The sequence below is a fragment of the Micrasema longulum genome, unplaced genomic scaffold, assembly GCF_059751315.1.
Source record: "Micrasema longulum isolate JH-2025_06_02 unplaced genomic scaffold, ASM5975131v1 h1tg000092l, whole genome shotgun sequence".
NCBI lineage: Eukaryota > Metazoa > Arthropoda > Insecta > Trichoptera > Brachycentridae > Micrasema > Micrasema longulum.
In genome coordinates this window covers 4,082-148,260 of record NW_028277298.1, presented here as the reverse complement: position 1 = coordinate 148,260, position 144,179 = coordinate 4,082, and the positions used below count along the sequence as shown (strand labels likewise).

The 144,179-nt window shown below is 33.3% G+C and overlaps 6 protein-coding genes and 1 long non-coding RNA gene across 7 annotated transcripts; 2 read left to right on the top strand and 5 right to left on the bottom strand.

Annotated features, from left to right (window-relative positions):
• Window positions 1-13,211: 13,211 nt before the first annotated feature.
• Window positions 13,212-18,251, bottom strand: LOC148284762 (uncharacterized). Its single transcript, XM_088235190.1, has 3 exons — window positions 18,125-18,251; window positions 16,884-17,143; window positions 13,212-15,299 (listed from the first exon to the last, which is right to left on the bottom strand). The coding sequence occupies exons 1-3, from the start codon at window positions 18,189-18,191 to the stop codon at window positions 14,241-14,243; spliced, it is 1,386 nt and encodes a 461-aa protein (XP_088091316.1). The 5' UTR covers window positions 18,192-18,251; the 3' UTR covers window positions 13,212-14,240.
• A 3,169-nt stretch (window positions 18,252-21,420) lies between these two features.
• Window positions 21,421-34,031, bottom strand: CycB (Cyclin B). Its single transcript, XM_088235116.1, has 7 exons — window positions 33,846-34,031; window positions 33,533-33,744; window positions 30,643-30,811; window positions 28,432-28,764; window positions 26,792-26,914; window positions 24,761-24,981; window positions 21,421-21,922 (listed from the first exon to the last, which is right to left on the bottom strand). The coding sequence occupies exons 1-7, from the start codon at window positions 33,873-33,875 to the stop codon at window positions 21,556-21,558; spliced, it is 1,455 nt and encodes a 484-aa protein (XP_088091242.1). The 5' UTR covers window positions 33,876-34,031; the 3' UTR covers window positions 21,421-21,555.
• Window positions 34,032-38,160: 4,129 nt separating this feature from the next.
• On the top strand, window positions 38,161-47,088 carry p53 (transcription factor p53). The gene is made up of 8 exons (XM_088235180.1): window positions 38,161-38,364; window positions 40,195-40,370; window positions 41,280-41,340; window positions 41,930-42,025; window positions 42,645-42,840; window positions 44,160-44,400; window positions 45,258-45,432; window positions 45,612-47,088. Exons 2-8 carry the CDS (start codon window positions 40,213-40,215, stop codon window positions 45,744-45,746), a joined length of 1,062 nt encoding a protein of 353 aa, XP_088091306.1. The 5' UTR covers window positions 38,161-38,364; window positions 40,195-40,212; the 3' UTR covers window positions 45,747-47,088.
• A 5,904-nt stretch (window positions 47,089-52,992) lies between these two features.
• On the bottom strand, window positions 52,993-58,100 carry holn1 (CD2 antigen cytoplasmic tail-binding protein 2 homolog holn1). The gene is made up of 3 exons (XM_088235170.1): window positions 57,679-58,100; window positions 55,950-56,265; window positions 52,993-54,460 (listed from the first exon to the last, which is right to left on the bottom strand). The coding sequence occupies exons 1-3, from the start codon at window positions 57,874-57,876 to the stop codon at window positions 53,940-53,942; spliced, it is 1,035 nt and encodes a 344-aa protein (XP_088091296.1). The 5' UTR covers window positions 57,877-58,100; the 3' UTR covers window positions 52,993-53,939.
• A 6,128-nt stretch (window positions 58,101-64,228) lies between these two features.
• Window positions 64,229-79,191, bottom strand: LOC148284758 (ras GTPase-activating-like protein IQGAP1). The gene is made up of 13 exons (XM_088235160.1): window positions 78,930-79,191; window positions 78,597-78,844; window positions 74,784-74,861; window positions 73,617-73,761; window positions 72,451-73,530; window positions 71,290-72,119; window positions 70,307-71,178; window positions 69,989-70,214; window positions 69,394-69,558; window positions 68,470-68,649; window positions 67,666-67,936; window positions 66,637-67,030; window positions 64,229-64,734 (listed from the first exon to the last, which is right to left on the bottom strand). The coding sequence occupies exons 1-13, from the start codon at window positions 78,967-78,969 to the stop codon at window positions 64,371-64,373; spliced, it is 4,893 nt and encodes a 1,630-aa protein (XP_088091286.1). The 5' UTR covers window positions 78,970-79,191; the 3' UTR covers window positions 64,229-64,370.
• A 4,987-nt stretch (window positions 79,192-84,178) lies between these two features.
• Window positions 84,179-143,294, bottom strand: nkd (NKD inhibitor of WNT signaling pathway naked cuticle). The gene is made up of 5 exons (XM_088235148.1): window positions 142,325-143,294; window positions 93,254-93,429; window positions 88,012-88,125; window positions 85,814-86,532; window positions 84,179-85,302 (listed from the first exon to the last, which is right to left on the bottom strand). The coding sequence occupies exons 1-5, from the start codon at window positions 142,440-142,442 to the stop codon at window positions 84,315-84,317; spliced, it is 2,115 nt and encodes a 704-aa protein (XP_088091274.1). The 5' UTR covers window positions 142,443-143,294; the 3' UTR covers window positions 84,179-84,314.
• On the top strand, window positions 112,055-113,946 carry LOC148284757 (uncharacterized). The gene is made up of 2 exons (XR_015823927.1): window positions 112,055-112,515; window positions 113,133-113,946. It is a non-coding gene; the product is annotated as an uncharacterized LOC148284757 (long non-coding RNA).
• Window positions 143,295-144,179: the final 885 nt, after the last annotated feature.

Sequence of the window (144,179 nt, the reverse complement as noted above, 5' to 3'; positions counted from 1 at the left end):
AGAACACTACTTAACGAACTAACCTCCACCTGATTTTCTTTTTTAAAATTTTTTTGTGTAGCCAACGCGACGAGTCTAAAATACTATTTCAGAGTTTTGGTTATATTTCACTCAGAGCTGTATTCGTCATTCCACGCTGACATGAAAATCAGTATATTTATTAGGCAAATTCCCAACATCTTCAATAAAACAGAATGAAAATTATAAGTATTTTTGTCAAAATTTTGATTTTATAATATTGACATATTACAAAAGAGATGGAGAATATTTTAGAAAAGGGAATGTGGGCTTACGACCCGTCATTGGCTGGTTTAAGAGGCATAACCCTTGTGAATGCCCGAACTTCCATATTCCCTTCCCTCAAATGTTCTGCCTTTCTGTTGTATTACTTTAATCTAAATAACTCCTTAGTGGGTGAAATCCAGTATTTTGTCTACTAACATTTGAACAAACTAAATATATTGTTGTTTATTATAATGAAACAACGTGATCTCTGAGTAAATGGGAATTCTCAATCTTGCAATATTTTTAAGTGTTCTGTTTTTAGCGACCAATTTATTTTCGTGATCTATTGTTTACGCAAGCATTATTCATATTTACTTGGACGAATATACTCCCCCTCTAATTTTTTGTTTCATAATGCAAAAGTGAGATTCGTATGTAATTTGATTTCGAAAAAAGGCTCTTTCATTTCTTTCGCTAACGAAATTGAAAATAATCACCGTTACGTTATAAGAAAACATACTTAAATTTTACTATACCTATGTTCATAAATGAGGATGTTACTTGCAAACCCGGCATCATCCAAAATTTTAAAAAGTAAGATTTTTTTTTTTTTCAAGAATTAACGGTACAAGTACCTTTTACATTACATATATACATAAGTATTTACAGTGGAGTATATACAATAACAACTTTTTCAATGCTTACTTAGAAAAAAACATAATTAAAATATTGATTCCACGCTTAAATGTTTTACAAGTAAATTTTTATAAGCTGGAAATTTTAATAAAAATATGTCACCTAAATCCGAATGTTTATTACCCAGCGCATGTAGACGATTCAGTACTGAATTGCTAGAATATATTGAGATACGATTGTTGCAGTGATAAAGTTGAACTAGCCTAGTCACTCTAACTGGTACTTTAAAACCAATGAGGGCCAAAATTTCAGGGCTGTCCAATACTGAATCAACGATTTTAAATAGAACTAATAAATCATTAATCATTATGAATTGAAACTTATTCAGAATATTACTGTTTACAATAATTATAACATTGTCATTTCAAAATACGGCTTTATTTGTGAGAATCAGACATTTAAATTATTGAGTTTGTTGCAAAAATGGCAAATTCTACTTGAGTATTGCAAAGTAAGCAACGTCCAAAATTAAATGTTTTATTTTACAATTGTTTCTTGATATAAAACATAAAATATTGACTTTGATGGGTATAATAAAAAATTCAAATGTTAAAAAAATGTTATTGTTCCACCTGTTTTTTTTTGTGATTAGCTAAAAATAAAGAATGTCGTATTTTGCCGAGTTTTTAAATAGTACCCTTATTTTTTTTAACGTATAAAAGGATTCATTTTAATATGAAATGTGTTACGACGCATTTACAAATTTACCAGAGTAATCTGCCTCGGTTTACTGTCGATTAGCCAGATTTTTTTTTACTATATAACGTTCGAAGGTAAATTATCAATTTAACGGTATAGCTAAATAAATAAGGTCAATCGTTTTTTCCTCGCCAAAAAAAATATATTTTATAAGGAATTTTCCATCAATATTTATACACTACGTAAATCAAACACTGTCACATCCGAAACCACTGTGATCGGTATGAGCAAGACGATTTCTTCCATCGGGTTGATGGACGCTGCAATGCGATCTGAAACGTAGCAAATAGCACAATTGACACAAGGCACAATAACCCAGAAAAACTTTATTAACGTCTAAACGGCCGTAAAATCTAATGTTTTTTTTTATTCTTCGCCGCTCCGATTCTGAAGCGGGAAGAGCGAGTGGAAAGCGGAAAGCGGACAGCGCGGCGGGCGGCACATCTAGATGCCCCCTCCCCGCTTTTGTTTTATCCCCTGCAGAAGTAAGCCACCGTTTCTATTTTTAGTGAATTTAGATTTGTGAAACGCTTCAATTTTTTTTTCAATCTACCAATATGTAATAATACATATATATTAACAGAACTTACATGAAAAAATATTTTGAATAATCAAAATATTTTTTTTTTATTTTAAGCACATTTCAAAAGTACTTTTCGCATTAAGAAATATAATATGTTATATCGATAATCGGCATTAGGTTCTTTGTTTCAGGTCCCGACTGGCTAGGAAATTCCTATGTTTAGGCAGAACCTTATTTTTACTGGTATTTTTTTTTTCATTAAATGATATTTTAAAAGTTCAAATAATAATTATTTTATCAAAAAATTAAAAATAAATATAAATTAGAAAAAATTCCGATAATAATAAAAGTTGTGCTCTGTGCACCATTAGGTGCGCAGAGCACAATTTTTGCACCAGAGCACAAACAGTGCCCTGTGCACCATTAGGTGCGGAAATGGAATGATGATGATTATTCAACTTGTAAAATACAGATTCGATAGTATACGTAGGGACGATCGATATATGTAAATATACATATTTTTTTATTAAATAAAAGTTTAACATGCTGGCTTACCAGCAACCAGCAACCAACAACCACTGTGCTTTCGCTTAGTAACTCTGCTGGGCACTTCTCGGAATATTTCATTACAACAATATTTCTCTCGTCATAATTGCTCGCCTCACCTTTAAACGGCAAGTCTTTTTAAGCTTAGAAACCGGGAAAACGAGGAATTATACTGAACGTTCGCAGTTATATCAAGAAAAATGGCGGATTCAAGCGAGGCATAAAATGTGTTATTATTCGAAACATTTCAGTTCAATTCGGCTCCACTGAACCGCCATATAGTAGCATCTATTCATAAAAAAAGGACAAATTATGCTAAAATTCCACGAACCATATTGTCGGCTAAATTCTAAATGACATAAGTGTGTAAGTGACACGGCGTAAATTATTCGAAAGAAGGAAGAGAAAGTTCAAAATAAATCGTATTTCTGATTTTCGTTGATATGTTAATATTGTCAATTTATTAAAACAAATATTTTACAACAAAAATTGATATTAATTTAGATAAATATGAACAAAAACAACACTTTTTAAAAATGAAATTAAAAGCTCATCCCTATCTTGAATAATTTTACCAAAGAGGAATATGGAAGTTTATGCGTTTTCAATACTTATAACCTCTCATTGCCTGGTGTTCGAATTTTCTATATGTTAACTTTTATGAAACTTTCATTGATGGAGCGGCGATTTATCTGAATTAATTGTCGCCTAATACCTTTGCATTTTTATAAACACCTTACCATAAACATTACCATTTGGTTCCATTCATGTCGAATAATATCAATTCTTTCCTGAAATTCATTTTTGATTCCTATTACAGGCTTATATGCCATTTTATTATTGTCCTACCGTCCTGTGAGCAAGTCGCATTGTAAAAAGTATTGGAAAAAAAGAAAAAAAAATGCGTCATAAAAGAAACAAACGGAACAATTTAAAAGTGAGTAAATGGTTTCTATGCAGTCCACCATTTTCTTCTGTTATCAGTGTACAAAGCCTGAAAGGCGGTGAGCAGAACAAATATTCCCTTTTTATTATTTTGTATATTTGATTATGTATGTCACTAAATTTGTATAATTTATATTTATCTGAATATTTTTTTATGTTATCTTCTTTGAAATTTTATTATTAATTATTTATATTTTATTTTTCAAGATTATTATTCTATTTTATCACGCGTTATTATAATTTGATATATTTTACAATGTATTTTATATTGTTAATTATTAAGGGTCAACGCGGGCACAGCCTAAAAAGTGTGTCCGGAAGTTTGTTCGCCAACAGTTGTTCGCAAGACATTTGTTCCCGGGTTTTGCTTCGCAGAGACAATTCTCCGCCAGTGACTTGTTCGCCAGAGCACTTCTTTGCCAAACATTTATTCGCCATGACATTTGTAAGTTAAACATTTTATCACAAATGCAGTTTTTCGAGATATATTTAATCAACAGATTATTTTTAACCAAAAACGGAGGATTTAAGTTTTGTTAAAATATTTCGTTCAAAACACATTTAAGTAAAAAGGTTTGACAGGTGCCGGGGCGCAGTTGGTTAGACGGCTATCTGTGAAACTGGCGTAGCGGGTTCGATTCCCGCCAGTTGCAAGAAAAAAATCCAAGAAGGATTTTTTTCTCAATTGGTCTGGGTGTTGTGGTGTATTTTTCATTATCTTCTTGCATATCCCCTCTATCCCACCTGCTGACAAGCCTCAAAATAGAGGCTTAGCGGGTCATTCCTTTATAAAAATAATAAAAAAATAATAATAAATAAAAAAATAAAATAAAAAGGTACAATTTATGAATGAGTAAGGATAAGTTAAAAACTTTTACTGAGAAAATAAAATTACTCATCTGTATAAAGGGGTAAGCAGGGAGGATATAACGCCATACTTCAATATTACACCAACGTGGTTTATTATTTATTTCTTAACAGGTAGAAATTACTGCATTTATAAAAGAGTATATTTTGTGACGAATTTTTTTTTCGATAATATTTAACTTAGTTTTCTGGAGAAGCAAATATATAAAATGACGTATTTGAACAACATTTTTTTTAAAAAAATATATATTGTATAACTAAGCGTTACCCTGGTTTCTTAAAAAGGTAAACATATTGTATAGAACGCCATACTTATAATTTTTTAGGAAAACATGTTTTTTTCAGAAATATTTCATGATTTTTTACATTTTTCTTGCATACATTTTTATATTTGCAATATAAATATATATTTTTAAAATATGTATCGCCTTACTAAATAGCATACATTCTACCCGGAGACGTGAACAGAGAGGATAGAATGCCATACTGCTTCGTATTTATAACTTATTTTTATTTTTTCATAATATGTTCCTAAAATATCACGACTTTACCTGAATGGTAGGGAGATTAGATAAATGCTTAAACAGAATGCTGTTTTTTTTTTTTAAAGGCAAAGAAAGAGGATAGTAGGGTATTCTTAGACATTTTGAAAAGAACTTTGTATTTATTTATTTAAAGCTGGTTTCTTGGATAAGTAGGTAAATAATCCTATTCTATCTATAAATAATTCTATCCAGAATGCCACTCTTCTACATTTTTACAGATTTTTTTTCGAAATGATTTAGTGCCTTTTTGAGTATTACGCTGAATTTTCGGAGAGGTAAGCAGAGAGAATAGAACTACATACTTAAACATTTTTAGAATATTTTTTGTTTTTTATTTTTTTATTTTAATTTATAACTGAGCATCAAGCTGATTTTTTGCAAAAGTTGGCAGAGAAGATGGAACCTTCATATTTTTAAGGGAAATTGGAGAGGATAGAACGGCATGCTTCTTCATTTTTACAAAAAACCTGTGTATATAAATTTTTCTTATCTCACTTATTATCACGACAGTTTCTTGGAGATGTATGCAGGGGGGATAAAATGTAATTTTTGTACATGTTTACTTTTTTTATTTTGAAAATATTTATTACGTAATTAAGCGACAAACGTGTCTTTTGTTGGGAAGGTAGATGAAAAGGATAGAATTCTGAACTGTTAAGTATTTTTTTAAATATATCAATTGACTTACTAAGTAGTGATGCGATGTATTTACAAAAAAATACAGATCATTGGATAAATATTAAAATTACTTTTCAAGTAGCTCTTTATCTCAACAACAACAACAACAACAAACCATAACGCTCTTTCCCCTTATTATTATCCGATTATTCCGACTCTTTACGTGTCCGTATTGAAATATTTGTTGGATTTGGTCATTCCATGTCTTTCTCGGTCTTCCTCTATTTCTGCATTCGCATTGTAAATATTTTTAGCCTCTTTTTCGCTGTCCATCCGCTCTACATGCCCAAACCAACGCAGAGCTCCTTTCTTGATTTTGTCGATAATGGTTATCTCAGCCTTAAGTTCATAATGTACGGATCTCAACATTTGTGCATCTATCGTACATTGCAAAACATATTCAAGAATTGAAAAAAAAACATTTGAACCTACCGTCTTTTTGCTGGCAATATCTGTTAACTGATTTTTATTTTTTAAAAGTATTTTTGATTTCCTATTAAGATTTCACAATTTTCACAATGAAACAAAATATGAATGGTGTATAGGTACAAAGGTTTTTTTTTTTTAATAAAATTTTGTATTTTTCTTTATTGTTAACAAAAAAAAACTTGCCAAAGAAATCCGTCTTCAAAAGGAATATTGCTATAATGCTCTTTAACAATTGTTACAATGTTAGTTAACAAGGTGTACAATCTACTTTCATTATCCATAAGGACAGTTAATGAGTACTCACAATATAAAATTGCTATTAAGAAATGGATAGTGGAGGTGGGTTGCGCACGGATCGATGAGTGGATCAAGCCAAATAGGTAAAAATATATGTGCCGTTTATGAAATTTGGTCTACAGGTCTATATAAATTGGTTATGTTTTTTATGATTATTCTATTTTTTATTGCTTATTATGTTAATGACAATTAGGTCAAATAGAGTAATTACGTTTTTATTTTAATATTATGTTAACTTTGTTGAATTTAAGGCATGTTTTACTTATTGTAAAATGTTTCCCTCGGCATGGGACACCCCAGTGAAATAACATTATTCTGCATAAAAAAAAGAATACAAACTTCGTAAAAGTATAAATAAAATAATATGTTGCTGGTGCAACGACAATAATATGTGTATTATTTGATAAACATATTATTTGAGATTGACCACGCTTATGTAATCAGCAGTGCCTAAGTAATTATATTCACAGGGGAAAACAAGTGATTTTTTATCGTTGTTAATCAATATAATTTATTTGATGTTCCCCTAATTTTTAATCGAAAGTCAGAAGTTGATATGTCTTCATTTCACGCTATCCTTGGCGCCATTTTCATGGGATTGTGCAGTTTTATTTTAGGCGCCAAAAAGCAAATTGGTGAACACTGCAGCGCAGGACATATTCGTTTTTGCAAAAAATAATTCTGCAGCAATAAAATAAGATAATCTAGTACCTACCCTTCCCCAAGCAAGTGTTGTTTCCCTTGTTACGGAGGGGCAGATAGGATCATGCCTAGAAATAGGGTTGGCAAACACTTTATCTTGTGGAGTTATACAACATAATAATATATCCACACACACAAACAGAAAAAGACACTTCTCATTTTGGCCTTTTTTGATGTTATTACATTTTGGCAATACATGCTTATATACAGTAAGAGTATTGTGCGAATTAATGGAATAAAATTCCTTGTAATCATAAAATACTTTTTTTTTATATTTTGAGTTACAGGTGACGTACAATAAAATTTTTGTATCCTAGATTTACAAATCGCCCACAAATTTTCTACAGGGATAGTCATGTGAATTTCCAGGCCAGTCTAAAAAAGTTATCTTTTTATCATTAACTTTCGAAACGTGAGTCCTGTTGAAATACAACTCCACCATTAGGACAACATTTACTCAGTTTTGTAGTCAAGTGCTGCTCCAATAGAGCTTAATAGTTTAGGCTATTCATCATTCCTTCTATTGGTGTCAAAGATCCGGTCCCCATATACGAAAAGCAGCCCCAAAATATCTTCTTCACAGGATATTTCACCGTTTGGTCAATATGAGCCACAGTAAGTTTTTTATCCCCACTTTTTTAAACAAATTTTGTGCAATATCCCTGCACGAGAAAGTGGATCTCATCTGAAAACAGCACCTTCCTCCAGTCTTCTACAGTCCAATTGGCATATTTTCTAGCCCAAATGAGCCTTTGCTTTATCATACGTGCCGTCAGGAGTTGTTTCTTCTGTGGTCGAATTGCTTTTTCTTCCAGATTCAATTAATCTTCTTCGTACTGTTGAGTCATGTATCATCACTATAGTGGTTGCCAAATTTCGTTGCAGTTCGTAACTTGTTTTTCTGGGGTTTAACTTACTATTTCTGATTAAAGATATTTCATCTCGGACACTAGTTTTCCGGTTTTTTCCACATTTCTCTATTATCTTCGCTTCAACAGACCCTGTTTCTTTTCTGCTTAATAATCTTGCTGACTGCTCCCTGACTAACAAAACATTCATTTGCAATCTCTTTCTGAGTCATTGGTGTATATTTAATAATCTTTTTATTTTTCCTCGGCGTGATACTCATGATTTAAACCAACTCAAAAACATTGTTTAATATGCAAGCAATTTATAACATTTATCCTTTATTGAGAAAATGTAAAAAAAAAACAAAAGCTGTACACCAACAAACACCAATATTAGCTCTCAAAGGATTAATGAACTGTAAGTCATAATTTTTGGCGCTAAACAATTGTCAAATTGACATATGAGCAACACTCATACGTAAAAAATGACAAAAATTACTCTTATACTCGTATGCAGAGACAAAACTTAAGGTGAGGAATGTACATTCTAATCTCATATGCAAAGAATAACCCGAAGGTGAAGACAATAGGATGTACTTTCCTCGCCTTAAGGTTTGTCTCTGCATACGGGTATGAGTGGTCAGGCAACTGAAGCGAAAGATTGATCATTTTACATTCCTGTACCAGACAGTAGTTTTTTTATATTATTTTATTTTATTTCATTTAATTTCATTTCATTTTATTTTATTTTATTTTATTTTATTCTCTTATATTTTATTTTACTTAAACATAGATTGCTATGAATGAACATAATGCTTTAACATAGATTGCGATGAATTTTATGTCAGGAACAAATAAATACAAAGACAAACAAACAAACAAACAAACCATCACGTCGTTTCCCCGTGGGGGTGGGCAGAGAAGATAGAACGCCATATCACTCTGTCTTTGCATACAGACCTCGCTTCCTCTACATTCATGCATCTTCTTATGCACGCACGCCGATTATTCCTACTCTTGACATGTCCATCTTCAAGTGTTTGATGGGTTTGATCGTGCCATATCTTTCTCGGTCTTCCTTGAAATAAATACTGCAGTTTAAATAACCTTTAAAATCAATATTTCACGTCCACCATACCAGGAGTCACACTCAGGACCGCAAGAGTGACACCCAAAAGCGCCAACTACTAGACAATGAGGCGGAATTGTCTTCACTCGATTTCCTCATCAGGGATTTTTACCTGAGAGCAGCCATCGAGTCGAAAACACTCTCCAGGGTTCTGGTTCAATTTCACACACAGAACTATATTCTTCATCCGCCTGGACACAGGCTTATGATATAAATTAATTTTAAATAAACAATTACCAAGAATTTACATGTATTCATAAATTTGATAAAGAAAGTTATTTTAAGGTTTTTTTTAGGAATAACCCGCTAAACCTCTATTTTGAGGCTTGTCGGCAGGTGGGATAGAGGGGATATGGAAGGAAGTAATGAAAAATACACCATAACACCCAGACCAATTGAGAAAACAATATTTATTGGATTTTTTTCTTGCAACTGGCGAGAATCGAACCCGCGACACCAGTTTCACAGTTAGCCGTCTAACCAACTGCGCCACGGCGCCTGTCTTATTCACATAATAAAACACAGGTTTTTCTATACCTACTTATAAATATTTTTTATCAATGTCGTTTCTCCTTACAAAAGAATTATAGAATTCAAAAGCATTATCAACAGTTGGATAATATCTCTGTAAGACGAAACAGCCGTCACATGAAGTGATATTTTATTTTTTTTTTTACATTTTTTTTGCACCACAACAGGCCAGGAGGCCTAATTACATCACAGAGCGTCCAGGCTTAAGAAAAATCACATTTTAATTTTAGTGTTCTCACCGGGAATCGAACCCGGAACCTTCCGTGCGTGAGTCAAGCGTCTTGACCACTACACCACGGAGGCCGCCTATATTATGCTAATAATTATGGAAGCAGAAAAACACGTCGGTAGTCAGATGGCAGAAGGGACCATCTGTAATTTTCAAAAATGTTCAGGAGAGCTGAAATATGTCTCAATTTCAAGACTTCAATCCACAAACTAAAATATTTTAGTGTTGCTTTTCAATAATAAATTACCATTCTAAATGACGCTGATTTTTTTATTTTTTTTGCTGCGTGTATTTACTGAAATATTAATTAAAACTTTTGAAAACTAAAACATAGACAAAAATACAGATGTTTTCTTCTGCCATCTGACTACCGATGTGTTTTTATTTTTAAAACCCACTCGCGGAATATTTACGTATTTGGTTATATATGACAATTACTACTACTATCACACCATTCCCCGTGAGGGTGGGCAGAGAAGACAGAATAGCACATGAGTTGAAGTTGGCCCACAATCCTAGTTTATTCCACAATCTACTACAGTTTGTCGTAAGTTGACATGACCATATTTAAGGAAAACTTCTAAAATAAATCAGCATGATCAATGATTATACAATTGCTCCCATATTTTTTAAGTCCGCAGTAAATAAGGTATATATTATATATTAATATCGATAACCCTGAATTACAATAAATTTCTACTAAAAACGACCCCAAAGCTTTCCTTTACGACGCCGACGCCTGTAAAGTGTATGGGGAGACACGCGAGATATAAATTATAGCGGGAGATATTAAATGCCTACTTAAAAATTCCTTTGGCGCCCATTCTAAAGCCGAAATTAAACCTGTCCTGCCGTTTAATAAGTCATCTTTGAGTATTATAGTAGATTGTTTTTTTTTATTAAAGCTAACCCAATGTGCTAGGACTACTTACTAGGTAAATATATTTATGTACACACTAACGTTTACGGGGTTAACGGGTTTTTAACCTACCTTTTTACGTGGTTCCTACCAAGAAGGTTTAAGAATAAACTAACTTCTACGAAGAGATATTCGGTAGCCAAAGACAATGGAACAAAGGCGATAGGTAATCTATAAAAAAATCGCTAGATCTGTGACGAAAACTGATTTTTTAATATTTTTTTCGGTTGGTGACTTTTTTGTTCCTATCCATTTACAAAGAAGCTTTTATAAATAGTGGTGATGAGCATATTCGGTCCACCAGTTTTCCTTATAAGCTTTCAACAATTTTTCAAAAATCGTTCTTGAAAAACCGACAGGTTTGATTCAAATTAGTCGGTAGATCTTTTAAAAATCGGTAGGAACTAGGAACCCGGACAGGGCGAAGCGCAGAAGGGAGTATAGTCGGTGAGTTTTCTATAATATTATTTTTTGTTTTTTTTTCCGTTTTTTAAACAGTTTTATAGATCATTTGACGTCTAATCATCAGTGTGGCCATTTTATAAAGTAAGGTGTCGCCGCATTCAAAAAATAAAAATCGCCAAATTAACCACTATCTAGGGGGTAGAGAATATTCAGAATACCACCCCAGGAATTTCCAAAGTGTATGACCAACATTTGCACAATATGCATACACGGTTTTTAATATAATATACACGGTTTTTCAGGGTCATACGTCATACTGCTAGACTTCAGAGGAACATTTTTTATGATGCCGTTTTTAAAATATCATGATTTTTTTTGGAAATCGCATTTTTTAGTTGAAATATTTTTTAATTAAAAACGTATTTGACCAGCGAAGCGAAACGTGTCGTACGCGGACTAGAAAAGGGCTGCGTTGGGGAGTGGTATGGGTTTGCGGAAGGGATGCTAGTCCGAGACATTGAGGATTGCCTCAAAAATCATTCATAAAAGGGAGTTTTTTTTAAAGTTTAACATGAGGAATGTCCCTCTGAAGTTTCGTGGTCTGGCCTTGAAACACCGCGTATATAGTAACTATATGTATTAGCTGATCTCATTGAATAACGTTCTCCATTCAGACTACATTAAATAAACTTTAAAAAATTTGAACAATAATACTTTTGACGTCCTCGCGGTGTAGCGGTCAGCGCATTTGCCTACCATGCAAAAAGGTCTCGGGTTCGATTCCCGATATGGTTGACATAAAATATTTATTTAAAAAGGTGTTTTTACACTAATATATATTTCATAGTCCCTGAAACGTAAAATTGATCATTTTACCAAGGTAAGAACCTTCATGTAACAAAAATTATCTACTACCTATGAAGTGCCCTATTCACCATTAGGTGCGGAAAGGGAATGATGATGATGACTTTTGTAAATCTGCCGATTTTGTAAAGTACTTTTAAGAGTGTGTGAAATACATGCAAATATTATGTACTTCTTTTATTGATGTGTATAATTTACAAACGCGCAAATCGTATCCACTAGGCAACGCTTGAAAATGTTTTTTTTTTTTTTAATTTTGTCTACAAACATTTGGCCATGGTAAAAATATTGTTGGAATATGAAATTATTGAAACTATCAACTTATTAATTAGAACCCTTTCTTACCAACTCTTCAAACAAAGTTAAATAAAATATCATTTTATTTTTCTCATTTATTTAAACATAAATCTTATTTTATGTACATCTTATACATCCCATAAATGAGGGGGTTACATGCAAAACCGCCGCTGTCCATGATAGCTGTTTTTGGGAAGACCAACAAAACCAGCAGCAAAAAGACTTATTTAAAAAAAAAAAGGGCAACTTGTGCGTGGTATAACAAATAGCGAAAGAACTATTCATTTTAAGATTAACAAATTACAACAGGGATGGAGAATACCAATGAAAGGGGTGAATGGGGTGAAATCTAGTCTTTTGTCTACGAACATTTGGACAAACTCAAATATTGTATTCATTTTAAGTTGAATGAGCACATTGAACTTAAAAGAAATGGTCATTTGGCTACTGGTTTTCTAGGTCTTCCCAAAAACAGTGTTAGTTTTATATTATTTTAACCCCCTCAATTATAGTGTGTTACTTTTAAACTGTACAAGTTATGCTTACTATTAAAATTGTCTTCTTTATTTCCTAAACATTTATCTGAATACTATTTATAAACCTAAAAATAAATTATTTATTAAAATATTGACTAAGAACAACGTATTATTAATTTAGTACTCGTATATTACTGTAAGTATTATAATGAGCGTGTAAAAACACCGTAATACACCATCTATCCATGAAATTTTCCATTTATTGATGGAAACTGATCCACATTTTATTTACTAGACACTTCCAAGCACTTATTATTTATTTAATATGCAGCAAAATTAGCTCTATCTTCAATTTCCCTAATTTTTACATTCCAGATACATAGGACTCAATAGTCTTTGGACCATAAATACTATTAATTATAACATTTATTGATTGAGAGATAAATAAATATAGTTTTAAAAATTGAGAAGCATTATTTACCAAGTTTAACCTAAGTAATCATTTTATGACTTTGTGTATTTTTATAAAATATGTCATAGGTACAGTTGATATCATTACTAACAGGGCAGTAACTACTAATATTCTCATTTTACTAATATCTATAATATTGGCACTTCAAATATGTTTCTAAAAATTCATAAACATTATAATCTTTATTTATTTTATAAAAACAATTGTTAAATAAAGCTCAGAAAATGGTACAAGATCTTGTACAGTTTCTTGTATAATAATTCACATGCCAAATCTGGGACCATTTTATTTTCTGTATTACACGGAACGGTTTCTGGGATTTAAAATTTCACGTAGCATGCGCATTAAGTAGATGTTTTCAGCACCATTGTCGATAATGGGCAGTTTCACAGTTGACGAAACGAGCGGTCTTGTGAGGATGCGACTACTGACAACTAACATTATATTTTTCTGTGTTCAACAATCAACATCGGATTTCTAACAAACAACATGACTTGAGAACCTTATTGAAAATCAGTATCACCAGATAAGAAAGGCAAGCGTAAAGAAAAAAATGCAGTGAAACAAATAAGACCTCGGTCCTCGGATAAGGAACATGACACAGGCAACAACAAATACACATTGACAGTTAAAGTCACATTTAAAAGTATTATGGGCATGAGATGCGCACATTTTTTATGCGTGTGCAGATATTGGTTCAAATGTTTGTTAAAAAATTGGATGTGTTCTAATTTTTTCTGAATTTGACCAGAGATTTCGCCCTATCGGTGTATTACACAGCACAATATTCATTGGGTCAAATCTTGCACAAGGTATTGTACCATTTTTCGATCCATTTAATACAAGCTTATGTCTTTAAAATATCAAGTGAAAAATTAAGAAAGCATAAATATCATATTTTTATGAAATTACCTAATATTAATCGAACTTCCAAAAGTCGTCTTCATCTATATCCTCGGGTGCCTTTTCAGGTTGTTTCAGTGAGGATAATTTGAATCCTGTCTTTTCCATTTTTTCTAATTGGGGAATTTTATCTTTAATAACCTTTTCTACTTGAATTTGGTTCAACAACTCCTGTACTTTATCTTGAATAGGCCCTTCGATGGCATCGGTAATTTGATATCGCAATAAGTTCGGAAGTATGTTAACAAGAAACTCGATAATGTAATCGACAGTCCCTGCTCCATCACAACGCACTTGGATATTTCCCAACTCCAACTGAAAATCTCTAAATTCTGGGCGCTTTCTGGTATCTAATGGTTGACCAATAACGATTCTCGCATTTATGTACTCGACAGAAAATGAAGCCGTACCAGAGCGAGAAACAACACCCCCTAATATTATAACATCCCAATGAGTTTGACCCTTTAACCGTTGCGTACCTATTTCAAAATCTGCAACCACAGAATTATTTAGCATAGATAAAGAGATATTTCCCACTCTATAAAATGACGATATTCCCATCACCCAGGTGTTAGTCAAATATGCTTTGATTACTCCAGATGTGGAGTTATAATCCTTCACATAATACGGATCCAACGACATCCCCCTAACCTTACTTCTAGCATCCGAAATAACCATATCTAGGGGTGATATAGAATTGGGGAATTGCAAGTCGCCAGAAACTTTTTCTATATTATTATTTATCTCCATTCTGATGGTGGTGTATGCTTCTTTTAAAACATACGGTTTGATTGAGTCAAAAAGGAATGTCCCTACAGAATTGAGCATTCCTTGGAACATAGAGCCCATGAATCCTAAGTTTTCAAAGTTCATTGATATTTTTCCAAACGTGATGTCCATATTGATATCCTGCGCTCGAAGTTTTCCATCTCGCTCGACCCCGAGGTTTGCGAGCCCTTGAACAAAGACATCAGACAAATCAACCGTAAATGGTCCCTGCGATCTGCTCAGCCATGTTGACATTGTGTAATTCCCCAATATCTGAAGAGACTTGATTGTTAATGCTCCATTTACCTGGAAACATTTATACATTAAGATAAATAGAAGCAATATAACATAATAATATATATATAGTATTTGTATTTTTACAGGTAACATACACTAATTTTTACAAGCATCTGTCAAGATTCCAATGCATTCATTAATGCATTCCTAGCTTCTCCTACGGTGTCTGCTATGTAATAGTCCTATGTACTTTTGCGAAATGGTAAGTTTAGATATATTTATCATTTGTAACAAGCAGCAAGCTTAAAGCTAGCGCCACACTCAACGTAAATTCTGCTGCGTACATTCTGCTATGGAACGTCAATATATTTTATTGCACTGATTTACAGTTATCGGCCACACTACGTAGATATTTGGTTGTTCTATCAGCAGACTGGGCGAAATGCTAGTCTTCAGCGTCTGTCCCGTTCTTCGCGTGCGTTTTAGTCGTCAGTGTTTAATCAGCAACTCTGCATTGCATGTTTTCTAATGGGGTGTGCCACACTCAGCGGAAATTTAGTCGACTGTATGAGGCGTATTTAACTGATGGATAATCCGCCACGGATTATGTAGTGGTCAGCGTTAGGCGGATTTTCTGCATCTGAATTTATGCAATGGAATTTTGGCTAAGTGTGGCGCTAGCCTATAGGAAACATGATATTGATTTATTTTATTTATTTTTTCAAACAACTATGATAAACCTAACCTAACCTTAGCTCCGCTGCACCACAAAACAGACAATAAACAAAATCAATATAAGAAGGCATATCCAGAAAGTAAAAGTACTATTTGGCTCTCAGAGTTTTTTTTTCAAAAATTGGCAACACTGATTACCAATCATAGTGGGAGGTCTCCTGAACACAACAAGCACCGGCGACCCTCGTTAGTACCAAAACTTTCCTTAATAAAAAATGTCAATAAAAATTCCGCCAAGTGAGAGGTGCGCGCTGTCATAAGGTTCCTTCTCTGAAATTTTTGCACTGATTAAAACTGTTTATGGCGAAGGTGCTATGAACAGAACAAACGTATTTAAGTGGTTTTGTAAGTTTAATGAAGGAAGAACGAATATTCATGACGAGCAAAGGAGTGGAAGACCTTCAATTGTGACCGATGAGTTGGTGCAAAAAATCGACAAAACAGTTCGTGAAGACCGACGATTGACAGTAGATGAAATGTCTGCGATGTTTTCACAAAAAAAAAAAATCCTAGTAAAGTTTTAAAAAGTAAACAAGTAAATCCTTAATTTCTCAGACTAGCATCCCTTCCGCAAACCCCTACCCCTCCCCGACAAAAAAAAATGCGATAAAAACGTATTTGGCCAACGAAGCGATACGCACCAGACGCGGAGAAAGGAAGCGTCTGGGTAGGAGAGGGGTAGGGGTTTGTGGAGGGACTGCTTGTTCGAGAAATTAAGGATTTACTTTTTTACTTTTTAAAATTTTATTAGGATTTTTTTTAAGCTTACAATGAGGAATGAGGAACACCTCTGAGGTTTTGCGTGTTTACAAACAGTGCACTATTATTATTTTTTTAATGCAAAATTGAGAACTCTTACTTTCTGGATATGCCACATATGTAACCTGTATGATGAAAAAAATATTTCAAACAGAATACCTCCATTGAAGACATTTCAGATTTGACATAAGCAATTTTAAATTTACTCAATCCATAAACTTTCATATTTTTGAAGTTCATCGCAGCTACAGAAAAGCTATGTTTCATATCTGGAATCTCTTTTGGATCCGGTATTTTGGCTCCAGGTAATCCTACGGGATCATCCTGCTTATAATGCTCAAGAATAGCAAATATCTGATCCCGCAACTTCAGCTCCCCTTCCTGGAGTTTTTTTTCATTTTCCACTTTTCCATTGTGAACTAAAAATATCAACAAAATGATTAATTTTATACCACACAGACTTAAAAAATATGGGAAGGTCCTTAGTATGAAAGAAAATGTCATATTTATTGTGTTCGGTTCTAGTCAACATTTTAAAAACTATCCATACAAGTACATAATAAGTTGGGTAGTAAGTTAGTTCCAAATATCATCATTTAGGAAATCATTCCTTCCATTCAATAAATTGTGATAAGAGTATGTTTTATTTAGAAAAAAATTATTTGGCATAGATGTTTTTTTTTACAATAATAATTTGAAAATGTTTTAATCTATATTGCAGATGACTAATTATCACAAATTAGACGATAGATACCGAGATATGTACAGTCCATTCAAATATTTAATAAACCTTTTCTTATGTGTGCATGACGGAATGTCTTTAAATAAAATATTCTAGAGTGCCTAAACTAAATTTGTATGTTTATTTGTTCACTGACATGCAGCGGTTCATTAACATAGGGTTATTAAACATTTGAATGCATTGCACACTTCTGTTAAAAATACAAATTAAGTTTGTTTTTTCTATGTATAAGAAAGTTATGTCCAAAACAGGTGCAGATTAACTTTACATTGATTTTAAACCTTTTGCTAAAAAGAGCAAGTTTGAATGGCATGAAATTAATTCACAAGTTAGATCCGTTTCAAAGGGCAAAGTTCTTATTATACAAGGTATAACAATTTTACCACACTGTTAATAACATGTTTTTCTCAATTCAATTTTTGTTTTTCAAACCAATTTAAAACAAAATGTATGTATTTATCCCGTATTATGAATGAAAACTCACTAAAATGTTTAAATCACTAATTGTACCGTTGAATCCAATTGGTACTTTCATAACGAGTCGTTTAGAGACACAAATTGAGATACAAGGAAAGGGAATCGAATCACAAACCACTTCACTGATCTTCGTAAACCACATAGTGTAAATATAGTGTAAATAATGGAGAAATAAACTCACTCTCAGCTGCACATGTACTAGACCAGTAGATGATGACAAGACACCAAGTTAAACTAAATGGCCTCATGTCTGTAATAGAACTTAATTGAATGCAGGTCAGAACGGATGTGGAATGTAGACTGGTCTGGCTGAGGTCAAAGGTTGCTCCTTATCTCTTAAATACTATCTACTTCAAATTTTGATCACAAAGAATAACAAGCCAGTGTTAGGGGTAAATTATCTTTATTTTATGTAAATCCACATCTTTCAAATTATTCAGTCATAATTGTTTTCAATGGAGCACATGCACATTAATAACGGCGGGAAGAATTGCTATTTTTAAATTAAATATATCATAGTAAAAAAATAATCTACGCAATTACGTCAATAACAAATTGTATATGGATTAAATAAGATATGATGCAATACGACATCAATATTAATTTAATTTAAACATATTTTTGGATTCAGGAAGCATTTAAAATATTTTACGGTAAAAAACGCTATTTACATTGAAGCATTCAAAATTACTAAATTATTTAGGTTTATTTACTAGATTTATTTTTATTGAAAAATTACCAAGTTGAAATAAGGAAACCTGAAACAATTTTTTTTTTAGAACTGGATTTGAAATCTGTTATTTTCATCATATTATCATACATCAATGGAACATGAGATTGGAAGCAATGATCTAATATTTGAACTTACAGGAAATAAACTCACTTAGTATGCGAGCTGATTCATACATAATAATTATTTGATTTGCAACCAACAGGTACAAACTAAAGTTCCCAAAGTGTTATTGTGATATCGCGTGCCCAAAGAAGACAATATACAGTTGATCCCCTCTCATTGGACCAGTCATTTAACTTATGGGCTATTTACATTCACTCTTTTATTGACTAATTTTATTTCCATTAGGACCCTGTGACAAACCTGGGGCCCATAATATACAAAAAATTTATAGCATACACATTACAATGTCTATTAAAATGAATTATTTTAATGAAAATTCCGAACACTAATATTATGATCATTTTCTGGCACATTCGATTTATATATCGAGGCTTTACTGACAGAATGCATTAAGTCATTAAAACAAGTTCCGAGATAATCGCATTTAAAGCTTTTTTATTCTTTCAATGCATTATTTCTACAACAATCTTCTTTTATTTAAATTTTTTTTAAAGCTTTAAAAGAGTAATCTTTATTCTAGGCATAGCATAAAATTTGAAATCAACATCTTGCATCTGTATTTTAAAATATTTTAAAGACTGTTGACTTCATGCATTCTGTCAGTATAGCCTCGATATTATAAATGCAGTATTTTCTTTCTAACAAATGTATGGCTTGAGCCTAAAAGAGCCAATGTCGTAAATTGTAATATGTATTAAAGAAGTATTATTTTTCAGACATTTTGTGGGGTTATAATGAATTGTCTGTCAGTTTGGTGACAAATATTAATAAAAAATATTACCATGTTTATGTATATAAAATAGTTAAATATATGTACTTTTTGTCGTAAATCGCAATAAGTATCAAAGGAGTATTATTTTGCAGCCATTTTGTGGCGTTAAATGAATTGTTTGTCGTGTTTGGTGACAAACATTAATATGTATGTACAGTAAAACCTCATTTTTACATTCCTCGATTTTACGTTTTCCCGCTTTTTACACCGAAATGTTCAGGACCCATTTTTCTTCATACATTCTCATACAAATATTCCTTCCAATTAATGTTTTTTAAATTTTTTATCACCCCGGTTTTACGCTTAAAAATTTTCGGAATTCATTTGATGTGTCAAAAAAGCCAAAATATGTCGTAATAATCATGCCGCGGCCCGGGCGCCACCGTGCGTGCCATGGGAATGAAGAATATAAAAGGTAAACAACTAATACAGGATAAATTATTGTCCTAACCTAAATTCAAAGCAAGTGCAGTGTAAATGACCATTTTTTAAAGTGTCTACCTTTAAGGTTAGTCTAAGTTTTCATTTGAACAAAAACGTCTTATTGACTTGTACACATCATGATACGCAGTTGACAAACGTTTAGAAACAATCAAGTTTTAATATTGTTAAATTGCAATGTTTAAAACATATCAATAGAAATATTTGAAGTTATTAAAAGATGGTTTAAAAAGTTGTCATAAAAGTGGAAAAAATTTTGCCGCCATCTATATGACAGTTGTTTTTAGTGATGCCATAGAAAAAAGTGATACTGTATAAATAAAATTTCCCAACATTTAAGGGAAAAAATATTTTATGCAAATTCAAAATTCTATTTTTGTTTTTTATTTTATTTACGCAAAAAATAATTTTAACGCGGTGTTTTTAGATCAAATAAAAAACAGATTACATAATATTGTTTGAAAAAATATAAAAATATTTTTAGTGAAATCATTGAAAATAGGTAAAAAAAATAAATATTGTCAATTTCTACTTCTCACTGTTTTTACAATTTTTCTGGAAGTATATGTAAACTAAAGTGTAGCGAATCAATTTTATTTTTATGTAATTCCCATTTTGTTCCATACATTTTTTATTTCCACACTTTAGCGTTTTCCTCAGTTTTACGCTTTTTTTTCTTGCTCCCTTGAAAAACATAAAAAAGGGGTTTTACTGTATATGTATATAAAATAGTTAAATACATGTACTTTTTCATTAGCATCGACCCTCAACAAAATGCTGGCTAGAAAAAAATTACATCTGACATTGGCCCTAGATCCAAGCCACAGAAAGTATAAGGTAATTTTACAGGTAACTTTGTCAATATGTACATATTTGTTTAAACAGGGAAATATTTTTTAATGTCTTTGCTGTCTAAAAACACAATTTCAAGCTAGATAAAAATAATGCTACAAATAATTCATACGAAATTTCACCCAGCTCCTCACACTGTCGATTTCGCATCCGTCAAATCAAAAATATTTACAAAATCTAAATTTTACACTAAAACATAATATAATATAAAATACCTTTTTAATATGTTACCTTCCGTACAATACTCGTATTTTTTGTACACATCTTGCCATTATCCATAAATAAATACATAATTAAAAATATATTCACAATGCACAAAACTGTCAAAATAAAAAATCAATTTGACACAACCATGTTCAGAGTAGAGGTAATAATTATTTCGTCCAAAATATTTGCACTCATTTTATAAGGAGAGTGCAACGCCTTAAACCGTACATTTTACTAAAATACTACTTCTATAAAAAATACTACATAACAAAATAAAAGAAACACTCAAGTAAGAACTTAAAAATAATTATGTATAATCAATCACTCATCACCTTTAAAAACTGATTTAGAAAAAGATACTGAGAACTTTGATATAACTGTGTTTTATAATACAGCCATCCCCGTTTATCAGACATATAACCTATTTTGCATACGCCAATGCGTTTATATCACGGAATTACATAAATCCGAGGCAAGAGTTATTTCATTTGCTCAGTTCGACAGCGCCGGCCAGTTCAGGGTACTTGGCGACCTTCCCATTCTTGGACGAGCTGTACTTGTCCGTGACGGCCTTGTAGCGGCTGGTGCTGGCGGCGGCCAGAACCGCGGCCAGCCTCCTGACGAGCGGGGAGAGGCAGCGGTAAGAGTAGCCGGAGTAGAAGGCCAGCGTGGGGCTCCAGCAGGCGCGAGGCCGTGAGGGTGGGGACAGGAGCGCCAAAGACAGGCACACGGCGGCCGAGGCCAGCTCCGAGGGCCGGTGGTGGGACATGGAGTACTCCAGCAAGGAGAGGTCCACCAGATACTTGGCCAAGTAATGTTCTCTCGGTGTTCCGGTTGCAGCCTTAACCAACCTGAAAAAATTCATACCAAAATCTTTATTTCCGTTTCATATACCCAAATGTAGAGTTCTCATAATACAGGCACCGCAAATGCCCATTCCATTCCAGAAGACCCAGGCTGGTATTACAACGCAATTTAAACGCATACTTGGTATGTAAATACGCACTATATTGCGTAGAAATTGCATTCATAATACCAGACCTGGCTTTACATGGCAATTTAGACAATGTGATAGTTTTACATCATTCAATAATTTTTATATGCGAACAATATAAAAAAGAAAATATTCCAATTGAATCATTTCCCTATCCGCACCTAGTGCTGATTACGCGTATCTAGATTATTTTTGTTACATTGAAGGTAAGGTGACCAGTCTTAAGCTCCAGTAGTTCAATCACAGACTTTGAGTTAAAGAGTCCTTAACTAACTAGACCGATCACAGTGGACGTGGATTACTTTCTCGAGGTCATATGGGCAAATGCCAAATGTCAAAGTCAACGCGAGTGAGTTTCGTATGATCTGTGCGAGTTTTAGTTTGTCCCTTTGTTGTTTGTTTTGCACATTGCTAGGTTTTCTTTCTAAAAGAACCTTATTACAACTTCATTTATAAGTATTTTATTTAATTATGAAAATGTTAAGCTTGTTTGTTTTGTCTTGATTAATTCATTTACGATCATGTTATACACGATATTGTCATCATAATATTATGTACTGTGTTTAACTAATGTTTCATTTTATTTCTGTCGCAAATAAAGTTTTAAAAATATATACAGGGTGTTCTTTAAACCCTGTCACATCGGAAACCACGATGACCAGTATAGGCAAGAAGACATATTAGCATATTTAAAAAAATATTTAGAACGAAGAAAATTTTTAAAAGAAAATATTTAAAATAAACAAATCGTTGCTTACTTCTGCAGGGGAAAAGCATGGGGGGTGAGGCCGGGTGGTTCAGACTACCCCCTCCTCGTTTCTTCCCTGCAGAAGTAAGCAACCGTTTGTTTTTTTTCTATATTTTATTTTTTAATATTTTAGTTGTTCTAAAAAATTATTTTAATGTGCCAATATGTCTTCTTGCTCATACTGATCATCGTGGTTTCGGATGTGACAGGGTTTAAAGAACACCTGTATAACATGATAAATTGCACACAAACAATTACAACTTTATAAAAAAAATCAATTTTCGAGTATTCTCCTCTATTATATAATAATAATAAAATATATAATAAAATATTTTAAGTGATGTCATTTAATATTAGTGTTGCCATGTATGAAGTTGAAGTGTGGCAATATTAAAAAATTTAATTATCCCCGATCAATAAATTTTGGTGGATGTCTAATGAAATCGCTAAAATGATAAACAATTGCAGCGAGGAACTTTTATTGAGTCAGTTATGACTGACAAGTGCAGCCATTGTGATTGAGCTCCAGGCGCCAGTACAGGAACATTGTAATATTGCAGTGTAGAACCGCCTTTAAAACCAATATTTCACATCCACCCAGCCAAGAATTCAACCTATGGCCTCTAGAAAAGTAGGTGAATGGCATCAACCACTACACAACGAAGGAAATCATCTCTACTCGATTTCTTTTTTCAAGTATTTTACCTGAAAGTAGCCATCGAGTCTAGTATTAATATATATACATCGAGATATCGTAACCGTAATAAACCATAAGGACTTATCACATAAAGTTATATCATACATGGTAAAAACAGTAAAGGTAATTGTGAAAATAAATTAAAATGAGACACAAAATGCCGAACACTGTCTATGTGGAATGGAAGGTCTGTTGATGTCTGTCAATAGTCCGGCTTTTTCTGAATGAGTTTCTGTTGTTTTCAATTAAAAATTGAAAAAAAACACTACTTTGTTTTAGTTTATTGATTAATGTCTTAATTCAGCTCTCCTGATCAGTTTCCAGTTTTGCTTTATTAATGAATTGTTTATTATGGGAACTAGAACCATCCAAAAACCCATAAAAACGTCCAGTTTTATCTACAGTCTTCGAGCGCAAGGTATACAAACATGATAACTATTTTTAAAAACACAAAACGCACCGATACAGAAAATTTCATTCTGATACTTTCTTTTAAAAAAAAAAACAAAATCGGTTCAGTTTTGAGGTGCGAAAAATGGGACAATGAAATGTCGATTTTGTCTATTTTAGCTAGACATAAAAGGTCCGAAATGCAGTTGTCTTTTTCATAGAGCATCGGGAAGGCATCTTCAAAACAGTGACAGGAAAACAATGTTCAAACACCTATTTATCAAAACTCCCTGTCTGGACCGCATATCCTCACAAATTATGTAATCCGAAACAGAAAAATAATAATGTATTATGTACATATCTAATTTTAACCAAATACAATAATTGACTTCAAACTTTTGATTGAGTCCATTTAATATATTAATACGAGTATGCACTCAAATCTAGCTATAGCAAAGCATTGCCAGGTTCAGCCTGTACATTATATAATTGAATGAACAATGTATTGCCCACTGGGAAATTTTACAATTTTAGTTTAGTATGATTTGTTTATTTTTACACAAAGAATAGTTTTAGAATAGATTTAAGGATAGACTTTTTACACAAATATTTAATAAATAATTTATTTTAAATTTAAATAAATTGTTTCAAAACTCATTCAAGTGCTATAGGGTGACTGTAGTTTCTAATACATGAAGAGATTAATAGCAAAAATGCCACCATCCACAATCACTGTTTTTGGGGAAAAAAAAGTAGCAAAAAGACTATTTCTTTTAAGTTTATCATTCACATGTGCCATTTTTTTTAATACTGTTTAAAATGTTTTTTTTTTCATTTTACTTTAAATTAAAACCACAAACCGTCTGACAAAATGCAGTGGGAGCGGCCTTCCAAGGCAGAAGTCTAATGTGATCAGAATGGATCGCTCACATTTGAGGATTTCTCTTTTGGTGTAAGTGTTACTTGTGATATACACATAGTCAACAATGTCAGGGGGGAACATCTCCTCATACTTGCTTGCAATGAACATCGCAGTAATACCAACTAACTGAATTTGACCTTTTTCAACATTCTTAACCACCTGAAAAAAATAATGAAGAATTAACTATCAAAGAAAACAATATTGAAAATGAGTCATCAATAGTGTGGAATAAAAAAGGAATTAAATTTTATAAATAGGATCTGGAATTCCAACCACCCATGCGCTCTGTAGCTGAAGGGGTGTTGTAAATCCAGCTCTTATTTGTAAACATTTTTTTTTTAAATACCCTCCATGCACTCTGTATCTGCAAGACATGTTGGGATACTAATTGTAAAGCGCCTTTCACAAAAATTAAGCTTATAAACTATCCGCAATAATAATAATATAATTAAACAATTTTTGGAATTTTATTCAATTAAAAATTTATCTCAAAAGCTCAATCATCTGAATCTGTTTAGTTTCCTATATAAATACACTCCATTTAAATCTTTCATGACCTTTGTTCATTTGTGCATAACATGAAGTTTACATATAAAACATTTAAGTATGCACACTTACACCAGCAAAAATTGCATGTTTACTCGGTTCACCGACAGGCACTAACACATTACCATAGGCCATTAAACATTCAAACGCACTATACATACATTTAGTAAGCACAGAGACTCGGCTTATAGTGACACAACCAGAAACAATTCAGGCATGTGAACTTGGACTGACACACTAGAAAATCTGAGTTGAGTCGGGGCACTTGTAACGCATTCATAAACATGCATATACATGCATACATACACATATATGCATATATGGTAGTACTGGGTGTATTGTATTGCTATATTTGTATTGAATTTGTGTTAATGTTTTTACATTTTTTTTAATTGCTAAGTTAAAACTACAAAAATAAAAATAAGTTTTAATGTATGTTATAACTAGATGTAATAAATTGTAAAATTAATACTACAACAAAACAAATAAAACTAAAATGAAGATTCCCCTGTAATCATAACAGATCCATACTCTAGTTGTCCTAAGAATGTACTATGGGGCTGCGCATGGCCACGCCCCGTACCCCCTCTATAATTAATATTTTTAACAAGTGGCAAGTGATAGAACATATTTAAAAAAAACACATGGACAGAATCGATCTTGGGATTCTCGGGACGACAAACTAGGGCCGGCGAACATCAATTGAAAGATTTACTTTTAATAATTTATAAAATGGTTTGATTAGTACCTACTAAAGTACCCATACACAATGTTTATTACCATAATAATACATACAACAACTTTTGGCAAAATCGTAAATACAAAATATTTCTTATCTAGCGAAATTAAATGATCCGTTTTATAAAGGATCAAAATTTAAAATAGAATGAAAAAGACTTGCAGCTTGCAGTCCAACTAATACCATAAAGCGACTGACCATCCTGTGTAGTAATTGGTCTACTTCAAATGCATAGGAGGAGTCATACGCAGTAATAACATAATTTTCGTCAAAGCCTGAACATTCTCAGGAGAACTAGACTATAGTCGGACCTTTCTCTATTGAACTTTAAACATGTTTATTCTCTTAATATCTGTGCTTCGGGTCTAAAAGGGCCAATGTCGTAAATCACAACAGTACTGGATAGTAATTTTACAGCTATTTTGTGGAGTTACAATAAACTGTTTGAAACTATTATCAATAAAAAAAAACACTACCACATATGGACATGTGGGATAAAATGAAAAAATTTATATTTATTAATTGACTTTCCCTCTCCAAAATGTTGGCCCTTTTAGACCCAAGTTACAGATATATTTGAGTAAATGATGTAAATATTTTTATGTAGTGCCCTATGCACCCGATTTTAAAATTTAATACAATTATAAAATTTAATCATTCTGAAATGACATACATATTACTAACCTGTAAATATCTATCAATTATGGCTACGGTCAAGTGAAGGGTTTCCAGTAGAAGGCTGAACTGGGAATGGACTTGCACCAACCAATCAATTAGTACTGATCGCATCTTCGGAGTCATGTATAGCTAATAATTAGAGAAACTTTATGTATTTAAGGCATATCTCAAAATTACATCAAATGTTTCCCTAGGCACGGGACATTATCCTTAAGGTAAAACAAAAATTGTGAAAGAACAAATAAATCAATATGAACCTCAACATTATATTCCATTATTTATAATTAAATAACATTTAACCAATTTTACTGTACATCAATCATTTCACATCGGAATAGTGGCAGAATGAAAAACTATTCCGCAGATAACATGTGGAAATAAATACATACAGGTAGTTCTTTAAACCCTGTCACATCCGAAACCACGATGATCAGAATGAGAAAGAAGACATATTGGTACATTAAAATAAACTTTTAAAACAAAATTGTTTTTTTTCAATATATAAAAAAACAAATGGTTCTTTACTTCTGCAGGGGAGAAATGAAAACGGGAGAGGGGGGAGTCTAATACACGGCCAACCAGGCGGCCTCGCCCCCTTCGGTTCTCCCCTGCGGAAGTAAGAAACCATTTGTTTTTTTTAAATTTATTTTTTATTTAATTTTATTTATTAATTTTACAATACGCCCAAGGGGCATTTACAAAAAATATACAGGTAAATACAAACATAGTAAGTAATCATTTAATAAATAAAACAACGCTTTTTGTATACATGTAGAAACAATAAACTGCCATGCAAAATAAAAAGTGAAACTTTACATAGTGAAAAAGAAAAAAAATATATGGATATAAGAAAAATAATTGAATTAAAAAGCAAAAGCTTAAATAACTTGTGAAGAATATTGTATTAATATTTTTTTTTTAATATGCTAATATGTCTTCTTGCTCATACTGATCATGGTGGTTTCGGATGTGACAAATAATACCCTGTATATTGACCTATAGATTGAATTCGGAAATGTGGAGCGAAAATTAAAAAAAAAAAAAAAACTTTCTGTCTGGAAAATTATATTTTACAATATCTATGTAAGTAATAATCATTTTACTAATAAATTGAATAAAATTTTAATTAAAGAATAATCAATTCGTTATCTATCATAAACAAAGTTGATTTTTAAAGTTGTTATTCTCTATTTGAATTGTTGTACAAATAATGTAACAAAAAAAATAATAACAGCTTTTTGTACATTTAACTGGATTATTGCTTGTTTTATCACTAAAATAAGAAATTGTAAAAAACAGAGTAAAAAAAACGTGAAGAATCACCAAGTTCAAAATTGATGACCTTTTTTTCAAATCCTCACACATTTTATGGTATTTAACTGAGTTTGATTTTTATATGATTAATCATAACAAATATCCTTGTTTCCAATACAAGATTTTAGCCAGAACTGATTATTAGTCTATCAATTGGATGTTTTCATAACCGGTTAAATCCATCGATCAGTTATGACAAATTAAGGATATAATCAAATAATTTGGTTATGAAAATAGTTGAATTGTGTAATTATCATATAACCAATTATGCACCATGACTAAGGCATTGTTTTGGTACAGTACCTGATTACTTACAAACAAATCTTACAAACCTGTCCATCAAGGTGTTGTGGTTGAATAGGAAACTGCAATTCTAAATCTCGAAGGTAAGCATAAATATCCTTTATGTATATTGACATAAGTATTGGATTCTTTTCCTCTCCAGCATCAATATCTTCAACTCCTTCTAACAAGTCAGTCGAGTAAGAATCCTTTTTAAGGGAGGAAACTGGTTGGTACTTTATTTCTTTCTCTACGGACACTTTCTTGACGACTAGTTCTATTAACCCATCTCGTCCTGTTGACGTTGGTTTCACCTTTCTTTCTTTATCTTTCGGAATAAGATCCTCTTTTGAATCTGTTTTCTTTAGAATATTACTTGATATCTGAAAAATAAATAATCAAGATATTCAACCCACAGAACAACACCCCAACTATGTTAACCATACTGTTAAATATGCTCAGAGACATCTCTCCTCCTTTATCGCACCGAGTGTTCAAAATTTCGGAAAAGCGGATTAAGCTCTCAAGGACAAACACTAATTTAAGTGGAAAACTCCTTGATGATTTTCCAAATGCTCGAGTTAGCTGTTTACGCGAGAAAAGCGATTTGCTTATGAATGTTGATAAATTGAAAGTGATGGTTTTTGAAAGGGATGAAAATATAACTAAATGTGAGATCAGCGTGAACGGAGATGTTCTGAATCAGGTAGAAGAATTTGTGTACCTGGGAAGTATGTTTACTAGGGACGGAAAGGCCGATAAAGATATTGAAAGGAGGGTGAGTGCCGGGAACAGGGTGAACGGTGCACGAAAATCTACTTTGGCAAACAAATGTTTATCGCAGGAGGCTAAACTAGCAGTTCACAACGGAGTTCTAGTTCCAACTCTAATGTATGGGAGCGAAGTATGGAATTGGAAAAATAATGATGAAAGTAGGTTGAATGCTGTCGAAATGCGATCCCTCAGGCGAATGTGTGGTAAAACAATGTATGATAGGTGCACAAATGTCGAGATCCGTGAAGTGTGTAAGGCTGAGACATGCATTGTTGACAGAATCAAGAAAGGGGTGCTGCGTTGGTTTGGACATGTAGAGCGAATGGACAGCGAAAGAACGGCTAAAAGGATCTACGATGCAAATGTTGATGGATGCAGAAAACGAGGAAGATCGAGAAAGATATGGCACGATCAAGTCCATCAAATACTTGAAGATGGACATGTCAAAAGTAGGAATAATTGGCGTGCGTGCATAAGAAGATGTATGAATGTAGAGGAAGCGAGGTCTGTATGCCATGATAGAGTGTTATGGCGTTCTATCCTCTCTGCCTACCCCTACGGAGAAACGGCGTGATGGTTTGTTGTTGTTGTTGTTGTTGATGTGCCATATATATTTTTTTTTAAATTATTATTATGGTTCTGATCCTATATAATATTTGTGGTGATATACTCTTATGTCTATGATAATAAATTACTCGTCCTAACTCAACGCAGGCCTTTTAGTCCCATGGAGTTGGGTCTCAAAAATGTCTCAAAAAATGTGTAATAAACTGTTAATAAATAAATAAATACTAATTGCTCATTCTAATACTCGCATGTAAAATGACCTTAAAACCAACCTGCAGATTTTTAATTTTTAAATAAATTAAATAATCAATGTTTTGACATTAATTGATTGCTATATTGAAAAAAGCTCAGCTCAGCTCAGCTCAGTAGAACCCAAGAATTTAATGATTTTTATTTTGATTATTTAATGAAATACATATTAACAGTAAGAATAGTAAACAAAGAATCCCACAAAAGCATGGCCTGTTCGTGGGTATACAAGAAATGTTCGTGAATTTTTTGCTCCCATAATAAATAGACAGGTATAATATAATTATTTTACTCATTTATATATTATTAGACAGTTTACATTATAATTATTATTCTTTGTTAAGGGCAGGCGGCCTTTGCTGGTGTGCCTATATCTAGTGTACTGCTATTTATCTGCAATTTCCTTCTTTCAAAATGGCACGTAAATGTTTTTTTAACTAGTTGACCGAAATGGAATAGACAACTAGGCTTCGCAATTTATTCCAGTCTGAAACCAACCTGCTGGAAAGGAAGTTTTTCTTGGATTGAGATGGAATTGGGGACGATAGAGCTTCCAGTAATGTCCCCGTATATTTTGGTTGATATTTAATTGGTGACATGGCTTGGTAATTTTTTTATCTTTAGGATTAAAGGCATACAATAGAAAAAGTAATATGTATGTAAAATATTACCTTAGTTTGTCTCAGCCGTGTAGTAATAATTCCGGCTTTGGCATTAAGTGTTATGGAACTTTCGTCTCGGCGTAACGGTTTCAAGTTGTTCTCATTGGGCGCCATATTTGCAACACTAGGTGCCTTGACAGGCAGTCTAGTATCCACTTTAGCCTGGACATTTTTATAGCTGAAATATTTGATGAAACACTTTCAAAAGATTTCTAGATGCACAATAATTATATGCAGTGTAAATTACAAGTTAAAGATTAAATCAAAAGACCAAGAAATTTCGAGTGGAATAGATGGCAAAATCATGCATAAACATAAAAATGGCGAATGTGGATGAAAACATAAAACTGAATTAGCCAAGAAAAACATGATACAATCAGACAAACTTAAATCATGTCTAAAATCTGCAAGCATGCATGTAAGATGTAAGAAAGTAAAAGAAGTTAGGACTGTTTGCCGAGATAGATATGTTTGGCGTTCTATCAATTTGGCATTCCTGACTAGCTATAGAAAAATGGTATGATAATGTAATGGTAGAAGTATCGGTAGTAAAATTCAATAAGTACAGATGGTCCTCAACTTTCGCACAATGCACTAATTTGCACTTTTTTTAAAAATCATTTTTATTATAGATTTTTATCGTTAGTGCAAAAATTGTTCTCTTCCATACAGTAGCTCACCAAATATATATAAAAACATTATTAGTCTTGCGTTAGGGCACGGGTCGATGAACTGTGTGTTTTGCCAATTTATTTATTATTTATTTACGGTCGAACTTGGTTACAACAATCACGGAAATAGTGAGATCTCGGATATAATGAGGAAACATTAGTTGACATTTTAGTTTGTGGTTTTCTCCATACATTAATTCACTTTTACAATGAGCTTTTCTCGGACATACCAAACAAAAATACTGTCAACAGTTGAGCAAAAACTCTTCAATGAGGAAGTTAAGTGTTTTTTTTTTATATTTTTTATTTTTTAGTAAACTAAGCAAAAAAAAAATATTTTTTTTCAATTTTTATGTATCGTATTATCAGCGCTACAATTTTTTTAAGTTTTGTATTTCTGAAATAACTAATAAATGAAATGAAATAACTAATAAAAAAATTAAAAATAAAATATTAAGGTCTTTTCCGATAATTCTCATTTAGTTCTTCCCATTGGTCCATCCATGACAAGCAAACTGGAAATCTTCCATAGCTCTCATATCATAGGTTGATGAACCAGTGACATTCAAAGTAGTCCATTTTTATTAAAATGTTTTTTATTGTTTTTTTTTGTACATTTCAGGAAACTTTTCTATACAATGGAATGCTTAAATTTTTACCGCGCGCAAGAAAATATTTATTCTATCCAATTTCCTGTAAGGCTGAAGTTCCTCATTGATTAAAAACATCATTTTCAAAATAAGAACCTAAGTAATAAAATCCAAATGGGGAACTAACTTATTATCGATGCCGCTGGGCGTTGGGATCGGTTTATGTTTATGATATTATGTAAGTGTTTAAGTACCTAATTGGTGTTTTCGCAGACAATATTAACAAAGTATCACACATATGGTTGAAATTGCGTGTAAAAAAACCAAGCTTTGTTAACTTAGTAAGCACAGGCTCGGCACCTCATAACAATTTACAACTTCTTTTGTAGTTTATGGATGACATCCTTATGTCCTATGGTCAATGCATAATGAACATTACGAGTGGGTGATGTCAGATAAGTTAAAACCTAACACTCGAGTTGTAAACATGACTACTAACAAGCCGAAGTGTTTCAATTTGCGAAAAAGTGGCAATTTTTTGCAAAATAGAACATGGTGCGATACGTTGAAGTGTGTAAAAGTTTTCTCCATCCTTATTACATTGAGCGCTATATAAATTATCCACCTATAATTGTCAACATTGTGAAAAAGTATGAATGTTCATTTATCTGAATTTGAAATTTAGAAAGTGGTATGTTTGTAAGCATTTATTATAATTTTCAATAGTGACAATATGGCGATTGGATTTAAAAAACTTTTCTCTGGGATAACGAGTAATGCTTATAACGAGCAAATTCAGTCGGTCCCAGGTTTGTTCGAAATTGTGGAAACATATTATCTTCAAAGATTGTTTCCAAAAGACACGGTATAGTGATGGATGAAATGGAAAGATCCTTGTCATCGTGGATCGATTTTTCTACTATCATGGAAGAATGTGTGAATAATGGAGAATATGCAAGTACGTAGGACAATTGAGAAAGACAGTGCATGTTATGGAACTCTTTATAAAAAAAAGAATGGTATTCAACTAACTCTTGATAAATTTATAAAGCAACCACCAAAAAGCACTTAAACACGCCTCATTATCTTAATTATGTATGTAAATAAATATTTTAAATGTTATTATTGATAAATATTTTAAATGTATGTGTGATAAATAAATATTTTAAATGTATTTGTGATAAATAAATATTTAAAACATATTTTTTTAGGATTTTTTATACATTCCTCGACTTTTGAACAATCAACATTCGCACACATTTTCTTGAACCAATTATGCGCAAAAGCCGAGGGCCTACTGTACTTTAAAAATTTAAACTGACACCGAGCCTAAATATAAAGATAGATAATTATAAGGCATAAAGATGGATAATTATAAGGTATTTATCTATCTTCATTTTTAATGATAGCATCAATAATATCAACCACAGTTACAATCGAGTTTTAAGATATTAATTTATGCCATGTTATTAGCGCTAAAAGAACTGCGTTTAAAAAATAATTTCAGCACCATCTTCGCGAAATTGTGTCTTGTATTTCAGGTGCCAAGATGTAGCATTATGAATAAGGTGGTAAATAATTTTAATGGTTTTGGCTAAATTTGTACTCGAATGGACAAAACTTAGGCGAGGTGTATACCTGCGTATTAGTGGCCTAGAGCTGATGGCTTTCTTTTCTTTCTCGATCCCTTCTTGAGTTTTTCCAGCGAGAGAAGGCTGCAGAATTCTTATGTTGTTGTTGCTGCAAATATCACCTAGCACATTCCTTCTCGTAGGGTTAGCAAGGAGGCCTCCTTTGACGATTTGTGTTTTTGTTTTGATAGGAAAAACATTTTCTTGACCGTGCGTTACCTTGAAAAAGAAATATTTCACTTAATATTGTGACAATAATGTAAAAATAAATTGTAAAAATAAAAAGTAGTATTTTAATACATTAAAAGCGGTCTACTCACATTGATGTTTACTCTGCTTTTATACTCCATTTCGGACTATGATTCAATAGAAATTTTCACGGCACCTAGGAAGTTATCAACCGGCCAGTTTAATTGTGTTAAGAAAGTAAACTGCAGAACCAAAAAAATAAATTAGAAGCAGCTGTCGAAGAAACTGGCAAACCGACAATCGACAACGGAAATAAATTCAAAACGATCATATGGAATAACGGTCACCAATCATATGTTTGTCTTGTATCGTCTATCGTTGCTCATTGGCCAAAATTTAAACGGTATGTACCATAATGTTTACAATAAAATGTCTATGATTTTTCGTGGGTTTTTTTCCAGGGGTTCCATGGACTTATTTTGTGAAATATGTTGGTATTGTAGTATCTCAGAGTAATAATTCTCTAAAGAAAGAATAAACATTCAATTTTTTTCGATTGGTTTTAGGGTTTTAAGATTAACATAATGGATGGTTTCGGTTTGCGCTCACAATTCTCAACCCAAGTACCTACGGCCCGTTGTATTGCTGTAATCTGTAGCTAAGTCCGTGGTCAATAATCTTTGAATGGTTTTTCTCCGTATGGGCGACTATATTTGGTTATTGCTCTTAGGTTGATACAAATAATTTCGGTTAAGCTTGCCAAAAAAAAAATATTACCAAACTTTATTTTTTAGTAAAAAAAAAGTCAATTGACCAAATTATTTTTTAATAAATATTTTCTACGGTTCTTTTGATTTTTTAAATAAAATTTACTCTTCACAGATTTTTTAAAAGGGAGTTATAAATATACTGTACGTGATAATTTCTTCCATAAAGTATTTTTGTTATAGGGTATTTTTAAAAATCAGGTACTAATAGCATTGATTCTTGAAGCTAACAATAATTTCAGGTAGTATATAAACATCGATTTTACCTAATTTCAACAGTAGTGGCCAATGGACACTACACTCGTATTATATTACAAAAACATCAATTTCCATTACCCCTACATTCATAAGTTCAATAAGTATTTGAACTTAGTCTTCTCTATAATGTTTAATTCCGTGCATAAAGTTGTTTTTCCTTAATTTAATGAACAAATACAAAACGTTCCATCTTGTTTGCATTAATTTATAAAAATTAATGCAAACAAGATTTCCGAAACAGATTGCCTTTATGTTAAAAAATAAACTTTTTTGTTTCCCAGTATATTATTTTTGTCCGATGCGCCAGATTTTTATCATACTTAAAACAATATTTTCGTCCTTTTTTACAGTGGGGTTTGTAAAAAGACTAACCTTTTTACAATCAGTCAATAATTTATGTAGAACAATTTATTTATTTTCTAATTTTGAAAAATACGTATTTGCGTTCTAATAATTTATCGAAATATTTTACTTTTGGGAGCAATCTTCACGTGTTAACTCAAAATAGGTGTAGTATTGTAACTGTTTGCCGTATCACGTCTGACTACTGGTCCACTCCATCCCATCTGTTTAAAATTAAAATTTTAGGCTCCAATGTCTGCGAATGTGGAGGCTTTATATATTTATATTTTTTAATGTTCAAACTGTTCCAAATTATGATTTGTAATATTAGTTTTATTTAAATAATTATGTTTAAATTAATTCTTTATTTTTTAACAATAAATTAATTTTACATTTCTAGGTTTGTGTAAAACATTTTTACTTCATTATTACTCCCCGGCGTTTATTTTACAATTTTAATTTTCATAGTTAAAATTTATCGTTAGATTATCTTTGTTAATATTTTTAATATTTTGCTGTAATTTTTCTACTTATTAAGTTCCTTCTAATATTTTATTGTAAGTTTGTATTTTCTGTTAAATAGGAGCTATCACGTTTTGGTGGGTTTTTTCTTAGTGCCTATTTCAATTTATGTTGAAATTTTTGTTAGTTTAGTTATATGTTGTTATTATTTTAAATATATTTTTGTTGTTTATTTTGTTTGTATTTAAATTATAATTCCTTTCTGTTTGTGTTGTTTTTGCGTTTATTGTAAATTGATGTAACTGGTTTTTGGCCGATGTTATCATGTTTTGGTAGAAGACCCTAATAAAGGGGGAAAAAAACGAGTTGTAAATTATCGATTATTAGAAAATCGGGAATCGAATTGTTCTGGAGAGCAATATCCCGGATCATTAATTTGTAAATCCGTGACGCTAGCTACGAAACTACAATCCGGCTCAAGTATTTCAAAATATTGACACATATTTTGGTTTCACTTGAATTACTATATGTTTCAAAATAATTTGTTTTTATTTGAAAGACTGGTTTTTTTCTTGCAAATCTATAGAACGGGATACTGAGGCGGAACAAGAATGGGACAGAAAATTCGCTACGTACGACAGAGATGCGTGAACTTCGCGCAAATAGTCAGTTCACTGCGCTGCGCTATATGAAATGGTTGCTGACAGTGTCGGAGTGCGCTTAGTTTGAAATTCATCGAATGTTAGAAAAAAAGCTCGAAAGTTCTAATATTTGCTCTGTTACGCCAAGGTCATCTATACACTGTTCTTTATTAAAAAAAAAACATTAAATGTTGATTTCAACCTTCTTTTGACTGACTAAAAGTCTGGCGATAACTCAAGGCCAACACTTATATTGGCCATTACTCCCGTGTTTTAAAGAACGCTACTGTCAGGGCACAATGGGCGGGGCACAATAGGGTGATACCCCGTACCACCCCTGAAAATATATGTATATTTTTTTCATTTAAATTTTTGATTGATTAACACTTACGGGTTATATACAATTAACAAAATATTTTTACTTTAAAAATTCACATTCAACTGTTAATAATAATATTTTTAACATCTTTTGTAAAGATTGTCTGAGTCTTTTGTTTAGTTTTGTCTGGTAATTTATTGAATTCTTTCACTCCATGGTTTATTAGTCTCGATTGTCTTTTTCTCGTTTTAGAAGGTTGTATATGATATTTTTTTGACATTCTCGTATCGTGTTCATGTTTACTACAGTTTTTTTCAAGTTTTAATTCTTCGTCTACAATTACATCAGTGGCTTATTTATGAATAAATTTTAAAAATTCTAGTTTAAAGAGTTCAGTTGCATTTAATTGTTTAGTTGTTTAAAAAGTTCTTTATTTGCTGTTAAATAGAGTAGGTCATATATTAACTTTAATATTTTATTTTGCTGTCTGTTTATGTCATTTTGATTTCCTGTTGCAAATAACATATTTTAGTTTTTACATAGGCTTCATACTTTTTTTTTTCTTTTTTCGAACAAAGTATTTGATTTAAAAAAAATTGTAGGTATCCTTTTTCCAACCTATGTTTTTAATGCGAAAGTGACATTCTTTGTTTGTTAGTTACGCTTTTATACCTCTAACGTCACTTTTTCAACTGCAGATGGTGCGAACATATATGAGAAAAAACAGCTGGCACTCATGGTCTTCGGATGCTATGTATCAAGCTGTTGATGCAGTCATAAGTTGAGAAATAGGATGGCTGCGTCTAATTGCGATGATGGTACGGAGTGCTATCATCAACACTTGAGAGATATATTTGAAAAAGAAAGGAGAATCCAGAAGATCTTGTTAATAAAAAGTCAATAAATTTCCGCACCGTTTTTACAGAGACAAAAAATAAAAAAATAATCGTAACCGGGTCTGACGAAAGTTCGGAAGAAGACGCATTCTGCTGTATTTCCAATGAAGGCCAGTGTTCTTGTTGGCAAAAGTTGGGTGCACATATCGTGTGCGAATTTATTCTCGATTCTCGTTTGTAAACTGTGCCAATAATTACTAAATTACGAACACAGATCACAGATTAGAAATTCACAATGTCGTTATTTAGTTTATTTTTTCATGTATCTACTATAAAACAGGCAAAAATTATTATTATATTGTATTATATAATCGGGACGAGTACCCCTTTGCGTCCCGGGGTTTATTTCCCATTGTGTCTCGGGGGGTGGGGCAGAATGGGAAATTGATCTTTTTTTTTAGAAACTATATTTTTATACTAATGATATATTTAGGTTAGTGAAACACTGTTTTTTTCGTAGCTTAATAAGTAAATGAACGTACAAATTGTAAAATAATGATATTATTAATTTCAAACTCTCATAAATTGCAATCAAATCTTAGCTACCCCGTTCCGCCCCGGGTTCCCCTACAATAAACATAATGAGTAATGTTCAACCAACACCGACTAGTAGGTATTGGTTCAACACTATTAGGTATTGCTCTATCACTTTCTTATCCAGATCTTGTCTTTTCTCCGTGTTTCGCGTCTTGCAATTTCTCACCATCTCATCTATGGATCTATGATCTTTTCCACTTTTTTATATCCAGATTTTTATCTTTGGAGTTTGTGACGCTTTTCGAATTAGTAATGTTATAGTTTTGCATTATCTCTGGCTTTTCGCATTAAAAAAATACTTTTTTAATGGTGGACCGCTCGAAATACTTCCATTTATGTTTCTTTCTCATAATTTATAGTCTATTTATTTTATTAAGTGTGCTAATGTGTTAGTTTTACAACTCACAACTTTTATAATTATTGAGAAGGTAATTGAACAATTTTAAATTAATAAACTAAAAAACATGTCGAAGGTACCGGCAAGCGATTTCACAATATTTCCTGAAAATAACAATATTTTGCTTTCGGATGTTTCGTGTTTAATTATTACCCAAAAGTAACTTGCTAATATATATTGCGTGAATTTTAACATATCTTCATTGATGCTTGTTTAATGGTGTTTTTTTGATCCAATATTTTTTTAAATTTAAGGATCAGCCATTTTATCCTTGTAAGTTGTCTTCAAAAAACATCTCCAAATCGTGTAAATATTGTGACATCCCCAGCTGTAATACCCGTGGTTGTAAATATCGGGTAATCATAAAATGATTATTTCAAAATATTGTTTTAATCAAAATACCTATTTCGCAGTAAGTAGTTGTATTTAAAGGCCTTACGGCATGGAATTAATTTCTATCAGAAGTGAACTGCGAATGAAGTGTTCAATGTTTCTAAAAAAACTTCAAACCAACTTCTTATCTAAATCATTAGGATATTCGTCAGCTTATATTGGTAAAATATAGATTTGTTGTGTGCCTGTGGACATTATAAAAAAATCAATCAAATCAATATATTTTTTTTCATTTTACTGTTTTTTTGTGAATGTGCACCAATCACTTTTATGGGAAGGTTATTATTATTATTATATATTACTTATATAGCGTCGTTTTCGTAATAAAATACCTCAAGGTTGCTATACAAAGTGATTCTATAGAGTTACAGATTTAGTCTAATGATTTTCACTTCACTTCCCTCTCACAATTTTGGACTTCTGTTGGGAGAGCATTCCATGCCATAGAACCTGCGATCGCCAATGCGCGTTCACCGAATTTAGTGCGCTGTTTGCATAGAGGAGTAATAACTTTTCGTTCCCTTAGGTATTCCGGAGTTTCGTTGCTTCACAATTCAGTTTTTCAGGAAGTTCTTTCTGGGGTTGGATGTGAAAGAGGTAGTGTCAATTGAAATGAATGACTTCTGGGATGGCAGTTATTATTCTTAGTGAACATTGATTTTAAATTCAGCACAAATTAACATTTTGAATGTCTTAATCAAGTCTCCACCTTACCTCCGTTCTTCGAGTGTGTTCCAAACCATGCTCTCATCGTAAGTTTTATTCTTTAGATTAACTACCATCTTAGTTGCTGTTCTCTGGACTTTCTCCACAAAATCTAATGTCTTCTCTCTCTTTAAATGGGAACTTCTAATAATGCTATGGTAAACGGCAATACCCAAATTATTTATGAGCGCTCACTTAGGTGCATGTAATCATGAAAGATTCTTCCTACTTTAATATCCCTGTTTCAGGCACAGTTAGTTAGATGGCTAACTGTGAAACCTGCAGTGCGGGTTTGATTCCCGCCAGTTGCATTTAAAAATTCAAGAAATGTTATTTTTTCAATTGGTTTGGATGTTGTGGCGTAATTTTTATAACCTCCTTCCATATCTTCTCTTTTCCATCTGCTGACAGACCTCAAAAATAGAGGCTTAGCGGATTATTCTTTTTTTTAAAAATATTTTTTACAAAACAAATTTAATCTTTACGCTGTTACATAATGTATCCGAGTATTTAGGGTATTCTTTTTATAAATTCCTTAAATGGAAAACATTCGTTGGTATCATCATCATTATAAGCTTGAAAGCGCTGGGTGGTCCTTGGCCGAATCCAGGAGTCTCCTCCACTCTTGCCGGTCTGCTGCCGTTGTTTTCGCTCACACGGAGATAGACAACTCTGAGGATTTTTTTTCAAAAGCTGCAATGGTTCCCTCGATAATCTTTGTCATAACCCAGATTTCAGAGGCATATGTTACAAACATTTACAGGAACAAAAACCCACAAAGATGACCGATGATATAAAATGTGCAAATATAATGGAAAGAGAAAACCTCGCAATGTTGGCTGAAGATGAGAAACCCATCAATTTCCCTGAACTCTACAACATATGTGGGGATGAATCAGGGAGTTTCGATGATCTGCTAAGCAATTATATTGAGACCTCGTGAGTATTTCGAAATATATAGATCATTCTTACTTATTAATATAACTAACTAACCTTACCACAATCGTAGAATACGTGTTTTGTTTTCCCTTACATTTAATAAACATCTTATACCAATTTTAAATTTAGATTTTCTTCATTTTTCTTAGTCTCCCTTTTTTAATATCTTTACTTTATCTTTTAATACTTAACTTTATATTAATATATAGCTGCTGATAAGTGACTTAAATAATATTATATACAGTAAAACTCCAATTATCTGTCTTAATTAGTGCCAGGTTTTATTGCTTTTGAAAGAATAAATTGGTAGTCAGATGGCAGAAGGGACCATTTGTATTTTTGTCTATGTTTTAGTTTTCAAAGGTTTTAATTAATATTTCAGTAAATACACCCAGATTTTATTTTAAAAATCAGCGTCATTTAGAATGGTAATTTATTATTGAAAAACAACACTAAAATATTTTAGTTTGTGAATTAAAGTCTTGAAATTGCGACGTATTTCAGCTCTCCTGAACATTTTTGAAAATTACACATGGTCCCTTCTGCCATCTGACTACCGAAATTAATAAAACAAATTGGGATCACTTTGAAAACTTACCTCAACATGTCCCGCAAAGTTCATTGCGCAATTAAATTTAAATTACGTCTCCTTTTTTTTATTTCCTGGTAATGATCTGTATATTTGGCAATCTGGATGACTGGAGTTTGGATAAACGGAGTTCTACTGTATTATGTGTAATATTTGCTTATCTGAAGATGCCCATTAAAGGGGGAAAGAGTTAATTGGTCAAACAAATAAATGAAAATGTGCCAAGTATTTTGAATTTATGACTTATATTTAAATATGAATTATTATGCAATGTAATAAATAAAATTTGCTGATATGATAATATTATTATTTAATTTCAGAAATTTAATGGATGACTCTGATCTTACTGATTTTAAAGTGAATATTTCAAATCAGCCAATGGTAAGTCCCAAATCAGATACTCATATACGTATGTAGAATTTTATTTCTAATAATTTACACAAACATTTTAATCCACCAATCTCTCGTTTTATAAGGTTTCCAAATAAAACTTTTTTTTTCAAACACTTGTATAATAATGTGCAAAGCCCGTTTTATATTGGTCAGTAAATGGTACAAGATCTTGTGCAGAATTTGGGCACATAAATATTGTGTCAATTCAATACACAAATTTGATGAAATCTGTGGTCAAATTCCAAAAATGTAAAACGCATCCTATTTTTCTAACAATAATTGAGCCAATATCTGCGCGCGCATACCACTATAATATTGTTAACTGTCATCTGTCAACTTCAATTTTCAAGGCATATTAAATTATTTCTTGTTACTTGTGTAATTTTATTTATTTAATTTGAATGGAAACTAAGAAAGATTATTATAAAATCAACAATTTATTTATTGAAAAAACAAAATAAGGGTGTAGATATTTACGAGTACCTACATTCTGTTATTTTATGTTTTCTTGAATCGTATTATTTTCTAGATATTAATATAAATCAATGCTATTGAGAGAACACTTTTTTTTTTACAGTCTCAGACTGGACCCCCACCGAGGGGAGATTTCGGTGGAGATTTTAATTTCGAAGTCAACCTGAGCAGTGAGACATCGAACAGAAAAAAATGTGTGGTAAGTTAAACTATTTTATGAATTATACTGTGTCCAGGCAAATGAAGAATGTGAAATAAAACCATAATAATCCTTGGACAAGTGTTTTTCTGTAAAAGGAAATCGAGTGAAGATAATGTAATATTAGATGACGATAAGTGAAGACTAAGTATTTCTCTACTTGTAAGGGGGTCGCGTATTCAAAAAGGTTGAAAAAACACTGGTTTATCGTATTGTCTAGCAAAATAAATACATGATAGGATTTACACTACAGTTTGCTAGTTTTATTTTATTCAAATATTTATCTTTATTAGCTCTTTCTAAATTGACATTCTGACTATCGCATTTGTTTTTTTTAGTGATATTTTGTTGTGCTGGTGTTCTGTTCGTCTCAACTGGTCACAGATCTTGAATTTTTTTCAATGAATTTGATTTTTAAAAATGTATACGTGCACTTCTTAAAAGTCGATAACAAAATTCATGAAAAAGTACATCAAAAGGCTAAATTTATTTTTTTTATATAAAAAAAACAATCGGATTGAAAATACACATAAAGCACATTATTGTCTCTAGACTAGCACTTGAAGCGTAAGATTACCTCAATGAGATGTCCCTTATCTGATGAAGCTTGTGATTTCAGTATTCCCTGGAACTGAACCGAGTGTTCCTGTCCATGATGGCAGAGATGGCCGTGCAGTTTGTGTGGGACTGGGAGGCCCTGGGCGAGCGCCAGGTGTGGGTACGCGCCACCCCTATCCTCGCTCGCAGTGAGCAGCAGGAGGCTCGTGTGCGGCGCTGCTTCAACCATCGAGTGCCAGAAGATGCCTCCAACCGAGGTAAATGCACAACCGCTTCTATTTCATTGGAAATCGGAAGTCTAGACATTAACCCTCTGACTATTGGATTATTTAAACGTGAACACTACACTAGTGCTTAATTTATTTTAGAATTGGTATTTTTGACTAAGAAATCTTACCTTTATTTATGATTGTCTTTTTTTTTTCAAAGATGTCCAAGAGCACTTCAGAAACTAGGAAACATTAAGGCTGTAGTCTGGTAAAACGAACGCAAAATTAGGAAATCATACAATTTTGCCATTATAAAACTAATGTTTTTTTTTAATCGCGCAATAATAATAATTAGATAAAAACAATATTTTTCAAAGGTATTTCTCTTAAAAAATATACTTAAAAGTTTTATGAAACTAAAATATAATTACTTTTTATTTGGCAGATTATGCCATTTCAAATTTAGACTAAACTCAGGTATCTGGGATCTCAATAAAGACTAAGTATTGAACTACAATTTGTTGTAAAAATTTAAAGATAATAAATTGAACATGAAAGTGGCCGAAGCCAAATTTTATTATTTTTATTTTGAAAAGAAATACAAGCATTTTAAATCACATTCATTTTTGTGACATTTTCCTTTATTTCTACTTAAAATTATGCCTTAATTCTGGTTATAATATTCAATTTAAAACAATATCTTATCGACTTTTTTATGACCTTTAGACCTGCCCTAATCGTTTTCAGTAAGGGCTGAAAAAAAACTCGTTTTAAAATGGCAAAATCGTATGATTTCCTAATTTTGCGGTCGTTTTACCAGACTACAGCCTTAAGACTTAAAAAAATAAAACAGCTGTTTATCCATAGGGATGTAAAAAATGTATAGACTATGCAGTATATGGCAAAATCTGTTCCTCTGATTTGTTATAATGTCTGATAAATACAGTTCTGTGTATGAAATAGAACCAGAATCATGGACGAGTGCTTTCGACTCAATGGCTGCTCTCAGGTAAAAGTCCTAAATAAGAAAATCAAGTGGAGGTAAATTCACCTTATAGTATAGTGGTTTACGCGTTCGTCTACCATACTTGAGGTCCCAGGTTAGATTCCTAGGAAGGTCGATATGAAATATTGATTAAAAAGGTGTTCTGCAGTGTAACATTTCATGTTCCTGTACTGGCACCTGAGGCATAAGGCTGATCACCTTACCTTCATGAAACAGGTGATCAATATACGCCACATTAAGTTTACTTATGCAGTGCCCTGTGCGCCCTCGGAAGCCGACAGGGGTGTGATGATGATATTTAAACCTAATATTGTTTTTTTTCTATGGCAATTCTTATAACTACATATTTTGGTGGTTTTAGGTATTTTCCCAGATATAATTCCGCATGTCCTCCGCTCGGCAAGACAGGGCCTCGATGTGCAGTACTGCGGGTTGGATGAGCACCAGGACAGCTGGCTCAGTGTAGCACTTAAGGCTCCCCAGCGGCCCCCCAATGGTGTGACCCACCTGCAACATGTTTACTTATTCTGTTGCAAACATTCCTGTACATCTGGTATCAACCGCCGACCCATAGAAGTGTTGTTTACTCTCGAAGACTCCATGTATGTATTTTAAATTATAATAAAAGCCATTGTACATACGGTATCCTTTTTGAAAATAAATAGAGACTCGCTGTGGCATGCTTGATTTAGACTATCTGATGCTGAGAGGAAAGTCATATGGAACGAATGGATGGAAAGCGTGAGGCATTTTACATTTTTCCCCTACAGGAAAATGGCATTATAGTTGTATTAGGTAAATTATTAACCATTATAAATTTTACCCTTCAATACCAGCTTATTTTGCTGATAAACAAAAAAAATCCCAAGCATTTAATTTTTCAAAAAAACTAAGGACTTTTTCTCAGTTACGTCTTTTGAGAATTATTGTGAATTGAGTTGAATTTTTAAAAATCAAAATATCACCGAGCTTTAAATTCTCAATGCGCTTAAAGAATATATTTATCACAAGAACTTTGTGATAAATATACAATTTTGAATAAAGTAGTTATAATAAAATAACTTTGTTTTTAACCACTAATTTTAATTAGTGGTTAAAAACAAAGTTGTTTTATATATTGTATTATAATGAATAACCACAAAGTTAGTGCTTCAAATATAAACTTTATAAAGTAATTTTAGCTACAGGTTATATTTTTTATATAAAAAGATAGCACATTGATGATTCAATCTTAAGAATGCTTTTAAAATCTTTTGTAACTTAACTAAAATGATCACTTTAACTGTAATAGGGCTTACATTCCAATTGGCTGTAAGCTCTTTAGCTACAAGACATGTCATGTAGCTCCAATCTGTAATTTAAATCATTGCAAAGCGCGTAGTGATTTATCACAAAAATCATCATATAATTTATAAAACTACATAACTGTATAAAAATATGTGTTGTGATATTTCTTTAGGGGTACAGTTCTGGGGCGTCGGTCGCTGGGTGTCCGAGTGTGCAGCTGCCCACGTAGGGACATGGAGAAGGAGGAGAAGGAGTTCCACCTCTCGTCTGGAGGGCCCCCTCCGCGCAAAAGAGCCATGCTCCGTGCGCCCCCAAAGCCCCAAACCACTTTGCCAGTAAAGAATGATGTATGTCCTATAAGCCAATATTAAGTAATATATTCTAGCCATGTGAGAAAAGATTTTTTATTCTATACGCAATTCTAAAACTCAATTCATAAGATCAATACATCTAATTTTTTTTGTCTTTATTTCAGTTATGTTATTTTTTAAGTATGATCATTGAATAAATAGTAATATGTGAACAGGTGGATTTATGTCTTCATGCCCTGTACAACGTGGGATATCTCGCTCTGAGGAACCTGCCAGCTGATAATCCAGCTATTCCACTTCTGCAAACGCTTAACCAAGAAGTGCAACGCCAGATCAACCAGCAGCCTTAACTAGCCCCATGTAGATATTTAAATTAGGATTAGTGCTCAATTCCAATTTGCATTTTGTAAAGCACACAGTGGATTCTTATAAATTAAATGACATTTTACCTTATTCATCAACCCCTTAGACGGAGATATTAAGAAGTCAAAATATCAATCCGTAATCGAGAAGATGTTGGGGCAGTGGGAGTGATGTAGTAATTGTAGTCATATCCAATGAACTATGAAAAATCAGTTGGGAAATTTTTACTTCTACACTACTTACACAAATAATTTAGTTCCTCGCTCAAAAATCTAATGTATATTTATTTCAAAGGTTTAGTTAATAGGATATTTTCACAAATCTCCGTCGTATATATATATACGTTGAAAATACATTACATATTTGGAGGATTTTTTACGATTCTAATTATATAACTATGTTCGATGGTGGTTCAAAAAGAACAGGTGTAAGGAATGAGGATGCCATTTTTTTTCAAAAATAAATTATTTGTTTTTCAACATAGTTCCCTTTTAGGGTTTATACACTTGCCGACGTCCCTGTCTTTTTTTCCCCTCCTAAAAAATAGGTATTGTCCAGATCTACAAAATACACCTCTGTTTCGACGATGACCTTCGTGCGGCAGCAATTCATGCAGTTTGGCGGCAACAATTCCGGATGAATGTGCTGGTGCGTTATCATGGTGAAGCAGCTCTTTCTTATTTGCTAAATGGGGCTGTTGTTTCCTTTAATTTCTTATCAAAGCGATTAATAACTCGCTGTAGTATTGCCCAGTGATAGTTTTTCCTTTTTCTAAGAAGTCCATGAATATTACTCCCTTCGCGTTACCAAAAAATTTCACCATAACTGTTCCGGCCGAAGGGATTGTCTTCACCATCCTTGGAGCAGATTCACCGGAAGCAACCCATTGTTTTGATTTTTTCTTGATTTCTGGTTTATGATGATGAATCCTGGTCTAAACGGCGGTGACAACTCAACACATAAGTCCTTCATATCGTACTTAAATTGCTCCAAACACAGCTTCGAAGTTGCACTCGCTTATTGTCCACTGTAAGCAATCGTGACACCCATCAGGCCAACAACTTTTTAATGTAAAATATTAATTGCCGTTCCCATCGACACATAGGCACCTGCTTCTTTGGGTACTTTCGTTCGACGATTAGTGAGAATTACATCTCGGACCTTTTCAATGATTTCCTCAGTAACCACATTTGCCAGACGTCCCGGGCAATCTTCATCAAAAATGGATATTCGACCACGTTCGAATTCATTTGACCAATATCTAACTGTCATCATTGATGGAGAAAGATCCCCATTAACAGCATCCAATTCCGCATTTTCCATCCAAAAGTAAAATACGAATGACTGAACGACACTGAACTTTCTCCATTTTAGCATAAACCACGTTGTGCTGCTTACTGCAATGGCTGTTAAATACAAACTAACCTACGAATCAGTATCAAATTAAAAAGCTTTCATTACGTCACATGTATTGCATTTAATGTAATGTACATGGCTAAGCATGTTGGCTGTAGCATATGCAAATTTACTATTACTAGTAGTCTAATACATGTAATTTTTTATACAATGTAGGTAATCAGAGAAACCTAGATAATAGGGTAACCATAAAAATCTTTTTTTTTTCCTCATTCTCTCATATACATAATATCCGAGAAGAAACTTGCTATTTCAATCGTGATTATTTTTCGAGATAGTCATTGTGACGATCCATATACGTTAAAACGTATTATGCACTCAGGCACTCATGTTCCTACTTACTCAACCACACATGTTCCTACTTAATCAACCAAACATTTTCCCATAGAAATTTTCCTTTTTTAATGCATGTCATAAATGTAGTGTTTATGTGACAAGCTAAACTGAATGGTCAAAAATGGGTATTCATGGTGCTCCAATTTATAAGATTCTACTGTGTAATATTTTATATAAATTTTATTATATTGTATAAATAAAATCAAACTTTTAGTGCCTTACAAAAAATTATAGTTACTACGTTATGACGCCATGTTAATTTCTGCCTTAAAAGATGTTATATGTTATAAAGTGCACTTATGAGACAGATATAAATGTATGAATTGGTGCTTAAAATTCTTTATGAGATGTTTATAAACCTTAATAATCATTTGGTGCTCCTGAAACGGAGATACGTATATATGTATAGGGCTATCTATTTAAATGCATATATATGTATAGGGCTATCTATTTAAATGCATATATATGTATAGGGATACATCTATTTACATGCATAAACATGTATGTAATGTTATTCGTTTATAAAGACTTATTTTTATAGTTTTTGTATGTTTTGACATATTTACTTTATACAATGTGCGAATAACAAATTAATTTACACTTTTTCTACATGGAGCATTTATTTATAAAGATGATCATGCAATCTTTATTTAACATTTCACTCTCGATTCTTTTTCAACACTAATACAGTCCAGCGATAACTCTTAACATAATCAGTAAAATAACTGTTAAAAAGCCCAAAATATCTTAAAATGATATGCCGACCTGTGGATAGATTTGATATTTTTTTAGCAATATTTATATACGTTATTATGTAGCATTACATACTTACCGAACTGTATTAAGTTTTGTGAAATTCCATACAACTTAATTGTTTACTTATTTTGATTTAAGTTTATTTTATCTACATTAAATTTAGTAAGAAATTGAATGTAGTTAGTAAATGTTTATTATACATACATACCAATGTGCATTAAAATATTTTCTATTTGTGCAGTAATGCTTAATATTTAGGATAGTTGGTTTAATTGAATAAAGCTTATTTTAGTGCAGAGAAATTGTACTTGATTGTATTTATGTCTTTTACTCCCTTTCCCAGTAAGTCTCTAAGAGTATTAAGCATATTTTAACTTTTAAATAAAGTAAAAATATTTACCTGAAAATTGTGATTTCCTTTGTTGATATTTGATTTCGACATATTGTAACGTTATTTATAGCTTAAGGTTGTTGAAATAATGTCGAGTTGCTGTTACAGATATAGTTATCTTAATTTTATTACATTCAAAATGCCCTAAATGTAAAATATGGGTAAAACAAGTATTTTGTGCCATTTTGGACTGTTCTTTTATGCATAGTTTAAATTTAGTTCAACAAATTTATATGCAAAAAGAACATTCAACTCAATTATCTGTCGCAACTCGCATTTTGTTCTGTGCGATTGTGAAATAATTATTTTTTGTTTATTTTTAATAATAATTGTTTCTTAAATGTTTTTATTTAATTTTAAAAATAAAATGATATTCATTTTTAATCTGTGTTTCTGTTCCCTTAGTTTATTCCTTAAGTTTATATATAATCTTACTAATAATATAAATAAAATACTCGGGAGTAAGGCTGATTTGCGATCTCAGTATTTGCAGGATCAAAGATTTTCAATCCCACCGGATCCTGCGTGCTTCCAGTGCAGAGCTTAAATAATTTTTATTTAGTGTTCAAACGTTGAAATATTTATTAGTTTAGATAGCGATAACAAATAGGTACAGGAACTAGTAAAGCTGTAGGTGCTAAAAGATGTATGACAGTTGACAGCTAAAATAAAATTCTATGATCAACCAATGAAGTATTTTTATTTATTACTTTTTTATACAAAATAAAATTTTCATCAAATCTTACTAATCTAATTATTGATTAGCCTGCTGCAATCAGTATTCGAGCGCTTGCGCTTATGGGAGGACGTTTCGATGCTGCTTGCTAGTTCTGCAAATACCGCGGTATCCCGCACACGTAATTTCGCTCCAAGCGATATTCGGAAATAATGCAGGATCCTGGTATAACTGGATTTGAGAAAAGTTCTACAGCAATATCATTATTTACTACAGAAATGAACTTATAATTAGATAGTTATCAGAAAATGTATTCAATTTCTATAAATATAATTTAGTTTAAATAAACATGTAATAATAATAATTATGGATTGCTTATATTAGCGCCATTTTCGTAATTTATTACCTCAGGGCGCTTTACAAAGTGATTATATAAATTTAATTTTAACTTTTGAATTTAAGAAATACATTTACTTTGTCACCATATGCTAAGAATTTATTCAAATGATTTAGAGAACAAGTGGGTTTTAAGTTTCTTTAGAAACATCACTTCACTCTCACAGTTTCGGATCTCTGCTGGGAGAGCATTCCATGCCGTAGGGCCTGCGACCACAAATGCGCGTTCGCCAAATTGCTGTTTGCGTAGAGGTATAATAACTTTTCCTTTTGACGTTGATGTAGCTGATCTAAGCGTAAGACGTATGTCAGCTAGTTCATCTGCAGAGTTCCCTTAGATATTTTGGAGCAGAGTTGTGCAGTGACTTATACATAAGCCAACAGAGTTAGTATTCCACCCTGTGGTAAACGTAGCCAGTGTAATTCCCGAAGTAGTGGAGTGATATGACTGAACTTAGAGATTCCAAAAATAAGTCTCGCTGCGGCATTCAATACAGACTGCAAGCGAGTCATTTTTTCACATTCACATTTTTTATTCATTGGTAGACCTGCGTAGATACCATTACAATAATAGACTAGACAGTACAAACGCATGTTTATAAAGAAATGGAGACGGACTCAAAAATGGATGTGAGTTTCGATCTTAAGTTTTGGTATAATGTGACTAGAGATGAGAAAAAATAAGATTTATAACACGTCTGGTTATATTTCAAAGATATTTATTGACTTAGTTCATACATTACATACAGTACAAGCACTAGGAAATTAAATAAATACAATATCGTTGGTTACACGGGTTGGCAGGCACTGACTTTACAGATTGAGAGGCAGCGGAGATATTGTTTCACAACACGGAATTGATTTACGACTCAGGATGGCCCGGGCACAGGGACATATGGTGTTAAGACAGCCAAACTCTTTCTTCCTAGTAATATGATGTCTCGCACCGTATTCAGAAGTTAGCAAAAGGGCCTATCAGCCAGCATTCGAACTTCACTTAGTAGGTACTCGGGAACAATTACTAGGATCTCGATTAATCAAATTATATGTCTGACCAAAGAACCCGGAGGTGCCAAATAAGGCAAGCAACTAGGTTAGCAAGGGTTGAAAGTATAATATGACTGTACAGGATCTCGATTAATCAAATTATGTCTGATCCTTTGGTTCTTTAACCCGGAGGTGCCAAATAAGGCAAGCAACTAGGTTAGCGAGGGTTGACAGTATAATATGACTGTACGGGATGAGAGCCCTGAGTGGGTGTCCTAACCAAAAAGTAGCAAGGGATAGGTAAGCAGAAAAGTAAGAGGACGATCCGGAATACTTCGGACTTCTGGAGCTAGAAATCAGCCTTATAAAGGCCGAAATCGAGGGGGGATGGTAAATTTAGGGGTCTCGCGGGGCATGAGGTAAGCGCGGGTGGCTGGAAGGCATCGCATTGGAATGCGGTAGAATATGCAAACCTATATCATATGTTGGAGGAGTTGTTAATACATAACTATCTCGTAAGAAAAGGATAACAATATGCGAAATAAAATTTATAGGGAAAAGGCGGATGCTATAGATTCTAAAAATAATACTATATACATACCAAACGAAACTACGTAATTATTTTGAATTGATTCTCGGTCTAACAGTGAACTGACATTGAAACTGGCGTCATGGGATCAATTCCCATCAGTTGCAAGAAAAAATTCCAAGATTATGGTTTATTTTTCATAACTTTCTTCCATATTCTCTATTTACCACTTGTTGAAAAGCAGCCTTTAAAATGCTGAGTTCTGATGGTCCTAATTTTCCTGGATTTCTGCTATCCGATGGATAATGTTAGTATTGACACTAATGCCCATTTTGTATAGCGGTTTTCTACAGACTATAAAGCAAAGTTTCATGGATAGATAGCGCTAATGAGAATAACTTAGCATATTTTTCTCAATTTCTGCCTATTTTCAAAATGTTAGTTTTGATTGTATGCTACTCAAATATAGTCATTAATAACTATAAAAATTATTAAATTTAAAAACAGTGATAGGTTGTCAACAGGGATGTCTTATGAAATTTTAACAAAATGCTAATATATTTTCAGACCGCATAGTCAAATTTTGGTTTAAACTTGGACGATGTTTTTTATTGCCAAAAACATATTTTTTGATAACTTGACTGCAATATTAAATGATAAGATCACACCCCTCTGATTAGGTTATTTAGGTTTGTTTTGAAAATTTACAAAACACAAAAACAGTTTCTTATTTTAACGACTACTGACTATTAATATTTCTCTGATAGTAATTATTATAAAACGGAAATAACGCTGAAAATTTAACTAGTACACATTTCATCTAATAACTTTAATATCTCCATAAATATAATAAATTAAGGATTGAGATTTTCGGTATTCCTCCGTTATACATTTATGAATAGGTTGAAATATTTAGTTATTGAATAAATAATGCTTATTGGGAACAGAAAAAGCATTTTACTGAAAATCTGAGATCAATCACCAATACAATATAAAGTTTACCAATGTGTTGAATGTTGCGGAGTACGTAATACATAATTGTCTCACACATTCTTAAGAATACTATCGCTAAAGAGAGACAATTTCATGCATGAACAGCATAGTTTCTGGTACTTCTCCCAGACGCCTGGTAGCCCCTAACTTTCGTTAGGGGCGTTTCATCCGTGCTACTAGCATGAGTTAATGTTCTTCTCATGTTTTTAGCAATTAGATTATAAATGTTGTCACTTTTTACTTCAGCTATAAATAATTGAATCAATTGCATATGAAAATTACATTTTTCCGATATAAAATCTCTCATTTTTTGCATGTGTAATGACTACACAGCACAGTAACACACTGATGTTTTAAGGACAGTAAGGGAAAGGTTTAATGTCGATGGACAGTGGTAATAATTTCAGACATCAATATCTAGTCATATCACTGCGGTAAAATAAATGTTTTTTATGCAAGTGTCAAACTTTCAGTCTTCTATTTATACCTTTTGTATAAAATGAATCAGGCATTGTTACTGTTACACAAAATTTTTACTCCTAATTTGAGTTCCCAGAAGGGAAAAAACTAAGAATATAAATTCTTAGTTTTTTCTGCCGATAAAATATTGAAAATACAGAGGAGATATTGAAAAATGAGGTCACAGTGGGAAAAAATTAGTATTATTTACAAAAAAAATTAATAAGTGATGAAAAAAAGGATCACAAAGGATAAAATAACTCACAAATCTGGTAAAAAGAACAACTACATGTGTTTTTTTTAAATGTTGGTTTTATTATATTACAATTGTTAAACTTAATAAGTCAGTTACGATAAATTTAACAGTTACAATATCGTAACAGTTACGATAAACCTAAAATTACAAAAACTATTTAAACTTATACTTTAACTGCTCGAATGCCAGAGCGTAGATCTCGGCTTTCAATTTCGGTAACCATTGAGCGCCGGAGTGTAGATCTGCACAGTAAATCTTGAAGCGGAATTTGCCTTATTTTCCTTACTAATGAGTACTTTAGGGCCTAAATCAGACTTTTCGTACTACTTTTTGTAGACAATCATTTTACCATGTCAGCGAAGATTAATAAAAAATTCAGTTGATTCTCAAAATTACCGATGGATAACTAGTGTAAAAAAATCATTGCTCTAGTTCCATAATCCAGGGACGAAATAGGGAATACGTTTGTGTGGTGAAAAGTCCTCTTCCTTGCATCGTCTTAATTCAATATATTTTATAATCATACAAAAAATAGTTTAATTTTTCTCTACAAAATGGAAATTTCATAGGTAAGCAAGCATTTAATACTATTTTGTAAATTACTGTGATAGAAGAAATCATTTATCACTGGAATCATAACAGTGGGCTTAAAGAAATGGCTAAAAATTGTGGTGGTATGTTTCATTAACATATTACCCATATCAATAAAGATATTAAGATTTTTTATGGCATAGTGAATTTTTTAAAAATAATTTACTAATGTGCGTAAAGGCCTCCAGAAAGTGGTTTGCAACTCTATGACTCATATTAAAATAAAAACACAGTAAAGTTGCTGCGCCTAAAAAAATAACAATCTACATTTCTGTATACTTTTAAAAGTGCAGATTATACTTGGAGATATCGATTCATTAACTTTGTTATGTAAAAAACTACCGCTGGATGTTATTTATCTAAATCTAAATGAATATGTACACACTTTAATGCGTTAAAGATATAATTCAAAATCAATTCTGTTTGAAGTATAAAATGGTCCATCCTGTCCGCATTTCCTTACCCAAACACCGGATTTGAAAAACCCCTCATCCACCCACTGCTGCATCTGCTGAGTGCTATTGGGTCCGTGTACTTCGGAATCTTCACCTTGACTCCATTTAAACTCCCACATTAATTTTGCTGCTGGTTCCACTTCTTCCCCTTCATTGTCCTTCGTAGCATCGTCCAATCCTTGTTTATCATTTTTCTCCTTTTCTTTGGCATCAAAATCATCTGCATACATGTCTAATTCCTCACCATTGTTTTTTGACGAGCAGCCTGCTGATTTTTTTGACTTGTCGACTATAGACGATATTTTTTCAAATGTCTCTTGGTAAATATCCATATTTCCAGTTCTAGTTAAGATTTCATTAGCTATAGATGTTAATTTAGTAACACTTTCTGCACCAGTGTCAACAATTCCAGCTTTCTTTCTTTTCCATCTCTCGGAACTAGATATTTTTGTACTAGCGCCTATAAAAATATTTTTAAAATGATTAGTTATTTATAATTATAGTCGTTATTATTTCCGTACACGGCACTGCTTTGGTGCGCCAACTGCAGCATATCCTGATCCTGATTAAATGTAAAATGAAGAGGAGTTCAGTTTTACACAATTGGTGCAAATGCATACACTCACCACCATACCATGAGGCTATACTAAATTCATATATTTATGCAAAAACAACAACATTTAGAGATGATTACAAAAAATCATTATGATTATTTGCCAAGCACAGAATAATTTTGGTGAGTCCGATTTGTAACATTTTTAAGATTGTCGGTGTTCCGGAGGCGAATATTATACATAGAAAATAAAGAAGTAAATATAATTAAATGCAGCTAAGAACCCCGGTATTTGTACGACTGAGTTCTAGGCTCCCAATAAAAATAAATGATTCGCTTTCGAGCCTGGCCTCAGTAATACCGGGGCAAATAATATAGCCAGAGAAAACCGATTATTACTTAAAATTAATATGTGTGTGTATAGAAATAAAGGCCTAAAAAGGGCCATTGTATTATTTTGTCATGTTGCGCGCTTTGCGGCTACCGGCAAAATAGTCCGTACGGGTGTGCGCCTCTATTTATGTAGTCTGCGGCCAGAAATGTGCGGTGAGTGGTGGGGGTAGCTCACGGCTCAAGGCCAGCCGGCGCAGGTGCTACGGCTAGACCGCGGAGCTCGATGCGCGCCGCTTTATAAGGTGTGTATTTTGTCATATTCAATCAGTTGAGTTCCTAACTCTGAACAGTTCGCACGTGTTTTATTGAGTTCTCCGTCCTGTTTGCCTTCCTGCACTTGGCTCTTCGCTCAGCCAGCTGACTGCCTTCGCCTCTCTACACCACTTGGATCGGGTGGAAAGTCCTTTTCGGGGCTATTGAGGTTGACTTGTGGTAGGCGCAGTTGTGCCCCTACCTTCCGACTTTGTCTTTGACTCTGTTTGGGAGTGCGGCTTCTCACTTACACCGGGAAGCCTGACTACAGCAGACGCGGGTGACAAACCAGCGCACAAATCGTGGTAATGCGTACGTTACAGTATGAATGGTAATGCATTTCATAAAAAATATATTTCAGCAGAGATAGAGAAGGAAATATGGAAGACTAGGCATTTACAGGGATTATGATCTGTCATTGACAGGTTTCACTATATAACATTAAAGATGTCGCGAAAGTGATGAAACCGGTCACTAGTTGTTATTCCAAAATTTGTGTATTTAAGTATCACTTATCGTTTATTTTCATAATAAAAAGTATAACATTGCGTTTGATGCTTTACCCAAAAATTTCATTTTTGGAGCCATATCAAAACATTCGGCAATAAGTGTGTTTGAAAACTGTGAATCAAAGGAAAAAGAGGGCTTTGAACTGCTGACCTCTGATCTGTGAGTGCGGGACACTACCACAGAACCACAGCCGGCGTTTTTTAGTACATTTTTAACAATAATAATTTAGCAAAAGACATACCCAATCGTTGGATCGATTTTAAGATTGTTTCCTTGGGTTTCATGAAGGTCAGCATCTCTGCGTAGGACGCTTTTAGATTAAAAGATTTTCCTTCCTCTGTTTCACTCTCACTACTGCTGTCATCTCCTAGCCCCTTGAGGAGGTCATCCTTGTGTACTCGGTACTTGTCTTCTGGCCTTCCCTGCACCTTCACCCAATCTATATTGTCCAGCCAGCTGTCTTTAATCTCCTTCTCTTTCTTCCAATGGTAATGACCTTGGGTGTCGAAATGACCTTCCTCTAATTCTTCTTTCATGTTAAATGGAGTTATCTTCACCTGAGTAAAATTACCAATAAAGTATTTTAATTTTGATTAAGACTATCAAACAAAAACGATGTCCGTCGGGTGCAATAACTCCTCTTAAATGTGAAGTAAAACTTTTAAATTTCACTACAGATCTAATTTACAAGTCAATAGTACTATTTTCTACAAGAAATTTACTCCATGATTGTGATTATTTCGACAACCGTTAACTATAGTGACGTGAAATTTAGACATGTCATTTAAAATGCTATTTTTAGGACAACTTCATTATCTACCGACATATAATTTACACAACATTGACTAGTATATTAAAAAATACAAATCTATATTCAAACTCAAACTATTCCAAAACAGCTAGCTGTAGCAATGTTAGTAAATTAATAAAAAAATTGGATGATATTTCCTATTTGACTCAAAATTTACCCAGCGTTGTCGATAAATTCATAACTCCTTAACATAAGCTGTTGAGAGATTAAAAATTTAAATACGTTGATTAAATTGCCATTTATTTCCAAAAATAAGTTATTTAAAAAGGTTCAATTAGTTTGAAACTATACCACATATGGTAAATAAAGCAGGATAAATTATATAAAAAGTATATTTCATCTGTGTTTATTACACAAAAATAAAAGAAGTACTTTAGTTTGAGCGCTTGAGAGGTTAAACAAAATTTTACATGTTATGTTATATTTGTAAAGAGCACTAAAAAACACAATTTATTTATTATGATAAAAATGCAGTTTCATCAAGAAATATCAGTAGAATAATTAAATCAATTCTATTTGTGTATCAAAATAATTTCATTAGTATAGATAGGAAATACATTTTATTCTGATAATCAAAAATTAAGAATTTTAATTTCTATGTACAACTTCTTACTTTAAATTCCACACGTCAATTAAAGTGACTTATTACAGATCTGATGGAAGGATTTCCCAGCAACAAAATATTGGCAATATCTGAAAGTATGATTTGTCTTTTTTGTTCAAAAATTACTGTCATTAAAAATTGCTAAACTTCGAATGTGGAATGCCTATCCTATGCCTAGGCTAAATAGCTGTGTTGCATTTCAAACGATGTCCAGTTTTTCAGTCATCATTTTGACTGTCTTCTATTTTGATAAGATGAATAGAGGGGTCCCCATACATTGTATACTAAACGAGGAGCATTTTTACTCTAAATCCTGTTATTTTAGATCACATGAACTTAAAAATGAACACAAGGTGTTTATTACCCTAAACATACCCTTAGAAAAAACATTCGGTATGCTGTTTAAACAAATATTAGTGAAACATAACTTACAATGTAAAGAATGTTTAAGTCAGAGATTATGTAGTAACAAGTTAGTTTATGTAATGAAACGGGAAATAGTATGTTTTGTTAGTCTAGCTCGAATAAAACAAAGGCATAAACAAATTAGTTAACCTCTCCTTCCATCCCGGCGATGCCATCTTCTTCCCCCTCAATGTCATCGGCGTGTAAAATATCATTTTTTTCTTCTTCAGCGCCACTATCTTCTTCATCCGAATCTAAAGAATGTTTTTTTCCGTCGTACTTTCCAGCTACGTCCACACGTTTTCCTTCTTCTTCGAAATTAGCACTGTCAAACTTACGTTTAGGCATGTTTTAGATACAATCGACATACAGAAATATTAAGTCATGCCAAGCCTTTGACAACTGGCGGAAGGAAATTTGGAGTTTAAGATAAAAATAATTACTCGGCAAACGTTTCCGTTTAATTATCAAAACACAATAATCCGCGAAGTGAAGAATTGGACAAGCGAAAAGAGAAATAACAAATTCGAAATAGAAACCCACAAGTCAGAGATACCAGAGATGTGACCAGTGACGAAACAAAGATGAAAGACTGATGACAAATTAAAATTAATGACAACCATTATCATAGACAAATCATAAAAACACAAATTGTCACAAATTAGTGTGCTGTGATAAAACGTATTCAAATACGTTTTTATTTTTTATCGTTCTTTTTCCACTTACAAGCATAATGAATAATGCACCATAGGGCACTGAATTGGTACACTAAACGGAGAGTATCTCGATCAGTATTACGGTTTGATGTTTGACTGCCGGTTCAGGGACTATGAAACATTGCAGATTGCAGTGTAGTATTTCTACAATAGAGACATATCACTTTGTTTTATTTTTAAAGTAACAAAGGTCTGTGAAATACTGTCCAGTAAAAAAATAATTTTGCTAATTACTAGTAGCATAAAACATATTTTTAAATTTTGAACTCCCCCAAAAACGGTCATTCCTTCGGCCATGCCCCTAATACTTCACTATTCATGTTTATTTATTCGTTCCATTGAATTTTGTTTAGAACATTATCACGAATGTTGACGTCTCAACAATCAAGGCCAAACACGTCGCGTTTTTCTACGAACGTATTTTTAGTGAATTTCTTTTTTACATTTATATATAAAATCATTTTTCCACAATAAACATATTGATTTTAAAAATACAATTAAATATTCTAAATCTGTTCCATATATTTTGATCGGTATTCGTAGTATGCGATATTTCCCTATTCCTTTATCATCTGTCAATTTTTTTACGGTGAAATGTGGGCGAGATTTATCTGAACTACTTACCTAAACAAAAAAACGCCAGATGAGGAAGTTCGGTATTTTTTTATATATTTTTATTTGTTAATAAGACTGTTAAACTGAGCCGATTTTTAAAAATATATATATTTATATCGTATTATCAGCGCTATGATTTTTTGAAGTTTTGTATTTCTGAAATAACTCCGCGTTCACACGTCACCGTCAAAGGTTTCCTGTCAGTTCTCCCGATTGGTTCATTTACCATAAGCAAACCAGATATTCTTCACAGCTCTCATATCATTAGTTGGTTCATATGAACCAGTGATGTCATTCAAAGTAGTGCGTTTTTATTAAAATATTTTTTACAATTTTTTTTGTACATTTTTGAGAAACTTTGCGTTACTATTCAATGCTAATTTTTACCGCGCGCAAGACAACACTTTTTGTCCAATTTCCAATTTCCCGAAGGGCTGAAGTTCTTCATTTTATACTTCTTCATGGACCAGTTGGTTTATTAAATAATATTTTGAGTAAGTACTGGATTTTACCGTTAGAGAGGTCATTTACATTGATTCATACTTATTACAAGAGAAAAAAAAATTGCAGAGAAAAAAAAATCGAGACATATTCAGGTTTTCTGAATGTCTTGTCAGTGACTATTTATCGTAGGAGGTAAAATCCAGTTCTTGTCTACAAAAATTTGGACACAAGGAAAATAGTCCTGGGCTGGTATTCCAAACGTTCTCGTCGCTGTATTATCTCGTGTATTTTGTATGTAAAAAAACTTTTCTCGTGCAACGAGAGTGGTTCAGAATAGCACCTCTGAAGGACAAATTGTTTACTAAAAATAAATATGTTATGCTGGCTATAGCCATCAAAATTGTGTCTCTCATTTAGGGAATGGTGGCTATAGCTGCCAATCCAAGACATCGGTAGTGAAACTGAAGTAATTATACGATAGGAGATATTGAGTCCTTATAAAAAACAGTCTGCAACAAGTGTCCCAGTATGTTAGTCTAAAAATATTAACTTCAAATCATCAACTAAAGCCCAGTAGGAAGTGAAATATTAAAATAAAAAGAAAGTTATGATATTAGTACACAAGTGGATCATAGGATCTCATAGGAGAAAAGTGTCCACGAACATGTTAAAAAATAAACCCAATGTAATAATGATACATTCAAAAGTTAACACTTATTAATCCCTACTGTTGTATCTATTATTTTAAACTTTGCTTTTCAGACGTCCTAATAGTATAATCAACAAGCTGATAAATGAAGAGACACAACAATGTATTAATTTACTCATTAAAATAATATTACACTATTAGCTCATCTATTTACCCAATAAAACTTTGTAAAATGGTTCTTTGGACAAAAAGAGTTCTCAACTAAGAAGTAAAAAAGAAAGATACATATTAAATACAAATAAGCAAAGAATCCTAGAGTACTTTGGAAATTTTATGCCGGAAGAGAAATACGACATAGTCTGTATCATATTGCAAGGAAAGGTTAAAAGAAGTGTAGGAAAACTAAAGAGTGATTCCACTGTAGCTCCAAATCCTTATTCAGAACAGCCACAGACAAAACAAAAATTGTTATAATGATCCACCTCCAGCGTGGAATGGCACGTTGAGGGGGTTTGATTATATATTTCGTTATTACTGACTAATCACTTTCAGTTTCCATATTGATGAAAATGACTTACAAATTAATATACCAGCATAGAAAAAGGGTGCTGATCAAATCAATAAATATTTGTACCTAAAGATTTACAATCTGAATAAAAAAAAACATGTTATGTACAAAATGTTTAATTTTATTATTTATAATATTGTTTTACAAAAAAAGGATTGTTTTAGATTGAAAACACAATGCTAGTAAGATTTGCTACAAAGGCTATACAAAAAATACTATCTTTAATGATTTAAAATTACGTAATGTAATTATAGTACATGTTATACCTAGCATAACGTCGTTGAGCCGGAAATATCTGTTAGAACTTTCTTTTTAAAGAATTTTTAATTTCTCATTAATATTTTACAATTTTGTTTCGACAAAATAAATTGAAATATTTTTTCAAAATAAAATAACGTAATTCTCATTTTTGATAAATAAAAAAAAATGTTAAAAAAAATCGTCACCAAAAGGTACATACATGGTTTTATTAATCTCTTGAGCATTATTATTAAAATGGTACACAACAGATATTGCCAGCACAATGACGATAGTAAAATTGCTGTTAACAGAAAAACAACCGAATATGTAATAATATATACTCATATTATATTACTTATAATATGAGTTGCATTGCATGCATTTTAGACAGAATCAAGAAAGGAGTGCTGCGTTAGTTTAGACATGTAGAGCAAATGGATAGGGAAAGAACGGCTAGAAGGATCTACGATAATGTTGATGGATGCAGAAAACGAGGAAGACCAAGAAATACATGGCTCAACCAACTTCAAATACACAATCAAATACTTGAAGATGGACATGTCAAGAGTAGAAATAATCGGCATGCGTGCATAAGAAGATGTATGGATGTAGAGGAAGCAAGATCTGTATGCAAAGACAAAGTGATGTGGCATTCTATCCTCTCTGCCTACCCCTATGGAGAAACGGCGTGACGGTTGGTTTGTTTGTTTGTTTATATATGAGTATATATTTTTTATACAACTTATGGTTGAGATTAATAAAAGTTTATCTCAACTATAAGTTGAAATAAAGTCTCTTCATCTCTTTTGCATTACCAGATTAGTAAAGGTAAAAAAGTTAATATATTTATGTACCTACTATAAAAAGGGCATAAACAGAAGCGTAATTTCGAAATGAGTTAACATTAACAATCCTACCGTGTAGTTCGGTGTTGAGATTTGAATCTCAGAGAATTAAAAAAAAAAAATATGATGTTTGTGGAAACCGATTAAACATGTCTTTTGCATACTATTGCTAGAGCATGAGAGATGAAAAAACGTGTCTTAGTTCCTGAATAACAGCGGGTTGCGGGAAACGCAAATTCTGTGAAGTAATTGGCATTCGAAAAAAATCTTCAAAACAAGATCCTCCAGAAAGACCACAGATATGAGAAAACATACATTAAGGAGATGACGTGTGTGCTCATGTCCACAAAAAACAAGCGAAAGCGGGTATACGTGTAAATTCTGTAATGTGTCATTAAATAAGGGGATCTGTTTTCATTAATATGATATGTTTAAACATTTTTAACACATTTATTGGGGACAGAGACACAATTTATAGAACACAATCAGGAATGACCCGTGCCTGTGAACTTGCCCCGACACTAGAAAATCCGTGTTGAGTCGGGGCTCATATCAAAAACAATAACATATCAAAGCTATTTTAAAAGCTCTTTTGAAGCGAAATAATATTAAGAAAACAAAATTACATACAAATAAAACAATATACAGTCAAACTTGGTTATTACGAGGAAGATGGGACCAACTGAATTTGCTTGTTATAAGCATTACTCGTTATACCAGAAAAAGGTTTTTTTAAATCCAATCGCCATTGCGTATTGTCACTAAGTAAACAAATAAATATACGTATTGTTCATAAAAAAAATTAAAAATATAAAACTATTATTGAAAATTATAATAAATGCTTACAAACATAAGTACTACTTTCTAAATATAAAATGTAGCTAAACGAACATTCTCACTTTTTCACAAAATTTACACTGTGGACAAGATGTTTTACACACCTCAAGATTTTTCATGCCACATTTTATTTCAAAAATAAATACCAACTTTTTCACGAATCGAGAGACGCTTCCTTTTGTTAGTAGACATTTTTATAATTCAAGGGTTAGTTTTTGACTGATCTGACATCACTCACTCGTATTGTGTATTATGCATTGACAATAAAACATTTTTAAAAACTGAAAAGCGTTGTAAAAACCCCCGAAAAAAGAATGTCATTCATAAACTACAAAAGAAGTTGTAAATTGTAATGTGGTGCAGAGCCGGTACTTACTGGATTTTTTATACGCAATTCCAACCATGTGTGTGATATTTTTTTAATGCCGGCGAAAGCACCAATTAGGTACTTAGACACTTACATAGTGTCATAAAGCGGCATTCGTCATAAGTTAGCCACCAGTTTAGATTTTATAAATCCGGATATTTATTTGAAAAATTATGTTCTTTAACAATTGAAGACATTTTACTCGACTGTAGGCAATATTTTTGTTCGGTATGTCCGTGAAGTAGCTCGTTATAAAAGTGAATAAATGTATGGAGAAAACCGTAAACTAAAATGTCGAATGTTTCCTTGTTACATCCGAGATCTCACTATTTCCGGGATCGTTATAACCAAGTTCTACTGTATATTTTACTGGGAAAATTCTGATGTTTATTTGTTTTAAGATTTTCTCTTCAAATTTAAGTTTGATGTGATTTTTATAGACTAGTTGAATAACTGATTGAAAAATATGTCCATTTTAAAAATAATACAGTTTGATAAAGAAAATTAAAAATATATATCTAAGAATAGTTAGTATCATTACATCTAGATAAAAGGTTTCATCATTTAAAACTAATTGTAAAATGGTTAACATACATAATACAAAAAAATCTCTAAAGAAAAATACTTTAATAAATTATTAATTAAAATGTAAATAAGTTAATACAGTTACCGCTTTTAAAAGCAGTTGGTGTGTTTTTTTTTATTATTAAACAATATTGACAAAAAAGCCGTACTGTGGTAATTGTATAAAAACGATTTCAATGTGATTATAATTATTAAAATAGTTATGATTAAATTGTTAAAAGTAATAAAAGGAACTTCTGTGTCATGATTCATGAGGTTAGATTAAGAACCTTGTACATATTATTTGTATCATAAGCATAATTAGTACAATAATAATTTGGTTTTGGTAAAAATAATGGAAAAAATAAAAGATAGATTTTATATAATTACTTAAAGTAATATTAAACGTATCATAGACAGTGGAATCCCATCTAGTATTGTCAATAAAAAACACAAATATAATTAATAAATTACTCAAATGAATTAAACTAATTATTAAATAACTCTAACTAACTAAAATTAATAAGAAAACGGGAACCATTCAAAATTGAGGAATCCAAAAATAAAAATTTAGATATACAAATAATGTAAAAAATATTTGGTATCAATTTTTGTATAGTTACATAGAAAATAATTTGGTATTTAAAAAGAAACATGGTTTAAACCGAAATACATAGGAAAATACTTGAATTATGGTTTGCCTGGTAGAATTTACATTTTCCTACCGTTCTCGGAATGATTTAAAAAAAAAAATTAAATCATATTATAAAATAATTACTTACTGCAGATTTAATGAAGAAAATGATTTATAATGGGTATCTAAAAATAACAACTATACATCTGATGTAGCTGATAACATATTGAAAATTAGAAGATGAATGTAAATCAGATATGATACCCGATTGACTGAAAAGAAGAAAGCGACGTTGTTCAAATTAAATTATGAACGTTAAAACTAATCAGCTTACTGTAATTTTGCAAATGGATTTTTTTTTGTTTATTTGGTTTTGCCATAAAATTTGCTGTTCAATAAAAACAGTAGCAAATTTACATTAATTTTCGCTTTTCCAAAAAGGTTGATAATGCTGCAACCATCATATTGTAATTGCAACAAATGTTGTACATCTAACTCAATTTTCTCCACTTCCACTCCCAGAAACTTTCCTTTTACATTGAATATACCATTGTGATCTGTAGGCGTTATTTCAAATAGTACATTTTTGAATTGGGATACGCTGAGACCATCAATCTCCATTAATATACCCTTCTCAAATAGTTTTTGGGCTGAGTACTTGACAGACAATTTGGATTTTACCTTGCCGGGCAATTTCCCCCCTTTTCGATCCAACGAATGTATCACTCTGAAAATATAAAACAATGGATTTCAATTTTTTTAAATGTAAGTAAGTATTTATTAATGCTTTTGAAAAAAATAGTAGCACAGCCAATACATTGGCTTCTCATTGGATGAAAATAATTCAAACAAAAAATAAAATATTTTCAGTTAATGATGTTTTGACCCTTCCTATGAATAATACTGTAACCCATGAATGGTCGATTTAGAGTTTTTGATGAATTTCAACTACATATTTAGTTCCGAGAAAATGAAAAAAAAAAAAATTGTTATGTTTTTGTCATGAAATTAGTATTGCCGTTTCCTCGAACACTTATGATAATTTTTGCGGGTCGAAAGAGATTATCAAAAAAGGCGTAAGTATGAGTTATGATTGTGTTGTTCGGACTAGAGGGATGTCCACCGCGTGCATTGTTTTTTATTTTTAAATAGCATTATTTACATTTTTTCAAAATTAATTTTGCTTATGCAAAAAACAAAAGAATTAAGCTAATTAGAACACAAAAAATCTCATTTAGCCTTAGAAACTGAATCTCCACTACTAAAATATTTGTATGAAAAACAGGCAAATGCTCTATGTAAGGAACCAGTTAATGATATTTTATTAGTTTGATTTTAGTACTAATATTTCATATTTGTTTTAATAAACAGAATAACAATGTATATAATCGTTAGTGCTTCGTATGATTATATACATTGTTTGTGAGTATCAAATAATTGTCATATGTTACACATACAATATTTTAAAAAATCAACCTCAATGTAAAATGTATGTCATTCATTCATACTATTCAAAGATAATATTGAATGTGCATTTTTACAAAACCTCCAAAACATTTTGTTTTTTGTCGGCCTCGTGGTGTAATGGTTTGCACGTCTGCCTACCATGCTAGAGGTCTCGGGTTCGATTCCCGACATGGTTGATATGAAATATTTATTTAAAAGGGTGTTTTTACACTAGAATATTTCATAGTCCCTCGACTGGTACCTGAAGCGTAAGACTGATCATCTTCATGCAACAAAAAAAAATGATCATGATACGCTGCAATTGGTGTACTAATGCAGTGTCTTATGCACCATTAGATGTGGAAACGAAATGATGATGATGATATGAAAAAAGATATAAAAATGAATAAGTGTTCCAACTTTTTCAAAAATTGCTCTATAATAAGATTTATACTGGCCAAAAATCTACTAAAATCTTTCTCCTGTAAAAGTATTGTAGTCATATTGTAGCCAATTGTGTTTTTTATCCACTGACCAAATGATAACACTTCATCATCATTCCTTTTTCACATTTATTGATGCATAGGGCACTGCAATGATACACTAAATGCAGTATATCTGATCATTTATGTAATGTTTTAGTATTTAAGAAAAATATGGGAGGGTGGATTTGGGTAAAAGGAAGCCTAATAAGTACATATACTGGAACCTCATTTTACGCGGTTTTCAAATATACAGTCTAAAAATGAAATTGAAAAAAAATTAACAATGTGCGATAGTAATATAATTATACTATTCGTTATTTGAATGTCCTTCATAGCTCTTTTACTTACTTGGAGTATAGTGAATAATCTTTGTTAACAATTTTTAAGAGTATTTTGATTTCATGTTTATATTTAAGAAAAAAATTAAGATACAATAGTAAACAATTTCTTTTTCCAAAATCCCAAATTGATTTTTTAACAAGGAAACCTATGCAGCATTGTTCTATTTCTAGTATACTTCTTGTTACACGGTATTATGTGGAACATATAAAAAAAAAGGTTCAGTGCATTATGTTATTTAGGATTTAATGAATTTTAACATATATTTTTATTTGTTAAATGGCATGCCTTATGAATATGTCCCGATTTAACACGAGATAAAAATACATGCAGATGAAACATAGTCTGTATGTATTTACCTCTTCCCTGCGTTTAAGTTTTCCAAGCATTTATTGATGTATTGGTTATAGAAATCACACTGCTCTTCGTAGTATTTCGTCTTTTGATCGAGGCACTGTTTGGTTTTTTTCATCATTTGCAGAGCATTGATCTGTCCGCGCCTATACTTGCCCTTGTTACAGAGGTCTAGAGCGATGGCTGTAACTATACTCTGGTAACCATCTTCCCTAGTAACGTAGCCTTCATCCTCGAGGGTATTCAGATATTTCCTCAGTTGAGATATGTGTTCCCTAAGCGTCATCTTCTCATTGGGCTTGATCATTCCGGAATAAAGTTTTTGTTCGATGTACGTCTTGTATTGGTCCTGTTGGTGTTTTGTTGTTCCGATACATAAAGCTTCTAACAGATGATCACCTGTAGAGGAAAAAAAAGTCGAGTGAATTGAAATTATACAGTCCCGTGTCAGAATAGAGAATGAAAGTAGAGAATGATGTAAATTATTGAACTTAGATGGACAGCAATAGTCAATCAAATATGTTCATGTCCAAACATGTTTTGCTATACAACTACAGTATAGCCTCTGTAATCAGAGACCACTATAAACTAAACCTCCAGTAATCCATACCATAGCATCGGCTGGAAGACGAGGGAATGAAATAGCTAAAGCTGCTTCCAAAAGGTTTATACTCCATAATGCTCCAGCCCAAGCGATGATGAACAAATAATAGTTATATTTCTTCCTCCAAACTATACTCCACTCATGCAGCCCATGGATCAAAATATTATTCAGGCGGTGAAAATTTCCTATTGCCAGGCATTTACAGGGCTTATGACCTGTCATTGGCTAGTTTAAGTGGCCACTTTACACACTGTGTAACATTAACCATTTTCGCTTTGTTTGAACATTTTAGTAAAAATAGTTGATAAAAACAGCTGTAAATATTATAATACCAAAAACAAAACCAAAGACAAATGTCCTTAAATTTGTGACATGCATTCAATATTTTACAAAAAAAATTGTATATTTAAGTAAAAAAAAAAAAGTTTACCATTCAAAAATGGCAACACAGAAACACACAATTCCTTTGTCTTAATAAATAGTTTATTAATATCCGTCATGTCATCAGAGGGTAGTTGAAATTTGTCTACCAGGGTCAGGCACACTTCTGTGTTAGTGAGAGGAGTGAGGGTTGCTAGAGGCATGATCTCTCCAGGGTCAGTTGGTCCCAGGGCATCCAACAACTCATGGAGCCTGTCATTTACTTCCGGGGCTATCACATCTTCATATTCCACCAGCAAACTGTGAGTGTCGCAAATTTCCTGAAGAAAAGAATCACAATTTTAATTTGATTATACATATCCAAATATTATGTAATACTGTCAGATCAATGCCAAAATCATGAATCCGCAAAAGCGTAATTTTAATAATATTGGGGTTTTAATTATTAAAAATGGTATTATAATATCCAATTAAATTACACTTTTCAGGCTTCATAATATAATTAAGTATTATGGTTAAAAATGCTTTTGGCGTTCAGCATTTTATAACATATATCAGAATAAATGTTAAGATTACATAAAAAATGACATAGTTAAACCAATTTGTAGAAGATTTTTTTTCTTGATAATTTTCTTACATTAAAAATAATATAAGGATCAAATATTAAATATATTTTTACTCTCCTGTAAAACTTGTCGAGTCCTCAGGCCAAACGCTGTTAATATAAACAATAAATAGTATAGGTATTCCTTTAAAAATTCCAAACTAATAAAAAAGGGCGACAATTGCAAGGCTTTTCTCATAGAGAAAATATTATGTATATAGAATATATATACATATTATGTAAGTATACCTGAACACTGATGTATATGACTGGTTTATATAGAAGAGTGGCTTCAGAATACTCATCGACAGAAAAGTGCTCTTCTAATGATGGTCCTTGGCAACATCGACGGAAGAAGTTCTTCATTTTCTCGTGGCACTCGATAATGAACTCATTTAGACATTCCAAATGTGCCGATTCTTCTCCAAACTGAAATGTTTTTCAAGTTTATAATTTAACTTCCACACGGAGTGTTTATATTTGAATGCATCATATTTAAAGAGGCAGTTGAATAGATCATATAAACAACAAACGTTTCGGTATTTGTTTTTGGACGATTTTTGTGATTTGGTTCAGCCGGATGAATCTCACCCACGTGATAAAGGTTTCAGCTCTTTTACTTCACAAAAGTAAACAGATGGAAGAGTTGAGGAAGTGTGGATGTTCAAACATGGGCAGAATAGTGAATATTACACAGTGTGTAAAGTGGCCACTTAAACCAGCCAATGACAGGTCATAAACCCTGTAAATGCCTAGACTTTCATATTCCCTTCTCAAAAATGTTTTCTCTCTCTGTTGAAATAAATTTAAGCACTTCCTCTTGCTAGTAGACATGTTTATAATCCGAGGGTTAGTTTTTAACTAGTCTGACATCATCCATTCGTAATGTTTATTATGCACTGACCATAGGCCTGGAGTGAGAGGATTAATGGCCTTATTAATTGCCAAGCAATAGTCTCCAGCCAAAGTATAGCAATTTATCCCATTCATAGCAAAAATATATCAGTAAATAATACCAATTGCCTCGTTGACCATCCAATTCAATACGATGCATTTACAGAAAAACACTTGATGAATAATATAAGTTACATTTTCATTCATCTGGATTTTTATCAATTTAAGGGGTGATTGCAATTTAAAAAAAAAATCAAAAGTAAATACAATTTTACGTACCCCTTTTTTCAGTGCAGAAAAGTGTAAGAGCTTAGCGACTGAAGCAAGATTGCGGCGCTGGTCATTTGAGAGTGCTTTATCATGTGGTAAAGTTATTATATCAAACGCATCTGGAGCTACTATAGCGGCGTTGATAAACTGGTAATAAACCAAGTGGCCGATAACCTGGAAAATATTTATAGGCATGTAGCTTATGTTTTACAAATCTATAAGGCATAGTTTTAGATAGATAGAGTTTTAGATATAGTTTTAAGCATAGTTTTAATAAAATAATTGCAAGTTACACTTTGTTTTGAACGGCAGATAATTATTAAATTTTAAATTTAGATAACAAAAGACTGAGTTTCTACCACACACATTTTTAAAAATGCTAAAATTAACCACAGCAAAAATTAACTTGATAAGTCATTCATTATGTTTTTACATATATAATATACTGAATATTGTATTTAAAAATATATTTAGCATGCTGTTGGCACTGCAATAATAAAAATATATAGGCACATACATAGGAAACTCAAAAAGTTCATAAACAACATGCCTGGATGCAAAAGCAAAACTTTTGAATTTCTATAACAAATGTCTAATTAAGTACCTTAAGAATATCTTTTTCGGGAGCTTTAGAAAACTTATTCACTAAGGTATTATGTAATACTCTCGCCATATACAAGATGGAAAATGGAAGCATGTCTTTACATTCCGTAATGCGGTCGAGAAACAACATAACAGTGGTTTTAAGAGTTTGCAATCCTTGCTGTAACTTTTCCTTCACTTCGTGGTGTGAAAGGGCCTGCTCTTGTGTCACCGTGTGGGGAAGAATTCTAAAAACAGATATATAGGTACATTTTTGAACAAAGTTTTTTAATGGCAACGCACTATGTACTTTACAACATATATAAAAAAATAAACTTACGAGATTTGCCCCGTTTGTGATTCCATGCGATTGCGCCATGTCTTGTAAATTTCAACAGGGCTGGTTTCAATACTTAAACCCTTGTCATTGACAATCCTTTCAACAAGTGGTCCTAATATATTCCTTAAACTTCCCAATCCACTCGATTGTCTAGCGTGGTTTACCGCCATTTTCAATACAATGAGATTCCCCGTTATAACATCGAGGGGTCTACTGAATCTAGATAATATTTCTTCTTCCAAGTTACTCCTGAACAGTTTCAGCAGAAGGTACTCGTCTCTCGCATTCGAGCCAAAGTTATAAAGTGTTAGAATCACGTTCTGAAGGAACTGATTTGTTCTACTTTGAGTTAAACAAAATAGTAATTTAGATAGGTAAATGGGATTTGTTTGCAGCAAATAAAATAAATGTTGATATCCATCCAGCAACTGTCTACTTTCCCTGGTAAGAGATTTCAGGCCCCTAGTACTAGAGGATAAAGTGCACTTGACTGTTCCTGTTTTGGAATCATTCGAGGCAAAATTGGCGCTGTGTAAAGTTGCATTGTTCCTCTTTACTAGATCGTTAAGCTTGGTTCTGTGAGCAACTACATCCTGTAAAGAAATTCTGTTTTGAACGAGAAGTCCAATTTGAAGATCAAGTTCATCCAACTGCTTGGAAAGTTGTTGGTTTCTGCGTATAGCTTGTACAGCTTCAGCTCGCATAGTTTGCAACAGGATTTCTTTTTCATAATCTTCAGTGGAAAAGTCCAGCAATGGAACAAAGTGTTTCACTACTTTAAATGGTGGACACTTTTGGTGAAATAAGGAAAGAAATGCTCTTCTTGCACATCTTCCTCTCCAAAGTGCTTGAATTCGAACAATGTATTTTTCCTGAAATGAAAAGCGTATTATCAACTCTTGTAATGCATTAAGAAAAATCATTTTGAGGTATCATGGCAACCCACTAGTTACGTAAAGCTAATGTAAGAAAATACAAAATACCTGTGAATTATAATATGCATTTAAATCTTGGGGTTTATTTTTTATTGATTTACGCTTAGTTTTCTTTTCGTGGAGAATTATTTTATATCGCCTCCTAATAGGAAGAGCTCTCCACCACGCTTGAATTTTTATAATCTCAGAAATCTTGCTGAGAAGAAAATTTCTTCTGTTGATCAATTGAGATCTTATCAAGAACCCTCGAATATAAGCTTGTAACTTAATAATGTTTTCTAGTCTCTTGCGTTTTATGCTTTCAATGTTATTTTTATTGGATTTCTGAATCAGTGTTTGGATGTCTTTCATTGACAAATATCGAGAGTTCGGTTGAAAGTCTTTGGGGGTATCCCAAGAGTAAGAATTAGTCTCGATGTTTACATAAACAGTTTTCCCAGATTTGGTATGATGGACAACCCAAGGGCACTGATTTCTACTGTTTTTATTTTCAAAATATGCGAGGAAATCTTCGAATAAACTTCTGTACACATCGATGTACCCCACAATTTCAATATCAGCCGCCTCTAAAGCTGACGCAAGACTCTCGGCGTTAATTTGTAGAATGGACAAGTTAACTTTAGTCAATACATTACAAACAGAAAGTACTTCATTAGTTTCCTCCGCAATATCTGAGATTGTGTTTTGTATATCGTCTAACCAAAGTTCTCCGTCACATTTCTTTTTCATTGTCACTTTTAAGTTTCGCAAACAAAGGATTGAATTTTCCTCCAGTAATAAATGGGTTATCTTTAACTTTTTATTGTTCAAAGCGCACATCAACTTGCGAGTATCATCTTTCCTGACGGCATCATTTACATCATTTAATGTATTAATCACTAAAACAAACAAGCAAATCAAATATTTTTTTAATTAGATAATTATTGAATTTTATTTATGACAAGATCATTTCCAAATCTAAAAAATACATGTGTATGTAAATTTAAGTACATACATAATGATATAGTATTTTAGAGTGTGTGGTTTGTTATCATTATTTTAATAGGCATTATTATTCATGCAACATGACAATTCTTTCTTTTAGCTAACCAAAAAGAATCAGCAGGTGGTGAAATTTATTGATACGTTGAAAAGAAAACAATTTCATAAGCTCGATACTGTTTTTTTTCTCTGTACCTAGGCAAAGTCATAAAATATGAAGTTTCTTACATTCTTTTGTGTCATCTTCATTCAAGTTGACTTCATCTATACAGTCCTGGATATCAGAGAGGGTAAGTATAGAACAGGACAAGTTGGCATGTATCTTGGCTTGGCGTGCTAGTATGATAGTTTGGCAGTAAGACATGTACAACTCCTCATGAAGGCCCTCGATGGGCAGTTTGCTATTCACCAAAGCTTCCCACAATTCTTCGAAACTGCACTGATCAACAGCCTTACTGATATTGGCAATAGAAGTGAGTACCTGAGTACTGTTAAGAATGTCTTGGAACGTTAGATCTTTTCCCAATTCCATTTTATCTAATTTCATCTCCTCATATAGGAGCGGCAAAGAAAACTCGTCTATATAAACGCTACTGTAATTTCTAAGATTCATTAGATTGAAATATAGTTCTTTCAAAGTATTGTCATCTAAAGCTCTATTAACACTTTTTACTGCAATGTCGATATTTGAACGAGTTTCAGCTTTAGCGTTTCCTTTATTTATTATCTCTTGTAAGGTTTTAGTTAACTCGCCCACATTATCCATGAAAACTTCAGCGCTGATCGTGTAGAGAGATTTCATATGCTCCATATACAAATCGATATTTTCATGTTTTAAATATTTCAATTGGAGCCATTCTGAATTGAGTTGGTAATAGAGAGTCTTTTCATTTTTCTCCATAGAAGCTTCTACGGCTTTTCTAATAGTGTAGACACAATTAACAGAAATTATGTAACCTTGAATTTCTGCTTGAGTAAGAAGTTCGTCGTAAACATCCGGAACATAGCTGTCATTCATCGAACGGTTGAGAGTATTTTGGACTTTTGTTCTTTTTGCATTTTGCAATATAGCCTGATAGTCAGAAACTAGATCCCGTAGCACATACTTCAACTTTACAGCAGGGTTCAACAATGAGGATAAGATAGTCTCTTGGGAATCAATCACTTGATTCACATTGAAAACAGCGGCATGGAGAGCTGCGAGGTCTCCTTCCAAGTTAGAGGAAAGTAGTCCAGCGATCTTTTGGAAAGCGGGCATTGTTATTCCATACTTGCGTAGTTCCTTACTCATCGTGTCAATTTCTTCGTCTATAATTTTTTAAAAAGACTTAGTAATTTATTAATTTAAGATAGGTAAAAAGAATCATTATTAAAGATTTTGAAATGAAACAAACCTGTAAATGTTGCCTTTCCGTATAGATCTTGGATTAATGGAGCTCGACCAACTTTAAACAAATGAGTGCTCAAAGCGTGAATACAATATATTACACGGGGCATATTTTTTCTATCATACACATCGGTTGTTTCAGGGTGAAATGTCTGAAATAGGAAACATTTTAATATAACCCTTCCACAAGAATTTAAAAAAAATACAAGGCATAAACCAATTAAAAAAGAAACTCAATAAACATTATTTGTCCTCATAAATAATCAATTTAAAACTCTAGATATGAATGTAACAAATGGTGCCGATATAGTGCCTTATGGAAGCGAAGCACGGAAATAGAAATACAATGGTGAAAGTAGGCTGAATGAAGTTAAAATGAGATCTCTCAGGCGAATGTGTGGTAAAACCATGTATGAAGTCGAGATCCGTGCATTATGCAAAGTTTGAGATAAGCATTCCTGACCACATCAAGAAAGGAGTTCTGCATTGATTTGGACGTGTGGGGTAAATGGATGGCGAAATAATGGCTGGAAAGATTTTCAATGTGAATGTTGATGGATGCCGAAAACAAGGAAGACTGAAAAAGTCATGGCATGATCAAATCCAACATATACTTGAAGGTAGACATGTCGAAGATGTATGAATTGAACGTAGTTATGCAGAAAGCAACCAGCGATAGAAAAGTGAAACTGAGATAATAGCACCTTTATGAATGAGTGAATAATCAAATCTACACAACAGTTAGAATGTTTTTGACTTAGACAAATGATAAAAAATTAATACATTTATTTTATATTTAAAACAAAAACCTAATTATGTATTTGACCAGTTCTAGTGCTGTTGGTTGTTTTTTTTGTAAATTGAGAAATGCTGTTTTTGTGATCGACACCGTTTTCAGAGGTGATTACTAGTTTTTTGTGTGAAATTGGCTTAGCTGTTTTTAGCAGAACGCAGAATTGACCTTACTGCACCCGATAAAACCAATATCTAATTTTTCCAAAATTGTGGACTGGCTGCTTTCGGCATAACTACGTTCAATTTAGAGGAAGCGAAGTTTGTATGCAGAGACATAGCGATATGGTGTTCTATCCTCTCTGCCTACCCTTACGGTGTGACTTTTTTTGTAGAAATAGGCAAATAATACATTATAGTCTCTAAAATTATATTTGATTACCAATGGAAGCTCTGTTGTTTTTAATACTTTTAGCCAATGGTTGATGTTGTCGGTATGGCGAAATTGTAACCCAGCAATCTGAAATACATAAATATAAATTACTTATTAAATATTATTATTTTATTAATTAACTTCTAATTGCAAAGTCACCTAATCAAAGGACCAATGCATTGTCCCTTTTTGCGATGTAGAAGTCTGAGTGCCGGCCTGGGAGGATATCGTAACCGTAATAAGTCATATAACAGTTACAATATCCTCACATTTTCGGATTGATTACATTAGGTAATATCATTAATTATGGTAAAAATAGTAAAGGTCAAAATAAATAAAAAATATTACATGAAATGGCGAACACTGTCATAACAGTATTTTATACCAGTCCGCGCATAACTGCGCAGTCGGAAGGTTGTATGTGTGGGGTTGTCGCAATTTTTTAGAAGTTCTTAATAAATGAACATCAAACCCATCTCAGATCGCTACGATTAAAACAACAAACTAATAACAAAATATTTCTTGTAGTTATTTAAAAACTAACTTATAGCTGATTTTCTTAATTAAAAAAAATAGATACTGATTGTTTAGAGGTCAAATTTTTAGGGAAGCATTGGTTCCATCCAATGTATGGATGGATCGCGCATGGTTGATACCTAGATGTAAAAATACAAAATTTTGGAATTCTAAAATTATGTTACTATAATACAAATTACTCAGTCATTCAAAATAAGTCATATGGAATTCTAGGTATAAGGGTCATTGGAGACATTAATTAAACCCTATTCAATTAGCTGCTAAGCATGGCTAACCTTTTTCTATTGAGCTGCATGATTTCACTAATTTCAAAATAAGGGAAAAACCCATTGAAAATTTGCAATTATTATGTACATTGTATTTGTAATGGTCAGGTATAATTATGAAGAAACGTTTAAACACAATTATCACTTATAAATAGTAATACAGTCGAACTTGGTTATTACGAGAAAGATGGGACCGATTGAATTTGCTCGTTATAAGCGTTACTCGTTATACCAGAGAAATGTTTTTTTTATACAATCGCTATTGCACATTGTCACTAAGTAAATATGGTCCATTGATGGAAAATCCTGCGTTTCTTCGGATACAAAACCATTGGAGCAATGTGTCATCGACATTAGTACAATTGCACTTTCTAAATTTTTTTGTGTCCGTGATATTCTTTTCAAATGCAGACAAATAAATATCCTTATTTTTCCACAATGTTGATACTGTGGATGAAGATAGAGAAAACTTTGTACACAATTCCACATTTTTTACATCACATTCGATTTCACGAATAATTGCCACTTTTTCACGAATCGAGACACTTCCTCTTGTTAGTAGACATGTTTATAATTCAGGGGTTAAGTTTTAACTGATATGGTCTAGAACTCATTTGACATCACCCACTTGTAATGTTTATTGAAATAAGCATAGAACATTAAAAAATCTAAAAAACCCTATAAAAACCCCCAAAATAAGCATGTCATTCATAAACTACAAAAGCAGCTGTAAATTGTAGCAATGTGCCGAAACGACACTTACCAAGTTCACAAAGCTTGGATTTTTTTAATTGTTAATTTTTTAATTTTTTTAAAAACCATGTGTGTTCATTTTTCAATATTGTCGGCGAAAAATCCAATTAGGTACTTAGACACTTACATAGCTATCATAAATATAATCCGATCCCAACACCCGGCGGTATTTTTCCTTTACGTTAGCCGACCGTTTGGATTTTATCACTTAGGTTTTTATTTCGAGAATTATGTTTTTAACAATTGAAGATTTTGTGTGTAATTTTTTACAATATTTTTGTTTGGTATGTCCTAGAAGTAGCCCGTTATAACAGTGAATAATTGTATGGAGAAAACCATGAACTAAAATGTCAACTAATGTTTGCTCGTTACATCCGAGATCTCGCTATTTCCGTGATCGTTATAACCGAGTTTGACTGTACTTCATTTTGGTTTGAAGAAATTATTAAATCTGATATTTTATTTAAAAAAAAAATTAAAACATGGAACTTAATTCTGTAAATGTTTGACTAACCAGCAACTGATTTCTACACTGTAATAATATATTCGATACGGTGTATGTTTAAAAAATAAAATAAAAACATTTATACAGAAATCAGTGCAGATAGGAATGAGGGGTATTCGAAATTCATCCTTAATGATCTTATCTATTTCAAATTATTTTTATAATATATTATAGATTAAATCATTATTAAATTAAAAACACGATTGATAATCTTATGTTTTAAATACTAATTGTAGACCAACACACTAACCATTACAAGCAGAAAAAAGTTCAAGTGGAATAAAAACGTAATATCAGCTGCATTATTTTTGGATGGCACAACTCCACACAAACCCTTTTTTAATATATATTATTAATGGCTAAAAGAATTCACTATGTCAACAGAAATAAGGGTCACATAACATAATAGTTCAAGCGCCTTATTAAGTAACACAACTGTTAAATAAGGGCAATGTTTTAAAATAAAATGCAAAATTTAGTGTAAGATAACTTTTTTATAACTAACTAACTAACCATCACGCCATTTCCCCAGAGGGGTAGGCAGAGAGGATAGAACGCCACACCACTCTGTCCTGGCACACTTCCTTTGCTTCCTTCACATTCATACATCTTCTCATGCACGCACGTCGATTATTCCGACTTTTCACATGACCACTTTCAAGAATTTGTTGTACTTGATCATGCCATGTCTTTCTCGGCCTTCCTCGACTTCTACAACCAGACACATTCGCATCATAAATCTTTTTAGCCGTTCTTTCATCATTCATTCGCTCCACATGACCGAACCATCGCAAAAGACCTTTCTTAATTTTGTCGATAATGCTTAACTCAGCCTTGCATTCTGCTCTAATTTCGACATTAGGGCACCTATCATACATTGTTTTTCCGCACATTCGCCTGAGGGATCGCATTTCAACAGCATTCAGTCTACTTTTGTCCCTTTTTTTCCAACTCCATGCTTCGCTTCCATACATTAGGGTTGGTACCAGAACTCCATTATGAACTGCTAATTTAGCCTCTTGTGACAGACATGAACTGCTAATTTAGCCTCTTGCGATAGACATGAACTGCTAATTTAGCCTCTTGCGATAGCTTTTTAAATAACACAGTGACTTGGAATCACATTAAAAAGTTAATTAAACCTCATGTCTAGCAAAGTTAATTGTTTTTTTTTTTAACAACGATTATGATTATATTATTCTTTCCATAGGATTCACCGAATCTCTTATAAAAGTCAAAAAATGATAACTATAACATAATCCAAAAATTAGTAAATTAAACATAACAAACAAATAAATTTCAATCAACTAACTAAAATCAATAAACATGAATCTAATGCCAAACTGTCTAGTCCTGCAAATATTCTTCGACTCAATAGTAGCTCTTTCCAAACGGCGGGTGATTGACAATTTAAAAAAAAAAATTGTTAGCACAGCCCAAATTTCAAGGGGTACCTTGTTGTAGAATTGCATGCAGTTTGAGGCAAAATAATTATTATGTTTTTGCAGTCTAGTAGTGGGCACAACTAGCATATCTTTATTTCTAATGTTCTATGGAAATCTCTGTTTATCCTAAAAGTTTTGAGGAAGAAACTCGTTGACCCGTTTTTTATCTGTTATTATGGCATCCTTTTTTTAAAATATTTCCTGATAACGATTCGGATGACTGGAGTTTGGATGAACGAAATTCTACTGTAAAAAGATTCTCAACAGTGTAAATCTAGAATCTAGTCAATATTATTTGCAATAATAAAACACTCACCATATAGCGCTTCTGTTCATAATCGTAGATTTTACTTAACGGCAATATTTCAGGGGAAATGAAATGACCAAGTTTCGCAAGATATACTCCATTGCGGAGGTTTTCTTCCAGAGCCGTAGTCTGTGGCAATTTCTCTTTCAAACATGCTTCAAGCCAAATTCTAGCTTCTTCAAGATGACATAAATATTCGTATGCCAATGTTTTGTGGCGTACTTCGTCCATCTCCTCAGCCGTTCTTCGCTGGTCATCTAAGGAAACTCCAAATTTAGTAACAGAATTTACCACTAACAAAAAACAAGAAAATACATTTTAAAAACTATGTCAATCACGCACCTTTGTTGTCAAATTTTCTAATAAGACTGTCGATATCCATTTTTTAACAACTCATGCAACACATAAAAATTGTTGCAAATCTAATAACTATCGTATGTACGAATAAATCATTACAATTTTTTTTAATGCACTCAAGAATTACAAATTAAACCAATCAGAAACTTAAAAATCGTCTGAAACCTTAATCTGAAACCCCATAACCGTTCTCTACGCACGCTTTCAATTCAAAACAAAGAACAACGACAGAACTTAAACAACAATTAACTCAAACATTTCTGATTGGTTCGTACATGGAAAACAGCTGTGGCAAGTGTTGCCATCTAACTTAAAAATGAATACCAGCACCAAAATACTACAGTGCCTACCCTCCCATTTAATACGTCAATTTCGAGACAAATAAAACAGATTTTTAAATATTTTTACTCTGTACCGTAAATAAAATAAATAGTTCTCATCCGTATTGTAAAATTATAGCCACGAATAAATAATTATATTTCTTATTAATTAGGACGTAGTTGGATTTTTATTTTACGTTTAATCAAGGAGAATGAGATAATTTTATGTCCATTTTTCTATCAGTTCACAAAAACATTTTTTGCTGAAATGTTACAAAGGTATTTTCATTACCTTACCATTACCATTACCCTTAGTTAACTAACCCAAATTAGAAAAAAAAATTGATGTTTATTTTCAAAAAACTTCATTTTACAATTTAATGGTATAATTTTTCTATCCTATTTCCCATAGCACTGAACTTCCCATTAAAATTCGTATTAAAAAGACGAAATATTTTAATATTTTAACAAAAGAATGAGAAAAACATTGTATTACAAAATTGTTTATCAATTCCTTTCCCGCATCTAATGGTGAATAGAGCACTGCATTGATACACCCATCTCAGTGTATCTTGACCATTAGACCACAAGGGGCAGAACTTAAATACTCACCACTGAAATTATCATTAAGGATCGGCATAGACTTCCATATTTGCTTCTCAAAACTATTTTAACTCATTTTATTAAATATATTTTTACTAAACTAGTATATATATATATATATATATATATATATAGGTACTGATTCATAAGACACTAAACTGATGAACCATTTAATTGCTTTCTTCATATTGCATTACACGGAGGAACAATGATGGTCGAATTAAATGTTTATTTGAAAAACATAAAAAAATCACATTGACCCTATCGTGGATTCGAACTCAAGACCCATTGGATGCTGATCGTGCTAATCACTGCACTATGAGACATTAAGAAAGGTAAAATCGATTTTCATTCATCATTTTTATAATTTTTTTATACATATACATATATATACCTTTGAATGTTACTTGTGTGGTACTTTTTTCTCTTAAAAATTTAGAATTTGAATGATTTCTATTATCTAATCGTAATTTCGGCCTCATGGTATAGTGGTCAACGCGTTTGCCTACCACGCAAGAGGTCTCACGTTCAATTCCCGACATGGTTGACCAGAAATATTTATTTATATATATATATATTTGGATAATTCATATAGCGCCGTTTTTGTGAAAATCACCTCAAGGGCGCTGTACAATAAATAAATATCCCACCACGTCTTGCAGCTACAGAGCGCATGGACGGTTGGGATTCTTGTTCCTCGTCTCCAATTATGATACACAGGAGCTAGATTACAGCACGTCTTGCAGCTACAGAGCACATAGACAATAAGAAATCTAGCCCCTATTTACATTTTTTTATTTTTTATTTGACAATAAAGTTAAGAGATTCAAAAAAAATATATAACAAACAAATTTATAAAAATAGAAGTTAGATAACAACAAGTCTTGCAGCTACTGAGCGCATGGACGGTTGGAATTCTAGACCTCATTAACTAAATTTGTATATTTGATAGTTGATAACATTTACCTATTGAAGCTAGATTACTAATCTTCTGACAGCTACAAAGTGCATGGACGAGTGAAATTCTGGCAACTTAAAATTATCAATAAATTTACAAAAACAAACATTGAGCATAATAGTAAATTTGTAAGGTGTTCGCGCTAAAAAGTAAACAATAAAAAACTAAACAGATAAAGCACTTCAACACTATGGATGACATAACAGATAAAAATATCTGAAGGGTAGTCCTCGTAGATGTTCGGTAGTCACTAGTCACTGTTGCAGTATCGCACATGTGCAAACACATGTTTTTGCTAAATTCTAAAGAAGATGATCCGGTCCACGTGTAGTTGCCGAAGGGGGGAAAGAAGTTTATTGTTCCAACGACTTTGTATCCATTTTAGTCTGTATTATTTCGTTTTATAATGAGAATGAAATTCCTGCTCAATTTTATTTATTTTTTTACATTATTATTAGACAAACGTGTGCATGAGAGTGGTTTGAGGATTTAAATATCATTTTGTATGTACGAGCATATTGGAAAGAATATTTTAAATCTATTGAGTATTTATCAATAAGTTCACTTTTGGTAGCACTGTTGTAATTTATCGTGGGAGGTAGTATTCTAGATAGTCAAATCTTGGTACATTCGCATCACAAATTAATACATTCTTAAACGATTTTAATGGGTTCATGTACTTTTTTATGATTTTAAAGTAGGCGCACCGTTGTTTGAAAGTTTCTGTTATTCACTACTTGTCACATATTTTAGTAAGAAAAAAGCGCAAAATTACGCTTTAAAATGAATAGTCTTCTTTTTCCACTTTTTGTTTACACACCGACCACTTATAAACACTAACGCTGTGTTTGTTTAAGAGTTTACAATTTAATTTCGAATTTTAAGCTACGATTGGAGAGAGAAACTATAATTCACGCCCAGCCAGTACGGAGGCTGAGCGCGAAAAGCTTTAAAAAGGTATTTTTACACTAAAAGTATTTCATAATCCCCAGGACTGACACTTGAAGTGTAAGACTGATCATCTCATTACTTATAATCATATTATATCTTCTTGTAACAAAAAATGATCAAGATACGCTGCGATTGGTGTACCAATGCAGTGGCCCATGCACCATTAGGTGCGAAAAGGGAATGCTGATGATTATTCTATTGATTTAAGACATGCATTATTAAACTTTAATTGTATGTGAATTTATCTAAACATTTATTTAAATAATTATGTTATCTGTTGTTTCACCAATTAGTGGAATAAATTTTTTAGTATAAAATAAATAAAACACTTTATTTTTATGCCACAGACGAGATTAATATTATAAAGTTTATATTTGAAGCACTTAATTTGTGGTTATTCATTATAATAAAATAAATAAAACAACTTTGTTTTAATATTAATTAGAAGTTTCAGGGATATTCAGAGTTACCCATCATCAACCTTTTTTGGTAAAAGGCCTTCATAAAGTAAAAAAAATATTGTAAGCTCTGCAGAATACTTACAGTTAATTAACAATTACCTCCAGATTGTCATCAATGGCATTTTAGGAGTGCAGTGACACTCAAAAATGAAGAGAAAAAAAAACAAACAGGCTTCACAAAGTAGTTTTTGCTAAAAGAAACCTTTAAAAGGCAAATTGCAATCTCAACAAAATTATTATCAATCTTTCCTAATCAATATAAATACTAACCGGGGCCCCGATTACAATGGGAAGTTATAATTTATCTTCAATTTTATCTACAAAGTAAAATTAAGTTTTCTGTATGAAAAGCAGAATAGGCATAATTTTTTTTCTTCATTTTCATTTTTGTACAAAATTCTCAGTTTTTCTTAATAGACAGTCGAAGATAACTGTTAACTTCCCATTGTAATCAGGGCCCTGATAATAAATCACAATCATCATTTCATATGGCACTGTATTGGCAATGTATATGCAGTGCATCATGATAATTTGATACAAGACGGCAACAATATTAGTTTTTAGATCTACTACAGAAATATTTTACTGAAAATCACCCTTTTAATCAAATATTTAATGTCAGCCTTGCTGGGAATCGAACCCAGTGTCTTGGCGGAATGAAGAATACAGTTATGTGTGTACAAGAGAACCAGTATCCTTGACTAGTGTTTTAGATGCAATGTCTACTCTGAGGTAAAAATCCTGAGAAAGGAAAACGAATTGAGATTATTACATCCATTTCATACAGTAATGGTTGGTGTTCGCCCACCATCCTTTTGAGGTCCTGAATTTGATTGATTAAACCTGAATCTGAAATGTTTTATCTTGTGAAAATTGTTTCATAAATTAATAAAGATAATAATATATATGTCCGCCTCGTGCAAGAGGTCGCGGGTTCGATTCCCGACATGGTTGATATGAAATATTGATTTAAAAGGGTGTTTTCACACTAGAATATTTCATAGTCTCTGAACTGGCACTTGTAGCGTAAGACTGATCATCTTACCTTCAGGTAACAAAAAATGATCAAGATACGCTGCGATTGGTGCACCAATGCAGTGCCCTATACACCATTAGGTGCGGAAAGGGAATGATGATGATAAATATTTATTATATTTTGTATCTCTCAAGTATGTTATTGCATAGCAAAAAAATAAAAATTAATTGAAAAATTATTAAGTTCTGATAATCTAAATACATACACAACTTTATATATGTAAATATGTTTGTAATTCCTTCAAAAAGTTGATATGAAATGTTTGGGATTAATGTTAGATGTATGTATACATGAGTGCATATAATTAAGAATATAGTCATTCTATGCATGAGTGATATAATAACATCAAAGTAATAGCTTTAAAAAGGTAGCATGTTGGAAAAAATGATAGATTTCGTTATTTAGATTATGGTTTATTAGAGCAATAAATATTTAAACACTATTTCAGTTGTTTATACATAAAATAATTTACAAATATCAATATATTTTATAATAATTAATCTATTTTAAGATTCTCTTTGAATTTCATTACTTTTAATGGGGCTTATATAATTTTCAGTTGGATAAAAGAACCCAAAAACAAGATTTTATCTAATACCATCAGACGTCATGTATACAATAAAATACATATATATACAATAAAACTGAATGATTAAATATAATTTTAAAAAAGAGGTAGTTTAATTCATTGAGAATTCTTCTCCACATCATTTGGAATACTGTAGTGGCATAAATACACAATCAATACAAATAATCATTATTTACAAATTTAACATTTGAAAGTTTTATATCGGTTCACTCGATCGAACCTAATACATATAAATAATATTAAATAATAAAACTGATCTTCAATAATTATTAAGTACTATCAGGCAGTTAATAAATTAAAAACTAAAATCTATTTACTAAATCAGTCAATGAAAAAAATTGTCTTAAGTATATCTTAAAAACAAATTGTCTTTAAATATGGTGATCACTGAATTGTCATGGCTATAGGTGTAATTATAAATAAGAGTTGGCCTTAAACATTTATAAAACAACTTATACTACTACAGCATTTGTGGCAGGTATTTTATCTTCGAAATGATGATAATGATGGTGAATATGTTCGTGAACATATCGGTGGACCAGAGAAGTTCCTGCACTATCGGCCCCTTCCCCTTCCGCTTCAGAACTACGAAGTAACCCTCTCCATTCCACGGAATCATTTATATCTATGTTAGCTGTTAAATTATCTACCTTTTCTTGAATTTTGGTTTCGTTTTCAGACCACTTCTTTTTTGCGTTCTTCATAAGCCTGGTATTATTGTCGTTTTCTAACCACTTTTCAACTTGAGCCATCGCTCTAGCATGGTATTTCTCCCTATTCTGATGTTTTAAATGATGAGGTGAACAAGCGTGGTTATGGACTGTGGCTTTTCTATTTATGTTAGTTTTTCGAAGAGCTTCAATATTTTGTTCAAAGTCGTGTGATTTTGATTTTGATTCGGATCGATTAGGTTTGTTCTTTGCATCGGTGGAAACATTTACCCTGTGCACAATTTCTTGTTCCTTAACATAATCAAATGATTTGGCTCTTGTGTCAGTACTTGTAGTGTTGGGTTTTACGATTTCTACCGGTGTATCTGGAATGACACATTCGTAAGGTTCCAGTAATGTATACCGGAAGGGTCCTTGGTCTAAGTCGTGAGAACGTGATCTGTGATGGCTCTTCCAAGGTTTCTGTTGTACAGTTACTGTTGTCGGTTGGCCTTTCGAATGGACTCCTGTTTTAGCATGCTGAGAAGATGAGCATATAACAGCATGAAGAAAGCTATCATATCGGCATAAGTTAGATTCTTTGTGTGAATCAATGTTAGTATTAGCTAAATCTAGATATCCATTGTTTGGTTGATCAGAGAAGACTGGATGATTAATCGGCTCCATAGTTTTTCCCGTGAAGGTATTAGAACGGTTTCGTTGTCGTTGTTTGCTGTTGACACTTTCACTTTCCAGACTGTTAATTCCACGCTGATCAGGATAATGTTTTCTGTAAAAATTAAAACAATTCATTAATTGACCAGGTACAATGTCATAAATTTAAATAAAACAGCAAAAATCACAAAATATGCAAAAAGATAATATAACATGCATGTCATATGAAAATAATAGTGAATTTACAATATTTTGAGTTTGTCCAAATGTTTGTAGACAAAATACTGGATTTCCCCTCCTGGTAGTTATTAAGATTAACAAATTACAACAGTGGAACAGATGGAAGAATGGAAGAAATGTGAATGTTTAAACATGCAAAATGGTGAATGTTACACAGTGTGTAAAATGGCTTAAACCAGACAATGACAGGTCATAAGATCTGTAAATGCCTAGACTTCCTATTCCTTTTCTAAAATATTTTCCATCCCTGTTGAAATTTGTTAATCTTAACAAATTTACATTTTGTTATATTAAGTATGATAAAAAATAATATAACATATTTTACAAAATCATTGAAATATAATACACTATTATTATATTAAATGGCGGTAAAGGTGAATCATTACCTCGAAGTTTGAAAACTGAGATGATTTTTTTCCATGTTAGCCTGGATTATTTCAAGCAGTTCTCGTCTTTGCAAACTGCCCGACCGCTTCTTGTCACTGGTTTTAATTCTACCTCCACTTCCTTCTCCGGACATTCCTCCAGCCTGCTCTGGACTGGATACACTCACTTGTCCTTCTGGTAACAAATTTTCTTTTTGCGAATTCCAAATGTCGTTCCTATGGTGGCTGAGATTATTGTGTTGATTTCTATATCGGGGGCTAAGGTTGTTTTTTTGATACTGTCTCTGTCTTAAAGTTCTTTTATAACCTTTGGGGGTCCTCAATCTTTCCGAGCAATCGGAGACATCATCGTCGATTGATAATCGCGAGCGACGCTCTTCTTCATTAGAAACTAAGGGTTCAATTGGGTCTATTTCTAGGGCACAAATTGGTGGAGTTGTGGGCAATGGTGGAGATGTTCTTTCCATGCGTTTCCGTCGCGGTTTACGTCTTCCTTCTCGTACGTGGGCACTTAGATCTCTTTTAAAGCGAACTTTGGGATCAGTTATCTGAGGACTAATTCCCTCAACCCTTCCTGTCTTCTCCGCACTCTCTTCTACCGTTCTTCTCTGATCTGGTGATACTGTGAGTCTAACTTGGATGGTTTTGGATCCGTAGTGCGGGACAGTGACTGTTTTTCCAACTGATTCATAAATTGTCGACACTATTCCAGCTATATCCTGCAAAGAAAAGATTGCATAATTAATAAAAAAATATGTGAGAATTTTTTAACCTTCGAAATAAAATGATAATTTTTTTATGAAATTAAACATTTGCATTATTATTTTTATTTGTTAACAGACTATTAAACTAAGCTAACAGTTTACTTGTTTAATAAATTATGTAGCGTTTTATCAGCGCTATGATTTTTTAAGTTTTATATTATTGAAATTACTCTGCATGTGACATCAGAGGTTCTCTTCCGCTTATTCATGTTCAGTTCTGCCGTTTGGTCCGTTGATAGTAAGTAAACCGGAAATCTTTCACAGCTCTCTTATAATTGGTTAAGTCATATGAACTAGTGACGTCGTTCAAAGTAGTTCGTTTATTTTTCCTTTTAATTTCATACTTTTTCAAGAAACTTCGTCCTTCAATTTAATGCTCTAATTTTTACCACACGCAAGAAAACATTATTTGCATCCAATTTCCCGTAGGACTGAATTTCCTTATTTTTATTGGTTAAAAACATTTGGTAGTCAAGTCATAATTATTGATAGTACTTGGCAATAAAAGTTATTTACATAAAATGTAGTTGAGACACATTTTATCCATATATTTCTAGCGAAATATTGTAACCATTGTATAAGTTCTCAAATTTGTTTTGTTTTTGATGAAAATAAAATAAAATAAATAAAACATCCATTGATATTTTTTAAGAAAGAAACTATTGATAAATTAAAGAATTATTTATTATAATTTAAATTTAATGGTATAACTGTAACTGTACGAATGAAGACTATCTATTCATCTATTGGGTATTACCATAAGTTGTGACCGTTTTTTTTACAAATTTAAAAATGAGAACCAAAAGTAAAACAAAATGTTAAAGGTTGAAAATTTTCTGCTCTACCAGATATTATGTTTACTTTAACATTACATATATTATTGTATTAGATTACATACCTTCAAAATGGATTGTTAAATAGACGAAAGTGAGCATTTTCGACACTGTCTGTTCAATCGATATAATAAAATCTATTATTAACTTATTTGTTGTAATTGTTTTATTGTTGTGTCCTCTTGTTCTCTTCATTTGGTAAAAAATGGACATAAGTTATGTTGACACTGGTTGACATCAACAAATTAGTCGATAATATATTCTCCTTCATTATCTTACAGCAAATTAGCTTTATTTCCCCTCACATGCCCACATTCCTCCATTTGACATTCCATTATATAGGTTTGTAATAATATATATACATATATATATATATATAAATATATATAACGTAGAAGAAAATGCAACATCTTGTAGAGCAGAATTTTTTTTTTGGAATGTGTTGCTTTACTTTTGGTGTTCATTTTTAAATTTGGAAAAGAACAGACAACTTATGTTAACACCTAATACATTAGCAACTAAATTAACGCAACGTAACACACCAGACTATTTATAATAATACTTCAATTATTTATAATAATGTTTTTGACCCAATACTCACATCCTTGGTTATTCTACCATGGCCATCAAAGTCGTACAGGGTGAAAGAGAAGTGTAATGGCTGAGGACCTCCTGCAGCCTCTCCTCCGCGTACTTGGACATCACAGGTAAATTCCTGAAAAAGAAGTAAATAGTACATTAATTTCAAATCACTAAGTTTTTTTTAGTGGCAACGTCCTTATAATTGTGTGCTTTCAGTATTATAATAGTACACAGAAATAAAATGAAATACGAAGCTTAAAAAAAGAGCATAGATATTAATAGGTACAGGTACCTAGGTACTACCTAACTTTCTAATAGTTTGACCAGAATATAAAAATGTGATACAAGCAACTGCTGAAACAGTTTCACAAAAAAATGTTAATTTTAACAAAAAACTATTCAAGATATGTGAATTTGTTACAAAAATAACAGTTTGGGCAAAACCCCGTCACATATTCTTTTCTGTCGCGCTGCTTCAAACTGTTATTTTACGATTCACGAAGCAGCTTTATTTGTGAATTAATAATAAATATTCTGACGAAGTTTTTCTTTACAGTAACAGTTAATATTTTTTGTGAGACGGTTAGCTATTTCGAATATTTGTTTTAAAATAACTGTTTCATTTTTTTTACCACCTCTAGATATATTATATTATCTTTATTTTGCATGGTCAAAGATGAGATTTTATCAATCAATTAGATATTAACATAGAAATTTAAAATCAATCAATTTTTTCGTCAACTTAAAATAACTTACAATTTATGGTTTATAGTTTATACTCGTACATACATTTATATAAAAATATTCGACGTCATAAACATGTTGTTATTATTAACTTTACTAATAGCAATAATAACTGTAACGTTGTATTAAGATACGAGAAGATTAATCAATAGAACATTTAGATCACAATCGAGTCCAGAGTGAAACATGCAAATAATAAAATGTATCTAGATTTATATAGCGCTGATAATTGTGGTATTGAATGATCGCGTTACATTATAACATATTTATTATAATATAACTCTCGACCGCTAACTACAAAGCTTTCCGATAAGATTACACGCGATAAAACGCGGGAATTTAGTCAGACATGTCACATTGAAATATCGAAGATGGCGCTATTGTCATTAGGCGGCATAAATAAAAGCGACTGATATCTGTAGTTCCAAGTTCCATTACTAGAGGTCTGGAGTTCTGGAGGTGATAAGCTCGACCTCAGATTGCTCTCCATTCATGTTAGAGGCTGACGTCACCTAAGTACGAAGCAACAAGTCTCGGTAACTAGTACCTATAAGTATAAAGAATAGGCAGACTCGGTTCTCGTGAGAACGTGCGTATAAGACCGGCTTACACAAACACATGTAATAACAAATCACTCCGCGATGGTCGGCACGATTCATGTTTCTACACACATACAGGCGAAATAATTAAAGCGAATGCTTGTTGAAAAGGAATGATACGAAACAGATTTGTGGAGTAGGTAGGAGTTAGAGTTAGCGAGTGAACTATCGAGTAACGTCAGTTTCCGCAGTTGAGATTTGTTTACTCGGTACCTACATTGCTCGGATGAGAATTCTGAATCCGTAAGATATGTAATTTATGGAAAAGAGTCCACCAAGTTTCGTGCCACGCATGTAGATGACGAACCACCCACGGCGTGACAATATGCCGGACTTAGAATACGAAATACCCATTTTCTAAATATTCTATTGTGGAGTTCTCGGAATTGGAGCATTAGACCAAAATTTACAACTTTTCCATGGCCTGCTAAACATTCCGGGGGAGACTTTTATGGTAATCATGATAAGAACATTAAATTTCGTCAAAATGTACTTTGAGCGATATCATTCTGCCTAAATAATTAGAGTCGGTATGGATGCCTAATACCTATTACCCACGTAATAAGTACGTGATGTTAGAGAAATTATTTAAACTGGTCTCGCTATTTTTAAGTAGGGGTAACGAAATATTTAGTTTACAGAATAGAAAATGTCGGTTAGGGCACTCATATAATTTTTATACAATTTTAAAAAATAACTACTACCAGCTACTATTATAGTTTAAACGTAAAGTCGGAATTAGGAATACACGTTGATAATTGTATGAGTAGATTGCTTCATGAACTTTTGTCCAGTCAAAGAGAATTCACCGTCAGTAAATGAAAATCTGAAGACACCACCTCTGTGGTTCCACAGATAATAATTATTGTCAATTTAAGTATCAGTTATCTAGCAACTTCAAGTTTAAAAATATTAAATTAGAGATACGATATCTTTGCATTATCCCATATATCAGATAGACAGAACCAGATCCAGCTGTTGGCTGTTGGAAGGCCGGTGATATTGACGCGAGATCTCTAATACGGCCATAGGCAATGCTTTATTTTATCGCGCATCAAAATAAATGGCAATTAAGATTTCCAAATCTCACTAGAGGTAATAAAAAAGCAGAATTGAACACCCGACCCGGCGCAATTGCGAAACTATCTTACACCCAGAGTTGACAGCATTCCGAGGCACGGCCTTTACCGAGAGGTAATGACCGCTGTGCTTTGGGAAATCAAGGAAACCAAGGATGCTCGATTTGGAAGGATACCGTGTGAATAAAATATGGTATTGAAGTCAAAACAATTTAAATATGGTGAGTGGTAGCTCAAGTTCCTAACTAATAAAATCATACTTTTTAAATACAATTGGTTAAGATAAACGCTTTTATTATCAATCCGTATAATTTATCAATTTATTTCAACGATTTATACTTTTAACAAAGAATTAAAAAATATAATTATTTTAAAAAAAACATATATAAATAAAAATAATATATAAATAAAAATACAATATATAAATAAATATACAATATGTAAAAAAAAGTATATGAACATGAAACAAAAAAGTAAGGGGCAAGCATAGAAAAAGATTAAAAACACTTGACGCTTAACTTTAGCACACAAGACAAAATAACAGTAAGCAATGTATCATAATTTAGTATTCCTTTATATGAAGATAATCAGTGCCAGAGACAATACTATGCATAATTAATAATTGCTGTTTGGTAAATAAACGCTTAAAAAGTACCAATTTTAATTTCAATGTGGATAAATTTTAAAAATCTACAGTATTTTCACGTTTGTTTGCTAACATGTGGAGATGTGAAAAAGGTGAGTTCTTAGCGTAGTTTGAACTGTGCGAATCAACAGAGAAAGGCAATAGTTTGCCTCGCTCCGCGCACTCTCTCACATAAAAAAATTGAGTTCGGTACTGCCAAAACATTATTTAATATATATTTACTATAATGTTTTAATGGTGATGTTAAAATAAAAAAAATCCAATTCCTTATATTGATAAGAGAATAAGGATACTGAATATTGATTTGTAAAACTCACAAATTATCTGCAACAATCATTGCGAAATTGCAGGAATACTTTTGTACCGCATCCATTTGATTGAAATGTATACTATATGACATGATCGAGAATCAAAGCGAAACTACCACACAGGCAAAGCTAGAGATGGCGATGGAGATGGACGATAGTGGTTAATCTCTTCGCATCTTAATTACGCAGGACACGAACCATCGCACACCGCCATGCGCCAATAAACTATTATATTAATTCGCACCATAACATAATACGAAGAAACAAGTGTGCTAGCCGCCATAGACGATAACACCTGAGTACTGAAAAGTGGATCTTGGTTCTCATTCAAATTGCTTTAAAATTAGACGATTCGTTGCCACGAAATGATTTAGTTTCGGAGAAAGACAAGCCAGTGTTTTTCAATCTATGAAAGTGGATTTATTTTTTCTTTGCGTAGATAATACACTTTAAAAGCATGTATAAAAGTTTCAATATTTACGCGTTACGTTGATCCATCATGGATGTATTAAGTTAATTCGTATAAACAAAAGGAGGATTTATTCAAATTCCCAGTATTCATTATTGAAATGCCTATCGTCGTTCTTTTGTTTACATAAGTGATAGTGACCGGCCGAAACAAGATTTTCAGCCGAAACCGAAACTTATTTAAACTCGTTAAAAGTCACTTCAAAACGCCTAAAATTCGGCGTTTTTATTGTTAAACCTGACCAGTTCATTGAAATAAGTATTAAATAAAATATACAATGAAATAAAAAAGGCATACATTTAATGAGTAAATTTTGGTTCGTGGTTACGCTATTTATAAACTTATATGTGACCGTTCTTCAACGAGCCCTATAAGAACTTTAACTTATAAGCTTTAAAGAAATTACAAAAACGTAAATATGAAAGATCTTAGAACTACTAATATAGCCAACGAATCACAAAATCAGTCTAGTTTTTATTTTTATGTTAGACAATGGCAACACAATAACTAATAATTTGAATGGACAACAATCCAATATCTCTAATAGGGAAATACAACTTATTTTACGTTTTTAAAGTAATGAAGGTCTATGCAATACTGTCCAATAAAAAAATATTTTTTTGCTAATTATTAGTAGCAAAAAAAAAATTTTTAAATTTGCAATTTTGAGTTCCCACAAAAACGGTAATTCCATTTGCCACGCCACTAATACGTCACGATTCATGTTTATTTGTTTGTGTCTGTAGAACAATATCACGAATCTTGACGTCACAGCAACCAAGGCCAAACACGTCGCGTTTTTCTACGAACGTATATTTTACATTTCTGTATGAAAACATTTCTCCACAATATCCATATTGATTTTGAAAATACAATTAACTATTCTAAATTAATTTCATATATTTTTATAGGTATTTGTAGTACGTGATATTTCCCTATTGAGCATTTAAAAAAAAATGGTAATGTATAAAGTCTGCTTGAAAAAATATTCGGCGGTGGGGAAAATTGAAAACGCCTGTCTGATGCGTGTAGATGCTAATAATGTAATTCGACACATCCCGACCGCAGATTTCGGCTGAGCCAAATTTTAGTCCGAAACTCATTTTACTAGCCGAAACTGGCAGAAATCGAAACCGAAACTTCTTAAAATATCGTAACAAAGATTTTTCACTTAAATTATGATAGTGAAAAATCTTTGTTACGATATTTTTATTTTGATTTCGTGGCATTATTTAGGAAAAAAATAAGGCAGAATACGTAGCAAACGATTTAGTTACTTTTTTGAAATCCCGAACTAATTTTTATATAAGGAAACCGTATATAATTTTTTTAGAATATTTTTTCACACGGTACTGTGTGGAACGTATCCGCTGTGAAAAAATAGGTTCCAGTATATTTGTCGAATACACTACATACCTCGAAGTGCACCCGGTCGGTGTGAGGGCCCTTGGGTGGCTCGGGGGCGGGGGCCGGGGCTGGCGTGGAGGGAAGGGCGCGCGCCGCGCTAGGGAGCAGGTCGGGGGGCGCGGAGCACTGCGAGGGGGCGCGCCCCACGAGCTCCTCAGTGTCCGTGCGCTCGCCCTCCGCCAAAACTGAAAAAAAAAATACACTTATTTATTAAGATAACATAAGATACGTAGGCAAAATGTTGAATTTGTAAAGTGGCCATTTAAACCAGCCAATGTCAGGTCATAAGCCCTGTAAATGGCCAGACTTCCATATTCCCTTCTCTAAAATGTTCAGTTCAGGAAGGGCTGTAATAGGAAAATATCACATACTACGAATACCGATAAAAATATATGTAATGGATTTAGAATAGTTAACTGTATTTTCAAAATCAATATGGATATTATGGAGAAATGTTTTCATGCAGAAATGTAAAAAAGGAAATTCAATAAAAATACGTTCGTAGAAAAACGCGACGTGTTTGGCATCGGTTGTTGTGACGTCAAGATTCGTGATATTGTTTTACACAAATTTTAATGGCAAGGATCAAATAAACATGAATCTTGACGTATTAGGGGCGTGGCCAATGGAATCACCGTTTTTGCGGGAATTCAAAATTACAAATTTAGAAGTATTTTTTATGCTACTAATAATTAGCATTTTTTTGTTTTTACTAGACAGCACTATTTCATAGATCTTTGTTACTTAAAAAATGTTTTTAAAAAAGTGATATTTCCCCATTAGTAAAGGGTTGTCAGCCGTCAGATTTCGTGAATCTGAAATACTGTAAGAATCTAAGAAGTTGAATAGTGACAGAGTGTTTTATGGCTGTGAGACTTGGACTCTGAAGGTAAACACTATGAATAGAGCTCTTGAGATATAGTTACATCGCAGAGTGCTTAAGATATTTTGAACGGACCTGGTAATGAACTCAGAATGTTTGAAGTTAACATACATACTTGTAAGACTTTTAATTGAGTCTACACACACCAGCAGAGCTAGTATTCTGAACGGGATTGTGTGCGAAGAGATCGCTCTGTTAGCGTGTATTTAGTAAAAAAAAATACGCGTTAAAAATGCCACCCCAGGGGTGCTATTCTGAACCACTCTCGCGGTACGAGAAAACAGTTTTTCTCGTGTATTTACATATGGCCGCGAGAGCGTTTGGAATACTAGCCCAGGCATTTTTTAGCGTTTTTGCCCATATTATATGGGTTCAGGTATTGCATATAGAAACAATACTTTGTAGGAAACTTTACTTCTTTTTCTTAGCGTATATATTATTAAAATATTTTAATACTTTGATTTATGTATGCCAGTAGCCCGTATACCTTGTTTGTCTATTTCGCGTCCTTAATAACACATTATAATACCGAACTAGCGATGTCAAAATTGGGTCGAAATTCTAAGAATGTAGAATAAATAATTATTTCCTGACAATGTCCCCTTACGGAGGCGGATTTGAAGATTCTACAAAATTTTCGGCACAATTTATTTAAGTCTGGTTTTATTGTTGATATGTTACAGGTACGAGTAACAACGGCGAATTCCCGAAAAAATAACAAAGCGGGCCGAAGCCTTTGTCAACAGGGCCGAGTTTAATTTGTACCTGAGAAAGAAAAAGACCTTCCCAGAATTTATTTAATTATTTCGGTATACTGAAGGAAGGCGTACTATAATCTCAAATGCGACTGCCCACATCAATTTTCGTTTTCACTGCAATCATCCCCCCCTTTCAGTCAAGATTTTAAATCAAGTCATGTAGTAGGTACATTATTATTTGTCAAAAATGATTCAAAAGCGTATACCCACAACATATAATATATAAATTTTTTATGATTTATTTTAACAATGCCAAGGGGCATTTACAAAAATAATACAGGTAAGTTCAAACATAGTAATTATTTTTAAAATAAACAACAACACAGTTTTTTTAAAGACATGTGCAAACAACCAAAAATGCAAAATCAAAAGTAAAACTTTGCTTAATAAAAAAAGAGAAAAATATAAATATAATGTAACATTAATAGTAAGGTATAAAAATATGCATAAAAAAATGAATGATGAAAAACAGTAGGTATATAAAGTACACAAGAAAAAAATAAAAAACAAATTGTAGATATGCATTTATATATATTTATATTTAATACAAAAAATGGCATTAACTTTTTTTTTAATAAATAATAAAAATTAAGTTACAGTTAGTGTATAAGATAATAACATTATTATCATTAATTATACCTTTGTAAATTTAAATAGACTTTATTATTGTTTAGATTAAGTGTTATTATATAATATATAGTCAATAATGCCAATTTGTTAGGGCTTTTATAAGCCTGTTGATTGGCTTGAAAAAAAAACATAATGGTACACATATAAAAAAATATTTGAAAAAATAATTTCGAAGAAAAACGTAATTTCATTTTTCTTGTAGATGCATTTTCGTCGAATGTAATCCTGGTCGATGAAAAAAAGATTTATGCTTGTAACTTTTTTTTTACAGATTCGATTGAAAATTTTCTACGAACACGCGCAGCGCAAAGATCTACATTTCTCTGAAAACCGCACGTAAATCGGTCAAGCCGTTTATGAGTTCAGTGATATCACATGTACAGAAGAATTATATATATAAAGATTAAAATTTTAGTAAAATATCTGGCGGGTTTATTGCTATATATCTTCAACGTACGATTTCGGGCTAAGCCATGTCAAACCTCTTACTGTATAATCTCACACTGTATTAACCACTAACCACTTAAACCGGAAAAAAACACGTGAAGACTGTTGTCGCTAAAATAAGCAGTTATGTATTTGTATTAGGCAAACTGAATAAAAAAGCAAGCAATGCATGTATTATGTTATGTTGAAATATGTTTTTTTTTTTAGAAAACACCACTTATGTTCAGGATGTTTTTAAAATTGAAAAAAATGCTGATTACCTGGCAACATGTAGGCAATTTTTTATTAGATTAAATTTATTAACAGAGACTGATATTTATGTAACGGAAATTTTTCTTATTGTTAAATCAAGACCTGAATACTTAACATTATTTTTTGGTATGTGTATTTTTGTACATACACAAATCTGGATTTCTCCCGTGAGGGAGTAAAAAAAAAAATATATATATATATACCTGAATACTTAGTACACAGGAAAAAAGCCACATTCACAACACCAGAAACAAGAGTAAATTAAAAATTCTATTGGCGAAACAATAATTTATACAAAGAGGGCCTGTATGCATGGCAGTAAAAATTTATAATAAGCTTCCCAAAAAAATTAAGGAAATAAAAAGAAGACAAATGAAGATATTGCTCTATTTCAACATGAGAATAATCCCTTCTTTGCAATCCGAGAATCCATGCCATTCTTTTAAGAAAACGGAGCTGGATAACCTCAATATGATCAATATGAGACTTAAAGAATGGAGACCAAATTGCAGAAACATAATGCACTGAACCTCTTTTTAAACGAGGGATAATTTCCACCACTACAGTGTAAAAATAAATTTTAGATTTAATAAAAATATTTTTTAAACTATTTATTATGTCTAAATTTAAAAAAAAAATATAACATGACATTTAAATCCTTATCGTAACAAAGCTTATACACTGTCATAAATCGCAAGACGCTACTTGGATTGAAGAAATAGCGAGGACCATAAAAAAAACTAGTGAGGGCACTACTTACAAATTCAGTAACCTCCAGAAATCCTTGATTTCGTGCAGTTTTATGACATTTTGACATAAAACGGCACGACATTTTTTTAGTTAAAACACAAAAAATCAATTGCTGAAGGCGTAATGGTCTGTATGCAAACTCGGTGGGGCGGACATTTAAATTTGTTTATATCGGGGATTGTTATTTGTTATTAATGTCATAAAGTAGATGCTTATATAAATAATGAACGACTTACTGAAATTGAACATGTTAAATACTTAGGACTAACAATAGACAGACAATTAACATGGACAATTCATATCAACAATTTAATTAGCAAAGTGGCGACATTATAGTCTTTTTTTAAAAATCTTAACTTTGTTCCAAAAACGGAAAAAAAATCTAATGTATGAAGCCTATGTAAAAACTAAAATATGTTATACGCAACTACTATGGGGAGCAGGGTATCAAAATGACATAAACAGACTACAAAGACAACAAAATAAAATATTAAAGTTAGTATATGACCTTCCCTATTTAACTGCAACTAGAGAACTTTTTTAACAAACTAAGCAATTAAATATAACTGAACTTTTTCAACTAGAATCATTTAAATTTATCCATAAATTAGCCACTAATGTAATTGTAGACGAAGAACTAAAACTTGTAAAAAATTGTAGTCAACATGGACATAATATGAGAATATCAGACAAATACCATATACAACTTTCTAAAACAAGACAAGGACAATCAAGACTAATGAACCAGGGATTGAAATTATACAATAAACTACCAGACAAAACTAAACAAAAGACTCAGACAAACTTTTCAAAAGATGTAAAAAATATTATTTTGAACAACAGAGTATGAATGAAAATGTATATATTATTTTATGTAAAATGAATATAATAATCCGTAAGGGTTTATAAATAAATTTTCAAATAAAAAAAATATATAAAAAATACTAATTACTATAATGGATAACTTATATAGCGCCATTTTGGTAATATAATACCTCAAGGGCACTTTACAAAGTGATTCTTTAGATAAATAGTTTTAATTGAAGCTTTTAAATTTGTAATTTAATTAAAGCAATTTATTTTGTTATGACATTTAGAGAAAAAGTGGGTTTTAAGTTTTTTCCGAAACATCACTTCACTCTCACAGCCTCGCACATCGGCTGGGAGAGCATTCCATGCCATAGCGGCTGCGACCGCAAATGCGCATTCACCGAATTTAGTACGCTGTTTGCGTAGAGGTATAATAACTTTTTCTCTCGCCGTAGACGTATCTGATCTAAGTGTAAAACGCCTGTCAGCCAGTTCATCTGGAATGCATAGTTCCCTTAGATATTCCGGAGCAGATTTGTGCAGTGACTTATACATAAGCCGACAGAGTTTGTGTTCCACCCTCTGTGGAAACCGTAGCCAGTGTAATTCCCGAAGCAGTGGAGTGATATGACTGAACTTAGAAATTCCGAAAATAAGTCTTGCTGCAGCATTTAATACAGACTGCAGGCGGGTCATTTTGTTCATTGGTAGACCTGCACAGATACCATTACAATAATCTACTCTAGACACTACAAACGCATTTATTAATTGACGGGCGGCATCAACCGGCGAATTTTTGTGTATGCGTTTAATTTGTCTCAGCTGGTAGAAGCACGAACTTATCGTAACTAATTTGAGCGTCAAGAGAAATGTCAGAATTAAGTAAGACTCCCAGTAGTTTAACGGTTGGTAAAGCGGTACTCCCTTCACCGGGTAGTGCCGTATCCTGAATCAAATTCTATCGTCTGGCTGAAGCCACCCATAGTTGTTCCGTTGTTGACGGGCTTCAGCCATCCAGTTTCCTAGCCAAGTAAACGAGCGATGGAGGGTATTCAAATAACGGACAGTATGATTATATCATATTACTAATACGCACTTTAAATTAACGTTAAATTTTTTAAAATGTGAGTTATTTATTTATTAACGGCCATGGTCCATGTATACAACTTATATGGTTTAAATATTACAATAAAATAATAGTTTAAAACATAAAAAAAGAAAAGAAGCATTGACAAACATAAGGGACATCGAGACAAGATCTGAACTATTTATTTAGTGCTCGTTTAAATCGTTGTAAACTTAAACCAAAAAAGTCCAGATCTTGTCTTGAGTTAACAATACGACAAAGACGGGTCATTGGAGAATTAAGGCCATAGTTTGTTCTATGCTGATCGATGAACAGTACTTTACCGTTTCTCAATCTACGAGTCGGAATATTGAATTTTACTTGTCCCAATGATGGAACATCGATTATACCATTTAGTATACCGAACATATATATGGAGTTAATATTAGTTCTACGTTTTTGTAGACTAGAAATATTTAACATTGACTCTTTTTCGGCATAAGAATAATTACCTCTCTCTAGTCCAAGCATCCACGCTATTTTTCGAAGCAAGCGATGTTGGACCGCTTCAATGTGATATATGCGATTGACATAGAATGGAGACCAGACCACGGAATTTTTGGACCGTGTTATTTCGAAACCGTGTAAAAAATCCTTGTAAAACGACGTTCCAGGGTATTCGAGATAGGGGTAAACGAGTGAGCAGAAAAGCATTTAGAAGAAAAAAATAATATTCAAACTCAAGAAAATTTTTAACGGTATGATACATTCATATTCAGTACACAAATAATGTTTTTAAGTGTAATTTGCAGAAAGACCCATCTAAAAGTATTCTCGTAGAAATCACGGAGGAACATACTCGCACGATAAAATGTTAAATCTCTCTGTTTTGATAAAAGCTTTTGGCCGAGACATCAAACACCGCGACTCTTTTTTTATCTCACGAATAAAGATTAAAGCTTGTGTTTATCCTTTGAAGTATTTTACGTTTGGACATTAAACGTGAGCGACTACAGCTAAAGTTCAGAATACATCGCGATACAAATTCCACTAAGAGTTCAAAACTGGATCCGCGGGTCCCATTTCTATTATATTTTCGTTTTCATTCCCTCATTTCCTTCACCCACAAGCGGGTAATCAATAATTTTATAAAAACATTTGAGTTTGTAAGTGAAAATTCTTGATGGAAGTTCATTGTAATTTATTATAGAAATAAAAGACCGAGTGATACTTTAATCCACACATTTGGAATATCCAGTGGCATCTCTGACCAGTCTCGAAGATGTCGCGAAAGCAATGAAACCGGTCACTGGATATTCCAAATTTGTGGATTAATCTATCACTCGTCTTTATTTCCAAGACAAATTAATTTTATTAAAAAAACCATTGGAAATTTATCGCAGGACGAGTCGATACGCTAAATAACATAATGTTTTAAGTCATTAGATAAATAGCTTTGCCCACCCGTCTTTCTATCATCGATGGCTGAAACGAGGCACCCGTAAGTTTCAGGAAAATGTTGACACTAAAGAAATATTATGATCCGCAGATTGTTGATTTCATTCGTTGTGAATTATAATATTTTTTAAACTTCACATATGATTTATTTAGTTATTTTATTAATTTCTCAAATTGTGATAAATAATTACGCAATTATGTTTTCACAAAACCAAGCATTAAAAACCTAGCGAATTTGAAAAGGTTTTGAAGCATAATGTGCAGTATGGCCCGCCTTTCGGCAGGAAAATATCCAACTTCGATATTTGCAACTATTATTCATATCCCGAGTTTTGTACGAGTATGTACTGGTGGATTTTTTAAAGCTGGCGAGTTCGCAATACTTACAAAAACGCATTGTGTAGTATCTGTGAATAAGCTCATGGTATGACATCGCACGGCATACGCACTATGAAAATAATATGTGTCTTTCTCGCGCTCAAACGCGCTTATGAGCGTGACGTAGACAACTATTGCTTTGTTAGTTGCTTACTGATGTAGTAATAAAATATACACATCATGCTTCTGCGTTCGTCTGAATTTCGGTGCGATTCTTATTAATAATAAAACAATACTAAGTATTAAGCTATGGATTAAAAACACTGTTTTATAAATGCATATTTTCATTTAATCAAATCATGTATAGGTCGATTATCTAGTGCTGGAGCTTTCGCAAAACTTACCCAAAAACATTTTTACTGTACAGAATATTGATTTTAAAAATATTTATATTAGATTAAATGTTTTTAAAAATCTCTTTCGAATTAGAGCGGAAAAAAAAACAATCACTAAACAAAATGTCATATTATATATTTATGTTTAAGCAAGTATGTTTTTTATTTAAATTCTTGTGTTCATTATAATAATAATTAATACAGTGTAAATTAAATGCACAGTACAAATTATACTGGAGAAAATATGTATACACACTGATAAACATATTGATAAACAATAAGGATAGCACATTTGGTTAAAATTTAATACAACCTTTTTTTAATCAACGTCCTGTAGATTTTAAATGCGTTTGTGTGAGTTTTACAAACGCGCCAGCTGTGATTTGTGTAACTTACTTTAGCCAAATGTTGGAGTCAACCTCGAATCAATCTCTTTTCCATGTACCTACAGTTCGCACCAACTATGCCCAGAACTCTCCCCTGATTCGCTTGGCGCGTAATAATAAGGTATTTTTCAATAACATAGACATATTTAACTGCATTAAACTCACTTATAAAACAAGAATTAAAAAACTATTATATGAAAAAAAAATGTTTCTTTATTAAAAAAAAAAATATTTTTACATTATAAATTTAAGATGTTTCTATTCACTCATATTAAACACACACTCACCCTGTCCATAAACCCACCATAACACCCATATACACTCACACACGTATTCACATGCCTACCAAAACCACACTCCACTCACTTACGCACGCATCCTCACACAAAAAACTCGCACACATGCACTTCTATGAATTAATATCTTACTGAACTGGATTTTTATAATTGTATTTATGTGGAAAACTGATTTGGCTTTATTTTATGTTTTTTTATAATGTTGTGTATATTTTTTTGTATTGCTGTTGTTTTTCTGAATAAATAATAAAAATAAAAAAAACCTAGTAGAGATAGGTGCCTGGAACACCGTGTGTGCTAATTACCGGACTGGCATGTACAGCAGGAAAAACAATTGGGAAATTTACTCTACGTATTTAAGCTGGGCACGTCTAAATAATTTTTCGGTGGATGGTATACCTTAGGACGACGTGCTATGCAGCAGCAGAGCAACCCACTCAGTAACCGGTGGCTTGTAAGTGGGATCCCTGTTTTCGCGACGTAGAATCGTTTCCGAGAACGTCGCTCAGTTCAGCAATTCTATCCATTTATAATCGAGAGAACAATTTCCACGTGTCAGTGTGCACGAGGAGTGTACAGTGAACCGGCGCGGCAGTTCATTAGAAGGCGCTCGAGGCTTATCTCGGGATGACGGGAGAACAGAGACGCCGGCGACAATGCGGCCCGGACCGGTTCTCGTCAAAGGGGGCCGCGGCCGGCGGCCGCTCGGACGGCCGTGGATTGTCAATACGGCATCGGGACTATTAGTCAGGAGGGCGAGCACGAGCGGCCAGCTGTGCCCGCTGCCCACCAGCTCGCCTCAGCTACCACTCGTCTCTCATCCGATACAGCCACTCTTAATGCGAAATTCGTGATCGGTCATAGTCATACATTAGCGGACGAGAAATATCGCTGTTGTTTCGGGTTAATGAGAGCCGCGGACGCTATTGAACTCGAATTAGTTTGATATTCGCGAAAAGGCCGAAACACGTGACAGTACGCGTCCTATACTATATCCGTAATATTTTTTCAATTTTAAATTGATTTATTATTTGTTACGCATTTTTGTTTCTATTTTATATTATTTTGTACACTTGCCAAACACAAGAGCCTGGCCTCTCTTTTGGCATGTTCAACTTTAGTTATTTTTGTATGTTTTCCGGTTAAATAAAGGTTTACTAATAAAAAAAAACTCAGCTGGTCTGCTGGTATCGGCGACCGGTGACCGGTGACCGCTCGAGTAGATTGATGGCCGGGAAGTCGACTCCGGCGTTCGGTACAATGGCACTACTTCGGACCTTCGGAGCCGCCTGAGCGCGGAGAGAGGATAATTATGATGAATGGTAGAGAGATAAACAATTTCCGATTCGTACGGACCCAATCGGTATAATAAAGATCGCGGCTTGTGATTTGTACCTACTACTTATGAGAGACCGAACTAGAAGAACTACATTCCACAGTGCGCGGTACGATTACTCGTATAAGATACCGTAGGGTTGAATAAAACAAACTGATCTTGTAGGTATCTCCTATTCTCGAGAGTCAACGTACCTAAGTCTATTATACAAATTTAGTCGAGTGAGGAATGTCGGGTACTCGAATACTGGTCCTTATATTCGTTACAATAACATATTGTCGCGTTACAAGCAAACCGGGACCGGGATCTATTGAAGTCGCGATATTTTGAATGAATCAATACACGCGAATATCTTCGAGTGGTTCACGCTGTAATTTGCCCTGGGCGTTCCTACACTACAACAGCGCATTCCAAACTATTATAATGTTCACCGCAGTTGTGTTTAGAATATATTTTTTAGTGCTTCAGTATTCCATCCATAATAATTATTGTATTAAAGTTGTTGATAAAATGCGTTTATTGCTTACGTTCAAATTACATTAAAAACTCGAAAGCGGAATGCGCTGTAGTTAGCACCTAATACTGATCTGACGAAGCAAGAATTTCCTCTTCCGTGTAAACAAGTTCATCCTTGACGAATTCTCTGTAAATATTTGACGAAGATCATTAATGACCATTCACATTTCATCGCGAAATGTTTCAGTATACTTATAACTAAGTATAACTACATGATTTATTGCATATGCACCTACACACTACTTACATGCTGCCACACCTACACCTTTCATCTGAACTGCATAAAAACATTTAAAATAAACTAAAGGAAATATTATGCATTTTGATCATTAACACTTATTTTGTTACTAAAGAAAAAAGGGGTATTCTCAGTTCCCAGTTCATTAGAGGATTATTTATATCAAAAAATATTAGGCATCTTATTGCGAATCTCTATTATTCAATCTTTAAAAGCAAGATTTACAAGAAAAGCTAAGACAATTTTCAGATGATCTATCTAACGAATTTCCATTACAAATAAAAACGCAGTCTTGTAGTCACAGATGTACTTTCTCATTACACATTACCATTAAATTTCTGGTTCTTATCTCTCGTGTATCTGAACTCTGAACAGTACACATCCAAAGATAAATAGATACTTAAAATGTATTATGTACACTACACACCTGAGTGATTTGTGAATGTAATATAATTAAACTAGTAACCAGTCTTGTGGTGTTGACGCTTTTATTGAATACCAAAAACAGTCCGATTCTAGAGTATCATTCCATACTGGTAACTCTGGAGCAGCGACATATTACAGTGGGTTGCCGAATTAATAAGGACACCTATGAAAAATGAGTTTTTGTCATTTTGGTATTCATAAAAAAAATATGTTAATGATTTTATTTTTTTTGTTGGGAAAATTTAAAAACCATTTTTTGTTCTGAATTCGAGTTCATTTCTTTAGTTTAATTATAATTAAAACATTATCAGAATGTTAATATTTTGAGATATCACCTTTAGCCACAATTACAGATTGTACAAGTCGTGGGATACTCTTAACGCGCGGTTTTGCATTAAGCTTTAACTCAGGATAGTAAGGCTACACTCTGGGGAGCATTTCGATGAGCTGGTGATTGGTTATGATCACCTCCTTGGCAATCTCCTTCTTCTCGAGCTTCCACGGGTTTTCAATGGGATTCATGTCGGAAGAATTCCCCGGCCAGGGTAAAAACCTTCCCCTTTTTTCGAGCCAGAAATGTAGTGACAGTCCTGGCTTTATAACAGGGTGCGGAGTCGTGCATAAATATGTACTCTTGGCCACCGGGAAATCATTCTTCGACTTGAGGGAGTAACCTATTTTCCAGTACTTGTCTGTACTGATCCTGCCGTATAGTCCCTTGTACGAAATAGAGGCGCCCTACCCCCCTGAAAGAAATGACTGACCACACAATGATGCTGGTAGGATGTTTGATCGTCTTTACAAGACAGTCCGGATGGAATTTCTCTCCTGGGTGTCATCGAACGAGCGATGATTTGTTCACCAAAATTTGCAATATGGACTCATCAAAGAAGCACGCCCAAAAAAAATTAGTAATTACAGAATTTAAATTGTTTAAATGCATAAAAACCACAAAAAATTATAAATACCATAGTCACATAAAAGTCATGAATTACTCCATTACAGCCGTGTTTTACTTGAGACGAGGTTTTTTAGCTGGTCGATGACCAATGTGATTCTCCTCAGCCGATTTCCCCTGATTTTTAGACCTCGATAGACCGAGGTACTTTGGTAGACCTCGATACTTTCTTCATTGATCATCGAGGTTAGACGAGCCACACTCTTTTTCCGGATTCGGAGACATAAGTCAGTACGAGGTGTGGTGATTCATTTTCTGCCACATTTTCCAACACGATCCACTTCAATATATGATAGATTTTTTTCGTTATCCTGTTAACTACAGACTTTAAAACTCCTGTAATCGCTGCTTTTTCCCTTTTGGAATGTTTAGTGTTTAATAATATTGTCTTCACTTCCAAAAAAATACTTGGGGAAGTGTCTAAAGATTTGACCATACTGAAAAAACACATTACTGGAGTCAATAGGCAAAACTATTAATAGAAATAAGATATGAACATAAAACTTAACAAAATTGGTAGATACGAGTAATTAATAATTACTTACGTTTTGATGTAACTGAACTGTAAAAATAATTTATACATATTTTTTTACGAGACCCTTGACCGCTTGTTTTCATAAAAATGATGTCCACGTGGAAATAACCGTAACATTTAAACAGTTGTGACGCTTTGCTGGTATAGCCACTTCTTAAAAATGTCGGCGATGATACCAGCAGTAAAAATAACGAAGGAATTCTCATCCCCTATTCATTTGGAAACCCACTGTATTAGCGCTTACTCGAGTTAATGTTACGCAGTTACGCTATGTTACTGGGTGACACGTCACGTTGAAAGGAAGATTCGTATCTGACTAAATATTCGTAATATCTATTATTATTAGATGTCACCGAACTGAGACGCCAAAGACGATGTAAAAATAGACAAACAAGTTAAGCAAATGCACTCATCAAGTTAAGGTTACAAGCCGTGCAGCAATTTATAAACACTCCTCTGTGCTAAAACATGGGAAGATGCTACTACGATCATGTTTTTATTGGCGAATGTTTGCTTTCCACTACAGACAAAACAAATAATTTTATAATACTACTTCCTTTTGAATTATATTATTAGCTTCCGATTATCAAACTTGATTATTGAATTCTCGTTTTTGTTTTGTAGAAAGTACCGATACTTATTAAGTGAAGGAAGGAGGAATAGTACTTTCCCAGTGGACGACATCAGCGTAAATATTTGACAGGTTTTGTATAGTCTCAATAACAGTTTTAGTTTCAAGTCTCAATTTAAGGAAAAAATGTATTCTTGCAAAAGGTTGGTCGAGTACGTTGCACTGGCTTATTGCACCATTATGCAAAATAAAAATTAATATTAGTAAACCATACATTTGGTTAAATTTTGGTTTAGATCCTCCTTTAGTTCATTAAAATGAAATTATTTACAAGCGGTTATTCGTGTACAAAATAATGAACACATAAAATAAAATATACGAAATGTTATTATAAGCAGAAAGGAGCACCGCCAGACAGAAATGAATATTATTTGTTTACAACGTGAATCATGGGAATGGCTGACTGTTTAGTCTGATCAGATGTCTGGGTTAATGAACGACTGCACCTGTGACCTGCTGAGCGAGCCAATGTGAGCACGGTGCATCCGTGGATACGGGACCATTGTTTACTACTATTATGTAGATTACACCTACAAAATTGGCCACAAATGGATACGTACAGCTGAAACTAAAAATGCAGATACACGCCACTTACATATACTAGGAATGAAATACACGATTCTCGTCAGAATAATTCAAAACAAATTGCTGGGAAGTTGCGTTATTTCAAATGTTTTAATTGAATTGTTCATAATATTAGTTTTTTTTTATAATTATTTGCAAGCTGGTGACCGGTGACCTTTTTTAATTATCTTGGCGTTTTTTCTTGTACAAATACTAATCCGAATATTATGCAGATTTGTCTAATAATGCGTTACAAATAAACGTAGTCAAACAACTAAGAGAATAAACCTCTCGAGTTAAATAAAGCTATCGGATCCTCTCCGATTCCGCGTGATAAGATAAGTTTAATTTAAAGACACGGAAGAAATAATGCCCTGTTTGGTGTGTGCCCAAGTGCCCATGGGACAATATCTAAATGGCCATCGCGGTGAAGCCGCCCAACATTCCGGCATTCCTCGACAGTAAAGCAGTCGGGGGATATTATAACGCCTTCACGAGCCGCCATCTTGACGATAATTTGGAATAACAACGTCTCGCCGATATCTAGCGGACTCCGGACGCTAAGGGCTGGCCGCAGCCTACAATGACCATTGTAGATTGTAGGGTGGGTAAGTGGAAAGCTGACACGCGATGAATTCATCTACGATTAACAAAAATTCCGTTTAAAAATTATAATAGATAACTCATTGTATAAAGGTTTGAAATTGTACAATGAGTAAGCCGTAGAAATAAAATAAATGGAATGTCTTAAAATATTTCAAATAAATTAGAAAAAATTGCTTGCTTGATAAATTTTTATACATGGGTTATTATGTTCTTACGGTGTTATGAACTAATTCAATGAAATATTAAAAAAATATATATATATATATATAAATAAAATTTATTTAGAATCATGAGAGTTTTTAGATAGCTGAAAACAATATTTAAGAAGTACATGCATAGTTAGGCTTCATATCAAAATATACATAATGATAAACTTGAATTTTTTATATGGAAATTAGAATATTTTTACTAATACCTTCGTCGGTTACTCGTAACCGTTTATTTTACCGACTAAATTTAATAGAAATATCAATCAAGGGCCAGGTGATAAAATTTAACGATCATCATCTTAAGTGGTTCAAGGGATTAACTGCCACAAGCGTAATAAACATACGAAGTTTGCTTGTATACTGAATGGATTCTAAACTCTATTCCTATAATGGGGAACGTTCGATCACAAGAAGCACGCTTTTGTCGTGACAGCCATTAGCACTCCAGGATGTGGCTGGCAATTAAACATGATGCGTCGCGTCAGTAATTGAATGCTATGTCCGTTATGCATTCATGAACCGCTTATCAGTCTGCTGGAGCTTTCCACTCCGAGCAATGTTAATCATCACGACTGACTTGAATACAGAGAACAGAGTACAGTAGACACTCCCAGTACCGGCGCAGCGCCTAGTTCGCTGTATGGCGCCAGGCTACGGGCAACGTCTTGATAACAGTAAACTGCGCGCGCTTAGCAAAACACTCCGCATAAAACCATATCATCGTAGCAGATTCGTGTATAAAGACTAAATACCTAGTCCTAACATCTTAATTTGGCTGATTTACATAGCGCCATTTTTGTGAAAAACCACATCAAGGGCGCTTTACAATTTTATACGTAAACTAACATTCTAACCAAGCTAACATTACATGTTATATTATTCTGATTTTAAAATTGAGAGTATGATAAACGAAAGAAGTGAGATTTCAGTTTAGGTCTAAACTGACTGGGACTGTCGATGCTTCTCAAGTATGAAGGCTTGGTTATTGGTTCCAGGCAGAGGAGCCCGCAACCGCAAAAGCACGATCTCCGAACCTAGTGTTCGGGCAGCGCCGGATTTCGACAAGTTTCCTCTGTCTGAATCAAATGCTTACCTAAGTGTAGATGTTCTAAAGTGCGAGTCCCTCAATTTGGTGGCTTGTGTGGCCATTGGATCATTCCGTACAAATAAAACGCGTAGTATATCTATAAATATGACCTAAAATTTATAATATAAACCACAAATATTTTGTAGGAATAGCGCTACTGAAAGATGATTATTTTATAAGGCTTATATTTAATGCAAAAGGTTATTATAATTATTCTAACTATAGTGTGAGGATCTGGTGGGATAGATGGAGTAAAAGAGGATAGGTACGAGGAAATGTATAGTCTTTTTAAAATCTTGAAATTTACAGTCTCGAAATTCAGAGATTAGAGACCGGATTATATGCATTTGCATGTTTGGCTATTTTTACAGGTTGTAGCATATTTTACTGAAAACCTGCAGATGGGCTATATTTGCGATATTTTTATAGATCGTAATAGTTGTATCTGACCTAAACAATGAAATGCACGTCTCGTATGAGGCTGAATTGTTCCGAATTTCCAAAGATATTCCCGCATAAACTTAGAGAAAAGTTTGAAAACAGTTTACAAAACAACCCTGGCACTGCCCGCTGCCCGGTAATCTCGGCGGAAGTGGAACGTACCTTCTCAATTTATAAACATATTTTGACTGATAGAAGGCACAACAGAAAATTTAGAAAAATACGCTGTTATTAACATTATTAAAAAGAAAGATTGTTTTCATTTTTCCTAATAAATAAATAACCGTGATTTTTTTCATGCATATTTTCACACTTTACTTGCATATTTTTTATGCTTTAATATTTTAAGCCTTTTTATGTTGTGAAAAATACTATGGTAATGTGTATGTTATAATGAGATTTTCTTATATCCATTTATTGAGACCTATTTTTAAGTTAACAGACGTGCATAAATTTTTCTTAAAAATTTGTAAAGTTACCTAACACCTAACACGCTAGTTATACTGATAAATACTAACTGGCGCCTGGGAGAAGTACTAGAAACTCGGTTGTTCGCGCGTGTGACGCGTGAAATTGTCTCTCTCGCTCCCGAATGTACCTGTATTACCGAGAGTGAGACGTAAAGAGTGGTGAGACAATTATATATTGGGATTACTCTTTTACTTACTTTACACAATTTGACACATTGGCAAACTTTCTATTGTATTGGTGATTTAACACCGAATTTTGGTAAAATGCTTTTTCTTTTCCCGGGAAGCACGAATTATTTGAAAACAAAATATTTAAACCGATTCGTAAATGTGTAACGGAGGAATACCGAAAATCTCAACTCATAATTAATTATATTTATTGAGGTATTAAAGTTATTAAATGCAATGTGTACTAGCTACACAAAACCGGGAAGGGAGAGTTTTTATATTTTTAGCTAACATGTTCTTGGTCTTCATTTATTTATAACTGATTTAGTTTTTATGGGTTGTTCTTCTTGCATTCTGAACACTTATTATGCTATTTAACTGATTGTCTAATGGCCTGACTTACTATATGTATGTAAACACGATCATTTTTCTATAGTACCCATATGTTTATAAATTTGTATAATATTTATATATTATGCTCGTGTAGAAATTACGCAGAGTATACATATGCTAAATAAACATTTCTTCGTGATTTCTATATTCATTATGTAAAACTTTTGACCACGAAGTTAATACGATTCATCATTTACGTATGTTTTTAATCTCGAATTCAAACAAGATTTTCACAGCTATTATTTAGAATGAACAATTGGGTTGGTGGATTGTTTTATTTTACAAACTAAACACTGCGTCCGAATTCTGAAAGATTAATCAACTTCTCTTTGATCTCGAAGGATATAAAAGTATGTATGCATAAGACGAAAACGAAAATATAAACACGCAAACGTCGGCGTCGTTCTGCTCTTGCACATCCGTGTTCCTTTCTTCGTTTTCCTTATAAAATTGTCACGCGTCCCTTCTGAGGATTTCCTGATGGATGATGGCTGGTCTGGTAGCAGCTACTATAATATCATCTATGTACTAGCTACTGACTTGCGGCGTCGCTTTACCTACCTCCTGAAGAAAATCAAGATGCAATGTCGCGCGTGACGAGCATCAATAAACATGTTGATATATTATATGGGACGATTTCTTCGCCTTAGATTGTAATATTATGTATTATAAAGTAGGTATACGTAAGAATATAAAAAATGATCGACAGCAAAAACGAGTTCTGTGTAATTCTTAAATTAGTTCACGTTTTTCAAGTAATTGCGTGTTACATCAAATACCAGTTGACGCTCTCCGGGCGGAGGGGGCAGAGTTGTGTGTTTTTAAATCTACATACTACATACATCTCGAGGATAATTTTCCGCAAGGTTAAAAAACTTAATAATTTTGCGATTATTTCCATACAATACAATTTAGAACGACTAGACTATAAGAATATTTGAGGCGAGTATTGCGTGGCGTAGTGTGTGTGTATAAGATAGTCACAGCGGAAAATAAATAAGTTAGTGTGTGTGACTACAAGAAGAATGTAACCGCTATAAAGTGTCGGCGGTTGTTTGATCCATCTCTTTGGTTCAAGCCTCCGACCGCCGCCGCTAGCAGTGGCGAACGGTGATTTTATTTACAGGTAAGCTATAAAACATATCCTTTATTTGTACCTACACAGTAGGTACATAATATAATATAAGTTACATATACTATAAATTACATTTTTTTCTGTGGTTCTGTGTGATACAACAACTCTCATCTATGAAATCAACCCAAACGATGTAACTTCGTGATATATTATGTTGTGTAGCTATATTATCCATTCATTTAACACATACCTTATATAAACGATTATAAAAAATAGCAGTATTCACATTACGATTGAAATGTCAACTGGCCGATTTGTTCTAGAAATAAAAAATGACAAAAACGGCCGCGTCGAGCGCCACATGTGTTGCTAGTCATATTATGTCAAAAGTATCATCTCAAATAAAAACAGTCATTAGGAAATAATGTTTGAAATACTGTTTTCCAAATCGAGAATCTTCAAAGAACTTGCGTAATCTGCAAGTTTACTCTAGGAGGAAAATCTCGCTACTGGGTTTAAGATGTTCAAAATATAGTACACTTATTTGTTTGAAGAAATAAGCTGGAGTGATCGGCTAGTTCCTTGGCTCGTTGCTGGCGCTGGGCGCGCTTTATTAATATTTGGAGAGAAATACAAATGGTAGCAATGATTTATAAGAAATAGTAATTATTTGTTTGTTTTTCCGTAAATAAAGTTACCGTAAAAACTTATTATGGATAGTAAAATATAATGGTAGGCTGCGCATAATCGCTTCTATACATGGTTCGCCCCTGGCCGCTAGAGGCAGTCACTGCTTTTTTTCCTTTTTTTGAAAGTCTTCGCACTATACCCCGCACTCGTCCACGGTGGCCATAGTACGAAGTGAGTATTTTAAAAATACTACCTATTAGCAATGATTCGTTATTGCGTACAGCGCAGTGATTCGCCCGGAACAAGCCAGCGAGACAAAACTCAATTCAAAGAATCAACTAATTGATAATTAGTCACAATTCAAGGTATAAAATTATGGCACATATTCCAGAGCGATGAGTCATAAGCGGTTGAAATGAAGTGATAAGATCATTCATTTTATGTAAACAATTTAGTTGCAATTTCGCATTGCTTTCAATAACATCTAACAAGACTTAAAAGTGAAGAATATTACTAATTCTGTGATGGATTTTCCTAAAGTGGGTAATTTTTTTACATTTAATTTAAAATTAGATATAAATGAAAGACGATATGAGTAATATAAGTTTTGAAAAACTACGTAAAATATGTAATATTTTTTTCGTTTTAAATTTTTAAACTTATGCAGCTTTTTGTATCCACGTGTATCCAAGCTGATTTTTTAACATTATATGGCGACAATACTTAGCTATACGATGATACATAATTTATTACTGCGTATAACGTGTGTGCTCTCTTTCAAAATTTGAATTATTTGAAGAATGGCAGAAACATACGAAAGAAGAACGAAATTCTCGTCTGATTGATTTCATGTTTTTCGTCAAAATTCTCTGAAAAGTGGTTTGCAGCTGATATGAAGATGGACTGTTTTTGAAATAAAAATTAAAGTCGGTTAGAGGGCAGGTGTAAAATTGAATATAATTTCTATTTCAATTTCTTTATTTAATATACGTTTATGTACATATTATGTACGTATACTGTAGACCATAATATTTTGCTTGAACGTCTGGAGAAAACTTATGGTATCCGTGATCAGGCACATATGTGGTTCAGTTCATATCTTAATAAAAGAGAATATGCAGTCGTGTTCCAGGGTAAAAGCTCAACCAACTTTCAGGTGTCTACAGGAGTGCCTCAAGGGTCAGTACTCGGACCACTTCTCTATCTCCTTTACACTAAAGATATAGAGAACATTATCAAAGAATGTGGATTGTGGTCGCACTGCTATGCAGATGATACGCAGATTTATTTTTATTGCAAACCAGGCGAGAGAAGTGTGCTTGTCAATTTAATTGATGGATGCATCAAGAAAATAGGAAACTGGATGGCTGAAAACAGACTAACATTAAACCCATCAAAAACTGAACAACTGTGGGTGGCTTCAGCCAGACGACAGAATTTGATCCAGGATACGGCTCTACCCAATGTAGGGAGTACCGTTTTACCCACCGTTAAACTACTGGGAGTTTTACTCAATTCTGACCTATCTCTTGACGCTCAAATTAGTAGAACGATAAGTTCATGCTTCTACCAGCTGAGACAAATTAAATGCATACGCAAAAATTTGCCGGTTGATGCCGCCCGTCAATTAATAAATGCGTTTGTAGTGTCTAGAGTCGATTATTGTAATGGTATCTATGCAGGTCTACCAATGAACAAAATGACTCGCCTACAATCTGTATTGAATGCCGCAGCGAGACTTATTTTCGGAATCTCTAAGTTCAGTCATATCACTCCACTACTTCGGGAACTACACTGGCTACGTTTTCCACAGAGGGTCGAATACAAACTCTGTTGGCTTATGTATAAGTCACTGCACAACTCGGCTCCGGAATATCTAAGGGAACTATGCATTCCAGATGAACTAGCTGACAGGCGTCTCACGCTTAGATCAGCTACGTCTACGGCGAGAGGAAAAGTTATTATACCTCTACGCAAACAGCGCACTAAATTTGGTGAGCGCGCATTTGCGGTCGCAGGCCCTATGGCATGGAATGCTCTCCCAGCAGAGGTGCGAGGCTGTGAAAGTGAAGTGATGTTTCGGAAAAAACTTAAAACCCACTTGTTCTCTAAATCATTTGAATAAATCCGTAGCACGTGACAACAAAATAAATTATTTTAATTAAATTACAAATTTAAAAGCTTCAATTAAATTAACTTAACAATAGAATCACCATGTAAAGCGCCCTTGAGGTATTTTATTACGAAAATGGCGCTATATAAGTTATCCACAATAAATAAATTACAAAAATGTTTCAAGACATACATAACATGAAAAAAATTACACTTAAATTTAAATTTACAAAAAATGGTAAAATAAAAATACCCTGTAATTAAAGAAAAAGGATGCTGAACTTTTTTTCACTAATATTATAAGAGATACGGTTGAGTGAAGACATTGCTCTTTCTACTAACATTACCATTGGCAGGTTGGTTCTGCAAGCAGAAAAAAACAGCTTAAGCTGCCCATGTCTAAGGTAGTCATTAGGAACATAAAGAAAAATACTCTCTATTACACTTATGTTGATCGTAATACAACGGATTAATCGAAAAAAATACATAAGCAAGTATGCATTTCTTCTTTTCTCCAAACTATTGTAGCCAAGCATTCCCAGTATGAAGTCAGACGGGTACAACCACGGATAGAAGCATTCCCAGTATGAAGTCAGACGGGTACAACCACGGATAGTATCCTCAGAAAGATACCTCAGAAATGTCATCTGAACCATCTCCAGCATAACGGTGTACTTTAATTCGTGGGGCGCCCAGATCAGAGATCCACATTAAGTCTGCTTCGCACAAATGAGTTATAAAGATGCCGCCCGTCAATTAATAAATGCGTTTGTAGTGTCTAGAGTCGATTATTGTAATGGTATCTATGCAGGTCTACCAATGAACAAAATGACTCGCCTACAATCTGTATTGAATGCCGCAGCGAGACTTATTTTCGGAATCTCTAAGTTCAGTCATATCACTCCACTACTTCGGGAACTACACTGGCTACGTTTTCCACAGAGGGTCGAATACAAACTCTGTTGGCTTATGTATAAGTCACTGCACAACTCGGCTCCGGAATATCTAAGGGAACTATGCATTCCAGATGAACTAGCTGACAGGCGTCTCACGCTTAGATCAGCTACGTCTACGGCGAGAGGAAAAGTTATTATACCTCTACGCAAACAGCGCACTAAATTTGGTGAGCGCGCATTTGCGGTCGCAGGCCCTATGGCATGGAATGCTCTCCCAGCAGAGGTGCGAGGCTGTGAAAGTGAAGTGATGTTTCGGAAAAAACTTAAAACCCACTTGTTCTCTAAATCATTTGAATAAATCCGTAGCACGTGACAACAAAATAAATTATTTTAATTAAATTACAAATTTAAAAGCTTCAATTAAATTAACTTAACAATAGAATCACCATGTAAAGCGCCCTTGAGGTATTTTATTACGAAAATGGCGCTATATAAGTTATCCACAATAAATAAATTACAAAAATGTTTCAAGACATACATAACATGAAAAAAATTACACTTAAATTTAAATTTACAAAAAATGGTAAAATAAAAATACCCTGTAATTAAAGAAAAAGGATGCTGAACTTTTTTTCACTAATATTATAAGAGATACGGTTGAGTGAAGACATTGCTCTTTCTACTAACATTACCATTGGCAGGTTGGTTCTGCAAGCAGAAAAAAACAGCTTAAGCTGCCCATGTCTAAGGTAGTCATTAGGAACATAAAGAAAAATACTCTCTATTACACTTATGTTGATCGTAATACAACGGATTAATCGAAAAAAATACATAAGCAAGTATGCATTTCTTCTTTTCTCCAAACTATTGTAGCCAAGCATTCCCAGTATGAAGTCAGACGGGTACAACCACGGATAGAAGCATTCCCAGTATGAAGTCAGACGGGTACAACCACGGATAGTATCCTCAGAAAGATACCTCAGAAATGTCATCTGAACCATCTCCAGCATAACGGTGTACTTTAATTCGTGGGGCGCCCAGATCAGAGATCCACATTAAGTCTGCTTCGCACAAATGAGTTATAAAGAAGCCTAAGAAAACGAGTATTCAAGAACACCTTAGCTGTTCGGAGAACAAATGCCAACATTTTGCGCGCACTATCTCAGACAGTGCCTATGTGAGTATGAAATTTCAATTTAGCATTAAACATAACTCCCTGGTCTTCGACAATGGCAGTTCGCTCAAGAAAACACACTCCCACGCAGTACCGCATAAAAATAGTTTTAATGCCCTTGTATATGACAAAACATAACATTTAGAAACATTAGTCTTAATTTGTGTTACCTTTTAGATAAAAATATTACTGTGACAGAAACGCGCGCTGAAATTAAACTTCAATCCATACTGAACGTTTAATTGAAAGGCAAAGTGAAATTCTAATTCAATTGATTTTATAAAATAGAAGTGTACATATGACACATACAGGTTTTATGCTTAGAAAAAATTGACATCCTGTGTTTTTACCTATTATTTACAGTGTTTTTTTGAATTAGCAAAAAGTTGATAAATACTAAAAAGGGTCATAAATATGACTTTTGCAAATAGCTGCCTTTTTGTTTATGATGGCAGTATAAATATACTTTGAGGTGTGCACTATTTTATGCAATCTCCTCTGGTCTCTTACCCTAGACAAAATATTATGTTGACATGATCCAGAGAATTCTATTACCTAACTGTGTATGTAGTAGATAAAGCAATTGTTATTTTTGTTAATAAACCACGATTAATATTATTATTATTATTATCTATTAATAAAAAATAAAAATAGTATACGTAGTAGTTTTTTCTTTTTAGTTTAGTTCATCGCCGAAAAGGGGCATACAGATTAATAATTCACTTAACACGATGTGCTTTTTAGTGGATTTTGATTTGAATGAGAAATTTATTCAAAATTCTGGCTGTTTCACGAGAATTTGATATAAAGAACGTTAAAAAATTAGCCAGGAGAAAAACGTAACGTTAAAAGGATTCTTTTTTTAAATGTAGATACTTACATACATGTACCTAACAATGGTTTTAATTTACAAATAATGCATGATTTTGTAAGCATAATGCGCATTAATTTGAAGATGCTGAATGATAGATAAAAATGACAATAAACGCGAAAAATAACGCCAAATGGACTGAAATTACGTTTTTTTACATTTTTTATTTAAAATAGATACAATATTGCCTTCAGAATCATTGAAAAAAACCCGCTGAGACTCTAAGAGGCTTGTCAGCAGGTGGGAAAGAGAGGATATGGAACGAAGTTCCTGGCGGGAATTGAACCCGAGAAGTTAGTTTCACAGTTAGTCGAACCGACTGCGCTACGACGTCTGTCATGGCAAACGATTTATTAAAGATATAAAATAAAATAAAAAAATCGGAAGAATGAAAAAGCGTTTCAAATATTAAAAATGAAACTGCATAGCCACATTATTCTAATGTACTTTTGGTTTTAGATACTCGAAATTTTAGAAAATTTGTAAATAAAATAACACGATAAATTATATAATGGATTCATCTAAAACATTATTTAGTATTTACTCAATATTAGGGTCTTTCTGGATACATTTAAAGCCATAAAAGGGAGGCATAAAGGCTATATTGCCCGAGTAATAAAAGTTAGCCATGATATTATTATTCAGACGAGATCCTAAGAGAAATAACACTGAAGTGTTAACTTGCACGAGAGACAATGGGTCTTAGGGTACTTTTACAGCACGCACCCTGTATAAGTGGTTATAAACTAGAAACCTGCGTTAATATCTATGATTCCTCATTTTGAAGTAAAAAAGTAATTTATGGCCATTTTTGTATTTTATGGCATGCAATTGTTCATAAGTCGAAGGTGTATGCAAACTATCTGTGTTTAAGGTTGCATAATATGCTAATTATTGATAGTACGTACACATAATCTACAAAATATGAATACTCATGTTTTGAATTTCAAGTTTTTAAAAAAGTTAATGAAATGAAGTATTCATGTGAAAAGGTGAATCAAATGTAATTCTTATTTGTATATCCTCAACAAATATTTATGTACATAAGAAATAAAGAAATTCTGTCCCTCGCTCATCATGAGACTAATTATGGTTTTCAGACACCTCTACCCAGAATGATCGGACGGGTTAACTGGCAAATTTGACTGTAAATTAAATAGCTACTAATCAATTTTGAAAAAAATGTATCTTCAAAAATAAAATTGTTCGTAAATACTTTTTGTTTTGATTCTTTAGTTTAATTAATAGTTTAGTTTAGTTTTCTTTAATTTAAATAGTTATAATTAATCATTAATTTAAGATTAAGTTTGTTGATATTTGGATTATTTTGTTGTAATTTTTCTAGTTATTAAGTTCTATCTTCCTTCTAATATTTTACTGTAAGTTTGTCTTTTCTGTTAAATAGGCACTATCAGGTTATGGTGGGGTTTTCTGTTAGTGCCTATTTCAATTAATGTTGGTTTGGATATGTGTTTATTATTACAATTGATATTTTTTACATATAATTATACCTAGTACAGTTGTTATCACAGTAAAAGTATTTGGCGTAAAAAACAAAAATTACTATGCATAAATGAGGTTCAAATGACTTAATGTCCAATTACGCAGCAATGCAGTCAATTTGCGTTTTATGGCAGTTGATCATAATGCTCTATGGCTAATCAACGTATTCAGTGAATAGTCACAACAGCTGGTTATAAACTGAATGTGATTATTTTATTGCTAAAAAATTGAGTTTGTTATTTACTTATTATAATATATTTTCATTATACTTATCAATCATATTTTTCGGAAACATTGTTTTTCTTTCTTCGGTTACCATAACTAGCCTGACAACTAATTAAATTACTGTTCATTCGTTAATCAACAGTATAGTAATTTTCTATTAAAAATGCAATAAATTTAAACGGTAGAGAAAAAAAGGAAAATAACCTACCTATATTGTTGATAAAACGGTTTTCGTTTTGGAATACATGATTTTTGGCAAGAATGTGAAAAATTTTATTCGGTAGGAAATGGTTCGGCGCTTGTAATATAAAGCTATCAAATTAGTACCTAGTAATGTGCGCCCAGCTGTGTCATGACAAAAAACATTATTCCTCATTCGGGGAATCGGACCCGAAATCTGCGCAGTGTAGACTCCGCGTTCGGAGCTTCAGCCTTCAGATTCAAGCCATCGGCATCGAGGCGTATGCACATGGCAATGCGACGCGCACAGGCCTAATAACACAACGACCACCGCCCTGCGCTCCGTGCTCCGGCTAGAGAAACCCAAACAAAAAACAACACCCCGAAACTAAGAAACGATTTCAAAATTACGCTCTAGCATACGGACGAAGATGCAAAAACCACAGCTGACAAAAAACACGCATCGGCACCATTACCACATTATATTTTCCGAGAAGAAATCTCGCCCCGAATGTTATTGTATAACAGTTAACAACAAAAAAGGAGAAACACAATCGGAGAAGGGAGATAACAGGCCGCGTGCGTCGGAGAGGGACGGGGGTATTCTAATTCACCGGCTTATTTGGGAAGGATACTACTTCTCGGAACACGACACAAGACACAACACACAACACCGCACCGGCACTAACTTTACTAACACCGCCAGTTTAGGGTTTGTGGTAGGGCTCTGGCACTGTGGCACTGTAGCACTGTGCCCCTGATCCCTGAGCCCCGAGTTCAATTTACCCACACAATATTTATTAGCGTAAAACTAAAATAAAACGCTGAAAAATTTCACCCAGCATGAAAACATTTTAATAATAACACAGAAAGATTTGTTGAGATATTGTTATTTTACACCTCTCATTTGAAAAGTTAGATTTCCATAACTTTACAAGAGCCTTTTAACACCTTTCGGTGATATCGACACACTAAGATACGAGTATTATGCTAAACAAACAAATAATAAAACGTATGGAATTTTTAAACAACTTTATGGCCCCGAGCTTTAGGAATATAAATGTAGGTTTTCTCTGGTTACGCTTGTCAGATCGGACATCGGACTAACCTCGCATCACAATAGAGAACATGTTATTTTTATCACCTGAGAAGTATGTATTTTATATACGACACGCTAAAACCTCGAGGACGCGGATGGCATAAATATATAATTTATTTTATGTTTAACAGACGACCAAATTAGTAATTTATAACAAAGTTCATAGACAACGTAAATTACTAAGCGCGTCTCTTTGTTGTACCGAGAGCAACACGATGATGAATTGGGTCCTGACGAGAAAGAATGTCGTAAAAAAGAAAGGAATAAGAAGATCAATCCTCGCATTTGGCGTTTCATTTATTTCCCGGAGAAGCGAGGCGCGGCGCGGCTCTTCCGAAAAATAATTATCTCTGTAAATGGCGCGGCAATCAGCACTCTTCGCGTTGTCTTTTTTGGGGCTCCGGGCAGCTGCCAGCCGCCATTGTCGGAACCGCCACCAAAAGGAATAACAGGTATACGGTCTCGTCCGACCCACCCCGCTCGGACGGCCGTCCGAGGTGCTCCACTTCGCAAAAAGAGCCGAACGAAGAGAGAGTGCCGCATGCGGTAGCCGGGGTAGATAAGGCACTTGCGAGAAAGTGGGTCTCCTGGCCGGGAGGCTGCGCCGGCAGCAGTCAGCAGTCAGCGTAAGGCCGCTACCTCCTGTAATCCTAGTACAACAGAAGCTAATGCGATGCGATCACCTTCCTCCGAACGGAAACCCGGATGATCGATGGAGCGGGACGAGAGACCCAAAAATGACAAAATCGAGCTTCTTCTCTTCCTCTCCGACATCCGCGTAACTGGTTGCCGCTGGCGAGATTGTTAATGGAGGAATACATTAGGTGTTGCAATGATCATTTACATACTCGTATTTACGTGCGATAAAAGCGGCATCTCTTTTATGGTCGGTTTTGCAAGTTTTTTTGCGCATTTTATGGATGTTTTTGATAGAGAAGAGATAATCAGAGATGCGCAATATTGTGTTTCTTGTCTAACACTGATTCATGAAATAAGATCACATACTACATGATATACAGGTACGAAAATACCTAGGTTAACAAATACGTGATAAGTGTTTATAAAAAGCATTATACATATATTTAATAATAAGCGTAACAAGTATTTTCGTAGGATAGACCAGATTAATCAAAACCGTTCAAGGTAGGCACAATCGAAGGGCATGTATAACAAGGTGTATAAAAGTGAATGAAGCTAGAAATTAATGTCAAGATAGACGAATGTGGCGATCCGTCCGTTTATTCATCAACGGTTCAAAGAACCTTTTGCAGCATACATAACACAAAATGAAATGTATTGTATTAAATTATAATTAAAACTTAATTAAATAAAAGTTTAAAAAAACAACAAAAAACCATATAACGTGGAATCCAACAGTAAAATAGAAACATAACATTAATATATTTTTTTAAATAACAGTAATGATGTTTAAAACGGTTTAAACAAGCACTAAATAATTAGTCCAGATCTTGTCTGGATGTCCCTTATGTTTGTCAATGCTTTATTCTTCTTTTTTAATGATTTTAACTTTTCTTATATTGTAATAATTATACCCTATAAATTGTATACATGGACAATGTCCGTAAAATAAATAAATAAATCTTAAGTACTAAAATATAAATGTTACTTAGTAAAGTTAAGAAGTATATCAAGTTTAATGAAATGAAATCAAATCAAATAATATAATTAAATAAAATAAAACAACAGTAAATAGAGCAATAGAAGCGGTAGGTACTTTTAATACGAGAGAAAGTATCAAACTATAAGTACCTACGTACATTACACTATATGAACTTGATTTAATTTTTATTTTGTTTACTAGTCATCGAGCGTTTTCTACTTTAGAGTAGTAGCTTCCATTATTCTCTGTCGCAGTTTGATTTATTTTTTATGAATCGTATAGAGTTAATTACAATATTGCTATTTCTTTAACAAAATCTCAACTGTGGTTTGTGAATAAGATAATTATTAATTAGGTTGTAAAAAAACGAAGAATATGAACAATTGATATTCCAAATAAGGCTACTTGCGCAATGGTATTTAATTTTATGAAGGTAAGAATGTAATTTAATATCTCGATTTTTAAGAGGAAAAAACCCATGATTACCGTTAATGCCGTTGTCGAATCGAACCTAAAACCGTACACATGCTAGTAACTCTAGCTATCCACTGCATTCCAAAGATTTAAACCAAAAGACAATTAAAGTCTTTGTCTTCTATACTTATTAAATTGGCGCTAGTTCCATAAACCATATCGAATTTCCGAAAAGGTAACGCTCATTTACATGAATTAAATTTTAATGACGTCTATAATGGAGTGAAATTAGCATATTAACTATTTTTTATTTATTCTAATGATCAAGTTACTATTTCCCTTGAACAGATATAATAGCGGAGACATGCAGATTTCGAGATAGTCTGTATTTTAATATAAAAATGCGATTTAAATTCAAGTTTACGAGTCAATGACACAAGAAGAGAACCGCTGATTAAGAATTAGTGAGTTATAAAATGAACTGACTTATGAAATAAATATAAATGTCCGTACATATATTATGTTATTCATATTTGTCAATGATTGTTTTTTTAATTTGGGTACATTTATTTATTTATGTATTTTACAGTTTTAAAAGAGTTTCTTTGTTTCAGGTCCCGACCAGCTAGGAAATTCCTGTGTTAAGGAAGGACCTTCTTTTTTACATAAGTTATTGCATTAAATTCAAAGAATAATAATAACATTTACTTACTTACTTACTTACCATCACGCCATTTCCCCGGAGGGGTAGGCAGAGAGGATAGAACGCCACACCACTCTGTCCTGGCACACTTCCTTTGCTTCCTTCACATTCATACATCTTCTCATGCACGCACGTCGATTATTCCGACTTTTCACATGACCACTTTCAAGAATTTGTTGTACTTGATCATGCCATGTCTTTCTCGGCCTTCCTCGACTTCTACAACCAGACACATTCGCATCATAAATCTTTTTAGCCGTTCTTTCATCATTCATTCGCTCCACATGACCGAACCATCGCAAAAGACCTTTCTTAATTTTGTCGATAATGCTTAACTCAGCCTTGCATTCTGCTCTAATTTCGACATTAGGGCACCTATCATACATTGTTTTTCCGCACATTCGCCTGAGGGATCGCATTTCAACAGCATTCAGTCTACTTTCGTCCCTTTTTTTCCAACTCCATGCTTCGCTTCCATACATTAGGGTTGGTACCAGAACTCCATTATGAACTGCTAATTTAGCCTCTTGCGATAGACACTTATTTGCTACGACAGACTTTAAGGCACCATTAACTCTGTTACCGGCACTAACCCTCCTTTCAATATCCTTGTCCATATTTCCATCTCTAGTAAACATACTACCCAGATATACAAATTCTTCGACCTGTTTCAAACTATCTCCATTTACTACAATCTTACATTCAGTCATAGTTACATTTCTTTCAAAGACCATGACGTTCGACTTTTGCACATTCATTAGCAAATCACTCTCCTTGCACACTTCGTAAACCTTTGTAACCAAGGATTGCAATTCCTCTTCGCTGTCAGCTAGGAGGACTGCGTCATCGGCGTACAGAAGGACACTGACAGTTGCAAAAAAAAATAAAAAATAATAACATTAAAAAAATCAATATAAATATAAAGTACAAAACATGCAGGTAATAATAATAAAAATTGATGCATAAATATAAATTAGAAAATAAAACATTAATAGTTAAGAAATGAGACATAATTATTATAAATTAGAAAACATACCGATAATAATAAAAATTTAAGCATAAATACAAATCATAAAATAAAGCATTAGTAATTAAGAAATTAATCATAAATATAAATTGGAAAACATACCGATAATATTAAAAATTGAAGCATAAATATAAAACTTGAAAATATACTGATAATAATAAAAAATTGAAGATCAAATATAAATTAGATAATATGTATTATTTATAATTTAAAAATTAAACATACGTGTAAATACTAGTAATAATAAGAGAAATAAAACAAATGTAAATGAAAAAACATAAAAAGTAAAAATAAAATATAAATAACAACAATAAGGAGATATTTGGCAATTAAAAGCTACACAATTTTTAGTTATGAAAATAATTTATAGGATGTAAAAGATCGACCCCTTATCCACTTGCTCACCTTCTTCTTATAAACATTGTAACTGACATTGACGCATGTATTTGGTAAACAAACAGTACGGGGTCGGTAATCCTTTGGCCGCAGCACACGAATTGAATGACCGACTGAAAATAGATTTTCGAATTTTGGCTTCATTTACTTTTGTATTGTGGTGTTTTTCCAACACAATAATTCACCGGAACCACATTTTATACGGTTTACAAATAACGTGGTACATAAATGAAATAAAAAATATTTGAACATTAATTTGACAATGTCAGCCTCGTGGTGTAGTGGTCAGCGCGTGCCTAACATGCAAGGGGTCTCGGGTTCGATAACCGACATGTTTGACTTGAAATATTAGTTTAAAAAACGTGTTTTTCACTAGAATATTTCATAGTCCCTGGACTGGTACCAGAAGCGTAAGACTGATCATCTTACCTTCACGTAACAAAAATTATCAAGATACACTGCGATTAGTGTACCAATGCAGTGCCCTATGCGCCATTAGGTGCGGAAAGGCGGCCTTCGTGGTGTAGTGGTCAAGACGCTTGATTCACGCACGGAAGGTTCCGGGTTCGATTCCCGGTGAGAACACAAAAATTAAAATGTGATTTTTCTCAAGCCTGGGTGCTCTGTGATGTAATTCACCACTGTAATTAGGCCTCCTGGCCTGTTGTGGTGCAAAAAAAAAGTAAAAAAAAAAAAAAGGGAGTGATGATAATGAATTTAACAATGAGTAATATAATTATACAATTCGTTTTAGGAACTCCCTGCACCCCTGTTTTACTTGGCGTATAATACCTAATATTATATGATGGCGAATAATCTGTACACTATTTTTTAAAGTAGGTTATATTTTTAAATAAAATTAAGGTACAATAAATAATAATTAATTTAAAAAAAAATATATATCCGGAAAGGATTTGTATGCAAGGAAACCAACCAACCTATCCACCATTGTTATTTTTTTTTGGAGACCCGTAAAAAAAAAATTCAGTGTATTTTATAGTTTTAATCTGAAAACTGGTATCTTTTTTTGTAATAATTGTAAAAAGTTCATTGGTTTACTATCAAAATGGAATTTGATTTCGGCTTTTTTCTAAATGGGAGTCTGATTTTTTATCTTTTCTCTGGTATTGTTATCATGTTTATATGGGCGGCTGTGATAATTTTTTTCCAAATTTTTGTGTTTTTTTAGAATTAAAAATATTTATTATTATATTTATTTTTTATTTTACAATTCATATATTACTTTTATATTATACACAAATATCATTGTATTGTAAAATATTATTTGCTGTTATGTTAGTATGTATTTTTAATTCATTTAACACCGAATTTACACACTTGGGTATCTGTTTTTTTAATTATTTTTTAAAATTCTTAATGCTTTGTTTTGTAATACGGTTAGTTTGTTCTAATTTTCTTGGTTCGATACAAATAATACAGTAGTTAATGTGTGGTTCAATAATTGTGTTGTAAATAATTTTGCATGAATCCTTATCAACAAATCTTCAAATTCTTTCCAAAATTGATTTTTTTTGCAATCTTTTTCATTATCATCTTAGTGTTTTGATGAAATGTAGGTTTGGAATCTATCATTACACCCAAATATTTAATTTCACTAACTTCATTCAGTTTTTCATTATCTATTACAATTGGTGTCGTTACTTCTATTATTTTGTTTCCTATTTTAATATATTTTATTTTAATTAATTAATTTTTATCTATAGAGATACATTGTTTAGTGCATGATTCAACTTGTTCATTTAAAAAAATAATTTCTGTCTATCAAAATGTCCCTACAATTAACGTATATAATAAGTAAAACCGGTCCGAGAACAGCTCCTTGAAGTACTCCCAATTAATTTTTCAGTCAGTCAACTTTATATAAGGAGTTTGTTTCGTACATATGGATTCGCACGTAGAATGAGTTTGATAATATCTTAATTAAAAAAAAATGTAAACCAAAAATTGATAGAATTAATTTCCAGTATTTAATTTAAATAGGTTTAAAATTAATAAAAAGAAAACGTATCAATAATTGGCCTTCAAAATAACTTTTTTCGTGCAGCTGGCCGGGCCCTACGCGCTTTATTATTTATGCAACCGGCTTTACACATTTTGACGTTCATTAATAAGTTTTTGTCTGAATCCGCGCAATCGCCGTAAAAGGCGTTTATTTTAAAAATAATAATATAAGTTAAAATTGTCTTTTTCCTTGGTCACTATGTTGCGGCGTCCGGTGGCCAGTCGGGCAGCGCGTCGCGGCGTCTCCAGACGCGCGACGAACGCCGTACTCCGCCGCTGCCTGTGGCCGGCCAAGGTCGCGGCCAGCTGGCAACAGCGCCGCCAAGGTTCAATTCCCTGTGTCCGTACGCCGCGCCGTACGCTTTCATTTGCATGCGCGGAGAGGACAGATTGTACTGTGACAAGGACGGACACACGTACCCACGTGTCGAAAGCGTTAGTAAAAAAAAAAGTATATTTCTAATTTCGAACCACCCCGAGAAGGGCGGTATTAGCGGAAACACGACGGTAAAATGGCGATCACCCGCCACTAATATGTGGTTCTTAAGATTTTTTTTAAAAACTTATTTGAACTGCATTTTGCACACATAATTCCTATTAATTTATTTATTATTTGAATTTAGTAAAAAATAAATATTTGCGTTCGTGTGATTTACCTTAATATTTCAATTTTGGGGGTCATTTTCAAGAGTTGTAAATAACTCACTATTAGAAAATGGGAACCAAGTTGTGGTAACGCGGGGTGCGAACCGAGGGCCTCTGATCCGTAATCCCGCGACGCTAGCCGCGGGACCGCAACCTGTTTGTAAATACTTTGTGATAATTTACAGTTAATATACCTTTCACCACCCCTTTAACATAAATTTTACAAGAGATTAAAAAAATGTATTTTCAAAAAAATATTTAGAAATTAAAGAAAATTTAATACGCTTTAGACAAGGGGAAGTATAAATTTAATAAATAAATAAATTCTTCACCCAGTTCAAACCCTCTTATGTTATGAGGAAGTTGTGATTTTTTTCATTTCTTAATCGACTATTCAACTAAAACTATTTTTTTTCTTCTTATTTTATATATCGTCTTATCAGCCCTATGATTTTTTTTTAATTTTGCATTTCTGAAATAGTTAATAATAGTTTATAGTTTCTCTTCCGCTTATTCTCGTTCAGTTACGGCCATTGGTCCATTGACGGCAAGCAAACCGGAAATCATACATAACTCTCATATCATTGGTTGAGTTATAATTTATATGAACCAGTGTCGTCGTTCAGAATAGTTCGTTTTTATCAACATTTTTTTTATTATTTTTTAAATAAATTTTCATAAAACTTTACCGTACAATTTAATTTAATCTAATTTTATCTACAAAGTAAAATTAAGTTTTCTGTATGAAAAGCCGAATATGCTTACTTTTTTTTTCTAAACATGTTCCATTATAGGTTACCGACGAAGATACTTTAAATAAGCATGCAAATATACTCATTTTCGTATACAAATATCGGTTCTTCTTTATATTCAGTCGAAGATATCAGTAAGTAATCAGGGCCCTGAAGCATAAGACCGATCATCTCGACGTTTATACAACAAAAATTAGGTCTTAACAAAAACAGGTAAAGTCTAGGTATAAGGAAATGATCATGAAATTTACTTTATTCCAAATAACACTCGTCATATGAAAAGATCGCAATTTACATTTATGCCGAAGTACTGCCATAATTTTAAAAAGTTACCAGTGCAGTAAAACCAGAACTTCGTCGAAATTACCTATAATAGTATCTACTTGATACTGAGAAATCTTAATTATTTATTTTTATTGAATCCACGTGTGTGTTCCGATGACAGGTGATACTATGCGTGTCATGTGATGGTGACCGGACGAATGACGTTTCACGCATACATATTTTCTGCTATATAAAATGACTACACTAACATGTGAATATAATATTATGATTTTATACATTACAAAATTAAAAATCTTTTATGTTATTGATGCTTTTAGCACTAATTCGGATTATTGTTAAATATAATATAAAAATCAATTCTTTTCAAACATTAAAAAAAATATAAAACCGACTAGTTTCAGCCACATCATTTAATTTTCTTTAAGGTTACTTATCAACTAAATATACATACATGTACATAATATATAAAAGAAACAATCAACAATCGGTCGGTTTAATAAACTTTAATGTTTAAAAAAACTATGTGATTTTAATTTTAATAATCATTTATACGCGGAACACCCTCGTAAATCGGGGTGGCTGCCATGGTTCAAAATTCTATAAGAGCTGAGAGCTTTTAAGTAGAGATGCCACGAATATTCGGCTACTATTCGGTATTCGGCCTATTTAATACTTTTTAAAATATTCGATATTCGACCGAATATTGCGTACTATTCGCCCGAATGCCGAATCATGAAAAAAACGCAAATATTACTGAAAAATGTATCTATTTTAATAACAAATTATTAGTTAAATACTTAAAATCTATTAGTTGTAAGTTGCGATAAACGAAAACTCTTTTTATAACATTATTTGTTAGTAGCAAAAGATAGCGCGTTTCTTCATAATACCTAATACCTCGCGAGATTTTGTTACGCAGCAAACACACAGCCAGTTTATTATCTTCACTGCAAATCTCATAGCATTCCCAAATGCCATGATGCACAATGAACAAATGATTACTGATTACTAATAATTATAACTAATAAGAACGATTGGCAACACAATGTGATGTAATAATAAACACACTCGTGTTGCGGCATGATCTACTGGCAAATGAAACAGATACGCCCGCCCCGTCACCCCCGCATGCACCGCAATGAGACAGATCGTAACCTATCACGCGCGTAATGCACACATCTATTGCCGAACATTCGGTAGCCGAATATTCGCTATTCGGCCAAATCATTATTCGTGACATCCTACTTTTGAGTCCATAGCGCTGACGTTTAATATAAAAATAACTCGTATCTACTATCATATTACGTAAAATTGCAATCGCAATTCTGTATGCGAGAGGTACTGTATTTTGCGGACGATAAGACGCGCCACAATTTTCGGATGAATTTTCAGAGTAAAAGGTTCGTCGTATGGTCCGAAAAACGATAACTCAAAATATGATGAGATTGAGTTATAACTATGTCAAAACCATATTTGTCGTCCTGTATTACGAGATCAATAGCAATAACTCCTAATTTCTTTAATTACAAAGATAATTGAAATATTTTTATTTTAACTCTACGCCACATTAGAGGTAAGGACAGTAAGAAAACATACGGTACGAAGAAAAGCAAGACAAAAAACGCAATATAATTTGTTTTATAAAAAAATATTACAGTATTACTTTTACCTACTCACTTATTTTTACATAAAATAGACTTTTTTATTTCCCGATTAATTTACTGTTGGTTTATCAAAAATCTAAACTAATCTTGTACGGCAATACATTTATGAAACTTAAAATCAATTATTTATGTAGGTATAGGCACCCTTTTAACATTTAATATTTTTTTAAAAACATTAAACTAAGTATTTTAACTTCACAAAAAATATTTTTATGATTAATATATTTAGGGGCAAAGATATGTATGTCCATTTTGAGTATTAAAAATGTAAATTAAAAAGAAAATATTGCAGTAATAAGAACACATAAAAAAAGCTTGTATAATTGAAAACAAATTCACTTCAAAGCCTATCAATTAAAAATACCAGATGTTTAAAGCATAAAAAATCACTAATGTCTCTTCTCTGTTTACCTCTCGCATACAGAATTGTGTTTTTTTATGAACAAGACGTACTTAACTCTGTATTTATAGAAAATATAATATTATATGGAATCCCGTGTGAATAGAGAACAATTGTTAAACGTCTGTAATCCCGTGTGTATAAAAAATGATCACGTGTCAAGGAGTTATAATTTATTGCAAGTCGGATATTTATTTATGAGTCATGTCTTGTATTTCGTATTTATAGTAGGTATGTTAATAGCAAGCAGTGGGCACGCGCTGATCTGCAGTCTGTAGCTGTAATAATGTGTGCTAAAACGGTATCTCACAACGTGAATAAAAATACAAGACTTATTGGATATTTTTATCGCGTTTATTGTGTTCTGGAAAGGGGGAGGGTAGGAAAGGAAGACATTTCATTATGGTGATAGAAATCCTCAGCGCTAGATTGATCAAGCTGAAGAATGCTTGCGAAAAGTGACGGTTCAGATTTATAGATCCGCTCAATGTTAATTCGTTAAAAACCGATAGTTTTTGTAGCCAAAGCTCTGTGGTTTTTGTTCGTATACTTGTAATGTATTTGTATTACTAAAAAAATCTATAAAATAAGCCAACTTTCGCAATAAAAACACTTTATACATCATTTCAAGTTTAATATAAACAATATTTACAAGAAAAAAAAACAGTTGTTCAAAAAAACAAAATTTAACACTAACATCTCAAATAATTTCAAATTGCCGGAAAGTACCAGTAATTGGATACCATATGTGTTTCCTTGCGCGCGGTAAAAATTGAAGCATTAAATTGTACGGTAAAGTTATATGAAAATTTATTTAAAAAATAATAAAAAAAATGTTGATAAAAACGAACTATTCTGAACGACGACACAGGTTCATATAAATTATAACTCAACCAATGATATGAGAGTTATGTAAGATTTCCGGTTTGCTTGCCGTCAATGGACCAATGGCCAGAACTGAACGAGAATAAGCGAAAGAGAAACTATAAACTATTATTAACTATTTCAGAAATTCAAAATTTAAAAAAAAATCATAGGGCTGATAAGACGATATATAAAATAAGAAAAAAAATAGTTTTAGTTGAATAGTCGATTAAGAAATGAAAAAAATCACAACTTCCTCATAACATAAGGGGGTTTGAACTGGGTGAAGAATTTATTTATTTATTAAATTTATACTTCCCCTTGTCCGTACCTTGTAGACGATGAGGGGGGGTTTAGAGCGACAGTGAAAGGGACATTGAAAGTTGTAAATGTAAATATTTGTTCGCGCTTTTCCTTACTGAAGTTGGTTAGTAGAGGAAGAATTATAATCAATTCGTTTAGTCTCTAAAACTGATTCGGGTAAGTGGTGGATGCTTTCAATGAACTTCCTCATTCCAGCAAAATTCCATGCATTGTATTTAGGCACAAAAAAAACATATTAAGCAAATAAAATATATAAATAAGTTTAAAATTAAATTAAATCAGCACTTAAAAAACAATAGAAAAATGACAGTTGTATAATATTACACAATCTAATGACACCTGTATTAAAGATAATTTTGTGTAAGTCTCTCTCTAAGCACAAGAGCTTATCTCTTTTTTGGAGAGGAACAGCAACAAAAGCGTAATATTGTATCGACGCTGGAAAGGAAAAGTTACTATGCAACTTTACAGAACAGCCAATAGATTAAAAATATATATATATATTAAAGAAAATAGTATTTAAAACATTTGTTAAAATTATATAGGAATCACGCTATAATAATTATGTATGATATTTTTTTATTGATAAAAAAAATAAAAAGATTAGTTGTCTATTCCGTATATACATGCCGCTTGGTAACTTTTTCCTTTTCAGCATCGATATAATACTTAAATACATATGTATTAACTGCAACAAATGTATTATACTGTGATAAATAAATAAATTAAACACGTGTTTTGCCTTTGTAAATTGACAATGCCGTTAATTAATATTTAATAAATAAATAATGATAAGTTACTCACGTACATATAATAAAGAACTGTCTTTGAAATATAGAAAAATAACAAATCGCACACAATGACACAATAATGGGTGTTCTGTGATGTAATTCACAACTGTAATTGGGCCTTCTGGCCTGTTGTTGTGCAAAAAATAAAATACATAAATAAAAATAAATTTTAAAAAATATATATATGAAAGAGGACCTAGTTTTTCTACATTGGTATTATAAACATGTAAGTGAAAATAAAAAAAAAACTAATGCATATTTCTTTAGATCTCTTTAGGTTTTTTCGATAATTTGAAGTTAAAGAATGATGGCAACTATATAGAAAAATAATTTGTGTTCGACAATAATTAGAATCGTAAGAAAGTAGAACTAATAATGTTTTAGTTACTTTTTGTATCTGGGAACATACGTGGGTTTTTATTAGCATTTTTTACCAACGATACTGAGTAAGTCTTGTATCGTGTTACAATAACCGCGGTTGAAAAACAATTCCTGCAGTATTGTATTTCAAAATGGATAGTTATTTATTTGATGGCAACGAACTAAATAACATTTGAATGAGTCACAGTAACAAACTCTCGTAATAATTCTCTCAAGTATGCAAATATGAAACGTGCGACGGATGACGGATAATTGTGTACTGAAAGATAAGTCGATGAATCTACAATGAGTATTGATGATTTTTGTAGATACTTATTGCTTAATAAAACTCTATTCTGATACAAATATCGAAATTCTTATTATTCTTAGAAGTGCGACCTGTGAAGATCTATTGCGACGGGTCCCCGTGAACAGTTCTCTCTCTCCGAGCCCAGGTCTATAAAGAGCCTGGCTACTGTGTGGAAGGCGAGAGTTTACATTTTGCTAAATCTTCCCCTCCAAGCCTAAAAGATAAAAATTCTTAGTTTGGTATGAATTTTTTTGACCACTAAGCGTTTATGTCTAAGCAGACCTGTTAGCTTGTGATGCCTTCGTTTCGTCGCCTCTGCTTATAGTGGTAGAATAAGGATGATATTACCATCCTCGTTTTACCACTATGCCTAGGCGTAACTATATACCAGGTTTATAAGTAAGGCCCATGAAAGAATATTCTAATGCTAATTACTTGGGCACCTTCGATATGAGAGAACTTTGTAAATGTGAATCAAAATTATTATAAATTCATAATCGGCTATGTCCTAATGCATAATTTATAGATCGTATAGTGCCGTGGGGTTTCAGAGTAAGTTACCCTCCCAACAAAATGAGGACATACGTTAATTAAGATGATTTACGAGCATAATGACCTTTGTATTGAGGAGGCAAAAAGATTTAACGCACTGAAATATTAATAATATTAAACAAAAAATCTTTTATTACATTTTTTTTATGGTTTGTGCTAAATTCGCTTTAAATATATTTGCATTTGCAAAGGTTTATCGGCTCTCAATACTATTATGTTACCGTCATTGGAACTGATGTAAATAATTTGTGATTTTATACAGAAAAATGTACTAATATAATAAAATTGCATTCAAAAACATTATGGTACGACCGCGAGTTAATGGATGCTAGTATCTATCTAGTCGGTACAATACACCGGGAAAATTTCTTGCTTATTATATCAGTGGGGGGTTCCCCAGTGAGAGATATTGGGTACCGAATCCCACAGCTCAGTTCTACAATAGAACGTCAGCGAGTCCCTTTATGAAGCAAAACAGCAAACAGCAAACTTTCCTTTGGCAGAAGTATAACTGGCGTTCAGCCGAGCCGCATAACTTGTATCGGTTTCAGGTCCACAAAGGAAGAGATATTTTCACGGCACAATCGTCACACATAGAGGGGCACACTGGGGACGGGGCCGACTTCAGTGCGAATACAAGAGGCGGTCCTTTGATATTCTCACATCAAAGGATTTGTTCTACACGCAGTGGTTCTCAAATCAAACGATTCGATACGAACGAAACAACACATTGTATTGTGTGTACTGCATCTATTCCCGAACCAAAAAAATATGTGAGCATCGCTGCTTACAAAATCTAATCGTATATCAAAATTGCACTGCATTCGGTAGCTTGGTAAAAAAAACCCAGTTGTACAAGAATTTTTGATTATCATTCATCGTAAACGATAATCTACAAAACGTTAATGTCCTTATGTAAATAATATTCAATGCATTATAAAATTCAATGTTCATTTATCTATTTTCGAAGAAAATTATTCACTCAAAAGAGATTCGGAGTCAAAAGTAGATTTCGCTTCTCGCTAGACTTATTTTCATGGAAAACTGTTGGTATGGAACCATCCGATTTGATCTACGAAGTCGCTGGAGTTACCTTCATAAATTTACTCGTGAAAAAATCAGTCGAAGAACACATCATATATTTTAAAGAAAGACGTCAGTAGATAAAGCTGAAGAATCGTTTGCATTGCTTAGACAATTTTAATATCAGGGAACAATTACTAATTCATTAATAATAATAATAATAATGTTTGGATAATTGAAAAGTGAAAATCACCTCAAGGGCGCTGTACAATAAATAAATATCCCAACACGTCTTGCTGCTACAGAGCGCATGGACGGTTGGGATTCTAGTTCCTCTTCTCCAATTATGATATATATGAGCTAGATAACAGAACGTCTTGCAGCTACAGAGCGCATGGACAATAAGAAATCTAGCCCCTATTTACATTTTTATTTTCAAATGTTTTATTTGAAAATGAAGTTTAGAGTTTAAGTGATATTTTAAAAACGAAATAAAAAGCAAATTTATAAAATTAGAATTTAGATAACAACAAGTCTTGCAGCTACTGAGCGCATGGACGGTTGAAATTTCTAGACCCCATTTTCTAAATTTAGATATTTGATAGTTGATAACATTTAACTCATTCATTTAGCACAACTACTAATTAATTCACTTAGTTCGGCACTAATTCGGACTTCGATTCGATTAAATTTAGTAATCGAACGCATTCGAATGAATCATCTCTTATTTAAATGCCACAAAAAACGATCGATTAATTTCAATAATTGAAATTAAACTCGAAAAGGTTGGAAATGCATGTCGGTTGGCGATGGCAGTAACCAGTACCCAGTAACCGCACATTATGGCATACGGAATAATAGTACGTAGCTGTAGAAGGCCTTGTATGAATGTAGTCCTGCAGGGCGCGGTGTGTGGAGCGGTGGAGTGGTGGAGTAGATCTGCCACTCTCCCGCTCTCTGCGCCTGTTCTCTGTACCCGGCCGACCGGCCCCTTTACCCGCGGACCCACGGACAGATAGCGGAGATGATGAAACATCAAAGGGGGCGCCGCAGCCGATACACAGGCGATTATTGTTGTCTCCGGGCGGTAGGATTTATTTGAGATGAAACAAAAATGTCTTTTGATGCTCTTCTCGCATCCAGCATCCACCCTACAAATACAAATGAAAAGGCAACATCTTCGCGCGAAATAAAGAGCGTTCGCTAGAAAACAGCGTGGCAGAGAACATTCTCGAGAATGTATAAGAATAAGAGTTCATTAAAAATATCATAGTTCACATACTACGGTACATTATCTGATTTTCGATCCGCATATTCATTGAAGTACAAATCGAAAACTAATAATTCAATCAATATCAATAATATGCGAACCTAGTGAACTACACAAACCTACTTAGCCCGTCTCGCCTTCGATCGGTGAAATAGTATTATGTTCGGAAGATAAAGCTTAAAAATCCTCAGCAAAAAAACATTAAGTAGGCGCAAATTTCTTACCGCTTGATTATAGCCTACTATTGTTTGAAAAAATATGCTTTTGGCGAAGGTAGCCATTGCTCTGTAGTATCTATGTACTATGTACGAGTAATACCTAATCAGCAATCATCATTACTGCTAATCGGAAACGGCATTAGTGTTCGATCAATGTACAAAAATAATCGCTAAAAACTATTTCCACCGTTTTATCTCCGCCGTCGAGTGGGTAGTCGAGATAATCACGCTGATTGAAAATGGATCAGAGTCGAGTGCGCCGAATGGCAGAAACAGCCGCTATGTGGCAACAGATTGATTACGACCGCTGACGGGGCGATACAAAAGGGAGATCAAAGGCGCCGAGAGGCGCTGCCACCGCGCCCCGGAGCCCTAAACCAGCGAACTAGTTACCTCTTACTGCCATTACTGGTCACAGTGGTTACTGCCACCGGTTACCAGTCTCCGGTCTCTTCTAGAAGGAGCTGCACGAAATATGCGGCTGGAATGTCTTGTGCAATTGGTATGCGTTCCGCGCGGGATAAAAATACTCGGCACTGGTGTTATTTATTCACAGCTTCCGCGGACCGTTGAGCCGTTTTTCTAGTTAATTGTTTGGAATAGAAATGTAATAATACGAGACAGCTGAAACAGGCGTGATATCCGTAACGTAATAATTTAGATTGCTGATGAATACCGCGGTACGCGGTACTGTAGACTTAACACATTGGAACTTGGGCAGATTTATAATAAAAAGAAACGTTCACTGAATATTACAAACAACTGGTAACATAAAAAAGGTTTTTTACACACGTCGCTTAATCCTTATCAATAGTAATAGTAAAGTGGGCGTTTGTTACCGAATGAAACTTCGGCACTGAGGTAAAGCGAAATGATTTACGAAGTTTGAAATCGAGTGTTCGGCAAACACCATTATTACAATTAAATAAACTCATCGTAAAAGCCGAATTTGTTCTACAAATGCGCTAGAGAGCGAAAGAATAGAGGTGAATATACAAAACCTCGGCTAATCGATTAGCTCGCTCAGATACCATCAGGCGAACCTCAGCTGTTAAGGCCGTTGAATCTCGTTATTGTGCAACGCATTTTAGAAGAAAAAGTAAGTTGTATAGTATTACGACAGCGAAGAACAATAGACACGTGTACGCATAATTGGTGTGCCCGCATCTACGAGATTTATGATATTTTATTGTCTGGCGGTTGATGTGGGTTGAGAATTTGAGAGGCAGGCGGTGTTACTCGATACGACAAACGAAACTCTGAACCTAATAAAAATAAAAACATTTTATTACCGGCGAGATCTCGAAAGACAATCAGAGTTAGTTTGTATTACAAAAAAGACAAATAATCTGTATGTATAAATTATGTTTCAAATAACTTAGTATTGGAGGTCTCATTGTCCGACCACCGCTACCGATACAGGGGAGATTAATGGACGCGGAAAAAGGTAATGATGTCAAACGAGTGATCGCATCACGATACTAAAATAAGTTGCCCGATGGGAATGAAATAAAGGTATCCCGATGAACATTCGAGAAATGAATGTTCGCGGGTAATTCCTATCCGCCGTTCGAATCTCAATAGGTGACAATAAAATCCGATTTCACGGGATAGTCGTTTGGGTGGGCTCCAGAAGTGAGGGGGAGACTAAATATAGCGAGGACGGTAGGTACGAGGTACCCGGTGCGGCGCCGCTGTGTTGACAGACTGTATTTCCGTCCTCGGCAGCTGTTTGTCCTCCATCTCTCTCTCCAGAGCCGAAGAGACATCAGCCATGGTTTAAAGAACTCGGGTTTTATCAACAAAATTGTATTTAAAGATATTGCGTGTCTTTCAAATCTGTACACAACATACGCAGATTCGATTAGCAGCAACTGTTGTGGTATTTACAATACATAAACAGTTGCAGTCATTCCCATTACAGATTACCATCAAGATCAGCTATAATGTGTTTGCTGCCGTCTGCTTTCTTGACCTTCAAAGGGTAATAAAGTAAGAGTATTAGTATGCTGAATTCGGCAGTTTTTCTATTATGTCCACGATTAAGTCGGTACAGAAATGTGACGTACCGCTCGAGTAATAATGCGGTACCGCTCATGGAGATGACACATACCAAAAGCGTTGGAAATTTTTGATCGGCGTGACCTTCACTCTGCTTGCGGCCATTACTTTTTTTTGACAACGCACGTAGGTATAATTCTTTTTTTTAGTAATATAAATAAAAAACACTGCAATCTCATAAATATAAATACCAACGTTTTACGGAAATAAGTACAAAGGCATATTAAAAATAATTTCAACTAGGCTAGTACGGATGTTTTGCAAAAAACTGAAGCTAACTTCGTGTTTGAAAATCCTACTTCAATCTTTGTGCGTATAGGCGGCTCTAAACGCGGTAGCGCGCGCTTTATTGCTGTGAGATCTATCTACATTTAAAATTAAATAAGTGAATGCTAGTTTGTTGAATTAGAATGAAATGGGATAGTTCTGCCGCGCCGGGCTATGATTAACCGAAATATTGAATAGTTATTTAAATAAGGCACACAGATATTTTATTTGGTAAAATTTTAAGACTAATTTGCAAATCTAACTAGCCACGCTACCTTCGGGTAAAGACTGTAAGTGTTACACATAATATTATACGCTGTATGAACTGAGTATTTATCTCTGTTCCGCCAAATATTTACTACTAGCACCTCGTCCGTTCGTACCCGCCTTGTAATTATTACAAGAACGCCAATTAATCATGGTTTCCTTTGATCATGCGAAATATATACTTATGTACGTGTTATGGACATGGAGTGGAAGTACATAAATACGACTATTCGAGAGAGATCTTATTCACAAATGTCAAGAATCTACCTAACTCTACCCTATCCGCGTGCCAAACCGAATAAGTTTATTATTTTAAAATAAATTTCTGGATGTACTGCTTCTTTTGTAGAAACTAATAATTGTTTTTATCTATCGGTTGTTCAGGTCATCCAGAACAATGCAAAAGTTGCATTATTTAAAAAAAAAAAAAATATATATTTTTATTTGAAAATTTATTTATAAACCCTTACGGATTATTACATTAATTTTACATAAAATAATATATACATTTTTCATTTATACTCTGTTGTTCAAAATAATATTTTTTACATCTTTTGAAAAGTTTGTCTGAGTCTTTTGTTTAGTTTTGTCTGGTAGTTTATTGTATAATTTCAGTCCCTGGTTCATTAGTCTTGATTGTCCTTGTCTTGTTTTAGAAAGTTGTATTTGGTATTTGTCTGATATTCTCGTATTATGTCCATGTTGACTACAATTTTTTACAAGTTTTAGTTCTTCGTCTACAATTACATTAGTGGCTAATTTATGGATACATTTTAATGATTCTAGTTGAAAGAGTTCAGTTATATTTAATTGCTTAGTTTGTTTAAAAAGTTCTCTAGTTGCAGTTAAATAGGGAAGGTCATATACTAACTTTAATATTTTATTTTGTTGTCTTTGTAGTCTGTTTATGTCATTTTGATATCCTGCTCCCCATAGTAGTTGCGTATGAACGTATCATTACTGACTTCATGTATAATTAAACATTTGTATAAGATAATCGGCATATTACTAAAATAACAACACATTTTATTACTGAAATGAAAACGTATTTCATCATCATTCTCCTTTTCGCATCCTGTGGTGCAAAAGACACTGCATTTGTTAAGACAAATACATCATTACGTCATGTGTTACATGAAGGTGGGGTGATCGTCTTACGATTCGGGCGTCAGTCCAGGAATAATGAAATATTGCAGTTAGAAATAAAATCAATATTTCACTAGGATCGAACTCAGGACCTCAAGAATAGTAGAACGCTCCAACTACCGAGAGCAGCCATCGAGCGGAAAACTCGTTCAGAGTTCTGGTTGTATTTCACACACATAACTGAATTCTTCAACGGAGACAAAGTATTTAGTAATAATTAATGTAATCCTCAATGCCAATGCTTTAGACCGAACTGTGCATTTCAGTGTAAAATGATCGTTTTTAACAACTTTTGGAACAATCGTAAACGATGACGTTGCGTCAGTGGAAGTAAAAAATAATAATTGGACTCTCGGCACTGGTATTGTGGCTGTGCTACTGGCTACTTGCTACTGGTACTGAGCGTTCTGGTCACGCTCGACCAACCACTTTTGATGTTCGGGAGCAAGAAACAAATGCCGGCTGAGAGACAGATTCTCTCAGAACAGTTCGTCATTTAATACTCTTCGAGAACCAGCTGTCGTTTCAAACTGTTCTTTGGTCTTCTCGATACGCGCAATTTACTAAATTGGATATATTATATCCTTAGGATAAATAATTACACAAGAAACAAAATAACAGTCTTAGTCTAAAATAACTTAGCAGCCATAAGTAAAAAGAGTAATTAGTAATGATTATTACCGTTGGTTTCTGAAGTGTCTTCTTATTATATACAAAGTATTAAAACGCGTAATATTTTTTCTCCGTGAAAAAAGCGGGCAAAAAATGATATATGTTAGATCCACCCTGGACGAGTTGCTTTTGACTTGTAAAAAGTACTAAAGTAAAAATGCTGAAAAGGAAATCGAGTGGAGATAAGTCCGCCTCGTTGTTAAGTGGTTGGCGCGTTTGCCTACCATTAATGGTGTCTTGGGTTCGATTCCTGGTAGAGTGAAAGTGAAATATTGATATTAAAGGTTGTTTAAACTGCAATATATCGCTGTTTCTGGACGGATAGCGTGAGACTGATCACCTTACCTTCATGTAACAGATGAAATACGCTGCATTTGGTTTACCAACGCAGTACCTTATGCACCACTGGGTGCGGTAATGGGAATGATGATGAATAATTTTGAAAAACATAACTTGAAATTACATGCATAATGTTTTTGCTTAAAAATCTAGAAATGAAAAATAACGACATTGGCAAATTTACGAGTCCAATAAGTTGAGTGTCAAAGAGCAAGAAGTCGAATAGGCCAATGACTCCAGCATTCTCCCTGGGGGAGTCCCTAGTACCTGGTACATGGTACACGGACTACACGGTACGACGCGACGGTACATAGGCCGTCGAGATATTCTGAAGTGTGTGTGTCACGAGCGAGAGGGAGAGAGAGATCTTGGCTGCCACTTTACCGTGCCATGTCATATAAAACAAAAGCTATCTTTGTTCCAAAGTGTAGAAGAAATGGTGGGTGAACTCGCGGCTCCGAGCTAATACTAACTAATCTTCAAACAGTTCTTATAACGTTGTTCATGTTCCAGCCGCATATCACGGAATGTTAGTTGGAAGTTGGAAGCTGTGATTGAAACCGAGATAACGACCTTCCACAAAAAATATTAAGCTTTTAAAACACTAATACAACATTGCGTGTGGATAGGCGAGTTATTTTGGGCAAAAATGAGATAAGGAGCAGGATTTTCTTTCTAAAATGGTTGTTTCGATGTGGGTTTGAGGTGAAGTGACAGCAATATTTCTAATTTCTACGAGACTAAAGAAAGCTCGAAGTAAAATATTTTTTTGCCTAAATATTTAATCCTGAAAGGTTTTTGGCCGTCAAAGCGTACGGGTCGATAAGGTCGAGTGGTCTCGAGAGTCTGCATATTTACCGAGAATTCTAAAACGAGCTTAGGATTTCTTATGGTTGATCTAGATTCAATGACAGAACAAAAGGGGTCCCCATAAATATTCATGGTCTCGGCGCGTATTGTATGTCAACTCAAGGATAATTAACCGTCTTTACTGTAGGTATTTGAAGCGTAACTCTCGCAGTAAAGTAAACCAACAATGAAAATTGTAGATTGGTTATGCAACATTAATGTCTCAGTTGAGTTTATGGCATACACGGCGCCAGTACCGAGTACCGCATTCCCTGTTCACTGGCGACCCGCAGCATTCTGACTTCGTCTGGGACGGGACTACTTCAGTGAAGATTAATATTCCAATCTTTACTTAGTCCTTTTCGTACTCTTTCTGACATCAACTCAACTAGCGTAAATCATTTATTGTTTAGTTGCATCAAAACAACACTCTACTACTTCTAATGTTTTCTATTTTTGGCTATGTATTCCAAGTTCCAAACGACCTTGCCAAGGCTACGACACGGTGTTTTTGTGCAAACATATCGAACAATTCATTATATACATATTTTAAACTAGCAGTAAGTAGTAAGTTTTAAGATACACGTAAACTGAAATATCATTCAGCAAACGTATTATGTTCCAGTACATCTAAAATAATGCTTTACGAGTAAATAGATTTTGTGTAATAAAAATGAAAAGCATTCATTTAATGATCATGAATGTGCTTTAGATAAACAAATACAATGAAAATGTTTCTATAAACAAATGAAATCCCTTTGAATGTTCCAGGAAGTGAGTTTACCATTACCTACCACTAGGTCTGCATTCTGCAGGCAGAGTAGCCAGTAACCGGCCGGTCTAAATCTATCTACCCTCGGATTGTTTTCCAACCAATCAGGTTTGCTTTATGATGTACCATTAAATGTTTAACTGGAATGACTATCGATTCATCGCAGACGCTACAAGCTTTACATTTACATTACAGGGACTGTGAAACATGTTTAATTAGGTATTACAATCTGCCTGGAGAATGGACCGACGAGATACGAGGATAGCACTATTACCTGAAAACTGTTTGTATCCATTCCGGAACTTGGTCCGCCACCAGCGCACGAGGTGGGCGGCCATGGGCGGCTCGAGGCTGCCGGCGGGGGCGCTTTCCAGGACCTCGTACCACGTCATGCGCCGCCCATCCACCCCCCTTCGGCTTAGCACGCCGGCCCTTCGCGGGAACCCTATGGTCCCGGCTCGCCGCAAGAGGGCTGCTCTCGCCGCGACCTTCGCGCGTCACAAAGCCGACGCGGGTTCGAGTGCCTCCCCCGCTCGTCTGCACATCACGATGTGGCCCTACGTATTGAGAATGAGCGGCGAGTGTCGGATGCGGTGGAGTGGAGTCTCGGGGAGCGGAGAAGAGTCGCGACCTTCTCGCTCGCTCTCTCCGGCCGCGTATTTATTTCTTCTCGGTTCAAAGCGATGCCGCCAAAACGCTCTCTCGTAGGCCCCTCGCGCGGCAAACCCGCGGCTGGTGGCTGATAGATCTCCGGGCCTTACGACTTCCTGTTACGGGATCGGCGCGAGTGATCTCGGAAACTCTCGATATAACGAAGAAAACTAATTGGAAAAACCCACTTATAACAAACTTTTAACACAACTATCTGTCACCTATTTACGTCAAAACTATTCGTGGACAAGAATGTCGATGTTATTATTCTCAAGACTGAATTGACGCTAGCGCGGACAGAAAACACAGTTTATAGAACGTAAACACAGCACTAATTCACTCGGATGTTTCACGGGGATTATAGATAAATATTCCACAGGTCGGCCACTTTAGAGACGAATAATAGTAATCGCTGACCCAAATAAGTTTGGTAATGTTATGAAGTAAAATCCCGCGCGCCTGACAGCGCTGCACTACAAGGCGACACGCAACGCACGCTCCGCGGTTAGCTGAAGACTGAAGCGGGAAGCGGAGCGGCAGTGGCGCTGAGCGCTACGCTCGGCCGCCTGGCCGCCTGGCCGCCTAGCGGACTCGCCGCTTGCCGCCCGGCACACACAGCACTAAACACAACATAGTTTACAGTGACGTGCGAATCCATTACCATTACCAATAAATAAATAGGATCTAAACCCTTTTCCGTTTTATAAATCGCCAGTCATATTAGCTCATTGCAGCTGAAGTGAACTACTGACATTTTAAAGGTGTGGTGAACTCACTGCTTATATTAAATTTCTGCAATCAGTATAATCCAAAAACCTTTTTATTCTAGTTCTTATTTACAAAACATACATGTTAATTGAAAACATTGAAACAGTTTAGTAAAAAAACGGCAAACTGCTACAAACGGAAGCTGAATCTTATAGATTTTAATGTTTAGTATTACTAATATTATTATTGTTATTATTGGAGCACATAAGGGAATTTGCTTATGTGTGCCCTACTTCAAAGTTTAAAGTTACTGTAATATTAGTATCATTTAGCCTCTTTGAAAATAAACAGAAACAATTAATACTAAACTAGGTACTACCAGAATACACACTACATAAACACCACATCTTATACACATCAATCCATACACCTCACTCCACGCACTACATTTCATACTCACAACAATAAAAACACAATCGCTAGTAAATTCACACAAAGCACAAATTTTTCTTACATCTTGTTGTACTGTTAGATAGTTGTTTCATATATTGTGTTGTGTACGTAATTGGTGCTGTGTTAGGTTTATTTTTTGTTCGTAATATTGTCTAGATTTTTATTGACATAGCACTGTGTGCACAACATTAATTTTAAAAATAAAAAAAATTAAAAAATAAAGAAAGTTGAATCTTTGAATTTACAAGTTTGATTATTTTGTCAGTTAATTAATTTATCTGCAATTAGTTCATATCGCAACCCCCTGTCCATAATGC

Excerpts from the sequence above, each read along its gene's own strand:
- holn1 (XM_088235170.1), bottom strand. The coding sequence starts at position 57,876 with ATGCCTAAACGTAAGTTTGACAGTGCTAATTTCGAAGAAGAAGGAAAA. Across the intron at positions 56,266-57,678 it reads TCGCCGGGATGGAAGGAGAG|GTGAAGATAACTCCATTTAA; the intron begins GTTAACTAATTT and ends AATTTTACTCAG. Across the intron at positions 54,461-55,949 it reads AAAATCGATCCAACGATTGG|GCGCTAGTACAAAAATATCT; the intron begins GTATGTCTTTTG and ends ATATTTTTATAG.
- LOC148284762 (XM_088235190.1), bottom strand. The coding sequence starts at position 18,191 with ATGAGGCCATTTAGTTTAACTTGGTGTCTTGTCATCATCTACTGGTCT. Across the intron at positions 17,144-18,124 it reads TAGTACATGTGCAGCTGAGA|TTCACAATGGAAAAGTGGAA; the intron begins GTGAGTTTATTT and ends TGATATTTTTAG. Across the intron at positions 15,300-16,883 it reads CTGAAATGTCTTCAATGGAG|GTAAATGGAGCATTAACAAT; the intron begins GTATTCTGTTTG and ends AAATGTTTCCAG.
- CycB (XM_088235116.1), bottom strand. The coding sequence starts at position 33,875 with ATGGAGTATAAAAGCAGAGTAAACATCAAT. Across the intron at positions 30,812-33,532 it reads TCTAGGCCACTAATACGCAG|CTATAAAAATGTCCAGGCTA; the intron begins GTATACACCTCG and ends CAAATATTTCAG. Across the intron at positions 26,915-28,431 it reads CACAACACCTTGATGGACAG|CTATACATGACTCCGAAGAT; the intron begins GTTTGTAAGATT and ends TCTAATTATTAG.
- p53 (XM_088235180.1), top strand. The coding sequence starts at position 40,213 with ATGACCGATGATATAAAATGTGCAAATATAATGGAAAGAGAAAACCTC. Across the intron at positions 42,026-42,644 it reads CGAACAGAAAAAAATGTGTG|TATTCCCTGGAACTGAACCG; the intron begins GTAAGTTAAACT and ends TTGTGATTTCAG. Across the intron at positions 44,401-45,257 it reads TTTACTCTCGAAGACTCCAT|GGGTACAGTTCTGGGGCGTC; the intron begins GTATGTATTTTA and ends ATATTTCTTTAG.
- nkd (XM_088235148.1), bottom strand. The coding sequence starts at position 142,442 with ATGACGTGGTACGAGGTCCTGGAAAGCGCCCCCGCCGGCAGCCTCGAG. Across the intron at positions 93,430-142,324 it reads TGGATACAAACAGTTTTCAG|TTTTGGCGGAGGGCGAGCGC; the intron begins GTAATAGTGCTA and ends TTTTTTTTTCAG. Across the intron at positions 88,126-93,253 it reads CCGACCGGGTGCACTTCGAG|GAATTTACCTGTGATGTCCA; the intron begins GTATGTAGTGTA and ends CTTCTTTTTCAG.
- LOC148284758 (XM_088235160.1), bottom strand. The coding sequence starts at position 78,969 with ATGGATATCGACAGTCTTATTAGAAAATTTGACAACAAAG. Across the intron at positions 68,650-69,393 it reads TTTCTGCACTGAAAAAAGGG|TTTGGAGAAGAATCGGCACA; the intron begins GTACGTAAAATT and ends AAAACATTTCAG. Across the intron at positions 67,937-68,469 it reads TCATATACATCAGTGTTCAG|GAAATTTGCGACACTCACAG; the intron begins GTATACTTACAT and ends TCTTTTCTTCAG.